We start from the raw sequence: 110,718 nt of genomic DNA on the forward strand, positions 1-110,718 counted from the left end.
ATTGAGGTCCAGTTGAATGGCCATTATCTTGACTCTATATTGGAAACAGACTATCCTGCTTTGCACGGAAAAGTAAAAAAAAGCACAAATTATACAAGCAGCAAATCAGAAATTGTCTCATTCTCAGCCCTGTAAGGCAAATCGTACACAGCTAGAAGAAAACACTTCTTGTTGCAGCTTTTTATGAAACCTGGCAGGTGGCGCTTTAAATTACACAAGCAGGTAGCCAGTGCCTTGCTCCAAGGCTGATAGAAGAGGACTAGTCATTGCCGGTATTTTGAAAAGTTGAGAGCTATTTGGCTGGTACAGGCATGTTTTAATTTTCTCCAATCTTCATTGGTCCTACTGAAGCCTCTGCTTCCTACTGGGGTTGTTTTATGTATAGCTGGGAAGAGAAAGGCATCCACTGTTTGCTTTCGCCACTGGAATCAGTGGTTTGGAAGTGGGTTAACAAGAATCTCAGGATTTGCATGTAGTCATGGCAATTCTTTAAGTACTCATTAGCTAAAACAATTCTGCAGGCAACTACAACCTTGCAGCAAAGGTTTGTAGTACAGGTAGTCCTCGCTTAACAACCACAATAGGGACCGGAAATTGGTTGTTAAGCGGAGCAGTCGTTACGTGAATCATGTGGTTTCCCCATTGATTTTGCTTGCTGGAAGTTGGCTCGGAAGGTTGTAAATGATGATCATGTGACCCTGGGACGCTGCAACTGTTGAAAGTGCAAGTTAGTTGCCAAGTGCCCAGATCGCAATCACATGACTGCGGGGGTGTTGGGATGGTTGTAACTTCAGGCACCGGTTGTCACTTTTTTTAGCACCGTTGTAACTTTGAATAGTCACTAAACTAATGGTTGATAAGCGAGGACTACCTGTATTTGTGTTGTGCTTTCAGCTCAACAAATAACCCAATACAGTTTGGGCTAGTTTAAGAAAGCCCAAACTCCATCTGGTATAATTTATGAAATTTTTAAGCATTTGCATGATCACTCATTTTACATAATTCACTCTGGTTTTGGCTATCCACAGGGAAAAATCTGTATCAGTATCAGTTATCAAATGCAAATTGATAAAATGCAAAGGTCCCTCCTCTCACCAGTGCAGCCTTTGCTCACAAGGTTTCAAATACATCTGCTTCTTTTAGGTGGTTTATAGGAAATTTAACTGTGTGCCCAGCACTCCCACTTTTGCAGAATGGCTACAATTGAAAGTTGCATCAGCTGGACTTAAACAAGGGAGCTTGGGGGGTTTCACTTTGCCTAGACACAATATCAGGATTTCTGCTCTCCTTTGGATGTGGCATCTTGAGGGATTGTCTTGTTCCACAAGCAGAGAGAAGGTCATTTGGAGGTTCACAGGCAACATACAGGGGCCAGCACACAACCTGCTTACCAAAGGACAGTCCCCTGGCTTTGACACAAAGGGTTCCTTTACTTGCCAACCTCCTTTGAATCAAACTCCTGATGACTTCGTGGCCAGGGCCATGCACTTTTCTTGACAACACTACAACTGTGGTTTGCATTGCCTCCTTCCCCTTCTCCTCCCCAACCCCAGAAAAACAAAAATATCATTTGTGATGACAGTGCTGAACATTGATGCTTTTTAAAATTAATTTTTGGCCACGTGTTCAAATCCTTTATGGAACTGCTGAGTGAGACTGTGAAGAAATGCTCACCTTTGCTCATCTGCCCTCAAATGCATGGCCTCGCTCCACTGCCTTGAACCAAACGGCATGTGTGACATTTTGTGGGGAAGGAAGAGGATGCTTTCCCCTCTGCTGCCTCTTCAATGGCAAATGGGTCAAGGCCCCTGTACCAATTACACTTCAGATAAAGCCTTTTTCTTTGTCAAGACATTGAAAACAAATCATGAGGGTGCCAGCTCTGGAGAAGCAGGAAGTAGCATGGCAGAGAAATGCAATGGAACCAGTTTCTTTCAGGGACTCAAGTATCTCCACTGGGGTTCTTCCAGTAACTCCTGTAAATTTACTCAGTTTACTGAGTACTCAATTTACTGAGTACAATAAACTCAATTTACTGGAGTTACTGGAAGGATCCCAGTGGAGATACTTGAGTCCCTGAAAGAAACTGGCTCCAATGAAAGGCACCCACAGATCAAGTAGGCTGTATATACATATGTTGCCTTAGAAAGAATTAGACCTTTGGTCCATCTAGGTTGACCTATCCAATCTGATATCCTGCAGGAATTCAGGGAGTCATGCTTGCATCGTAACTGGAGGACAACAGGATGACAGAAAGCAATGCTGCTTGCAATATCTTAACCAAGAGGCCTTTCCTAGTCTAGTGACTTGAAGTCCTTCAGATTGGAGATACTACCAGGGACTAAACCCAAATTCTGTATGTAAACGAATGCAATATTTTGAGGGGGAATCCTGTTACAGTAGTGTGCAGGGAAACCTGCCCATAAAATGAGAAGGATGCAGCCATTTTGCTCCATTTATAGCCTGGTACAAAATTCTAGCTCCAGTACTGGAAATTACAAATTGCATCCTAGGCAAAACAGTGAAAGCCTGACATAGCGTGATTTTAGAATATTGACTCAAATTTGACTTTTTGAATAGCCTACAGCAGTTCCTCCTCATTAAGATAAATCCACCTTGATTCTGGCAAGCTGTTTAATATGCTGTTTGCTTTAAGTTGATTTATTTATGAGCCCCTCCACTGGATTTTAAATACATTTTAATGACTCTATGGTTTGATACGGCATGGTGGTCTTAAGCTTTTGTGAACCACAGTGGTGCATACATATTAGAGTGGTGGGATACAGATGTCAATATAAATAAAAAACCTGTATGTAATTGGCATGAGCAATTTTACTTTGTAGAAGGGATGATTCTTCTTCTCTTGTGTATCTGCAAATGAGAGCGTAAACTTTATCTGTAATGCCAGATATACTCTGAGAGTATCAGGTAAACAACTCAAGGTCAGGCTAATATTGCAGATACTAAAATGGCAAGTTTAATCTTGTACAAGAGGCAATTGTCACTTAACATTAGGCTAAAACGAAAGAAAGCCCCATGCTATTTGTTAAAAATAGCTACAGCTGATATAAAGCAGTCTATGTTGTAGACATAACACCATAGACCTGAAATCCTGAATGTTTCCAGGGCTGTTATTCATTTGCAAATGATAATCAAGAAATGGGATGGTCAAGTTTTTTTTTTTTTTTGCTAGAAGGGCCAACAAAATTCATGGCATGGATTTGAACGTGATACTCAAGAGGAACGCCTCTTTGATATCAAGTGATCTGAATGAACCTTGTTTTGGCAGCTCAAACAATGCTTGTAGTAGGGCCATGGCATTTCCATTCTGCTCTGGCCTTAATGTGCACAGAAAAACCTCGGGTGTTCCTCTCTAAATTGGTCAGTCCAGTCTTTTCACCATATAGGGCCCTTCTAGCCCATAGCCAATCTTCCTGTAGTAATCTCTGGTACCCACACCTGCAAGGAAAAACAAAAAGACAAATCAGTTAAGAAACCAACTACAAAGAAGAATATGCAAATAGCCAGTCTTACTGAAAGATGCTTTGAAACGCATATTCCAAATTACCCCTTTTACATCCTTATTATCAGCAGCAATGCATTAAGTTTACTTTGAAACAATGCAGCACCTGTATGTCTTGCTTGCGACCACTTGCGCATGACACCAAATAAATTTTCTTCATCTTGCCTCGTACCTCCGTCCTCAGCTTACTCATTCCCAGTTCCCATGTTACAGAGACCCTCTTTTTCTAGAGTAGCATGTTCTTCTATTTATACCAGGGATGGGAAACCTTGCAGCCCTTGGGCTAATTTCATTCAGTTTGGGGGCTAATTTTCAAAAATCTTATGCAAGCTCAAATTACTGGTAAGAGCATGGTCTGTCCTTTATCGGCAGAGATGTTATAAAGAGGAGAAAGCAGGCATCAGAGAGGCCACCTGCCCCACCCACTTCTAGCAGATTAGCCAAGGGAATGTGGTTCTCGAGGGATGGGTTGCCCACCTCTGACTTAGACCAATCCTCCACTTCAGCTGCAGAGCTTCTGACTTACTCTGTGACTACTCTTTCCACACGATTAGCTAAAATGTTCACAACTATTTTGTGACATCTGCTACATAATAATAGGTATTGCTGACAGTAAAGCGATGTTTTTGTTTGTATTTATGATTATTAATCCTAAGGCATCTTTTTCAGAGGCAGAACTATAACCCAGAGCATATGGTTTACTCAAATGTATCTTGTGGAGACAGAGAGAGGCCATTAACATATCTCCTTCTATTTTGCTGCTGGAAAACACAGTTCTTAATCAGTGATTCAGTGAGTGGTTGGAGGTGCAGAATGGAAACAAGGAAATAGACGTGTGTGAGCTATGATTTTCCTGCAAGATGGCTGCCCTAAATGTCCCCCCCCCTTTTTTTAATAATGTATGGGCTTTATGAAAATCATATCCTTCTTTATATTAGGTTCTTGCCAATCCAGAAGATCAAGTACTAAAATCCTAGATGAAATATACGTAAGATATAAGATTTAGAAGTTTTGAAGCCATACTTTCTTAAATAAGAAAGATGAACGTTTAATCACATCACTTTTACTCCTGACTGATATGTAAGATAACTACATACATACATAACCTGGAACAATATACAGAAACTCTTATTTGCTTACTTGCAAAGGAAAAAATGATGGGGCAATATACTTTTGGTAGACCAGGAACTATTTTATCAGATTGAAATATTATGCTGAGAAATGGGAAATGAAATACAGACAGTACAGATAAGCACCTTATTAATACTGACATTTACAAAACAATTGCTGGCCATCAGCAGACATTAACACATGGAATATGCCAGTCCTATATGGACGCAGAAAGGTATTTCTAACAGATGATGGTATATGTAACACTGGAAGATGGGGAAGTGAGCAAATCCTCTATGTTCTGGGTGATATTATACTGTCCCATAATAACATTGCCACAAACTCTTCCTGTAGAAAAGATCAAGCTGGTATCTAGCTCTTTTGCAATTTCTGGTTCCTGGCTCTTGTTCTCTCTGTTACAAGTTTGTGGTTGCCTCTGGTGAGCGGCTGTTTCTGGCAGTGGCTGGCACTCATAACTAAGCCCAGGGATCCCACCCACTGGCTTTGAAGAGGCAAATGATACAATTTGGGATGGGCTGTCCATCACTTGCGATACTTTGGAATGGTTTTAAATGGGACTTGCAAGTGGCAATAAACAAAACACTATCATTTTCTCTTCAAAGCTGGTCCTGTAATCAATTATTCCCAGATATCTCCCCCCTTTTTTCTTCAGTTTGTTGAGTGAGCATTGTTTGAAACATAGCTGATGTAAATTCTTAAGTCAGTATTAGCAATCTGATGCTTTCTAAATATTTTGGACCATAGCTCCAATGAGCCTCACCCAACCTGGCCAAAAAGTTGGGGTGTGTATGATCAGGACAAAACTATTTTTTTTTAATCAAATGCAATTAGGAGCATCCATGGAGGGGGTTGAAATTGTCAAGAAGGCAGCTGCAACCACATGATAAAAGTCTTGCCTCTTTATGTGCATTTCATACATGATTCACATAAAGGGAGGGAGGGTTCTGATAACAGCTGCCATCTTGACTTTGTTCACCTCCACTGCAGATGCCCCTGAATGCAATTACATTTTATTTAAATTAAACACAGTTCATACACTCCCCTGTAATGGGTACAAGAAATGACCTTGAGGAAGAGCTGCTAGCAAGACAACAGTCAGGTAGAAGAAACCCGAGTCTGTGGCAGAATTGTAACTTGAGAAAGCACCTCAGATGAGCCCCTTCCTCGTTCTCATGAAGATAGAGGGAGGGAGAGAGGGAGGGAGGGGGGAAGCACATTCAGACTTGCAAGATTCTGTTACTATATTGTTGTTTAGTCGTTAAGTCGTGTCCGACTCTTTGTGACCCCATGAACCATATTGCGCCAGGCCTTCCTGTCCTTCACTGCCTCCCTGAGTTTGCTCAGTTTCATGCTCATTGCTTCAGTGATGCTATCTAACCATCTCATCCTCTGCCATCCTCTTCTCCTTTTGCCTTCAATCTTTCCCAGCATCAGGGTCTTCTCCAAAGAGATCTCTCTTCGCATTAGGTGACCAAAGTATCTGAGCTTGAGCTTCATTATCGATCCTTCCAATGAGCAATCAGGGTTGATTTCCTTTAAGATTGACTGGTTTGACCTCCTAGCAGTCCAGGGGACTCTCAAGAGTCTTCTCCAGCACCACAGTTCAAAGGCATCAGTTCTTCGGTGCTCAGCCTTCTTTATGGTCCAGCTCTCACAGCCATACATTACTACTGGATCTGTTACTATAACCTTATATTAAAAGTAGTATTAACCTACATGACTTTGGTTTCCTAGTCTGGTCTACCTTGAAGGGTTGACATCTCCATGGATTTAGTATTTTTCCCCTTCTCACACATTACATGTTATTGGTGGTTACTTTTAGAAAGGCTCTGGCAAACTACATCCCAGGCTTTTGGGTGGGTATTTACTGGTATTTATAAAGTTGAAAATGAAGTTCATACAACTAAACAGCCTGTGAATGCTAGAAATAATAATACTGTCTAGAGCTACATGCTTTGTGGATTTTGGGGCAGCAGGCAAAATATGCCTAAGGAGAATCTGTGCAGATTTAATACTGTATAGCATTCAAAGTTCATTCATTAGGTTGCACAGAGATACTTCTGTATCTTTGAGGAGAATCTGAGAACAAGAGATCACTTATGATGAAAAGCTGCCCTTTAGCCTCCTGTAGATTCAACGTTTTCATGAGTTCCTCCTTTGCTACCCCCTTTAATTATGTTAGTGTTTTCTCTTAGGCTGAGTGGCATCATGTGCTCAGTGGCATCATGGGCAGGATGGCTAAGACTAAGTGGTAATTAATGCTTAAGAGTGATAGCAGAAGCAATCCTGTGTTACAACCATCTGGAGGAGTTTGTTACTACTGCTGGTGCACAGTTTGTCTGCAGGAAGTATTACTGGAAGATCAAGTTATTACTGTAATTAATAACTTCAGAGGAAAAAGGCTCCAGGTCACTATAGGATTGTATCCTATGCGGAAGGGGAGCTCCAGTTAAATGCCTATTTAGTTTAGAGCTAGGGAGATTCACGATATTGGATGGAGAATTCAAGCTATTCCTCTTGTGACTGAGAAAGGTGGTAGTCCATGCATTCTTTGTTCTGCAGTGAGGCTAACTGTGTAGAGTATAGCCCGTTATCTTTTGGAGAATTTGGGCCATGGAAGACTGAGTCATCATGCTGGGTTCTGAAACAAAGGTTTCTTTCTTTTCTTGATATTTAGTTTTCTAATCCGGCTTTGTTACCTTTGTTTTGGAGAGAGGAGAAGCAGTCGCCACCAAGCTACTAACATCATTACTGAGTGCTGAAGAGCCCCAGCCCCTCATAAGTCTCAAGCATAGGAGTCACAAAGGTAAGTGGGTTCTGTGACACTATTTTCTCAACTAGAGGTTTTGAAACACAGTTGTTCTTTGTAAAGAACATCTCTTCCTTTGTACCTTAATCAAGTCCTGTAAATCTCAAAATCTTAGATATGCCCCACTATGGGAAGGAATAGTAAATTTTTGTAAGCACCCCATGGAGAATCAGAATACAAGGAAGAAACAGTAACCATGGTGCACAGCCCTGCAAGTTGAGTTCTACATGGTGTGAAGAGGCCTGAATTCCTTGACAGTTAGCAGATCTTCATCTAACATTGTTCTTTCAACTTAGCACCCAAAGAGCTTTAAAGGGACTCAGATAAAAAAAAACAATATTATGGCTGGATTTTAAAATGCTGGCTAGTTAATATAGCAGCCCCGAATGCCTTCCCCAATAACTTCTTTGAAGTGATAAGTGCTGGGCTTGAACAGCTAGGTCTAGGGGCAGCTTGAGAACTGAAATCTGCAGCAAAGAGGCAACTGCAGAGAAGGTCCTTATTCTTGTAGATGACCTCTCTTCATCTGAGAAGGCAGATCCAGTCTGGTGGAACAACTTCCTTGGGGTTTACCAGACTGCACTGTAACCTGAGGTGTAACTAAATTTTCATATTTGTTGCTTACTTTGGGAGGGGGAAGAGAACTTTCTGAATGGCTTGATTGCATCAATTCATCCTGAATGCATATAAGGACACCTTCTCCTTTTCTGCAATAGGAAATGTTTCCACACTCTTGTCACCTGTGTTAATATTCTGTAATCCAGGAATGGAAGAATCAACTTTGCCTTTTTTTATTAGAACTTCAAGATCCATCAACAACAGCCCACAGCAAAGAAATATACGCTCTGACATCAGAGATTTGTTTTGAATACCAGAACTCTCAGGCCACAAAAATCCATTCTGGGTTATTTTAAGTTTTCTTCATTTCAGCAGAGGAGAAAAAAATAGCTATTTGTGGCTGTTGGAGTGAAATATTGGGAGTAAAAAATCCCTATTCCATTACAAATCTCCCAGAAATATACTAGTTATTCAAATCTACTTTTTGGTGAACTGGTTCATTAAAAGCTTGCCTTCTTCGTTACAGTGCCTGCCCTTTGGAACATCATATCCCCTGAGATTATTTTGGCCTTGGCCCTGTTGGTATTTTGTAACTCCTTGAAGACCTGGATGTTCCCTTGGTCCTGGGGTCTGGAGATTGGGTGAACCCATCAATGTGACTCTTCTTCACATGACTGTGGTTGTAGGGATCAGATTAGTTTATCTTCAGAAGCCGTTTTGCTATTGTTGTAGTTGTTTCTTGTTTTTGCTTTTGTTGTATTCGTTGGTTGTAATCCTATATAATTTAATTGCTATATTTGCACAATTGCAAAATGGGCTGTTACCTAAATCAGATACAGTGGTACCTTGGGATACGAACGCCTCTACTAACGAACATTTCAGGTTACGAGCAGCTTCGGCAGGGAAAATTTACCTCGGGTTACGAACTCGCCTCGACTTACGAACCGGATCCACGGCCATTTTCCCTGCTGCCACGCGGTCGCGGCTTCCTGTGGGCGAGGTCGCGGTAGCTTGTGGTGAGGCTTGTGGTGTGTTTTGCGGTGTTTTGCGAAGGTTTTTGGTGTGCGTGTTAGCATGGCTTCAAAGAAAATGCAGAGCAGGCTTGGTGGGAGTAAGGCTCTGAAGAGAAAATTGCCTCGGGTTGCGACCAACTCGGGATACGTCCAGAGTCACGGAACGGATTAAGTTCGTATCCCGAGGTACCACTGTAGTTAGCTAGATAGCTAGATAGAAGGAAGAAAATTGTAGATGTAGATGCACATAAGAAGCCCCTGCATATATGCTTGAAGCTTTGTTCTTTATCACTTCAGCCTATAAAGTGCTCAATCATCAGAATCACATTCTCCAATCGAGGCTATAACATTAAAATTAGACAGATAGGCAGTGAGTAACTCCAAGTCACCTACTGAACAATGTGATGAATGAACCATTTTTATCCAGGTTTCTCATTTCTAAAGCACTGCATCACTGTAGCCCATTGAAAATTATCCTTTGCATATGATTTTAATAATGGACTCATTCATTCATATAGTACTTAAATTCCTCTCTCCTTTATTGTAAATGTCTCTATCTCTAACCAGAACCATGTTGAGACTTGATGGTTTTTATTAAGGATAAGAAACTTTCCTATCACTTTTAGGACCCACAAACACATATATATAATCAATAAAAGATACTGCTCAGTTCCTAAGCCTAAAACGAGGAAAGCCCAAATGCCACCTATAAGTGTGTTGTCCTATCCCCCCCACAACCCATGCTGATGGGGACTGGCCATCATCAAGGTTATGTGAAGATGTTTAGATGCATTTGTCCTCCAAAAACATATCTGTAACAAAAAGGCAACCCCTAGTTCAAATTAAGCCCTATCATGGAAAGACAATTTTTAAAGTTTTATTGTATTTTTCAATGGATAAAAAAGCATTGTAGCCACAAATTACAGATACAAATATAAGTGTGCACAAGTTTTTTTTTTTAATGGTTTTTGCTTTTGTAAGCACTGACTCCCACAGAGGATTTTTTTTTTTTTTTTTGGGTACAGCTGGGGATGAGGCAGAGCTGAAGTGCCATTAATGAAATATTGCCATCTCTGCAGGAGCTCAATGAGATATAATCACTCCATCTGGAAGGTCCGTGATGGTTCTGAGTCTAATTTTAATGGCACAAAGAGAAACCTACAGTCCAAGGGAGCTGGAATCTGCATTCACAAGGATGGAATCGACAGATTTATCTACCACCAAATATTATTGTCAGAACATTAATCATTAGGTTCAATCATAATGAAGTAGAACATTCAAGCACAGTTTATTATTTCAAAATCTATACCATGACATTTTCGTCATTAGCTCCTCCTGGTGTTGTATTGAGCTCATGTGAATTTTTCTGCCTCTGAAGAATAATAATAATAAATGCTAATAAAGAATGATTACACTTAGTATTTTTCTTCAAGTTTGTTGTAAAGCTTAGTATCTTCTCTGGCTTTACAAACTTCACCTTTGGCATCTGTTGTATCAACTATAAGTCAGCCTTCACTCTTCTTATGTGCAAATCAAAACTTGAATTGTCTATGGAATATTCCAAAATCTCAAGGAATGGTTTTTCCACAAGATTTTGGAAGTGCAGGGCTGGAGACTGCCTGAATAGGCTAAGATGAATACTAAAACTCCCTGATGGATGGAGAATTAATGGAGACCATAGCTCAGCAGTCAACCACCAGGTTTGCATACAGAAAGTCTTATATTTATTCGCTGACCTCTTCAATTAAAAAAGGATCAGATGAATATAAAGAGTCCTGATGAGTCAAACTAAAAGTTCATCTAATGCAGCATTTTCTTACCCAGCTGGCCAATCAATACTGTTGGGAAGTCTACAAGATGACAACAGCACCCTCCCATCCACAATTATTAATGGCCAATATACAAACAAGAAGTGATTACAAGAAGTATTATATATCCATTATGACTAGTACCTGTGATAGCCTTATTATTCATGAGTTTTTCTAATCTCCTTTAAAACCATGCAAAGTTGTGGCATCTTCTGGCAATGAGTTCCTTAAGTTAACTATGTGCTATGCAAATTGCTTAGTTTTATCTGTCCTGAGTCTCCCATCCTTAGTTTCTTTTGATGCCTCCAAATAAACAAGAAAAGTCTTTCTCCTCACCAGCTGAGATAGTGAAAAACCACTCTGAGTCTAAGCCAACGATTTTGTGCTAGATGGAGAAACAACAAGCAACTTCCCTCGCAGATCCTGCAGGGAAGGTGTAATAACCCAGTGACAGATTATCAATCTGGTAGGCTACCAGATAATCCCAATGTATATCTATGGAATGAAAATGGAGGAAGACACTTTCCTGACTTAAATGAAGCTGTGCTTCTTTCTTTCAGAGACTAGTATGAATGAATGTTCCCCTGGCTTTTTTTTTTTTTTAAGGATTTTCTACATTCATGAGTGAGAAAGAAAGCTGAGCTCTCCGTCCTGCCAAAGCCCACTTTGTCTTTTGCTTCTTAAAGGGTACTGAAGGGCCAGCCAGCTTGGATCTCATCCATTCCCAGAAACGCCCCTCCTCTCCACTACAGGCTCTTCAGCAGCCGTGCGCGCTCAGGCATGCAACATTTCTGGCCTGTGTCCATGTTAATTTTCTACTTGATGGCACACAAATCGAAATCTGGTCTGGGGGAAAGCTGATCAACTCACTACATGGTAATTAATTCACAGCACAGACAGGCAGTACTGCAAGGTGTCACTGCCCTCTCCTCCCCTCCCCAATACCATTCTGCAGCAGAGGTAAGATGTCATCATAATGTAGGTGGTGTAAAATTTGGGTATTTTTGCCCCACCCACAAGTATACACACACAACAAAAACATACTTCTTCCAAACAGAGCTGGCCTTGAGTTCCCTACAAGGGCATGAAGGTGTTTACAAAATGGTTGAAAATCTCAAGCCCCCCCAAGAGGAAGTGCATCTAAACTTCCTTTCAATGATAGAGGTGGAGCAGACAGCAGAACAGTGCTTGATAACAGGAAACCTGGGCTGGCCATTTTGTTTTATTATGCAGTTCTGTACATTTGAGCTCTGAAGGCCCGATAAACACTATGAGGAATGTTATCCTTAATCTTTTCAAGAAGACTGAGCTTTGGTGGAAGTAGAGTTGGGAAATAAATTAGGTGAGCAAGGAGACAGGAAAAAATGAGGATGCTCCTACAAACTTCCCCCCCTCCACCCCAGTTCACTTGCTAGAGGGAATCTACTTCCAGATAAAAAGTCAATAAAAACAGTTTAAGATTCTGGAAATGGACTCCAGACTCCCAGATATTATTTAGCTATTTATGGAACAAATAGAAAACTGCTCTCCCAGTAGAAAGGTGTGCTAATCCAACTCAAACTTGCCTTTTCCTGTCAGTTTATGTAACATTTCTGAGGCGTTCTCTACAGCTAAAACAAAGGAATTATATATTTGAGCAGCACTGATCTTGATCATCATCTCTTGATTTCCCATGAAAAGTCAGAAACTGTCATTTTAAACACAGAGACATGTAGAAACAGAAATGAAGAATGTGGGTCAAAACACTGTGGAGTTCCAATGGGGCTACCCCCAAAGGTCAAAAATAAAGCAATTCCCTCTGCCATGTTGGTACATTACTCACTCTTGGAAGAGCATGCAACACTTTCACAATAAGTAAGTTGTTCCTTTTATGTTTGGCTCTTGGAGACAACTGCTGAGGAAGGAGAGGGAAAAAGGGACAGAAGGGGGAGGAATTGCTTTTCTGTTGCTAAGGACATGCAGCCCACCTTTGCAAGTGAGAACAATAGAGGACTGATTGGCCAAACATGAAAGGTTGAATGAGCATTTAGACTGTAAAATTGAAAAAAAAAAAGAACTTTAGAAAATTGTTTAAATTGAGTCAGGGCTGCTCAGTAAGCAGCCTGCTGCCCCAACAGCTTTCTCCTGTTCCTTCCTACCATTACAGTCTACCAATGCTGCTGCTGCTGCCCAGGGTGCTGATTAATGGCCCAAGAACTAGTTTGTGTCATGTGTATGTGTGTACGCAGTGTATGTGAGAGAAGGTTGTTTGTAAAAGTTCTGGAAGAACAGCAGTAACAGCTTTTGCCAACCTGATGCTCTCCAGATAGGCTGGGATCACAATTTTAAGAGTTTCTGGTCAAACGTATTCGCCATTCTGGCTGGAGATTCTGTGAACTATGCTCATGGTGTAACTGGACAGCACCTGATTAAGAAAGGCTAGTCTATATGAAAAACTATGAGGAGCTGATACAATTGAACCTATCTCTAAGCCCTTCCCACTCCTGGTATCCTTCAGATGTAGTCTAGCATTCTGTTTCCCAAAGGGACCAACCAGAAGTCTTAGAAAGCCTACAAAGGAACTCCCAAAACACCTTTCCTGTTGATGCTCCCAAGCAGCTGTCCTTTGCTTGTATGTTCTCTCAGAATATGGAGGCCACACATCACCATCACAGAGAGGTTACTTGGGGCCTTACACTCTCTCAGCTCAACCCCTCTCACAGAACTGTTCTTGTGGGGATAAAGCTAGGGGAGACCACCAATATGCCACCTTCACCTCTCAGAAAAAGATAGGATATAAAGGTAATAAATCAAAGTCGTCTTCTCTGAACTTGACTATTTTTTCAAAGATATTCAAGTTAATAATATTCAGTGCATCTATATTAGCAGAGAGTTCCACAGTTACTTGCTGTGCAAAGAAATAATTCTGTCCTGAATGTCTTGCCCATCAGTTCATTGGATGGGCCCAAAATTCTATTATTGTATTTTATATTACTGTATGACAGGAAGAAAAAGCCTTTTCTCCAGCCATTATAAGCCTCCATGTTTCAGATGTCTTATAAAATCTCATATTTTTATTTCAGCTTTCATCACCCATTAACTCCCCTAATATTTTTAATCAGTTGCCTTTTTAATGATTACTGCTAACTGCTTCAGAATTGCTGCTGATGAAAAGGGATATATAAATACTTTTAATGAATAAATGTTGAGAAGGCTGGAATATCATTTTAGGCTCTATGGACATATCTGCAGCTACTGAAACTGCATGAAGATGATTTCAGTAGGAACCACCTCCAGGAAACTGTTGCTGTATCTGTGAAAGGCCCAATTCATACCCTGTCAGATTCCACATGAAGGCAGAGTCAGGGTGATATAGCAGTTAAGGAGTTGGACTAGAAGGGGGAAGGGTCAGATTCTAGTTCACCGTCAGAGCCCCATGGTGTCCTGAAGATCAATAACCTCTCAGGCTCCCCCCCCATGTGACAAAGAATGCTTGCAAAGAAGAGGGCTTGTTCTGTTTTCTAATGGAAAACACTAGTTTCCTGTCAGATCACCTTAATCCAGCTTCAGCCTTGTGCTGAGATGGTGGCCCCATTGTGAAGACATGTCCTCAACAAATGGTTAGCAGGTTGTAGTGACCTCAGGGCAAAGAAAGCGTGTGTATGAGCCCTATTTTCCAGGCATAGTTGGATATGGGAGGAATCCAAGAAACGAGAGAATAAGATCAACCTGAGAAGCTAAAAGTACATTGTAATTGTGTATTATTGTATTACCTGCTGCCAGTTGTTTTCAACATTCCATTAAACATAAGTTTATATCAGGGTGTTTAGCTTCTTTGAATGTAATGTTCCAACCTCATAAAACAGGCTAGATCTTTTTCCCAAATGAATTAGTACAGCCTAAATACCCTCCTGTCCCTATCAACCGCGCAACATCTTCTAAACACCAATCTTTAGAAGTAGCATCTGTGGACCCATTAAACAGAAGCTGCTCCAAGAAAACAATAACTCTAGTTGGTAGCAAATAAATTCAGCCTTTGTAAAGCTGACATGCAGGCATGAAACCAGGCAGGTTACCATTGTCATTTGGGGTAGATAAAAAGGAAGGCAGCCCTCTTAAATGCCAGCAATTAAATGTGGGGAACAGCAAACCTACATCCAAAGGCCACATCCTTCTCCACCACCACTCTTACAAAACACTGGTCAACACTGGACAGAGAAAGCTGCACTTTAGGTCCACAGCCATCCAAAAAATATACACATGGAAGGGAATCAAAGCACACTGACTTGCTCAATTTATTCTAAGCACACATTTTTCTTAGCACAGAATGTTAAGAACCCAAACTGCAGCTGCATGACAGGTGGCCCTGACAGCAGCTAGATTTCATCAGTGACTGCCAGAAGCTTCCACTGGAGTGCCTGTTCTTAGCTATCTTCTGATTTGATTCATTTCAAGCTGTTAGTGAGGTGACAGGACCATAATGTACTCAGTTCCTTCATGGCAGGATCCCTTAAGATCTTGTCTGCTTCATGTCCCTCTCCTCCCCCTGCTCTCTGATAATCCTGCCTGGGAGGACTGAGGAAACTTTAGAGAGGTTTCTTGCCATCTCCAGTGGTAAGAGTTTGGGTGGGTGTCCTCTGAAATAGGAATGGGGGTTTAAGATAACATTGTTAAGGGCCTTATCTTGCAATAATTTAGGATGGACATATGGTCCAGTGGGGGAAACTATGGGATGCATGAGGATGAGCTTGATGTTGGATTGGGATAGGAAAATTGCTTAGACGAGAGAGAGGCAAAGAAGGAGGAAGAAGTCATTTACCAGCCCAGAATGTTTGTCTCTTCTCCCTTTCTCTGGGGGAGCTTCCCTGAAAGATACACAAAAGAACCATTCTCCTTTATCTGGATAGGCAAGTGACTGCCAGGAAAGAGTACTAAATTGGTACAGAATGAAGTTTTAAACAGTTAATGCATTTTTCAGCTGGCTTGTCAATTTTAATTTGGTTTTTCTGTGTGTGCAAAATGTAGATATGCAATGGCCTGTCAGAAAAGCTTACTGTCTTGATGAGGGGTGGGTGTGGGTGGGAGAAGCATCAGAAGAAGCCTCTTTAAAGTGTGCTTTGATTTCTGTTAGATTTGCTATTACTGAGCAGGCTACTTTAACGAATAGCAGAGAAGTGCGGTGCTCACATGAGGTCCAAAGCATTTCTTCTAAATCATTTATTAAGCGTGATGAATAGGAAAACATTCTACTTTACTATTAAATAGTAAAAAGGAATGCACTAACACAGAACTAAAAAGGAGGAGAGAACCATGCATCTCCTATCTGTTGCAAGATCAGAAAAGTTATCCATCCAGTAATATCGGTAAGCTTAACAGAAATCAAAACACACTGTTAGAGATGTAAAAGTCAAATAGTATGGCTGTGCATTCTTTCAAAATTATTTGGAAGAAATGTGGGCTGAGAATTCTGGGGGCTGCAGTCCCAGTGCACCTGGACAACCTCATGTTGGGGAAGGGATTTAGTAGGATCTCAAGGCAGATATGACCAAAGATGTGTCTTGTTTCATTCATCCTTCCTGTCCTAAACACAAGAATAAATATTCCTCCTTTCCATTAATGGGATCTCATTTGGAGTAATTTGGCTTAATTTTAGACGTACAAATCAAACCAAATATTAACCTGTTAGAATTTCAAAAAGAAACATATAAGCGATGTAGCATTGGTCAAAATATACATGAAAAAGCTTAGAGGAGCTTGGTAAGTTTATCTAAAACAAGAAAAAAATGATGATGATGAATTGGGTATAAGTGTTTCCCACAGAGTGAAAGAGAGACATGAAAAAATACCCATATAAATACAGCCTGGATAAAAAGTCATGGCTTAAAGCAGCAGACAATTTTATGCAAATATTTAGAAAAGCTTTCTGGTCAGGGACACTGGCCATTGCTGCTGAAATGTGAATATGGTTCAAGCCAGGTGGAACTGAAAGAAGATATTCTTCTTAGGACTTACCAAAGTTCTCTATAAATCATACCATTTGGCCCAATAGGTTACAGCCTGCATCTTGATATGCCTAGTTATCTTGGTGAAGAGGTCAGAAATGAAGTCTCTGGCTTATTCTGGGTAGGCCCACTAAGCATGCAGAAAGTAACAGTCGGGTCCTGTGGATCTGCTCCTTTCCCTGCCATTTCAAATGGCTTTTATCAACTACAGAGTTTCTGCCTGGTGTTTCACCTTTTAATGTTTACTTCCAGCTATAAAAAGTACAATTTGGCTTTTGGTGTTTTTTCCCCCCTTTATTCCTTTATCAAGGCTGACTTTTGTGAAAAGGAGAGATGGAAATCTACCGTGGGTTGTATTTGCTTTAGGGCATGGGTCAGATACATGCGATGCTGGAGACCATAAGGTCCCCCAAGAAACTTCTTCAAAAGGATATGGCTTTAAATAGGGGGAAGCTCCCATTTCTAGAAATACAGTACGTCCTGCCTCCTCCATGAAATTCATTAATTTGGCAAAAACAATGAAGATTTGTTTGAAAGACCAGAAACCTTATATGGATTTTTTGTTGAAAATAGAAAAGATTGAATTGATGATTTCAGGATTCGGGGAGTAAAAAAGAGATGAGGAGGATGGGGAAAAGATTAAGATGATAATTACTCCTATCTTTGTTTGCTTTATATACTTTTACTAAATTGAGTGTGTGTGTGTGTGGGGGGGAGAGAGAGAGAGAGAGAGAGAGACTGAGATTCATCAATCTTGCAGTAAGAATGATTCCCAACTGAGAGAAAGTCTATATCTCCTAAAGTATGTCTAACTTTCTAAAGACTGCATGGAGGCTTCTACCACAGTATCAGCTCATGCATTTCATGCTGCTTCAAAATGTGCTCTTAAACTCTCTTCAAGTGCTTCCTCTTTTCTGCTTCTTTATAATGAAAAGGAGAATAATCAACCAAAAATCAGCATCTCTTTGGATATCTGAAACAATCTGAGGGAGACTGAGAGTGTGACAAAGAGAAAGTGAGAGAAATTGCTAAAGTAAGTTCAAATGGCCCAACTTGAAATCAACTAAACATCTTTGGTAACAATTTATGCACAATTACCTATCAGTGTCATAGGTAAGTATCTGGTCTTCCTGAAAAGGCCAGGCTGGAGAGCTTGTGGCCCTTCAGATATTGAGCTATAGCCTCCAGCACCCATCAGTTCTTGGTGAAGCTGCTGGGGACTGTAGCTTAATAGCATCTTGGGAGATCCCTAAATTTCCCACCCCAATTCTATGAAATCAAGAATTTGGCTTGAAAATACATGTTGTAACAGCTTTCTCTCTGACTAAGAGCCTCGCATTGCCAGATATATGGTTCCCTCCTTTCTTCCCAATTCAAAACACCTCTGTCTCTACTGTGTTCTTGCCATGCTTCCCAAAATGAGTCCAGTAAAGTTGCTGCACTCACATTAGGGCTGTGGCTGTTGGAAGCAGCTGTGGAGGAAGTACAGAGGTAAAGGTGGGGCAGGAAAGGCAAAGGAAAAACTAGGTTTTTCTCCTTCCCAGCAAGACTCTGTACCTGTTGGAGAGGAAAAAAACTAAGCAGCAGAGGCGACCGATTGGAATAACAATCCCACGGATTAATTTACAGGAAGTTGCTATTCCTACTTGACGCTAAAAAGAAAACAGACAAACACATAAGTAAGTAAAAACCTTTGGATGGTATTATTTATTTAAATTTACTGGACGTCCAACTCCAGTAGACTCCAGTGGTTGCTGGGGAAGCTTTGTTCTCTCTAGCACCAAAGCAGAAATGGCCACAGAGGTACAAAATCACAAGACGGGATGGGAGGAGATATATCTGCAGCAGGTCAGTTATAACAGAGCTGTTCCAAGCTTGACATATTTCCAAAATACTTAAGACAGTCTATTTCATGCTGTATCTAGGGTGTTTTGTGAAATTTTGCATTCCAAAACATTTTGAGAGAAAACTTTTTGCACATTCCTGTCTAACTCCATCTCATAGCCAGGCCAATTCTTTTTAGATGGGAACCCTGCCACTCCATTGACTAGATGAATTCTGCTGTTTTAAAGGGCAATTTTTATATGGGAGTCAAGATTTTGACTGTTCTACTTATGAATGCTTACAAGGGTTTTGGAAAAAATGCAACCTTCCTCCCCAAAATTAACAAAGCAAGGTGAGCCCTCTGACAGTAATTTTTGACTATGGTGGCATACCAATATGTTAAATCAATCAATCATCATTAATGCACAAATCAATCTTGTTGCATTTTTATCTATAAAACCTGCAGGAAGAAAAATCTTAACACTGTATTTCAAGGGTAACAGCTGGAAAGCATCTGCTTTTTTAACATGTTTTAATAGTTTTAGGGTCAAACTCTGAGTCTTGACAGAATAAATTACTATAATCCTGAGAGGATTTCATGCTTGTTTCATACAAGGCTGAAGTAATACTCTAAAAAACAAATTCACTTAATATAATGCAAAATACCAATTGAGAATGGCCTTCCCAAAGGGAATAGTGACCCAGAATTGCTGAAACTAGCAACACTGTATCAGCATAAGAATGAGCCTTTTTGCTATTTTTTTTTAAATTCTGAGAGAACAGCTATCTAATTTTGATTCATTTAGACAGGCATCAGCTAAGAGTCCCTTTTTATTTTCTGGCTCCAGCTGGTGCACCAGTAGCCCTATCTTGAGCAGGAGGACCTGGCAACCATAACTCGTGCCTTCATCTCCACCAGGACAGATTACTGCATCGCACCCTACAGAAGGCTACCTTTGAAACCTACTCAGAAACTGTAGCTGATGCGGAATGTAGCCACTTGCATGCTGATGGGTGAAAGCTACTGCAATCATGTGACCCCCATAATGTAGGCACTGCATTGGTTACCATTAAGATTACAGGTGCAATTCAAAATGCTGGTGTTGACTGTTAAAGTCCTCAGTGGCTTGGCTCCTTGGTATTTGCAGTTCAAGCAGATCCAACCCATCATGTTTGCTTGTCCCAGTTGGGATTTCTGAGTGTCTCCAACTTATGGGAGGTAAGATTTTGGGATACCCAGGAACATTGTTTTTATGTAGTAGCTCTCATGTTATGGAATGGCCTCCCTCCAAAATTCAGATTGGCCTCAACTTTGGTGTCTTTCAGGAAGGTAGCTAAAACAGAGTTATTTTGCAGGGCCTTTGACAACTCATGCCATCCAGAGTGGATTTCTGCTATCGGGATACATGTTACATATGTTATATTACATGGCTTGTTTTATGTTATATTCTTTTATATTGATGTTGTTTTAATGTATTATTTTCTGTTTTTAAGAGTTGAAATAATTTGATTTGGCCACATCAAAATGGAAATAAATCAATAAATCCTTTCAGTGAAAGAGTAACTCTCATTTCCAGGAAAACAGTGAAAAAAGTGGATAGATGATGATACATGACTACTGTTTTCTCTATTCATGGAGGGTGACTTCAGAAGGGAGAAACTTAAAAGAGCAAGGAAGTGTTCTATTTTTTTGCAGCAACTTCATTCCACTTCTGTCTGCATTTGCAGGAGACAACAGAGCCTTCCTTGAACAACTGAAAACAGCTTTAAACTTAAACTTAGTTTAAACTTAAAAACACTTTACCCAGTTTGCAATACTCTTAATGTAAATAGCAAGATTAGAGTGAACTGCAACAGAAGGGAAACACCCTGCTCTCATTTGACTTTTGCTTTTTAATTGTGCAAGACATGCTCTGTACCGTATGAACTGCCATGAGTAAGGATCAAACTTCTCATCCTCCTTCCTTGATAGATCTCTCTCCTGGGTCATCAGACTCCACTTTTCTCATTTACTGCATTGCAAGAAAGGCCGGTTGCTTGGACAAGGATGGCAATCAGAATTTTAAAAATATCATCCTTCCCTTCCCCAAAGCTAAACTTCTAAAACTTCTGAAACTGAAGAATAACAGGGAAAAGTACTATTGCCTATACTTTTTCGTTCCAGCCTTCTCCTGGCTGTCTTATTCTTTGATGGGTTTAAATTTATTCTGGACTTTTTCCCAAGAGTATTCATTAATAGGCTGAATTTATTAATAGGTGAACAGTGGAATGCACACATAATGGGGACTTCCCTTTCCTCTCCTTCCCTCTGCAACCCTCTCTTCAATTTGACTTTGAAAAGTCCACCACAGTCTTCAGCAGACTGTGACTACTGTGTGTAAATTTATGATCGTATAGGCAGATTGATGTAACTTTCAGTTCAGTGCAGAACTAGAAGTGAATATCAATCTTATTCCTGTGCAAAGTGCAGGAATTCCTCAGAATTATGAAGGTACAGGATATGCTCCCTAGATAGATTTGAACCACAGCACCTCCCTTTAGAAAATAAGCACGCACATCAGGAGTACATCACATGTAGCCAATCAGATATTACTAGACAGCAATTCCCACAATTCTTCCCTACTGGCTATGCTGCCCAGAAATGAAGCTAGTATAGCTGCCCATCCCTGATTTACACAATTTGGAGAAGAACAATATTTGGGGCTGGTTTGTCAACAGCCAGAAATAGACATTATTTCCAGATCACAGTTGGAAAGAATATCAGCTGAGACCACCTGAAAGAGGGAAAGAGCAGCCTCACAACTCTGCCCTAGATACATCATGCAAATTTAAAGGACAGACTATTCACCATTCAAATTCCAGTAACAACATAGTTGGATGTTGTGGTCTGGTCAAAATTTCCACATAGTCAATTGCATGGAACATGTATTAAAGAAGCTGTTGATTCTAGTATATTTGATGACATATTGTTAAGTCCCTTTTCCCTGGAAGTATGAGCATATGTAGAAACAATAAGAAATAACATCTTATCAAACCACAGGTACTCTATGTAAGCATACATTGCTTTCTTTTTAATAGCAAAATGCTCCCTCTGCTTTTCTCCATTTCTTTAGCAATCTTCAGATATTCAGCTGTTCAACACTTTCTCTCCCATTCATCTGTTAACAAAGCATGTCCCCTATGTAGAAACATACTTATATATTTGCTAGTATTACCTGAAATGACAGCTATCTTCCATGAGCCATGCTCTTCCTTGGCAATTCTCTCTGCCTCCTCCATGAGCAGCATCCCAAATCCCTAAGAAAAGGAAATAGTAAAGGGCAGGCAAATGTACGTTTCCAAAATACAGAGATCATATAATTTAGAGATTAGCTGGCCAAACCATTCAATACTTAGAAGGTGGTATAGTATGCTATGAAGAGGCAGATATGATTGAGGAAAAGGAAAAAATTTTTTTTTAACAATTACTCAAATATTTGCTTGTTTCTAAGTAGTGGAAACCAACTAGAAATGCACCAGTTCCTATGGGATAGGCATGTTGATCTGTTACAGCAAAAAACCAAAACAAAACAAAAAACCCAAAGGAGAATGTTGAGACATCCTTTATCAATAAACACATGTACCTCTGAGTTGGTAGGATGGCCACTATGTTGGCTTGCCAGATTGTCTGTAGATTAGAGAACCTACCTTGCATAGAATAATGGGAGCATGATTTGGGTAACACTGAGCACCTGTGGAACACTTGCAAAAATGTACTGAATGGACGATACAACCTTTAGCATTAGCAAATAATGCTGCCTACAGCATGGGTATGACTAAGGCTCATAATCTAGTCTATATTTATCTTACTAAAATTACTAACTGAAAGCCTCATCTGAGCAAAGCCATGATGGATGGCAGAAGGTCAAGATCTATGGGCTGTATGGCAGGGTGAGATGCCCTGATTGGGACAGAATTATGAATTAGTCTGAAAGTTAAAGCTTTTTCCCTACTTGCCAAAACCCTGCAAAGTGCCACATCAACCCTAGAAGCTTCTTTTGAATTAAGATGCCTGAGAGCAGGCATGTCTACCTTTTAGTGAAAGTGTATAAAAGGGATAGGTTTGTAAGGATATAGAGGAGGTTTTGGGACCTTGCTGGCATTGTATTCCAATTGTGTGGATTGGAGGTGGTATATAATCCAGGCAGAGTTGTAGGAAGGATTAGCAACTGACAACCTAGCAGGAGCAGGCAAGATCAGAAGGAGATCTGGTTATGCAGACTGACTGGTGAAAAGGCTGGTATTTGGAAAGGACAGACAGGGAGTCATTGAAGAAACCTTGACTGAAGTGCTGGAATTCCAAGGAGTTTAGGAAAGAGTTATTTTCCTCTCTTTCCTGCCTTCTCTCTAGACTAAAAGCAAGTTCAAGAAGTGAAAGTGCTGAAGCTGTCTAACAGAGTATGCATATCAAAGTTATGATAAGTAACACCTGTGGGGAAGGGCAGGATGGTTAAGAAATCACAAACATCGCAATATAGATATAGATAAATATAAAATTTGTTAAACTATGGCCACTGTATATAATACAAATCAGCACAAATTATTTACCTGAAAAGCAGTGTAATAATAAACATTACTGTAGTTTAGAGAAAAACAGTATGTGTGTATTTCTGTAAGTGTGTGTGTGTGTGTCTGGAAAGTTTCTGTCCCTTTCTCCAACCTTTGACAGGCTCCTGTAGCAATGTTCATGACATATGGAAGACTGCAACTTGAAATTTAAGAGTAGATGAAGAATGTGACTTAACAAATGAAATGAAGAAATAAAAATACACTAAATGCTTGGTTTAACAGACTAATTGGAAGTCTGTTAAAGCCTAATGTCCATTAAATGGGATTTTATGCACGAGTAAAATGTACATAGTGCATGTAAAATGTACACTGGGTATATAAAATTTAGATAATGTATAAGCATTGTCCAGATTGATTTGCAAAGAATGGATTTTGTCTGTTGTTTGGGGTAAAATGCAAACTTAGACTTTGCCTATTACATCCAAAATCCGCTGAACCAAAGTCCATAAAATCAAAGGCTGACTGTGGATACAGTATGTTCTTTGTGGAACTAAGAAAGAAGAAAAAGATATAATAGATCTGAATGAAGGTGGTCCACTCTTGTGAAGTTGAAATAAATGCACAAGGAAATGAAGGTGTTATGAATGAAAGAGCTAAAATCTATGTCAAAAAGTATGAATTGGTATTATCTATTATTTTGTGGCTCCATATGAAAATTGGTATTGAAAACATGTTTTGGTGAATAATGTGATAATGGAAGAACCAAGAATGAGTTTTGGGGAAAAAAAACTAGGCAACGTTTTAAATGAATGCAATCTAAGGGAAAGTATTATTCTGTTAGATGAAATGAATGGATTGGTGGGAACAAGTTGAGTACAGAAAAAGTGACTGAGCCATCTGGAGATACAAGAATGGATGAGAATGGTAATGGTTTGGTGACTGCTTAGAGAAAGACATTATTTCAAATATGTGGTTTAAACATAAAGGAAAAAAGGGTGAAGAGGAAGTAATATAGTAAATGCAGTGAAAATGCTGAAGAACAGTAAGCCTGCAGGTGTAGATGGGGTAACTAGGGAAATGTTAAAATATGGATATGGTTTGGTCATGGAGTGGCTATGCAACTTGTTTAATGTGATTGTGAAGACTTACAACTATGCCTGACAACTGGAAGAATGCCTTTACTCTTCCCACATACACAGGAAAAGATACCAGGACTGAATGCAAAAACTACAGAGAGAGAGTTTGCTATGTGTACTGGGAAAGTGCTTGAGAAAAATCTGACTGAAAGGGTGTAAGAGCTGACAATGAGCAAAACCTGGAAAATGCAGTGTGGCTTTATGCTGAGCAGAGTATGTGGTGACCAGATTTCTGCTCTTTAGTAAGTCACTGAGAAAGTATGGATAGTGTGAAGTCCTTGTAGTTCTCTGATATATTCCTTATACATATTCTCTTCTAAAGTATGAATAGGAGAAAGTTTATTGCAAGCTTATTGGCTTAGAGAAAGCATATAATATGAAAATAAAGTTTAAGGTTAATTGTATTGTCGAAGGCTTTCACGGCCGGCATACGATGGCTGGTGTGGGTCTTCCGGGCTGTGTGGCCGTGTTCTGGAAGTTTTGTTTCCTAACGTTTCGCCAGCACCTGTGACCGGCATCTTCAGAGTGCAGGAGCACAGACAGGAGCCGTTCTCTCTGTGCCCAGGGTGTTGTGACCCTTTTGTGGGTATTTATAGAGATCTGGGGGGGGGGAAGGGGGGATTGGGGGTGTGTGGGGGGGTTGAGTTACTGAGTGGCTGCTTGCTTTGGTGTCAGCATCTGTGTGTATCTTCCTGGGGATTAGGCAGGGTTTTTTCTTCTATTGAATTGTTAACGAGGGGCTGCTGGGGGTGATTAGCAAGTTCATTGTGTGAACTGTTCACATGTCCTGGTGGTTGAGCTGAGTTCGTTGACCTTTTGCAGGCTGTATTTTTCAGGATTGGTAGCCAGGTTTTGTTGATTTTTAGACTCTCCTCTTTTTTATTGAAACTGTGCTGGTGTTTGTGAATCTCAATGGCTTCCCGGTATAGCCTTCCCGGCATAGTGGCTGTTGGTGTTGTCCAGTATCTCTGTGTTTTCAAATAGGATTTTGTGTCCAGTGTGCTTGAGAGCATGTTCAGCTACTGCAGATTTTTCTGGTTGCTGTAGTCTGCAGTGCCTTTCGTGTTCTTTTATCCTGGTATGGATGCTGCGTTTTGTGGTCCCGATGTATACTTGCCCGCAACTGCATGGTATGCGGTATACTCCTGCGGCAGTGAGGGGATCCCTTTTGTCTTTTGCTGATTTTAGCACTTCTTGTACTTTTCTGGTGGGTCTGAAGATTGTTTGGAAATTGTGTTTTTCCATCAGTTTTCCCATGCGGTCTGTGACCCCTTTGATATAGGGCAGAAATACTTTGTTGGTGGGTGGCTGTTTTTCTTCTTCAGTCGCATGTTGCTTTCTTGGTTTGATGGCTCTTTTTATTTCATTTTTGGAGTAGCCATTCGCTTGTAGGACCCAATTAAGGTGGTTAAGTTCAGGGTTTAGGAATTGGGTTTCGCAGATCCGATTGGCACGATCCATGAGGGTTTTGATAATGCCTCTTTTCTGACGTGGGTGGTGGTTGGAGTTTTTGTGTAGGTACCAGTCTGTGTGGGTAGGTTTTCTGTAGACTTTGTATCCTAATTTGAGGTCTGGTTTGCGTATGACCGTGTCTAGAAATGGAAGTTGGCCGTCCACTTCTTTTTCCATGGTGAATTGTATATTGGGGTGGACGCTGTTTAGGTGGTTCAGGAACTTCTCTAGGTCTTCTTCATCCTGACTCCAAATTGCAAAGGTGTCATCCACAAATCCACAATTTAAGGTTAATTGCTGAATATGATGAAATGTATACATGAGAATAAATGGAATGTTTAATGAGTGGTTTGATGTTTGATCAGAGAATAAGACAAAGATATGTGATTTGGTTATTTAATGTATTTATGGACAGGTACATAAATATGTATTTCATGCAAATTATAGCTTTCATGCATGTAGTGACATTAGAAGTATGATGCCAGTGATTGTTAGGCTGAGAATCCTAACAATTTACAAGGAATGTTAGACAGTATCCAACTATGTTGATACATACGTCAAATATTATCTTTTGTTCTTTAATCTTATCACCACTCTCTTTTGGAGGAACTCAACTTCATGAACAAAGCACCAAAAACAAAAATAGTGGAAGCAAGGTTGGTTTGCAAGGATAGAAAGTTGTGGAAAGGTATGAAGAATGGTCTCAGTATAAGCTAGATTCAGTTAAATTTTCTTTTCTTTCTGGTCTTTAGCTTTTTCTATATACAGTGGAACCTTGGGTTACGAATTTAATTCGTTCTGTGACTCTGGTCGCACCCTGAATTGGTCGCAAACCAAAGCAAATTTCCCCATAAGGTTCAATGTAATTACCGTTAATCCGTTTTGGCCTGTGGAGGACAGGGAGGTGGCTTTTGCTTGGAGGGAGAGTCCCCCTCCCTACAACCACGTGTCAGGGGCGGAAAATGGCCGCGGACCACGTGTCAGAGGTGGAAAAATGGCCGCGGACCACGTGTCAGGGGCGGAAGAATGGCCGTGGACCATGTGTCAGGGGTGGGAAAATGGCCGTGGACCACGTGTCAGGGGCGGAAAAATGGCCGCGGACCGTGCCACGGGAGGGAAAATGGCCGCGTATCCTGTTCGTACCCCGAGGTGGAGTTCGCAAACCGAGGCAAATTTTTGCGGCTGGAGCTGGTCGTAACCTGAAAAGTTCGTTAACGGAGGTGTTCATAATCCGAGGTTCCACTGTATTGTTTCTTACTGTTTTTCTGCATTGTGTATAATGTTGCTTACTCAGACATTGAATAGTATATACTTACAGAGTTATTTATGACTAGACTAGGATAGAAACCTTGTAATTAATTAAAGTTCAGGACAATACTGTGAAACTGCCTAAGGTGCAAAAATGTTCTATATACCACTGAAATCCTACTAACTACTATACATATTTAGATGCTTTTGCCCACAATTCCACAAAATGTATAGCCACATCCTAGAATATAGCAGTAGCTATTTAGACTTAACAGAAGGAGCAGAAGAAAGAAATTTCCCCAGGCTGGGAACCACAACTTGGTCCCTTAGTCTTCTGAAGGAGCACAAGAGGTGCTCTGGTGATGTTGTAATACCACTGGAAGGAGCATGGGGCTGAGTTTTTTTATGGCCTTTGGGTGGCTGTTTTGAGTTTTTGTTCTAAGTAGGAACAGAACACTTCTGAGAGGCAAACCAATTCCATCCTTGGCTATTTTGCCACTTAATTTTGGCAGTATGAACTTGTGTGTGTGTGTGTTGTGGGCTATTAACTGCCCACCCATAAAGCAGAGATTCACAGCAATTTACATTGGGTATTTCTCAAACTGTCATATCCAGCCAGTGAATTGAAAAAGCAGATCAGCAAGTCCAGGCTGGTACTCTAGAATAACTTACTACAGGAGAGATTTAGAAAACAAAATGACAGAACATTACTTGTCCCATCTATCTCTCAACTAAAACCAATACAAACATAGGAGATCCCACTCATCTTGGAAAAGCCTTTCCACTCATAGATCTTAATGTACTTTCTTAGAGACAATCGCCCAACCCCAAATGATAACACACTAGCAATACAGGCCATCTAAGAAAGATGCAGTAGAAACAAACGCTGTAAGAAAACCAAATTTCAGCTGGTAGCATCCTGTGTGTACTCTGGTATCAGTGTTACAGGATCCAATGATGTCAATCTACACTACTGGGGCTCCATTTGCTTCATTCATAATATGACATATGATTCAACTGCCAGTCATGCAATTCATTCTGTATAGGACAAACAAGCTACTCTCCATACAAAAGAATTAATGGATGCAAATCTGATATTTGTCAATAACCAATGCTAACATAATCACCAGTTCATTTCCCTACAGTGTTGTTTTATTCCCTCTCATCTAGTCAACCACAAATAGCTGCAGAACAGAATAGTCCTTTATGCATCTGAGGAAGTATTTTTTGTGGTTTTATCTTCAAGTTTAAGATGGGCAGTCCAACTTGAAAACAGAAGGAATTGCATCTAAAAAGCACTGTAGAAAAACATTTTAGTTCTTAAATGTACCTGTAATAAGAGGGTCAATTATTTTCTGCGACTGGCTTATCAGATAAGGAAGCCTTTTAAAAGACAATGTAGTTACAATCATCATGTCACATTTATGAACATATAATCTGGTTTCAAAAATAAAACTATGTATTTTTACAAAGCTCCCTCAGGCCTTTTCACCATGACAACCATATCAAGTGGATGAGAAATCATGGCAGGGGAACATCCATGGTCATGAAAGGCTCTATTTCTCGGTAAAATTGCATAGTTCTACATGTTTCTAGGATGAAGAGGATAGGGGGCAGGCAAAATTAGTTACATTTGTGCCCATCTTTCTTTCCAGAGCTCAAGAAGATGTATGTAGTGCTCCATCCTCCTCTTTTTTCCCTCTAGAGCCTTGTGTGACAGATTGGACTGGCCCAAGTCACCCAATAAGTTTTAATGGCTGGGATGGATTTAAACCTAAGTCTCCCTGAACATTATTACTTCCCATTATCAACTAAGAGAAAAGGCCAAAATACTGGGCTAGAATATTTGGTGGGAGCCTTATGTCTTCCATTCTTACTATTGGTGAATTAAGCTATCCAGAGGACTGAGGATGCTCTATTTCCAGATCCTTAAAGTGTCATCTTGTGGAAAATGGAAGAGAGAGGGTAGCTAGAGAGAATTACATGTTCCTGATACTGTCCTCTATTTCAAGGAATGCTTGGAAATGCTCCTAATAACACAGCTTGATTTCCCACCTCCTCAAATCATTACACATCAGAGTTCCACCTGCATTATTTACTGAATTTACAAAATAGAGCAAAACATTGTTTGGTTCACAAAGGGCTTAGTTATTTTATTTAAACTGAACCAGCTTTAACAGTGGCCCAAAGCATATCCCGAAATGCCTAATCATGTAGGAATTTACTTTCTAAAAAATTATGGAGCATGTGACAGCTCAGCTGGCTGAAAAAGAGAGCTAACTGAAAGACAGATTGATAGTTTTGGAGTCGGGGTGGGAGGGAAGAGTCCAATCATCTTTGGTATTGGTATATTTGTCGATTTCACAGTGAGATTATGATTATGTAAAATGAGATGGCAGAGAGTTATGTCAACTTTTTTCCTTTTATAAAGAGATGGTGACTTGGCAGCAGAGCAATAGTCAAAACAGCTGGCCAAGGAAGCCCAGGAAGAACTGTGCTGTTGAAGCAATTCTGCCCAACACCTTTTTCTGTTGCTTAGTTGTACCAGCAGGAATGGGCTGGTGCAGATAAAAGGGTCTGTGGAAAGAATGCAGTCCGTTCTTTTTCAAGATCTATCCATAAATTAATACAGCCTTACATGACCTATCTGCTATAACGTATTCTACTGTGCCCTAGGAATGCCAAACGTGGGAGGGGAGAGGAAGAAAAATAGTGTTATTTCTGGGGTACCGCAGCTACGTTCCTCCAGCCCATCTTTGTGCGTCATGTACCCACGACCTCGTTTCCAATCTATTTCACTTCGTTAGTGCTAGCTTTATCCAATTGATTTTTCACCCTCTTGTCTTCCATGTGCGTCAACCACTTTCCGACTCCTGGCTTTTGAAATTTCACTTTCGGGAAGTAAGAATTCATTTTCTGCTCCCTTCCCCCATTCTCTATTGCTGCTGCCTCATTGCCCAGGGTTATTACTATCAAACAGAAGTCACATTCTGATGCACATACAGCCAAGAAAGAACGCTTCGAAACACCTTTTTAAACCACAATGACTTTAACCTAAAACATTAGGTATATAAAGTACACGCTGATAATTTCTCCATTCCGGCTAAAAACTCAAAGATGGCCAACTAATGATCATATTCAAGAGGCACTTAATTTAATATTTCCTTAGCTGTATTTCATTTATTGCGGGGGGAAGCAGTAAGAGGAGGCAGTTGCACAGCCCATGTGGCAGATGACTGAGGTAAAGGAAGTGGAAGGAAATGCACTAAAAATGCATTTTGAAAATACACATTTACCATGGCAAGAATTTATTCCATGGATGTTCCAAGCCCAATCATATCTGGGCTTGACATGAGGCAATCTGGGTCTTGTCAACATAATCAGGCTATAAGTGGAGGCTCCCCTACAGTTGAATGAACCAGCATGCAAAAAGAATTTTCCACTGCCCAAAAAAACAGAATGTCAGGGAGAAAATTAAGCTGGAAATATCCTCACCAATACACTAGTTTTAGTGCCATAACAAAAATGTAAATAGAGAAGACCATCCCTGCAAAGTCTATTTATAATCCAGAAATAGATAGGCTGAGCAGTCCCTTCAGCAAAGCCAAATTATAGGTCAAGTAAGCATATATACAAGAGCCAGCTTGGTGTAGGGGTTAAGGCACCATCCTAAAAACTGGGAGACCATGAGTTCTAGCCCTGCCTTAGGCACAAAGCCAGCTGGACGACCTTGGCCAGTCCCTCTCTTTCAGGCCTAGGAAGAAAGCAGTAGCAAACCACTTCCAAAATCTTGCCAAGAAAACTGCAGGGGCTCATCCAGGCAGTCACCAGGAGTCAATGCTGACCTGAAGGTGCACATGTGCGTGCATACACACACACACACAAACATATATAACCTAGCTTTGTCTCACCTATGGCAGAGAATTATGGCAGCTGTAGTTGAAGACATTTGGAGAATATCAAATTACAAAAGAGTGGAATAGATCCATAAGAAATATTGACACATATCAATGAGATGCTCCAACAATTAATTCTATGTGTATTACTTCCTTGTGGGGGAAGTAATTTTACACAAAGCCCTTCTCCAACTCTAACTGTGCTTGGCCACTAGTGGCAAAGATAACTCAGAGTTGCAATCTTACAGGGAATATTCAGTTGGCAGAAAGTTTTGAATTGGTTAATAGCCTTCAGATACTTTGTCTTCAAGTCTCTATAGAGGAAACTGAATACTTCAAATTATACTTCCCTCTGGGTTCTCACCTGGAGGGAAGCAGGTGGTGCTGTGGAATAATATTATGGCATCTGATTTCTGAAGTTTGCACCCAGGAGGTTCACGGTCCTAGACTTGTATTATTAATATATTTGTGTATTATTATTATTGACCCATGGTACTAATTGCTGAAGTTTTAGTTGTTCTGATTTTAAATCTTGCTGTTGGTCTACAGTAATTTTTAATTAGATTTTAGCCTTAGTGGTTCTTTGAGCACTTGTGGGATGAAGTTGGGGTCAAAAAGATGCTTTCAGTTATATAAAACACACTGCAACCCTCAGTTTACAAGCTTTCTGTCTTATACTGCATGAGGTCATTAGTATATCTAGCTCTGTGCTATTGGCACTGACTGGTAACAGCTCTCTAGCCTTACTTAGCAGGATAGAAGTGCCTACTCTTAAGTAGGGATTCTCTGCAAAATATGCCTGTAAAGAACAGCCTTGATGTCTGTAAAAATAAAACTGCTAATGTATCAATATTGCAGAGGGTGAGTATTACTGCTACAGATGCCCATGTACTTTAATTCTGAAGTTGTTATACAAGAATATAACATGTAATTTCACTATTAAGGACCAGATTTGGATATAGAATTAAATTTTATAGCACTGAAAACACTGAACAGAATATCCAGGAATCATCATTCTCTCAAGCTGTAGAAACTGTCTTACTGAGAAACGTTTACATTATGTAGCCTGTTTAAAACTTGATGTAAAAGGCATTTTACTCAACCCAAGAGAAAAAATCATACTTATATATATTTTTAAAGTATTTCTGATTTTTCCACCGCAAAACTTGACCAAAAAAAAAAAAAAAAGGGAAATTCTTTTTTTGTCCATTTTTTTCACTTTTCTTCAGGGGCCATCATTTCTCTACACTTGGGTAGTAACTGCTAGTGTTCTACCTGTAAGCACTGTGCAAAGAAGTATACAGTAATTCAAAAGAAACTGTAGCAGAGGAGACTAGCATGTTTAGTAGACACAGCAAGCAGCACTGAAAGAAACAGGCTACAGGGACGCAAACATTATTGAAATAACATCTTTTTTTTTTAATACTAGAATGCAAATAATGCTACTGTTAAAAAGACCTAATTAGTTGCTAGTATGTAGCCAATCTTGGCTGATGTCAAAAAACTAAATAGAAATGGACCTAATTTGTATTTTGATAGGAAACTGCCAGGAAATATCACAGCTGTTGGCTAGATTAGGAAGTTGAAAAAGTACCCCTAGAAGAATGCAGTGACCAGCCATTTCCATCTTATTGCCAAGAGAATTATCTAGTCATGTCTATAAGTTCAGCTTGACTCAAAGGAGACTTTACTTACTTTTATATTGATTATAAAACGATACCCTATTCAAAAGCTCAAAAATCAATATGCACCAAAGGCATTATTTCTATATGCTGCTGCTACAGTTTAATCAGCTGCAAATACCTGATGCTGGAATTTAGAGGGATCTCGGCTGCTGACAGGAACCACACTCCCATAGACATGGAGCTCCCGGACAATGGAGACCCCACCCTTCAGCTCAGCTCTGAATGTCTCCTCTGAACACTTTCGCAAACGTAGAAGTCCAATCAGGATGTCCTGCTCAGGATCTTCATAGGCAAGAAAGGTCTCCCAACCACCATTGGCCACATAATCTCTCCGGACCAGTTCAACCTGCTCAGAAGAGAAAGAAGAGCCACAAGGGTGATGAATATCAGACAACTATAATAATAACAACTGTGCAACACTCAAAAGGGACCAAAGCCAATTTCATGGTGATGCAGGCAATTGTTCATGCAGGGGGAGAAAAGAGCGTGAAATGGTTTCACAATGTGCAGTTCACCATAGATAGATTTTTAACAGCCCTAGATAAGAGCCCAAAAGTGTGAATATTGTCCTTCCACAGAAGTAAAAACTTTAAATGAAAACTTCTTTTGTAGAAAATCACATGAACACTTCTCAGAGACCTTAGCATTTGTGACCTCTCAACCCCTTCTGCTGGGAATATATGCAGAAGGCTTGTGCTTGGCCATCATATGTACATTTCTTGCTTGTGGCTGGCCACTGAGGGAACAAAATGTTATAAAAGATCTGTTACCGGTCTGATCAAGTATGTCTCTTCTTAGAACCTAGAACTAAGGTAGGTTCTAAGGTAGGTTTTGAACACTTCTGGCATTATAAGCAATGTAGAAACAAATGGGAGTAGTCACTAGGGCATGAAGACCATGGGCCCCTCCACATGCAGGCCAGCCCTAATCTGGGATTGGTGCCATGCTTCTGACCCCCAATACTGTGGAGTTTCTGGAAGTTTTCACAAAATGAACCCATTAATTGCTAACTGGTTATTGTTGGTTAGTTCAGTTGCTGCTCTAGAGGAAACACTTGAAGACAGGCCTACAGTATCTCTTCTGGAGTTTTGCACTGGTAAGAACTGCCTTGTCCCATCACCTGGAGATCTTCTCTTTCTCATGAGGTTAAGGAGTCCTTTCTGCATCCACTCTGATCAGCTGTGACTCCATCTGGGTAGAGGCCAGGAATTTCCATTATACAAGCCTCTGCTTGAGAGAAATCAAACACTAGGACAATGTCTGTGACAGCCTATTCTTCAATGATCTGTGCTTTGTACCTATGCTTGCTGAGACTGCCCAGATTTTTTCACCTTGCTCCTGCTTTGTTGCTCAAATTCCTGAACCCCTACTGATACTGGGTATTGAACTTTAGACTCTATCTTGTTTCTGCTTATATTGACAGAGTCTGTTATAAATTCTTGCTGTTGCTTCTGATAATCTGATTATACATTTGGGCATACTGTGTAAATTTTGGTGCAGAAGATGATGTGATGTACTTGGGACCATGTCATATAATTTGAGGAGGATTTTCTAGAGTGTTGGAAATATGCTATGACTTTCTTAAGTTTATTTGAATGTTTTAAGCATAATCTAGGGCTTAAAGGTTTTAATTTTATTTCCTGCCAACATCTAATGGAAAATAACCCTGCTGCTTTTAATTAATATAATCCATTGGCTATAATATCCCATGATAGCACCCCCTGATCATCTTGAGCTAAAAGCACAATAGGACAGAACTGTTTTAATTTGCTTTCAAAATGCAAGTAGGGTTGGAACCTGGGATCACACATACTTCCAGGGGAAGATTGAGAAATCTTGTCATCTCGTCTATACCCCATACTTCTCACATGGAGGGGGAACTCTCAAAGGCTTTCTATAAATTACTAGACTGGAGAGGTAGATTTAATTCTGACAAGGTGTTGTGTGATGAATCCTGATGTTGTGCTCTGTAGGAGGTTAATGATAACCACCAGCACTTTGCAAAGGATCCAGACACCTATTTGTAACCAGCGCAGTGACTTTAATACAGGTGTTTTGTACACTGGTGATGCTGTCCCACCAATATTTTGTACCAGCTGCATCTTTTTGGAGGTTTGTAACCAAATTGCAGCAGCATCTCAGACAGCTCTGGGGGCAATATGCAGTCTGCAATTGTCCACCCCTGACTTTAGCCTTCTTCCAAAGGTCTAAATATGTAAGATATTAGAAGCTAAAACTTGCAGTTTAACTTAGCTGCCAATACACTGGCACTAGTTCAACTGGTAATGTTTATCTGTCATATAGCCTGATGGCCGTACCACCAATATTCAAGTGGCCACATTTTGCAATACCTGAAGTTCTGCAAGCCTTCTTCAAAGGCAGTCCCATCATGAGCATATTGAAATGTTCAACTTGAAAGCCACTAGTACAAATTGGCCCTCTCCCTCTGCAGCCAGTTTATCAGCTGAAGCTAGTAAGAATCATTCTAGGGTTCTGCTGCCACCTAAGCCTCCTCACTTAGCACAAAACAGACACCTCCATTCAGAAAGGTCAGCTTCCATAGCCACAGCATCTTATCTGGATTCCTCCTCAATTTGTCTGATCTCAGACTACCTCCAGGAACTGATCAAAGAGTTCCATGGTTCTTCCTGGAATAAGTAGCTAGAAACAAAAGGTAAGCTGATTATATTATATTATACTTCAGCATGTTTATTGTATCATTTTAACATATATTTGCATGCTGCCTCACTGAAAGATTCTAGGCAACTTTCATCTCATAAAAACATACCACAAAGCAACATCATGTAGCCATAATATATATATATATATATATATATATAATATAACCCCCCAAGCAGTTGCCTCCAATTAAATAGCACTGTCTGCCCTGAAGGGCTCTCTGGAAAAGCACCGTTTTCACAGCTTTCTGGAATGTTAACAGAATGTTTTCTATCTCAGATCCAATTATGGATAAACATGCTTTTTGAACTGGAAAATAATTTTCTGAGCCTATAAATTGGCTGAGATGTTTGGAAACATGTTTATTTGACTTATGCTAATTTTATTTGCTGAAGTGATTTTTTTCCCCTGAACAAATTTGTTTATACAAAAACTGAATCATTTTTGCTAATAAGGTGACCCTCATGCAGGTTAGACCAATGGTTCTCAACCTTTTGCATCTACAACTGCATCTGCCAAAGAACCTGGACCCCACCAGAAGTAAAAAGGTAAGAGAACAAAGAATTGGATACAAGTCTCCCAGCTTAACTTTTTCCTGTTGGATTCTCTCAGATACTAAAAAATGGCTTTAGGAAAATCATAATGGATAAGACAGAAGTTCAGCCAGCACTACCTCCCCTATTATAAGCTGCTAAGAGTAAAATTTCTACCTGGAAGGCAGCTATTAAAGTCACAGGAAAGGATCAATGCTCTATGAATCTTTGCCCTGTGGGAAAGGAGAGCATTTGGGTTCCTGTCGATGGGCATGCATGGGCCAATACCAAGATTAGTCCTTAAGATAACTTATAAAAGAAAGGGGGAGAGTTATGGGATAGATGTGAGATAAGCCAGTTGCCTTACTGAGAGGAATGACACACTGCCTTTCACTTCTTCTGATGGCCTCTGCTGCTGCTAAGGTGCCAAGTGGCAATTGTTCAACTCCCTAGTCTAGCAACAGGCTCCATGGCCAATGCAAACCCACAGCAGCATCATTTCAAGTTCTGGCAGATGTAAGGTAAGCATGATTTTTCTTCTTTCTTCCAGGGGTTGTAAGGGTGATGAGGATGTGCAAGAGTAGGAATGGATGGGCTGGACAAAAAGCTGGGTGAGCCATGGTCAGGCAGAATGAATCAGGAGATGCAGTTGTGCCTTTTCTCCTCAGATGGACATTTATCTGCATCCCACCTAAATTGGTTCAGTTTCACTTTCCATTGATGGTACATGTACCACCAGCTGAGAATCGCTGGCTGAGATGTTTTATTCAAGATACATTCAAAGTTGTTTAGACTACTGATCTGGTTTGATAAGAGGCAGATTCTTTTTACTTTGGGAACAGAGTTAAAGATAAGTATTTCTCCCTATCTCAACTTCTATAAGAGGGTGTCAAGTTCTTTTTTTAAACACCCACCCACACACAGAGAGCAAATCTTGTTCAGAAAAAACAACGCTCACCTGATAGGGTCTCACTTTGTGATGTATCTCTTGTATTCCAACTTCTCTTGTTCTCACATCACGGCACTAGATAGGTAAGTAAAAGACATACAAAGCTTTAGATAAGAAGAGACAGACAACAATTACAACAGGAAGCATATGTAGGCTAAGGAATATTGCCATCACCATCACTTTCTCCAGAGTTTAAAATTAAGTTGAAATAGACTTAAGAGGACAATACGAAGGAGAGATTTAAAAATAAAAATGCTTACTTATCCATTCCTAATACATCTCTGGAAAAAAAGGAAGGAAAGCCTGGTATATAAAATAAAAGCCCACCCATTGCATGTATTAACAGACACTGGTTTCCTTCAGCATCTGCATCTCATGAAGAAATGTACCAATTGATATTAAAAAACCCAGCAAGGTTTGGAGAAATTTCTCATTGAATATGAGATAACAATGTTGATTATGCTTTACACTGGAAAAAATGAGGACTGAAGCAGGGGTGGTGATCATGCTAATTTGAAGCAATGTAGATAGAGAAACTCCTGAACAATTTGCCACAAATGTAGAGTTTGCTTTCCATGAAGGATTAGGGGTTGAAATCTGGCATGCTTCTCTAAGAAAGGCTTAGGGTCAATAAACTTTCAAACATGATGAAAGATACCTTGTCTATTCTGGGTGAGATTACATTAAAATGGGACAGGAAACATATGTTTAATTCCCGTCAAGCTTAGCAGGATAACTTTAGATGACAGTTTAAGAGAACTGTAATCCAAAAACTTCTAGGTTACGTGTGATCTGATCTATAAAGCATCTAGCTCACAACTCATTTCTAAGCACAGATCAAGTACTGGTTTTAACCTTAAAGCCATTTAAAACTCCTAAGCTCAGCCATTCTCAAATGAACCTGTTTGGCAATGACAATCTTCTTCAAGGGATTCTCATTGGAAGTAAGAGTAATAGCATTCATCATTCTTCTTCTACAGTAGCAAGCGTGATGTGAATCTGAATATCCTTTAGGTATTGTGTAAATATTTTTTGATTTACCCAGGATATTCATCTTAATCCTGGCTAATTTAGACTAATAATAATTAAAGTTTTTGTTTGTTCTGTTACTGCAACTCACTCAAAATGCAAGCTTCTCAGCTGAACACACAAGGTAAAATGTGACGAATTCCTCTGTAGCAGGAATAGGATCTAAGTGCTCATGGGCACCAAGACGCTTCCAAACTTCTCCCTTTGATGTCCTCTAGGCTCCCTATCGTACCCAACATTTAAAATCGAAAAATAAATAAATAGGATCCTGGCATACTACAAAGCAGCAGCTTCTGTCAACATCACTGATTTGAAGCAATGCCTTCAGGCTTCACAAAGGTCCCACTCATTTGTTAGACAATTTGGCTTTTTGAGATTGGCCATGTCTACTCTAGCAGTTTCCTATTATGGCCAATTTTGGGGGGGGCTTCCACCATATGCTCTCAATGTTCCAAATGTACTGTACTTCTGGCCCAAATGGTTATTTATTCCTATCTTTTATAAATGCATTAAATACACCAAAGGGGGACAAGCAACAATGAGTTCTGCTCAACAGAGAAAAAAAGATTTAAAAGCCCTTTTCCATGAACAAATATAAATGGTGGCATTTCACCCAAATCCCTTGAGTCCTAAGAGCTTATGTACTGTCTTTGTGTAGCTCAAGCTCTAAAGAACAGCCATCTAAATATAGGAGATCTTCAGACAGGACTGTTATCTAATATACCTGGAAATACAGAATAGCCCTTTATAAAACAACTACATGGCTACCTTATCCTGAAGACAGAAATTGCCACATTCATGCCAGCTCCTGTCTTTGGCTGATTCCAGACAGGCCTTTTCATATGTAATATGAACCATTCATTATGACTGTTCATGAGGCATCCAGATATGATATGGTTTATATCCCCTTCATCTCCCCTCCCCCCCCACTTATCTGAATGGGGATTATTAATTTAGGTAGAATCAGAAGCATAGCTCTCCTACATGTCAGTTCTGTGTGTTTGAAATTAGTCAGCAGGATGGAGCCTACTTCTCTATCACAATGATGAGATAATAACAATTTTAATGCAGTGATTGTTTTGATGAACTTCAGGCTGCCTATTATCAACCCCTCCAGAGAAATAAGATCATTCCACCATTTGTAGCTATTCCTTCTTCAAGGATCTCTATGGCTGTACTCTGGCCTCCATGCCAGGAGAAAATGGGTATCTTGCAAATCAAGTCATACTTGGCACAGATAAGAGTAGACACAAGAAACACTGAATGAAATTATATATTTTACCTCTGTTCCTAAGTCTTTCATCCTGGCCAAAGCAAGTTCTCTCAAGTTACCATGTTCCACTCCTGAAGTGACTAAAGGCATTGGGATATCCCTGCAAGAAATAGATCCCCCCAATTAAACCAAAACACAACTTCAAAGCATTAATCATCAGCACTTGAAATATAAAAATATAACAGTTTTTTGTGTACTACTACTTGGTTGAATCAGGCCCAGCAGGACTTCATCCCTGTGTTGTTCTGGTGCTGTTCCTCATTATTCTCTGATACCTGCCTAAGAGTTTGCTTTGTCTGCCACTATGCCCAGATGAATATACTTGTGGCAGCTCATTTTTCTGCAGTACAGTTACGTTGATGTCAGGAAAATTCAAACATGGCAGGATTTCTGAAAATCTTTGAACCCAGAGTCCATTTACAGGTAGTCCTTGACTTACAACCACAATTGAGACTAGAACTTCCAGCGTTAAGTGATGCGGTTGTTATGTGAGGCACGCCCAATTTTATGACCTTTTTTGTCACAGTCGTTAAGTGAATCACATGGTCATTAAGTGAATCCACCTTCCCCCATGGACTTTGCTTGTCCAAAGCCCCCTGGGAAGGTCGCAAATGGTGATCGTGTGACCCCGGGACAATGTAACCATCATAAATACATGTCAGCTGCCAAGTGCCCAAATTTTGATTACATGATCACTGGGACACTGGGACAGTCGTAAGTGTGAGGACCAGTCATAAGTCACTTTTTCCAGCATTATTATAACTTTGAATGGTCATTAAACAAATAATCATAACTACCTGTATTAAGGTTCTTTGTGTTTTTAATTAAAAAGAATGATCTAAAGAACTGCATAATGTGATATGATAATCTCTTGAATTGGCAGCTCCTGAGGGTCTCTTAAAAGCTATACTGCAATGTAGCTTCATTCTATAGGTCTGTCCAGCTGTACTTATGAGGTTGAAGGAAAAAAGGAAGCTGCCCCACAGCAGTAGCAGGTGTGATAGCAAGACAAACCAGGGCAGGGGGGTCCCAGTGTGTGTGTGTGTGTTTGTGTATGTGACAGAGAGGGAGGGAGGGAATCCCTTTGGTGTGTTTGAGTTTTGTGACACCATGCCTGCCATCTTGCAGAATTTGACCCTCCCTGAAGATGGCCCTGGTGCCATCTGGGACAGGCAGAGGAACTATGTCTCTTTCTTACTATTTAGCTGGAAAGCTGGCAGATAGAGAAGAGATGCTTTGGTACAGTTGGCTATGTTGTGGCACACAAAGTAAATACAAACTGAAGAAGAGAGAATATATTAGAAAAGAGATCATCGAGAAAAGAAAGGATATGTTTTAAATGTGCTAGGTTCAATGTATTTATATTGAGCATGAGTGGGAAATATGTGGCCATTAAGACGCTGTAGGAGTGGTGAATATGTGGTCATTTACTTTCCAAAAAAATCTATCCAGCATGGCCAATGTTGAGGAATGCTGGGAGTTGTAGTCCATAAATATCTGGAGAGTCAGAGATTTTCTCTCTTCTAGAGGACAACAGGTGGCCATATTGTGCCACATGCCAACATCAAGCAACTGTCTACATTTGTATCCTGATTATACTTATTTCTTGTAACCTTTAAGCTCATTAGCCCCAAGAGAGTAACACTGGAATTCTTCCAACATCAATGGCCAAGTGGGTAATTCTTTGCAATCACTTTGTGAAAGCTTTCCATACCTTCTAGTTGAGAAATACTACCCTGGATCTAAGAAAAGAACGGAACATGCCTAACTCTCACTTTACTACCAATTAGGAATGTTGAGAAAAAAACAAAAAACCAAAAACCAGGGGGCCAGATGGAGAAAAAAGAGGCTATCACAGGAAGAATGATTGTCCCTAATTACTTCTGGGTTTGGAACCATTCATTATTTGCTTCAGCCCTTAATAGATTATCCTGAAGGAACACAGTCGACAGAAAAATGTGGCCTGTCCCTAATTTAACACCTTTGAGTGCTCCCTTTGCAGGTTGACCTTCTTGAGAGCTAATGCAATGTCCTACAGAGAAATAATCCAGATAATATGGGATAATTCCAAATATGATACATTCTTTCTTTTGGAGAAGGATTAGGATCTAAAATGATAATGTCACTTCGCCTGCTGCCATCTGTTTCCTGTCCACCTAGACTATATTTAGGCTGAGTCTGGCAACAATAATTGAACTATGAACACAAAAATAGTGCTGTTGATTTAGATCCACAGATCCATTGAATCAAAGTTTGGTTCCCAAAGTGGCCAATTAAATGCCTCCAGAAAGCTTATACGTATCCTTCCCCATTGTTTATCCCCATTAGCTAGGCTAGTGTTTCTCAACCTTGGCAAACCTGGCTGGGGATTTCTGGGAGTTGAAGTTCACACATCTTAAAGTTGCCAAGGTTTGTTTGTTTATTGGATTTCTCCCCCGCCCATCTCCCCCACAATAGGGGACTCTGGGCGACTTACAGAAAACATTAATACTATAAATATATCTAAAACACATAATACATCCAAAATTTAAAACAATACTAAAAAAAGGAAGATCCAAGAAGATGGAAAATCAGGCTGCGGAGAGCTGGCCACTATGGGGCTAGCCATCCTCCTGCTTGAAGTATTCCCTCCCTGCCCCAGGCCAAGTGGCAGAACCAGGTCTTCAAGGCCCTTCGGAAGGCCAGGAGTGAGGGGGCCAATCGCACCTCTGGGGGCAGAATGTTCCAAAGAGCGGGGGCTACCGCAGAGAAGGCCCGCCTTCTGGACCCCGCTAGTCGGAGTTCTTTTACTGAGGGGGTCCGAAGCATGCCCTCTCTGTGCGATCGGGTGGGACGGGTTGAAGACATAGGGGAGAGGCAGTCCCTGAGGTAACCTGCCCCCATGCCATATAGGGCTTTAAAGGTAATAACCAACACCTTGAATTGGACCCGGAAGCAAACTGGTACCCAATGCAGCTCGCGGAGCAACGGTGTTACATGGGCCCTTCTCGGGGCTCCAAAAATAGCCCGCGCAGCCGCATTCTGGACCAGCTGTAGCTTCCGGATACTCTTCAAGGGTAGCCCTATGTAGAGTGCATTGCAGTAGTCTATCTGGGAGATAACAAGGGCATGAGTGATTGTTCAAAGGGCATCCTGATCCAGGAAAGGGCATAACTGATGCACAACCTAAGGTTGAGAAACACTGAAAGGCACTGCCTCTGGACACAGAAATATCACACTGTCACAATTATTAGCAGCCATTCACAGGCTTGAGATTCAAGAATTTGTTTAACCCACTACAAAAAAGTTTGAGACCATTTTTATATTTTGAGGCAAAAAAATCCACAGGTGCTAGAGACACAGATAATTAAAGAACCATTGCTGTGTAATAATTCAGGTGGTAAGCTTAGACCAAGACCCAGGTTCAAATCCTCAGCCTGACAAAACAGATCACAGGGCCATTTGTTCTCAGTCAAACTTACTTCACAGGGCTATTGCTATGGGGATCAAGTGAAGGAAGAATTCCTCTCCCTTGCTGGTATTCTGCTTTGAGATTTTAGAGAAAAGTCAGGATATAAATGCAATAAATAATATAAAGAGCTGAACTGAAATCTAAATATAGGCTTTGATCAAGTAGAAGGTGACTGGCATAGCAGAGGGAGGAAACTGAAAAGGAAAAAATGAATATGGTAGAAGAGTCACTAAGAGGAGGCCCCTCAGTGAAATCTGATAGCGGGTCACATGTCCCAATTCAGTTGCTAGTCTAGTGGGGAAAAAAGTGAAGGAAATTACACTTTCGCAATAGAACTGGTTATTATAGTGGGAGATAGGAGAGTTATTACCTCTCACTTCATTTAAAGTACTTTTCCAGGAAAATTAGCCTGGACCAGAGACATAAACATCGTCTTGTGGATATAATGCTATGACTATCTGGCTTTCTTTTGGTTGGAGATGAGAACTATGGGGTCAGACATTTCACAGAAAAAGTTACCTGAGAGAGAGATGCTAGAAGTTTTTTGGGGGAAGAGGTGGTACATGTGAGAGGGTAGGTTCAAGAGGTGTAAGAGGAAGCAAAGTGGAAAAAGTAGCATTTCTCAAACTTTCTCCTAAGTTCCAGTATGCCTGGATGAAAACTGCTATCTTATTGCAAGGAAAATGAAGAATAAAGATCTGGGGACTCTACAAAAGTTGGGAATGTTAGAGGAAAAAGAGGCAGACTTGATGGTGATAGGGTGAGGCAGATTATCACAACAGATTCTCCACCCGCTGGCACACTGGGGCTTAATTCACTCACCCCCTGCTCTCTCCTACATCAACCACTAGCCTATCCTCTCCCCAGAACACAATAATAATTAGCTCACTCATTAATTTATTCAGCTGGGTCCTGGGAGTAAATATAACCTCATCTAGTCAACAGACATTAACAGTCTTCAGGCGGTAGCAGTTAAGAGTCAATAAGCACTTCCCTGCTCCAGCTAAAGGACACACTGGAGGAGAATGCAATTTCCATCTAGGCACGTTAGAACAGGGACAGCCATCAGAGAGCTGTGCTTCTTTCCAATTACCAAAATACTGCGGAAGGCCAGGCTGTTGCACGATTCACCACAGGGATGTCAATAAAACCATTCTTGCACCCTAGCATGTAGCCTACATAGCAGTATCCAATGAGCAAGTCTATCATCTCTGGAACAGTGACACAATATACCGGCGGACCCAAAGGCACTGGGTAGCCATCTGCTGTGAAACATATTTGAGCTTCTGCATAAGAAGGGGATATGACTCAAGGCTCATCAGCATACACATATATGCAAAATACGGTCAATTTTAAGAGTGTGAAAACGAATCTCCATTCTCTCTATCTACTGATGTCAAAGGCAATGCTTAAGTCCTTGCTGAATTTTCCATCAGCAAAGATAGCTTGGAATGCCACAGGTCAATTTGCTGAAGTCTATCTGCCCAAAGATTCTTCTAATAATGTTTTCAACAAGGCAAGATATCAAGTCAGAAACCACATGGTAGGTAAGGCTGATTGGGTATGACAATATTACAAATGAACATTTAAGAATGGAGTACTCCTTCTGCCTCTGCTTAAGAAAGAAACCCAGGTAACCCAGAAATCCAGGTAAACCCAGATACCCCTGGGTTAAGAATGCCTGGGTTACAGACGACCCATAGTTTAAGAACAGAGCCTGCTGCAGCAAAATTTGAGTTAAATACACAATGATTCAAGTTAAAAATACAATGGTTTGAGTTCATTACACAATATAACTTATACAGTATTATACAATAATACTGTTCGGTCTTACGTACAAATTAAGAACAGACCTTGGGAACGGAACTCGTTCTTAAACTGTGGACCACATGTATTTAGCTGGTACAGGGCAGCTTTTATGTCAAAAAAATAGAAGCCCCCCCCTAACCTAAGAGAGTCTTTGCTACTGATGTTTCCCTATTCATGCATTCCCAGTTATCACCACTAATGGTGTCGTAAAAGGTATAGTATAACATAACCAGAAAGCACCAAGTTCAAGAAAGATGTTCCACAAGACCAACAACGGGATGCTCTTCTGACTGATTGATCTAGAGCCTCACTGGTTCCTTTAATGGAAGCCAAGCTTTGAAGACGCTATCTTAAAACAAACATTCCTGGTAGTCCCCTAAAAATGGTTTCAACCATCTGACAGGCAAAGACAAATTACCTGATAATTACATTGCTGCTTATTATTAACTCCCACCCTTAAGCAGACCAGCTGTTATTGGAAACGTTCTGTGTTGACAATTACAAATGGGATATCCTTCCCTCATGAGGTGAAACCCAGTGGTGATAAACATGGGCTTAATATTCTGAAATGTTTATCAGTGTTTACTGATATCTTGACTAAAGAAAAGCAATGTATTCCTTCTTTTGGCTAAAACAAAAGTGAGTAGTACACCCATTTCTGGGTCACTGGCTGCCATATGAATGGCAATCATTCGATTGTTCAGTAGTATAAGAATTGATAATGCGTGGCCCTCCCAATACTATGAGACCGCAATTCCTATCATCTTATATTACTGATCACACCGGAATTACAAGGGAATTGCAATTCGGCAAGATATGGAAGGTCACAGATTCTTCATCTTTCGTCTAGAAACTGAACATTTCCTTTTACTGGGCCAATCCAGGAAAAAGTGCTCACTTATCCTCTCTTTCACCACAGAGTAGTAAGCAACAATACTATTCCCTGCTGCCCAATGTGCTTGTCTGTTGTGTGTGCCCCTTATTCCTTATTGCCTAGGGGCCAATCCTCATTTGCTGAATAGCTACAGATCATCATTGGTTACCCTTCCCAGCTTAGTTTCCCCATTTCAAAAGCTCATTTGCAAATATCTGTCTGAGATGCAAGTGGCCACAATCTATGGTGACTCATCAGAGACGGACTCCAGTAGTTATGCATAGATGAGCTATCAAGCGCAAACCACAATTATCATAAAATTAGCCTGGTGTGTGAATTCATCCTGAATCACATGTAATGGCTTGATATTTGTGATGAGAATTTGAAGTGGACGATGACAGGCAGGACAAGTACAGCACAGCCAGTTACTTTCAGGGAAGTGAGGGATGGTTAAAGGGCCAGATTCCCAGAAGCAACCTAAATTAAGAATTTATTCTGAGAGGGTAATATATTCAGAAATAGATGCTGCACAAGCAAATCAAGCTGTTTTGTTATCTCAGCTCCCACTGTTGCATTACTACATTTTATTAAGATTTAGCATGGGCAAGGCAAACATTACCTTTGTACTCGGTACACTCGAGTCCAGGGAGGCACAAGGGCAAGAATTCTTGCCACCAAATCCACAAGGGTGCTTGGAGGATAGCTTTTGTACCTCCCAGTTTTCCAGAGTTCGTAGAGGCCAGTGCCACGGATCACAAGAGTTGGGTATAGCTTCATGCCATCTGGGCGAAAGGCAGGATTCTCAAAAAATTCCTGCAGAAGAAGTAACATGTAAGAGAGATTAGTGCAATGGCTCACAACAACTGGACAGTTCGACAAGTCACCATTCTGACAGGCACATGGGGATGGGAGTGGGGAGTTTGCATGGTACAGTGGGAGGATGATTTCATCACACAACCCCACCATGCCAGTAGATAGGCATCAGAGGGTTGTATGATGCAGTGGGAGGGAGAGCCATTCATTGAGCCATGCATTAGGAGCCTTTCTGTCATAACACTAAAAAATCCTCCTCCATGTGCCTATCAGCTGAAACTCCTGTTGTACCACACCACCCATGGGATGTCCTAAGGCTATTTTTAAACATGAGTTTAATGCTATTTCAGAAAAGTACTAAACCTGTGTTTAAAATTAGCTGGTTTAACAGCTAACAGGTAGTCAGACTATGCTGTGAAGTGGGCCTTCTCCCTCATTGCACTGTGCAGCCTCTCCTCCATGCTCAACAGCTGTTAGGTGAGCTGATTTTAAACATGGGTTTAAACAGAGTTGCTTGCCAGATGAAGATGGTAACCCCAATCACAACCTGTCTAGTTTTGAGTCTTATGTTCTTCTTCCATGCCCAACAGAACCATTTCTTCACACAACGTTGATGGATGGAATGTGCTACACAAGTTACTGGGATAGCTACTAGCTCAAAATGTCTTTAAAGGGGGACTAAAGAAATTCAGTGAGCAACAGAGGTTTGACAGTGACTGTTCTTCACAATGATTATCTAAAACCTCCATGTTCAGATACATAACTGTCTACATTAACAGTTGCTATGGAAGAACAGCAGAAGAGAGAGTATACTGTCTTCGGGAAGCCCTCAAGCCGATCTAACAAACATTAGTTTGCAAGCATGGGAACCAAGATGATGGAAAGACTTTTAGTCAATCACAATTTTCACACTGTAATGGAACAGAACTCTGGCTACTGATCATACCTGAGAGAATCCATATATGGATATAACATTTGTTTAGGTCAATGCACTTAAAGTCCAGTGCATGCAAATTCTGAATTATAAAGTCATTTTATCAACAAAAATTCTGGGAGATGGAATGTATATTTTGATTTCCAAAATGTTAGCTTTTAAATGTGTTGGTCCAAAGCAAGCAGTACTTTTATGCCAAGCTGTCAGATAGGCCAAATAGATACATCTGGTATGGAAGACAAATATGACCCTTTATTCCACACACTCCAACACTGCACAGCGTTCACACTCATGGATAGCTATTTCTATTGGAGCCAAGAGATCAGTTAACACAACACAACTATGGATATAATTAACAGAAGAACAGGTATGCCAATCCCATATTGTCAGAGCCACTTGCTACCCTTGCCATGAGAGAATTAAATGAGAGATTTGAGAGAACGATAATTTCCTCGTTAATTGAAGTTGAAGAATCACAAATAGGAAAAAGAGAGGGCTCTGCTGTGTCTTCTTGCTCTAGAACAGTGTTTCTCAACCATGGCAGCTTTAAGATGTGTGGACTTCAACTCCCAGAATGGCTGGCTGGGGAATTCTGAGAGTTGAAGTCCACACATCTTAAAGGCTCTGAGATTAAGAAACACTGCTCTAAATAACCCTTAGAGATACCTCTAACAGTGCTCTCTTTTGTTCACTGAGAGGGCAGCCCTTGAATATCAGAGTCTGACTTTTTTGCTGCAAAAAAAACAAAGAAATCAGTCTGCCTGCTGCTACAAACTCTGCAGGTTCAGTGCAGTTCCAAAGGGGTCACTTTATGCAAAAATGTCAGTAAAAATCCAAGGAGCATACATATTCAGGACACGAGCCAGACAGGCTACCACGACTGATATTCTATAAGGGCAATGATTGATTTTGCTAGCACAAGTCAATTTATTTTAATTGTTTTCAAACCCCCTCCCCCTTCCACTGTTTTTACCACTAATGGCATCGACAGGTCCCATTCATTCACACCCTTGTAACCTGCTAGCATAAATAAGCAGGATGCAAATTGTACAAATTAGTAATGTTGATGCCAGAAAACTGCTGTTTTTCCATTATTGTGAAGGAAGGGCTACTCAGCTGTGAAGCCGCAGCCTTTCTTCCAGGGCCAGACAAATGGGTGATTATCTTGCCTTGGCAGGATAAATATCTATGGAATTGGTTTGCTGCTCACTCTAGGTAACAAAAAGTAACAGAACAAAAACAGTCAAACAAGGAAAAACTGAAATGGATGAGAAAGTGACGATATTCCAGAAGATTTCAGGAGAGTTAGGACTTAAATTGTGGAAGACCACCATGGGGAAGATCACTTCTTTCAACCTTTTTATTTCAACAGACTTTAACACTATTTAAACAGTAAACAAGCTGCTGTTATCTTCATGGGTTCTTAAGGACTACTGATTTTAAATTTATTGGCTTTTAGTGTTGCTATTTTTAGTATTTCATTTAATGCTCTCTCCTATATGTTGATGGATTAGACACGGGGGTGAGGCAGGAGTCAGCTACATGATCTGCAGGGGTTCAGTATAGACTCTCCCATTTTCTACCAGCCATTGGAATTACTCCAAAGCAGAGCTCTGGCCTTTTGCTACCAGCACCAACTTCATTTTTCTGGAATGTGTGACTAGTAACATTTTAAGAAAAAAAAACGGTAGGTGACTACAAGTCAGGGTTTCAGTGTGTCCTATGCCCAACTGAGAAGTTGAAGCTAGGAATAATAGGAAAGATTCATTTTCCCTCCAATTACTGCTACTTTCTCTTCTCTGGCTGAGATATGTGGGTAATCCTAATTTATCCAGGACCACATATTGAAAGAGTAAAATTCACTACAAGAACTAGCTAATCTTAACTGACTTAACTGAGAATGTATTCTGATCAACTGAGAGACAATGTGAGAGAACATTTGTGCGTACAACACTTGAAAAATTGTCAAGGAAAAAGGGTGCCTTTTAATTTTACAGAAAATCTTCCAGAAAACAATAACAACAATAATAATAATGCTGCAAAGGGGGTTGGATTTTTTGGTCCCGCTCTGATCAGTCTAGCATCTACCTAGCAAAGTATCCTGCACGGTAATTGTACAGGTTAGACATAACAGGCAGCAGTTTAATGTTATGCTCCTCGTTCAGGAAGATGAAAGAACCATTGATTTCAAACTCTACCATGCAGCCATCCTTATCTATGTCTGCATTCCTGACAAAGTAATGAACTGTGGGCCTAGGAATAATACATCAAACAACCAAGACTGATTTTTGTTGAATGACTTCAAGCTAACCGGACATAAAAACAGTCACTTGGCGTTTACATGTACGGATATAATAAGCTGCTTACTTTCTCGTGAAACTCTACCAGGTTTGCTAGAGGTTAGAATTCTTTTCTTCCCCAACTGGTGCTCTGCCCCCTCCAAATCAAACTGAGTTATGAGGCCAGTTTGTTTGGTTCCCTTTTCATTAGATATGTCTGAGCACGTATATAAAACCTTTAACAATTACTGTAAGAAATACTGTGAAAGGCAGAAAACATTTTGGAATATGGAGGCCAAAAACATTTTTTTCAAAGCTTGCATATATCACATATATATAACAAATACCTCAAAATGCTTCTACATTTTAGATATAACAGAACAGGTCTGCCACCAAGAATAGCACACCAGTATCTTCAGAGACTAGGAAGGTGTTTAACATAACACAACACACTTAAAGGAATATAACTACAACACAACTATAACAAAGTTAAAACTGAAAAGGTGAAAAATCTAGATATACAGTTATCTGTACTCTTTGTTGCCACTTCGAGGTCCTCTGCAGATTTGTAGCCCAGATCTGGCAGCCCTAATTTTTCTCAGCCAGTCCTGAAACTCAAAATAGGTTAGCTGAGCCTCCTGCCTAAAAGCCCATTTGTCTGGACGGTTCCCAGGACTGGTCCACCTTTCGAGCCAGAGTAGCAACCTGCTACTTTCTTAAACCCTTGTGAATATCATTGCTGAAAAGGATAGTTTTTGCAACTGCTGAAATATTGTTTTCTGCCATTTTGAGAGAAGCGTTATAAAATTGTAATGCAACCCCCGCAATAGATTTAACATAGTCAAAACATGCACACACACATGCATGTAAACAAGCACACATACACAGAGCTTCCAGAACATTCCAACTAAGCCTGGGGGAAAATGAGAAAACCCCCACCCATCTATCTGATAAAGCTCCCATCACTTTACATCCTTGTCCCATAAAATTATGTTTATTTCAAATTTGTATGCAGGTCATTTCCTCTACAGTTCCTAGCTTAGTGTAGTGTTTTAAAATCTTCAGGGAATAAACTGTGGAGATCATACCACTCATCAACAGATAAAACCATCAGAAGAGTCTTAGACTGAAAATCTAGCAAGAACTTACTTCCTATTGGCCAATCAAACACCTCTGAAATGCACACAGTCTTTGGATGCTCCCCCATTCTTGCTCCTTGGTATTCACTAACATTCCAGATTTTTATTAGTGAGGCAAATACCACTTTACCATTGAGGCTAACTCAACAGACCTCTTTTCTTTTGTGTGTTTTTTAAAATTCCTTTTCAAAGCTACCTAGGTCAGTAGCTATCATCAAATAACAGCAAGATCTATCAGCACAGAGCATATGGATTACCATCTGGTACCAAGGATAACATTTCTTAACAGCAACAAACAGTATGAAATATAGGATAAAAGTAGGTATTAGGATGTATATCTAAATGCTGATGAAGTGGGAAATGCCAAGGACAAATGTCCAGCAGAATTCCTCACACACATATATTCTTAAAATGAACAAAACCCCAAGTTTGGGGCTAGAATTAAGGTTATCTTGAGATGCAGCTTGTATGAAAACATTTGTCAGGACAGGCTGAAGCCAGTGCTTTACCTACATTTGTGTAAAGGAACATGGAGATTGCAGAGGTTCTACAGCCTGGGTGAAAAGGACCGCTTAGGGGGAAATATGATTAACACTCTTAAATCTGGTTATTTGAGAATTCTTCACTGTCACTTAGTACACTATCTTACTTGGCTATTAACTCTACTCACAAAAATGTAGCCAAATTGTGTGATTCCTTGGGAAGGCAAATGAACCAGAGAGTCTGACACAGCTGACTTTTTCCACTGCAGTTATTTAAGAGATTTTAAATGTCAGTGATGTTACAGCAACAATTAATCCAAAGGCAGAGCAGAGGGGAGGATTGCAAAGGTTTATCATTCAACTCTCAAAATTGCCCTGCGCATTTTCAGTTGATGATTCATAAGCAGCCTGAGGCGGGGGAATAGTTTTACCGTTCATCAGCTGTAAGAGAAATTAAGGTGCAAGAGAAAAATTGCAAACTGCTCATAGTTGTTCACTGAGTTTCTTACATAGGAGGCTGCCCCACGTAGTTCATGACAAAGGCAGATGTACCCAGCACATGTTCACAGTTTGTGCTGTTCAGTGAGTGCCAAGAATAAGAGATCCAAGAACATGGAACAGAACAGAACATCATTAGCTGTTGATACAAAAAATTGATACATTTTCCATGCTATATGGAATGACTAAATACACACACACACACACACAATATTTAAATACCATCCAAAATCAACAGCCTCTGGGTGGTTCAAAATCCAAGTCTGCAGCTTTTTTGAAAAACAAGAAAGGAACTAGCACATCTCTAACAATAGCCCTGCAATAGGACATGGAAAGGTTGGGTTCATACTCCATGCTAAGACATGTTCTCTTTAATGATGATCTGTTGCATAAACCACAACTGTCTGGGTTCATTTTAAAATGTAAGCCACTATTCACCTGACATGCCAAACCAAAGCCAAAGAAAACACATTAAGACTTAATGTGAAGTCTAAACACTAGCAGTGCGATCATATATTCTGTTCTAAAAGAATGTACAGTCTCCAAGATCATGGGAAAACATGGAGTCTAAAAACATTTAGTGGTTTGCTGCTAAGATGCTTATTTATCAAAAGCATGAAGGAACAAGGTATAGAACAGGGTTCCTCAACCTTGGCAACTTTAAGACAGGTGGACTTCAACTTCCAGAATTCCTGGAATTCTCAGCAAGCCTGGCTGAAGAATTCTGGGAGTTGAAGTCCACCCATCTTAAAGTTGCCACGGTTGAGGAACCCTGGTATGGAAGACCTGAGGAGACATTCTAAGCCAACTGCCCAGAGGCTATGTCATAGGGATGCACCATGGGATTCTTTCTCCTCTGCACCCATTTCCAAACTCCTCCTTTCTGTTGTGTCGGCTTTTCCTGCCAAACCCAATTCTTTCTACTGATGGATGGATGGACAGATGGACAGACAGATGGACAGCCCCTTTGCATAATTTCTTTCCAATATTCCACTCTGCTGGAAACAATAAAAAAGAAGGCTATTAAACTGTTCAGAGTTCAACTGACTGCAATTTGTTTGCAATTAAAGTTATTATTTCAGGCATTTATGGGGCACTGAATAACGCTCTTGGAAATATTTTTCAAAGCATTGCTGCCAAACACCTTGTATCCTGTCTCTGCTAATGTAAGAGTGGAAAAGGCACCAGTATCTTTTAGTAGAGTTATTCTTTCTGCAAAAATGGCAGGTTTTCAAGGGATGGCACGTTTAATGCCAATTTAAGAGACTTTCCCTGCTTGTACAATAATGAGAAAACTACCTTTCCTCCCCCTCCCCCTTATGTTTATTTGCTTATTTAAACATTTTTGGAGGCCTATAGCTTAAGGTCCTGTGGCTTAGGAAGTAGCTGCGTAGTATGAAATATGAAGATATTTTTTGCTCTTCCAGACTTATTGGAAAAGTAAAAATGCCTGCATGACTTAGGTGCTTATGATGGGAGTAGGGGTGGAGATGACAGAGGTAGCCATTACTAATTATGGTGTGGAAAAACAGGATGGAGTGAAATTCCTTCTCTCTCTTGCATAACACTATCAATTTTTAATGGCATATTTTATTTACTATAGGTTTATGCTACATTTCTTACAGGAGCTCAAGATATTGTTGATGGTCTTCTCACAGTTTTATCCTCATAACAATTCTGTGAGGTTGACTACACTCAGAGATAGCACTAGGATCAAATAATCCAGTGAATTTCATGGCTAATCAGAAATTTGAACCTGGATTTCCCCAATCTTAGTTTAGAACTTGAACCATTACACCATGTTTGTTCTCCAAGTTGTATGAGAATCCAGGTCATTTAATGAATAGGAATCACTGATGGTTTAGGATACTAAACAAAAGAAAGAAAACCTTTTTCACAATTTGCACAGTTAACTATGGAATCTGCTTTCAAAAGATGTAGCAATGGACACTAATTTGGACACCTTTAAACAAAGTCATGAAGAATAAGGTTACTAATGGCTACTTTTTTTGATAATGTATTTCCCTCGTCCCTCCCCAATATCAAAGTCAACCCATCTCTCAATACCAGTTTTGGGCATATGAATATTGTACTCATGTTCTGCTTGGAGACTTCCATAAGTATTACTGTGAGAAGAGAAAGTTGGACTAGGAAGACCCTTAGACTGATCCAGTAGGGCTCTTCTTAGATTATGGTACTTGATAAACCTGAATAAGTGTATCTAAATTTCATGAGGATTTAATGCAGGGACTGCTACTGCCAGAAGGCACCATTGGTTACATGCAACATCTATTGAGATTCCTAAATTCTGAAGACAGATTTTCGAAAGCAACATTTTGTTTAGAGTATAATAACAAACTGCTACACATAAGCAGCACATACTTCACAACACTGTTCCAGAACTTCTAAACAATTAACATCAATAGGGCCAAAGCTAGAGAAACAGAACTCGCATCCCTTCAAGTGCCTCAGATCCAGCAGGGGAGTTTATAACATGATCAGATTAATAGCTGGCATAAATCAACTGCTCACCAGAATTAATGAGGTTTTTAACAGAGCCAGCATCTCAAGACTACATTAGGCAATAAAAGGCACACTTGTGTGTTGTCACAATGCAAGAAAAATGAGGTGACCTGGGGGGAAAATGGAAGGGGAGGGGGTCATGAATCACACGTGCTGTCAAAACAGCATTGAAATAAGTACTAGAAGTGAGAAATACGCACTTGGGATTCCTCCTTCTGCTGCTTTGTGGGATATTAACTGCAAACTGTCCCTTTTCTTAGGCTTGGCTTCATTTTAATATAATGAAACCTCATTCAATCAGATCTTAATGGAAAAGACTTCACGTGAAGCAAAGCAAATCTCCACTGTGATTTATATTTGCATAAAGATATAATTTCCCAAATGATGCAAATGATGTCATTTGCATCAAATGGACATCATTTATGTAATGTCAACATTATGCAAATGTAAGAAATGAATGTAAATGTAACATTTACATGATGTCATCACACAAATGATGTAAGTCCCAATGATAACCTACTTTGGTTCAACAGATTTTCCTGCACAATGCCCAATCAGTCCATTAAAATTAGGTTTTGCCGAAATAAAATAAAACACGCTTCAGGTGTGGAACCATGTGACCTATTAAATTACAACTGCCAATTCAAATTCTCTGAAGAACACTGTAATTGTATGAGGTGTTTTCAAAACATAAGTTTGCCACATTCGCATTGTACATTTTTATTTAAATGCATTTATTTATTTAAAATATTTCCACTTAAAAGCACCCAGGGTAGCTGTGCACTTAAGATGTATCTTTAGAAATCTGCAGTAGCAAAGTCTTTATTCTAAATCCATACTGAAACCATGTTGAGGAAGCAATCACAGTTGAACAGCTGACCATGAACCCTGCAATTCTTGAAAATTTAAAGCTGTTCTTGCTTCTCAAAATCTGCCACAGTTTTTGCCTTAGACAGTCTTAGGGGCAATCTTAGTATCCAGTTTTTTAAGAAGCTGTTCTAAATCCAGCATTTAGAAAAGCTCTGTAGAAGTGCTTAGTCCCATTTGGCTTAGGATCCTCAACAGTTGCTGGTCTAGTCTTCTTCTCTGCTCTCCTTTCTCTTTTGTGGTTTGTTTTGCTATCTGAGGATGGGATTTACGTCTCTGTACTACTTTTGCATACCACCAGTATTACATGTACCATTGCCTGAGAAACAGTGGACTATGTTAGAACTCCACTTGTATGATTTTCTGTGTAACCTAATAAGAGATCTGAAGAAATCACAAAAATACTTTATTAATTTATGAACTTTAAGTCATCCTAATAAAGGAATTACTTTAGCATTGATTTTGGAATCCAGTGCTTACAACTACCCATTTCTCTCCAGCGATGGCTGTTTTAAATTAAGATGACCCCTCCTTTTTTTTTTATACTATATATCTTTCCAACATATAGAAATCCCAAGCGATTGGCAGCCAACAGCTAGGGAACTTGATACTGACAGAAGAAGCCAACTGCCTCTACATAGCAGAAAACTTCCATTTAATAGTAACTCAGGAAATGATAAGAAAGAAGCACTTTTATTCCATTAAGGGTTGCACCTTTCTGGATGTCACACCCTTCAAAGAACTCATGATGTAGTGAAATCTCTGACACAGTTATTGATTTACGTGAAAAACCCAGAGAGGTAGAAAGTACCAAGGAGCTCTATCTTTAGATTCTCATTATCTCCAAGAGATATAATAAAACAAATGAAGCCTTACACAAGGTGCAGAGCTTTGAAGCAACCTGTTCTATTATTAGAAGATTTATAATCTGCCTAGTCTACGATGGCAAAGCAGCAAAACCTCCCCACAGTTTCTGCTCAGTCCTGCTGCTCTCCTGTCGGTAAAAGTTGAGTTCTTCTTTCACTGCCTTGGTTGCTCAAAGGCGCTTGAATATAAGAGCAATCAATAGTCATCCTTTGATTGCTTGGCCTTCAATACACAGTAATGTAATGCTATCTTTCAACACTGGAGATCTTGTTCAGTTATTATAACTAACTGTGTTTATGAAATGCAGCTGGGTTCACATATTGCACTGAGCCATAATGTGGCTTGTTTGACTTGGCATGTTTTGCAAACCTAGACACAGTGTCTGTAAATGATAGCTTAATGGCATAGTGTGTTGTTTGATGGTTAATGGTATAGTATGTTGTTTGAACCCTGCCAATTATTGCTTAGGCCACAAAGATTGGATAAGCAACCAATGGCTTACCAAAATGTTTGAACTAACATAGTATCAAGCTTTTTAAACTGCCACTGGACATAGCAGCCAGTGCTGCTAACGTATTAGTAGTAAATAATTTATTAATTTGTCCAACTGCAGTGTAAGTATTTGGGAAAGATTACTTTAGCTTCTCTTAAACCTATGGCCCTGAACAGTTTTATTAGTATTATGGGAAATAATATAATAATATTATGGGAAATACTCTTAATATACAAATACTACCATGTCTCCACCCTATGCTCTTTTTTCTCTCCCCCTTTTACTAAAGTGAACACTGATTCAACTATGATCTTGCTGAACACTGACTTCTGCATAGCTTACTCAACCAGTTCACAAGCTTTGTAATGACTCTTTGTCCATATAATCATCAGTGCTTTGCTGAACATTTACTTTAAGACAGAACTAGGAATGTTTTTTCTGCCGAACAGTCAAGCATCTGATGGAAAGGCTTGGTGACTAAAGGATACCCAAAGGAAAGATAAAACTTTCATTGGTTGCTTTATTCCTACTCCTTCCCCAGGCAAGCAAGAGAAGCCTGAGTCCAAGGGAGTAATAATCAAAGAGAAGTAAAAAAGAGCCACTCTTACCACAAACTGGTTGATGTCTCTCTCAAGTCCCACGTTGGGGAGATCTGGCATCATATGTGCTACCACTTTGAACCCAGCATCTTTGGCTAAGTGGAACGATTCACACACAGCCTTTACTGTATGACCCCTGGAGTAAGGAAATTGTTGAGAAACTTACACATATTCAAAAAATTATGTTTTGTTTCCCATGATGATAACCTCTTGAGTAAGCTTATTATATCTGTATCCCAAACCCCTTACTTTTTAAATATTATGAAAACTAATAAAAATCTATAAATATAACAACATTAAAGAATCAACATAACCACAAAATTAATAAGCATAGCAATAAAAAAAGGAGAGAGAAAGGCCTGGAAATTATGTTCTAAACAAAACAACTCCAAATGTGTTGACTATATTGGTCAATGCCTTTTATGCCCTTTTGTCAAACAAGGAGTAACTCAAATGTTAATAAAAATCAATTGCTACAAATCCAGTATAGTTTTTTCCTTCTAGTGTTTAATTTTTTTAGATAAACCCTACGCCCATAATTGTTGATATTAACAGATTTCAAATACTGAGGATACAATCAAGAAGAACATATGTATCATTAATGCATAGTAACTGATTGACAGTCATATAAAAATCAAAAAGAACATATGTATCATTAATGTATAGTAACTGATCGACAGTCATATAAACAAGCCTGTCAGTCCCCACAAAAACTGAAGATAGAACAATGTTCTGTTCAGGCCAGTACTGGGGAACAGACAGAATATCTATTTGCAAGTGGAAGTTAGCAACTTCAGGCTCTGGGATCTCCATTTAGTGGGTTCAGGTAGGTTCAAGCACTAGGAAGGGAAAGGCAGCTTAGGAGCCTGGAAAATGGCTGGAAATCACAGTAGAAAGTAAAAGCCACTTCACTTCACAAAAAAACTTCATTCACTGCAGAATTATCTCCCTCTCTGGCAGCTTCCCCTTCTATTCAAATTTGTAGAATGAGAAGGTTCCAAGGAGGAAGTTGTTTTCCTGGGTGTATGTCCTGCATATCTGGAGTTTCTGTTTGCTTTTGCACTGTGCTTCCCTAGTTCTTACAGCACAGCTATCAATGCATGATACAATTGTGTGTCTGCATTTTATCAGCTGGCTTGTTGCAGAACCTGATGCTGATTTGGGCTGGGGGCAGTGGCTGGCCCAATATCACCCAGCTGACTTCCATGCCTAAGGGAGCACTAGAACCCAGGTCTCTCTGGTACTAATTCAGCATCACGCTGGCTTTCTGTTCTAAGAATGGAGTTGTCCATTGTTACAAACTGTTTGTTTGCTTGTCACATTTATATAACCCCCCATCTCACACAAGGTGATTCTGGGTGGTGTATATATTAGTTTCAAGTACTACAGGAGTTTGATTATTTCACTCACACATTTGCTGCATGCAATATAGCAAAGGACTGGATTCTACACCCAGCAAGCTGACCAGCAGTTTCCAGATCAGAATATACTGTATACAAATATGTGTATATACTGATGTAGCAGGTGACTCAGCTAGCCCCAAGCTAGAGTAGCACAACATATGAAAATGATGTTTTGATTTCTCTTTTCCTACAGATAGAAAAGGCAAAGAATTCAAATGAAATGTGGATGGAATGTGCACTTAATAACATTTTTTCTCCAAACCTAATTTTCTACCCACATCCTATTCCATGTTGCTATACTTACTTAATTTTTCTTTCTTCAATTTGGTTAGTGTAGAGAAAGTCAGAGAGATTACATTTATTCAAATTCAAGGAAGCTCTATCTTCCTTATTGTAATATCCTCTCTATCCAAGAATTCATTTGTCTATGAAAGACAACAGGACCCTTAAAAGCATACAGCCACCTGGATTAAGAATAGTATGAAAATGTGTTCACCTTCCACATTCTCTCTTCTTTGCAGCTGAAAGAACTCTTTGGGGGAAGGGCAATAAACACATACAAGACTTGGGATTATTGGGGAAAGAATGCTATATACACATACACACTATTAGGAGGAAAACACTGGATAGGAAAGTGGAGCATTGTGCTGAATCCAATTGATCATGATGATATGGAACCACATCTGCCAGCAGAATTTATTCTACCTCTGGCCCATAGGATTACAGAATTCTCTAGAATACATCTAGGTTGTTCATGACGGGGAAATATAATGAAGAAGGCTCCTATTGCACAGGCAGAAATTCATGGATGTATTGATTGATTGCAATCACCAATTTCAGGAGTTTTAAATGAAGGCTAAGATATCTCCCATTCTGTTCTTTCCCAAATGTTCATTAATCTCCTTTACTTTGTAGGATCATCCTTTATATATTTTATATACATTGTTTTATAATATTGCCACACAATTAAATTTCAAAAGTTACTGTATTTTAGATGCCTACAGTGGTGAGAAAAGGTTTGTGAGCCATTTAGAATATTAATCTTGCAGTGCAGTGACTTACATTTTGAACTGAGTTTCATCTAGGTCCTATTAATACATAAACAGATTCTGGTTAAACAATCAGTATCAATATTTAACGAAACAATGTACTATGGCATAACTTTATTGAACACACCGAGCAGAAATTCACTGCATTTTATTTTCTTCAAGCATAACATTTCTGATTAATGCCAAAAATACAATTTGGGAGGTTTCATCTGTCCAGAGAACATTGTTCCAATAGTCTGTTGGATCATCTAGGTAGTCTTTGAAAGAATTGAGATGGGCAATGCCTTCTGGAGAGCAGTGGTTTCTTCCTTGGTATCCTTTCACTCTTGTTCAGTGTGAAAACTCCACCAGGCAATGCAAGAGTGGCCTGAAGATCCTTTGCTGTTACACTGGGGTTCTCTGTGACCTCCTGGAATATTGTATGCCTTGCTTTTGGGGTGATTTTTATTGGACAACCACTTTTGGGAAGAGTAACAATAGTGTTGCCTGACTGTGGATTAATAGAAGCCATTCTTTAGCAATGGTTTTGTAGTCCACTTCAGCCCTTTTGTGATATCTGCAGAAAACTGTTTTGATTAGTGCAAGACCTGTGTCATAAAGATCAACTCCAATGGTGGCAAGTGACGTGTGTGTGTGTTTCTAGGGGAGGGCCCTCAGACTTATGCCAGATTGTTCTCTCACTGAGTGGAACTCAACTTCCTTCCCTAACAAAGTTGATGGTCCAAGGGCTTCAAATACCAACAAAGACAGTGGATGTTACTTCAATGTGTTTAAAAGACATGATACAGTGCACCATTTTGGATGCTGTTGGTTTAAGCAGAATCTTTTTCTTTTAAAAAGAATTTGATTATGTTCTGATTACACTATAAGTCAAAGAATAGCAGGATTACAAATAGTTATAAAGAGTTCACAAATATTATCTCTTTTCTTCCTTGTTAAGATTGCTGTTTGATAATTCAATCAGAATACTGTATGATGATTAAATGACAGTCTTAACAAAGAGGAAAAGAGTAAACTGCTTCATAAATATAAAAAAAACTAATTATCACTGGAAAAATCCAAACTATTCTCAAGCTCTCAAGTTTAGAGGAAAATTAACTGAGGCAATCCTCTCTAAGTACAAGTATACAAGGGCACCATCCTACCTAACTACCACCGAGACAGCAACAGATTAAGAATTTCTCCTGAACAGACTTTTTGAGAGAGAGAGAGGAAAAAATCTCTCAGAACAATAGGTGAACATCAGAGTACTAGACAGCCCCCAAAAGAAGTGAGGTTCTAAGGATAAGTACAGTTTAATTCCCTAGCATGGATTATTTGATTGGTTGAGATGACTGAAGATTTGAGTATATTTTCTACTGTTGTTGTGCTGGTAGAAATTAATAATCTTGTACTTTTATTGTGGCAATACATCACTAAATCTCCAAAGACTGAACTAGAACTGAATTGTAACAGACTTGATTCAGAAATGGACAAGCAGAACTCTGTATTGTCGAAGGCTTTTACGGCCGGCATAGGATGGCTGGTGTCATCAAAACAAGGGTGTCACCAAAACAAGCAGCCACTCAGTAACCCAACCCCCCCCACACACCCCCAATCCCCCCCTTTCCCCCCCCAGATCTCTATAAATACCCACAAAAGGGTCACATCACCCTGGGCACAGAGAGAACTGCTCCTGTCTGTGCTCCTGCACTCTGAAGATGCCAGTCACAGGTGCTGGCGAAACGTTAGGAAACAAAACTTCCAGAACACGGCCACACAGCCCGGAAGACCCACACCAGCCAAAGCAGAACTCTGTTCACAAAACTGGTTCTTTCTTGTTCTCTCCCCTCCCCACCAACTTTACTATAGCCATCCATCTTCTCCCCATCCATCCTCTGCTCCTGAAGATTGAGAGACACTTTGAAACTGCAGGTGATGGGATCATGAGTTACTGGGGAAGTGGCCTGTAGCAAGTCAAGAAAACTGAAATAATCTTGTACTTTTCTTGTACTTGCACAAGACACTTTTGTATCCAAAATAAGTTACTGCAGCTTCAAACATTTTCATTTCAATACATTTAGTAATACAAATAAAATATTGTTAATTTTGTTAGCTACCTAATCATGGACAGATAATTACTGTATTTGTGAAAAGCCACAGGTATTATTATAAAGTGGGTAATGTTAGGATATTTGCACATCAGTGGAAATATTTCCACACTTACCTTATTATTTGACTCATTTAATTTACAATAGTTTACTTAAGTTCACATAATTATTGTTAGCCACATGCAGAACAATCCTATATACATAAATATCCATCAGTGTGGTTTATCCTTTCATCAACTCCATCCAACCACAATTTTTCCTGTTTTCTCCATCCTCTTGACCTATTCCCTCTTCCTTCATGTATTTCTTTTGAAATTAGAGCCTCGTTTATTTTCTCTATATAATCAAACCACCTCAACATTCTACTTCCTTAGTGGTCACTCACTTTTGTGTTCAACTGACATTCATTCTAGCATCCATCCATTCTTGACTCTCTTTTTGTTTTTGTTTTATGACATACACTTAAGTCACTCATTCCTAAAGCATTCAACGTACTTTTATGTTTCTCCTGACATACTAAACTCTTACTTCCACATAACAAGGTGCAGATACATGCCTTTATACACAGCCATTATTGTTTCTTTTGACAAACATTCATATACTGTACATTACAGTTCTGCTGAGCATTTGCACATTATAAAATTTCTCTATTTTTCCATCTTTAGTAAACACTCTACCAAGATACACAAATGCATCTATTTAACTCTTTCTCACCATTTATGTATGACTTGCAATCATTCACTCCACTTTCATTGATACAACTACTCTAATATACAGATTCTGCTCCCTGCTCAACACTGAATCATTTGCTAAGCATTCCATTTGTTCTCATGCATTTACTGCATTCAGCAACCAATATTCAACTCAGTATTTGTGTAAAACAAATCAAGGCTATTCTCTTTATCATACTCTTTCACTAAATCAGCAAATCTGCAATTTTTTTCCTCATATTCACACATTTCTCTATAACCTGCTAAAGAGCAAAACTCTGGTCTGCACATTCCCTACCTGGCCTACAGCTGTTTTGCACTTCCAAAAATTTGCTAATTGTCACTTCCTATATTACTTCAATCAGTATTCTGCCAAACATTTTTCCAGATATGCTTGACAACCTATTCCCCGCCCCCCCACCCGATGTTTTGCATTCACTTGTTACCTTTTTTATACAGGAACAATAATGACACTCTTACAATAGTTAGGCATGGGTGCCATCCATGCCTAACTACAGGAACATTTCAATATTCTAGTAGCATTAATGACTTCCCTTTCATTATCTTTTTTGGGAGGTGATACATTTCTGGCTTTCATTTCAACTGCACTCTTTGGATGTATTGCTATCATTTCCATACAGATCTCTAAAATATTAGTTCCAGCATTCTCTCAGTTCAGTTTCATCCCAAATAATTTTATCACTTTCATTCTTAATTCTGTTCTGCTAAAGGCTATGTTAGTCCTTCAAGGTAGGTCAGGTCAGGTCAGAACAGGAACTGCTCTACTGCAGGAACTACTACAGCACTGCAGGAACTACTGGAATTCTATTTTATTGTTGTTGGGTATAATAACTGAATCCTGAAAGCCTGCCAGAGTCTCCCTCTTCCCCCTCTTAGATCATACCAGATGGAGTTATTTTGAGTCTATTTCTCATGCTCCCTCCTTTCCCAAGTCTAAGCAGATGTTTACTTCCTCCTCTATTATCCCTTAATGGTTCTGCTAATGGTTCTTGCATTCTTGTTGCCAACATTATCTCTGCAATCCTCTACTGGCTCCTTGCTTAGTCCTTTTCACCCACCTGGAAAACAGTACCACACCAATGGATTTTGCTCTCTAGTGAATTTTTAGGATTGCTGTCTTTGAGCCTTTTACCTTTTAACAGAAAGTAGCATACTTCTAAAATATTTATGATTATGATTATGATTACATATTGGCAGGCAGAAAGTGAAATTGTAAAAAGTGAAAAGTTAGTATTAATTCCTTTAATGAACCTCTTCAAGACTAATTCACATACTAGAATTTTATAGATATTGTTAAGTGCCTACAGTTATGAATGCAAATAGGATGACGTGTGCAGTACAGATATGGTAACTGGAATGTAGCAACTGGCAGCAACTTTTTTGTTGAATATTCAGGACCAAATTTCGTTTCTGCAAAATGCATGAGAAAGTACTATCCAGAGTAAATGCATATACATACATTTGGGGATACATACATACATACATACATACATATAAATAAATAAAAAATAAAAAATGAAAGTTATATCTACAAGCAGTTACTCAGATTTCTTGAAAGTATCTGCAATAAAGCTCACACTTCTACAACATAACCAACATATTTCTGTCTCCACGTGTGTAAATATTATATGCAAGCGAGTGCATTTATATTTATTTATTTATTTTGCTTGTATACCGCCTGTTCTCAAAGGCTTTAGGAAGCTAACAATGTCAGCATATAAAATAATGGTCCCAGAAAACCCCAAATGTATGTAAAAGTAAAAAGATCAAGAAAGATAAAACCCCAAAAATACAAATGCTATGTACCCATAACCCCACCTTCCAATTACAACACACCCTCCTCCAGTGTAAGATGGAACATGTAGGTATGTCAGAGTTTTCCTAAAGCCCAAGAAGGACTAGGTTGACTGAATCTCTGCCAAAAGTGAGTTCCAAAGAGCAGGGCAACTACACTTGATCAAGCACATTGTCTCTTTCTTGGATACAGAGTGTGAAGAAATTGCTTTTGTTTTCTCCACCCACATTTCCAAGTCTTTCTTGCATCCGAAGAGAGTAACTGACATATGCAAACCCAATCTCTCATGGTTTACTGAACTAATCTGCCCATAATCACTCCAGTGAGAGCTTTAGTTCTGGAATTTGGGCAAATATGCAGCAGAACAAGTTTAATTTAGAATTACTTATGGTGACTAAGACTTTTCTGCAATCATTTTTTTTTTTTTAATCTGCGCTCAGTCGTTACCACCTCTGCAGTGACTGCTTGGACGAGTCCTTTGCAGTTTTCAAGGCAATTGTTTTTCGGAAGTGGTTTGCCAGAGCCTCCTTCCTAGAGCAGAGCCCAGCTGGCGAGCGCAGGAGGCGGGGTTTCCGTTGCTTCGCGCCCTTTGCGGGCACGCACGGTTTTTCGCGCTTACCGGCAACTGCTCCCGACTCCTTTTTGCAAGGCACCGCCAGCATTTTTCCTCCCACCGGATTGAGAGTACCCATTTATCTACTCACGTGAGTTTTCGAACTGTTGGGTTGACAGGAACTGGGGAGGAAACAGGAGCTCACCCTGCTAACGCGAAGGCTGGACTCGAACCGCTGAAGCGTTGACCATTTCTGGCCAGCAACTTTCAGCGTCATTAAGCCGCTGCGCCAATCATAGTGAAGTATAAATCTGAGCTTCTTTCAACTTTGGTCCCTGGTCCCTAGTATTTGAAAGCCTATGAGATGAGTCCAGGAAAGTGACTCATCTCAAAGGTAAACTTTGATGTGAGTACTTCCTTTCTTAAACATACACCCAATTGTTTATTGTACATATGAACCCCTTAATTCTGGTTCACCCCAAAATTATGAAATCAGCGTGTTTCTTTTGCATTAACTTGGATAAAAATCAGCAAATACTTTATTATTATTACTAATTTAAATTTATTGGCCACCCAACTCCAGTGGACTCTTGTTTGTACTTGGCTAGACTTTTGTTCATCAGAGGCAGCTTCACAAAAGCAGAGAGGGATGGGGAAGTTAGTATATTGCCAGTACTAAGAATATTGCTGGATTAAGGCTATGGACCTGCATTCTGCTCTCTGAGAAAGGTAATGTTTCCCACCATCAGTATCTAGGATGCATAATTACAGTGCCACTAAATCTGGAGGTTTCATTTAGCTACCATAACTAATAACCATTCACAGATGTATTCTCTATGAATTTATCTAATTCTTTTAACATCTAGTAAACTGGAGCATGTCTCATTAGAGGGTAGCATTTAACTGAACTTCTCTGGGCTCAGAAGGTTAAGCAGGGCTGAGCTTGGTTAGTGCTTGGATGGGAGACCTCTAGGAAAATCAGGACTGTCAACTAGACCAGGATAAAACATCCCAGAAGTAGGCAATGACAAACCATTTCTGTAGTGCTGCCAAGAAAACTGCAAGGACGTGTCCATGAAGTCACCAGGGCTTGAGCTCAAATTGAAGAAAAGTAATGACTAAGCTAGAGGATATAATATCTTGCCTAGGGCTGCCAAATGGCACAAATGACTTGTATACCACATGGGCATATCCTTTCTTTTGTCCATCATGAACCTACTGCCAATTAGTTTTGCTCTAAGGACAGAATTTTAATATTATAAGGAAGGAGGGAAGAGGAAATTTTCTCCTTGCCTATGTATTTCAAACCATAATAAACCTCAATGACAATCATATATGCCAAGCCATATATGTCACCAAACTAAGAAGCCCTAAATGCATTCTTGCTGTGAAGATGTTGCAACAATCTGATAATTTTGGCTGCATCTTATATATCTTGTCAAACTATACAAGATGGTTTTTAAAATGGAGTGACTCAGCCCTCAAAGTCCTTGCCTCTACAAATAGCAATTAGTTAGAAGCACCTCAGTTACCACAATTTGTGGGATGACAATTATACTTCACAGACTACCTTTTTGGGTCGGTAGATGCTCATACAACATGATGGCCATAACTGGCATGGCTAGTTACATATCACCTGTTCGCCACTTGCTTCCCCAGCATATACCACGTCCTTTAGTGCCTCAAGACAATCCCTACCATCTCAATTTAAGGGGTAGGGACATTCCACACAAAACACTGAGCTCCAAGTAATCACGGCTTTTCACAGAAGAATATGGGGCTCAAGTGCATTCTTAGAAATAAAGGTAAATTGGCCTATATTTTGCAGTTGCACTGACTTCCCATTTAATTTATTTTTAATTTTAAAAAGGATAACAAAAGAAAAAAAGTCTAGTAGTGAAGAGAATTTGGTAGGTGTACTAAGCAAAGTGCCCATAAACACCACATTGCCTATTTGCACTACATAATGCAAGATTCCAGCCATTAATCTTGGAAATAGGAAACACTGAAAATACAGGATTTCTCAATGGAAGATTCTGGCAGACTCTCCTTTGTGTAATTTCCCTCTAAAAATTTCTAAACCCATTTTGCCTCTGGCCCTCAGGTCTTACCTGTTAGTGTCTCTAGCCACATCCTCATAAATGCTTTGCACTCCAATCTCCAGCCTTGTGCATCCATAGGACAACATGTCACTCAAATGCCGTTTCAGGCAATAATCTGGCCTGGTCTCTATAGTAATCCCGATGCATTTTGTAAGGCTTCGCTCAGAGTACCTGCAGAAGGGAGAGTGAGGGGAAAAAGAACTGCAAGTGAGGTGGGTTAAGTTCAGCCAAGATTGTTCATGTTATGGTCCACAAGATACATCTAAGCTGGCATAGCTCATTACAATCACTGCCTTCAGAGAATATTTTAGCAAATCATTTTTATGACACCTATGACAATGCTGCATTCAGAAATGGCACTAAATCTCTGCAGTCAGCCACTGAGCTATTCTGTAAACTATGATCTTTTGCTGAAGGACAGTCTGGAGCTGATCTCACTTGCAATTATCCACTACATTGAAAAACATTATCAATGTGCTGTCTCATGTAATAGCTCTGGAGAAGGAGGACATTTGCTTGAATATTTTATCTTTTCAGGACGCTATTTGCTTCACACATGGTCCAATATGGACTAGTTTAAAGAAGTGTTAATTCTACTTCCAGTATAGAAAAAAAAAATGGCAATCTTTTTCCCTTGGATGAAAAGAAGCAGAGTACAACATCAGTGGGTTTCTGGTATTTACAAATGCAGGATTTTTGCAACTCTATGACAGACAAACCAAAACGTGAACTGTCTTGAGAATATTTGTGAAGCTCACCTAAGACATGTGTATGTCCACTATGCTTGAAAGAACCTCAGCCTTGAGTTCCGTGCACATCTGTGCATGGTAACTTAGTATTTGATGGGACTGATTTACAGATATATACAGATTGGCCACCTCATTTAAGGCTAGCACAAATTAAGAACTGGCTACTCCCAAATGAAAACTTGTGAGTCTCAGCAGTTAAATGTTTTTGGATTGCATTTTAGGGAAGTACTGATCTGGAATATTTCAGTGAGAAAATCAATCAACAGTAGTTATGTACCCATAGACATCCTCTTTTTTTCAGTTAAAAGAAAAAAACTACCATTATTTTATACTAGCTTTTGGGAGCAGTATTGCTTTGTTAAACATGTTATTTTGCTGCTAGTTCAGCTGGTTTGAGAATTGTGCCACAAACTACTACTTGGTAAAGTAGCAACAAAGGCCTTGGAAAAAAATATTCAGATGCTGTGTTATGTCTATACCTACAAAGATTAGAATGTGCAGGCAATGCTTTCCCCTGTGACATTCTATCAATCAAAAGTTTGAGTCTGAAGAAGCAAGATAGAAACAGCATTGACACTTTTGAACTTTGTTGTTAGAGAATACTCTTGAGAATACAACAAATAGCAAAGAAGACAAACAAATGGATCATAGAACAAATAAATCCAGAGTTCTCACTTGAAGCACAAGTGATCAGGCTCAAACTACTATATTTTGGACACATTATGTGAAGACCCAGCTCCCCTAAGAAGTCCATAATGCTGAGAAAGGTGTAAGGAAAGAGAAGGTGACCAGCAGTAACGTCAAGGTGGATAGACTTGACTTTAAAGTGGTAATGGGTGCTCAGTTGGGGGACCTGAGACTAGATTGGGGACAGATGGTCCTGAAGAAGGTCTATCTATGTGGCTAAGAATTGAGAATGATGTAGTGGTTGATATGTTTTGCATTGTATTTTATTACTTTCATTGGATTTTAGTCCTTTATCAATTTGAATCTACCTTGGGAAGAAAGGTAGAGACATAAACATAGAATACATCAGCCTTTCCCTAGCTACTGAATTCTAGATGCTGCTTCAAAACATCAAAAGGAGTCAACTGCTGATATCCACTGGAAGCAAAATCTAGATCCTGTTGGTGAGAATATAATTCTACTCTCTAGACAGCACTCAACTCACTCTCATGCCTCTGATCTGCAAACCCTCTCCTAGCTACTGTGAAACCTATGCTTTTACTTTCAGCCACATTCCATATTGCAAGGAAAAAGTAGATTCCAGATGACTGTTTTCAATGAATGAATGATGGAACACAAATCTTCCGCTGATGACCAATAATATAGTGCACTGTTGCAAAGCATAACCTGGCAAATGAAATCAGAAGGAAATATGACTTGATTCTAACCTAATCATTCCATTTTGAAGTTGTAGAAAAAGTATTTTAAAGAGGAAGAACACAATTAAATGTAAAAAGAGATAGAAACTATGTTATAAACTGCATTTCCTACTTACAGTCAGGGGATCAGTTGCTCACTGCCAAAACACTGCATTGCAGTAGCTATTTGTCATGGCTATACTATGCAGCAAGTTAAATCTAGGAGTTATACATTTATTTGCAACCATGAGGTTTTAGCAAAATTTTTATAAAATTGTAATTTTATATAAATTTTGCTAAAACCTATGGTTGCAAATAAATGTATATACACTAAAAATCTAGAAGTTAATTTACAGAAATGTATTTACTGAAGTGTTCAAATAGTGCTGCTAGATTAGAGGATTTTAATACACCTTGACATCATACTAATCCTATATTATTAATGCAATCTATATAGCTGTATATTGATTAATAACCACTATATCCTATTAAACCCAGACAAGTAATAGCCATTTTGAAGAAAACGGCTGAGCTCATTAGAGGGTTCACAGTGGAGGCAGGTCACCAGCATCCTCCCCTTGAATGGAACTTAGAAAAATACAGGCAAAACAGAGTTGCCTAATCCACAATTTACGCATGTTATGAAGTTTATTCATAGACCAGAGCGGCAAACAAGATCAGTCAACAAGACAGTCCAGAAGCCAAGTCAGATTCCTACCAGTGACTTCAGAAGATGAGAAAGCAAGTGATGTGGTTTAGGAATCAGTCACAGTATAGGACACCATCAGGGAATCAATCAGGCCATTTAGGTTCAAAGAAGCTCAGGAATGACAAATGTTCCTTCCAGCACCGTACAATTCCTATGTAGGGAATTCTACGCTGAAAGTTGCCAATCCACCCATACCTCCCACCTGTGCCAAGCTAATTGGTTTTCACTGACCCTATTCTAAATAAGGAGCAAAAGGTATATCCAGCCAATACTGAGCGTATCTCTACACCAAAGCAGGGAACTGAGTAACAACAAGAACCTGCAAGAAGGATATTCAGTGACATAACATTATTGGAGGGAGAAGGAATATTCTCGGTCCTTCTGGAGTTGTTTTGGGGATGTTTTAAATATGGTCTGTTAACATGCCAATTTTGTTAGATGCAGGAGAGAGAGAGAGAGAGAATGAGGAAGAGAGAGAGAGTTGAATATTTGCACAACTGAAAATTGGTGGTTTTACCATCGAATGTCATTTGTGTGATCCAGAAGATGCCAAATGGGTGTTCAGACCATTATGTCTACTCCCACAATATTTTCCTCTATAATTGTTCATTTTGGCTTTTAATCTTTCTATACTCTAACCAGTGCTATTCTTGTGAGTTTAATGATGTATTATTGAGGCTGGATCCATGGTGGAGAGTCTTGAACGTCTGGGAGATAATTTTGACTTGGGCATCGTGCTGGGGCCCAGCTTGTCCATGATAGAGAACTTGGCAGGTTCACCTAACCCATCCTTCTAGGTGAAGTTATAACATCTAGCATCTTGAGAGATAATTATGAATCATTTCTTTATCATTTCCTCCAATACTGAACTGAAATAAGTGCCAGCAATGGAATCACAACCAAAGCACTGAGTAAATAAAGAGGGTTATCCTCAAGGCTTGTATAACTATAATCTTTGAAAAAAAGGCTTGGGGGGGTACCTTGTTTTGAGTTATTTAGTAGACGCAGGGCTCATCTGCACTTCTTGCTTGCTCCAATGCACAGATACCTCACTATCCATTGTCCTCATCCTGTTCTTGGCCCATCACAAACACAACCTCTACCTGTCTTTCCTCGCTCGGCTTCAGAAGTGTTCTTCCATTCCTGCCAGCATAAGCCATGCCAAGTGGCTTAGTCTTTGTCATAAAGTGGTCTGAATAAATGTAGGGGTGGGGACCTGTCCTGCTTTATTGGCTCCCTGAGGTTACTGTGGGTACATTCCCTCTGCCCCCTGACCCCAGCCACTGCAAAACAGGGTCATTTGCCCTTTGGCAGTGGGACAGTCAACATGTCTTTTGCTGTCAGTTTTCCCATCTCAATGGGATTGGAGAACTACCAGCAAAGGAGCCCCTGTCCCCTACTTCTCTCCTTTTTCTGCAACCCATGGATTCAGGAGCAGCAATGTAAAGAAAAGCAGGGGAAGCTGAAATTTTTGAGGTCAAGAGAACTGGAATAGACAGACAAGCTTACTCCCATGGAAGTTCCATTTCACCACAGGTGTGCTACCTACAAAGATTTTTTCCCTATCATTCAATTGGAGCGCCTATGCCATGGGGCCTTTTTATATAGGTATCCAATGTTCTGCCAGCAGATTATTGACACATATCAAGAATACCCCGTGAGTTTGACCCAAGTGCAAAAAAAGCTGCAGAGGGATTGGGCAGCTGTATCATAAGGAGAAAGGGGGTTGCGAAGTTGTATCATGAAGGTTTCCTACAATTTCAGTGCAACTGTCCTGAACTTGTCTAAAAGTCTATTGAATTGGGAATGGCTCTGCAGCTTGCACACCTGCAGGAAAAGGTGAGTATACCTGCTTCCCCTTCTCTCCCCCATTTCTGCCGCTTGTGGCAAGAATGGGTGGAGCAAAGGCAGGATTGGGCCTCATTTTTCCCCACTGTTCCTAGGGTATCAGGAAAAGTGGGGGTGAGAAGTGGGGGTGGGGATAAGTGACCTTTGGTGCCATATCTCTCATTCTACCTGTGATATCAGAAAACTTACAGGAGGCCTGTGGGTCTTTTGCTACCAGTAATTTTTACTAAAGGGGGCATTCCCAACCCTACTTCTCTCCCCAACACTCTCAGAGTGGACATCACTTCTCTGAGCTGGCATACTTTTAGCCCATCTCTTAACCTGGATAGAGTTTTAGTGCTGAATTTCATGGGATGTTGAGTATGAGTGAAAAATGAAAATGGATTACTGTGAGAGGGAATGGAACAGAGAACCCTAGAAAAGGCACTGCTGACTGGCAGAAATGTTGAATATTAAGAACTCCTGTTAAGAGGTATATTGCAGTATTCTGTAGCAAACCAAACTGTTCTATTTAAAACTAGCAAACAGAAGAGATCAGGGGAAACGAACTGCTTTTAACTTTTATTGCAAATCCTTTCCCTTGTAACCCAACCAGACTTGCTGTTTGGCACTGGAGAAGAGTAAATGTCAAAACTGTGAATTTTGGCTGACAAATGTCAAAACATCCCATTTCACATCAGCATTGTTCATGATTTGCTCCCTCTCCCAAACTGTACTCTGATTTGGTGCAATGTTTTTGCAAGTTTAATACTGAGGTGAAGCCAACCAATTAAAATGCTAATTCTAGGGAACAAATCACTTTCACAGTAGAATTGATAATATGTTCTAGGGTAAGTCTGACAGGCATTCCTACTTGGGAAAAGGACAACAGCTTGAAGAAAAGTAGGGTGCCTTCAACAGTCCCTTCCATGAATACTCTGAATGGCAACAACAGGGAATATAACAGGTACTAAAAGGACTCAGGATGACCTTTCTACCCGAAGATTAGGCAACTATCTCCTATCATGCTTCCCATTTGTATTGCTGCATTTATTTATTTATTTATTTATTTATTCATTCATTCATTCATTCATTCACACACACACACACACACACACACAATTTATAGGGCACCTGACTCCCAATAAGTCTTGTAGATCCTATGCCACAAAGGGCTTTATAGGTGATAACCATTATCTTAAATTGCACCTGGAAGCCAACCAGTAACTAGTGCAGCTTGCAGAGCAGTTGTGTCACATGGACATAACAAGGAATGCCCATCACTGTTTGTGCCAATGCACTCTGGACTAGCTGTAGCTTCCGAGCAGTCTTCAAGGGCAGCCCCATGTAAAGCACATTACAGTAATCCATTTGTGAGCTGACTAAGGTGAGTGACTGAAGTGCCTCTTGGTCCAGGAAAGGCTGCAACTGGTACACAGGCCCTCCTGGCCACAGCTGCTACCTGCTCTTTGAGCAGGTGCAGTGAATCCATAGTGACCCCCCAAATTGCACATCTGTCTTGAATGAGGAAGTACAATCCCATCTAAGACCAAAGATTGAAGATCCCCAGAGCCAGGGGTCTGGAATATCTACAGTCACTGGGTCTTGTCAGGATTTAACCTGAATCTGTTCCTCCCCATCCAAACCTGCACAGTCTTCAGATACTGGACGAGGACCTTGACTGAATCACTTGGTTGGCCTGAGACTGAGATGTATAATCTCAGATATCATCAGATATTTTTCTTATTTTCAACAGTATAGGCCTGAATTCTTTAATAAGAATAGTCAGCTTTGAACTGTACTCAATTAATCTTCTTTTCTCCACACAAACAGGATTTTTGAACAAACTACAGCACATTAGAAATCTTATTGTAGTGACTGGGCTATCACTTGGCTGATCTCAGTAAACAGCTCTGCAGCTACCATCTGTTAGCAGAACAATTCTTGCTACTGAATTACTTACTGACAAATCATCCCTACCCTTCCAGGGCACATTTTATTGTTTTTATCAATTATATGGATGCTTTTATGAATTCAGTTTTATTGCAGTGTTTTATTATATCTTATATTTTTACACTGAAGCTATCCTTAGGGTTATTTTATAAGCAGTTTAGAAATACTTTACAAATAAATAAAATAACTAATGTCCGGGGACACAAACACATAATTTAAAGAGACAGATCTTGAACCACAGTCAGTATTTCAGCCAAAGCTGGATGGAATAGAACTTGTTCTATTCTGGGCCAAGCAAACCAAACATTAAATGGCTTGAAAAAAAATTTTTTTGGATAGAAGAGAATCAGGAAAGAGGCCACAAAAGCTTATTTGGCATGTAAGAAGGAAATTTCAAACTCAAGTTTATACAGTAATATGCAAGCTTTGCAAAATAATAAAATGTTAATCACAAATTGGATTTAAAAAAACTGGATAAAGGTATTGTCTTTATGCATTTGTCTCATGGCAACTGTGATTATTTGAGAGAGGTGAAATGTACTAAATGGAGTTGTTAAACAGCAAGATTCTATGTTAAAGGAAGAAGATTTTAGGGCTGTTATTTCTCCCACCATTAGTTCTACTTGCTTTAGCTTTTATAGATTCTAGTACATACGCATATGCATATAGTATATGTAAGAAATAGTCACAGAAATGGAAGGCATAATATACAGAATGCTTGTCTTTCAACAAACATTCATTCCTCACACGAGACCACATACTATCGACGATCTTTCCACTGGCATTTGCTTATCTTAAGATTTCTCCATCTATTTCCCAATCTTTAGTAAGTATTCTCCTAAGGTACACAAACTCACCCCCTTCCTTTAATTTTTTGCCATTTATACATATGTATTTAATTTATAATTATAAATACATTATACAGTGGGGGGGGAAAGTATTTAGTCAGCCACCAATTGTGCAAGTTCTCCCACTTAAAAAGATGAGAGAGGCCTGTAATTTTCATCATAGGTATACCTCAACTATGAGAGACAAAATGAGAAAAAAAATCCAGAAAATCACATTGTCTGATTTTTAAATAATTTATTTGCAAATCATGGTGGAAAATAAGTATTTGGTCACCTACAAACAAGCAAGATGTCTGGCTCTCACAGACCTGTAACTACTTCTTTAAGAGGCTCCTCTGTCCTCCACTCGTTACCTGTAGTAATGGCACCTGTTTGACCTTGTTATCAGTATAAAAGACACCTGTCCACAACCTCAAACAGTCACACTCCAAACTCCACTATGGCCAAGACCAAAGAGCTGTTGAAGGACACCAGAAACAAAATTGTAGACCTGCACCAGGCTGGGAAGACTGAATCTGCAATAGGCAAGCAGCTTGGTGTGAAGAAATCAACTGTGGGAGCAATAATTAGAAAATGGAAGACATACAAGACCACTGATAATCTCCCTTGATCTGGGGCTCCACGCAAGATCTCATCCCGTGGGGTCAAAATGATCACAAGAATGGTGAGCAAAAATCCCAGAACCACATGGGGGGGCCTAGTGAATGACCTGCAGAGAGCTGGGACCAAAGTAACAAAGACTACCATCAGTAACACACTATGCTGCCAGGGACTCAAATCCTGCAGTGCCAGATGTGTCCCCCTGCTTAAGCCAGTACATGTCCGGGCCTGTCTGAAGTTTGCTAGAGAGCATTTGGATGATCCAGAAGAGGATTGGGAGAATGTCATATGGTCAGATGAAACCAAAGTAGAACATTTTGGTCTAAACTCAACTCATCGTGTTTGGAGGAGAGAGAATGCTGAGTTGCATTCAAAGACCACCATACCTACTGTGAAGCATGGGGGTGGAAACATCATGCTTTGGGGCTGTTTTTCTGCAAAGGGACCAGGATGACTGATCTGTGTAAAGGAAAGAATGAATGGGGCCATGTATCGTGAGATTTTGAGTGAATACCTCCTTCCATCAGCAAGGGCATTGAAGATGAAACGTGGCTGGGTCTTTCAGCATGACAATGATCCCAAACACACTGCCCGGGCAACGAAGGAGTGGCTTCGTAAGAAGCATTTCAAGGTCCTGGAGTGGCCTAGCCAGTCTCCAGATCTCAACCCCATGGAAAACCTTTGGAGGGAGTTGAAAGTCCGTGTTGCCCAGCGACAGCCCCCAAAACATCACTGCTCTAGAGGAGATCTGCATGGAGGAATGGGCCAAAATACCAGCAACAGTGTGTGAAAACCTTGTGAAGACTTACAGAAAATGTTTGACCTCTGTCATTGCCAACAAAGGATATATAACAAAGTATTGAGATGAACTTTTGATATTGACCAAATACTTATTTTCCACCATGATTTGCAAATAAATTCTTTAAAAATCAGACAGTGTGATTTTCTGGATTTTTTTCCCCCATTTTGTCTCTCATAGTTGAGGTATACCTATGATGAAAATTACAGGCCTCTCTCATCTTTTTAAGTGGGAGAACTTGCACAATTGGTGGCTGACTAAATACTTTTTTGCCCTACTGTATGTATGTATTTAATTTATACATAATTTATACATTCACTGTGTTTCCATATTAAATACAACTACTTTGGTGTTTTGATACATATCCTATGAAAATGTGCAGTCACAGTTTCTGAGATACTCATGACACCTAGATATGTGCCCAGTGCAGAGCTGAGATTGGAGGGAGGGATCTTCAGGATGGAGGCTAGGATCTGGCAATCAACTTCATTTATATGGCTCAAGGTTAACCTGTAACCCCAGTGAGTCTGATTTTAGATCGTGTTGGTGGATGCATCCGATAAGCAAAACACTGTCTGCCTCCTGAGTTACGGTTGATTTGGGCTTTGAATAAGGCCAAGGAAACAATTAGGCAATTAATTGGAGATATAGAATTACAAAATGAGCTGAGCTATATTACAAAGTTATCTTGACCACTGAGGAAAATACAGAGGTTCACACCTGCAAAATATTTGTATTCTCTCACCTACCCCCATTATAGATGGGCCTTTTCCAGGGCTTGGTTTAATGTTCATCCTGGAGGGCAGGTATCAGAATATTCTAGCATCACAGAGGCCATGCCCATGTGGTCAGGTGGGATTGAATCCATGGAACGCGTGTTTTCAAACTGTGCCTTTTTTTTCTCATTTACAACAAAAAGATAATCTTGTCTTTTTTAAAAAATCTGGGTCATACTGAATAATGTTATATTAGCTACCTTATACAGATAGACCTCGCTTAACGGCTGCCCTGTTTAGTGACCATTCAAAGTTATGATGGCACTGAAAAAGTAACTTTACAACCAGTCCTCGCACTTATGATCATTGCAGCTTCCCCACGGTCACATGATCAACATTCAGGCACATCGCAACCTGCAGGTGTTTATGACCATTGCAGCGTCCTGCGGTCATGATTGCCATTTGCATATTTTACAACCAACTTCGGATAAGCAGAGTCAATGGAGAAGCCAGAAGTAATATTCCAAGTTGTAGTCACGTGATGTCTTGCTTAACAACCCGTGGTGACTCGCTTAATGACCAAATGGGAAGTGACGATGTAAGTCCATCGCCATTATGGGATATTTTACTTAGCAACTGTGTTGCTTAGTGACGGAGTGATCCCAATTGGGGTAGCTAAGCGAGGACTATAGGTAATCCTCAGGTTATGATGGGAATTGGGACTGGAATTTCCATTGCTAAGTGACGTGGTCATAAAGTGTGACATCACATGACTGTACCGCTTAGCAACACTAATTCCAGCAGTCCCCATTGCCATTGTTGAGCAAGGACCATGTGGGTTGTTAAGCAAGGAGGTCACGTGACCACGATGTGGGAAAAGGTGCTGAAACCACATCCCAGGTAAGCAGGCTGGCAGACAAGTGCTATGGATGGGTAGGCAGGTACTATGGGCCGGTGCTACAAGGTACAGGTGGCTGGGCAGGTGCTGTGGGTGGGCACTACAGAATGCAGGCTGGCAGGTGGGCTCTGTGGAGTGGGGGTGAGTGGGTGCTGCAGGTGGACACATTGGAGTGAGGGTGGGCAGGCACTATGGAGTATGAGATCCCCATGCTGCCTGGGGACTCCTTGGGAGAAAAAGTGGTGGGAGCAGGAGTGACTTGTGGGAGTGACTTGCGACCTCCTGCTGGCTTCCCTATTGACTTTGCTTGTGGGAAGCTGACAGGAAAGGTCACAAATAGTGATCATGTGATTGTGGGATGCTGCAACTGTCATAATTGTGAGCTGGTTGCCAAGTGCCTGAATCGTGATCATGTGATCACGGGGACACTGTGACAGTTGCAACTTTGAGGACTGGTCATAAGTGCTTATTCAGCACCTTCATAACTCTGAATGGTCACTGAACAAGTGGTCATAACCCGAGTACCACCTGTACCTGTAGAGGATATAAATCCCAAGTTACCTGCTTTGTAGCGAAATTCTGCTACTCAGTGACAAGGATGAGCTATAAGATGGTCACCATCATGGGACAGAATGACTATCTGCAGAGATAACCTTGTTTATATACAAAAATTAACTGAATGTTCTATTATGTATTAGGCTTTATTTATCATACTGGATTTCTGGTCAATGACCATAATAACATTTTCATCCAATTTACTTAACGTTCACTGCAAATAATTCTGGTTCTCAGCCAACAATATGGCATCATCTGCATACAAAAGTGTATAGTTCACACCTCTACCAACACACTTCTAACATTGCTATAAGCATTCCTTATACACTTATCCTAAATACATGAAACAATCAAGGGCATATCCCACATCCTTGTCTTATTCCTTGCTCAGTCTTCAACCGTTTACTGGAATTCCATCAATTCTTATGCCTGGCTGCCAGCATAGATGGCAATGTGCTGAACTTACAACTTTGATCATTCTTGAGTTATGTGGCAATCTCTTTGTTTGATAGCTTAATCGGTAAAAGAGAACTTCTATCTTTTTCTGTTTCAATTACTTTAGTGCTTTTCACTTGATTTACTATGTTTCTGAAACTGAGAACAGAGAAAACAAATATGTCCTCCTGCTCCACCTATCCCCCTTGCCCTGCTTGGTTTAAGGACAGCAGTCTACCATACTGGCAAAAGATTAGACAAAGGTTTTGACTGAATTTAGGTCAGACCCAAAGAAAAAGAAAACCTAGCTGAGCTTCTGGTAAGTTTAAGAGCGGTCTGCCAGTATATATAAGTGACTAAATGTATGCAAATTAAAAATTTAAGTGCATAACTTGAATTAGAAGTTTCAAGATTTGAATCAGTAATCTGATGCTTTAGATTAAAAAATGGCAGAGTTGAAAACTCTGGTGTCTTGTTCATATGAAACTAGCTTAAACATTCTTAGAAACAATATGCTATAAATGGAGGAAAAAATTGAAATAACAATCTGCAAGATGAAGTAACTTCCTTAGTAGAACTAATTATAGTTCTACTGTAAGGTGATCATAGGTCCCAGTTTGCCTGGACAGACCAGGCGTCCCATCTGGTGTAGCATTTGTCCTGGACACAAGTGACTAGAGAGAGCTCACAATTATGACAGTTCCAGCGTTCCACAATCACATGATCACTATTTGTGACCTTTCCTGTCAGCTTCCCACAAGCAAAGTCAATAGGGAAGCCAGCAGGAGGTCATAAGTCGCTCCCACAAGTCACTCCTGCTCCCACCACTTTTTCTCCCAAGGAGTCCCCAGGCAGCATGGGGATCTCATACTCCATAGTGCCTGCCCACTCTCACTCCAATGTGTCCACCTGCAGCACCCACTCACCCCCACTCCAGGTCTTGGATGGTGTTTGGTCTCGGTATTTGATGTTGCTTCCCTTACCAGCCACTTGGTGTGCCAGCCAGTTGTTCTGTGGCCCATGCTGTGGCCTGTGAGATGCAGGAAGCTGCCACGCTGCCAGTTGGATGGGTCAGTGGGAATTTTAATTATTTTTAGTGGCCCCTTTCACTCTCAGAACTGTTCTGGTTTGGATGATAAAGTATATGGTCACTCTAGCTTTAGTAGAAATTATATACAAGCATTCCGTATAACTGAAGAGCAAATCAACCCACAGTGGCTTTCATGAAGAAATGAATACATGAATGTTAGGGGCTTCTTGGAGCCTGAAGTAGATAACAGTTTGCAAAATTTATTTGCTGTTTTTATTTTAAACCACCCAGAGTCACTTCCTCGTGAGATGGGCAGTGTCTAAATTTGAAATAAAAATAAATAAAACAAAACAAAACACTGTTAGCCTGGAACATCTGCACAGTCATCCTGTCTTGTTAGCAAGAGAATTAAGAAATCACCATCCTAGTGAACTTAGAGATAATTTGCTAAAGTGACATATCCAGTTATCAAGAAATCTGTAACCTTTTCCCTAACCTTTCAATAAATCTGATTAAAGATGACTTTGGGAGACTCTTGTTTTCTGTTGCTAAGGGTGTATAGTAATTGAATTATATAATGCAAGCATTGGGAGTGAAGGGAAATATACAATAAACAACTGGCCTCTTGACTGAAACAGTGATAACAAATAATTAGAAATTAGGGATTAGAAAAAGGATACTGACTATGATCTGGTTCAATGATCAGTTATTTATCTATCCATCCATCCATCCATCCATCCATCCATCCATCCATCCATCCATCCAATTTGTCATGCCCATCTCGTGAAATGACTTTGGGCGGTTTACAACAAGATAAAAATACATTTAAATACAACATAAAAGCAATCCTAAAAATAAACTAATATACTTATTCACATGGAAGAATGATATGCATTTTGCACTTATTTTTATTTCCGATCTGTTACTTAGTTGGCCCTCTGCCCAAAAAACCCTTATCTCACCAGAAAACATTTTACTCGACAACTAGAAAGCACCAAAAGAGAGACATATTTTGTTCTCATGAGCAGGGGCCTCCCTTCTTTGATTTCTATACTGGTACAGAGGAAAGATGAAGAACTACATTCCATCCCTCTGACTGCTTGCTCATTCCTATGCATTCCTTGGACAACTGTGGTTCTTAGATTAGTGCTTAACATTCTTGATTTTTAAAAAAGAAAAAGGCCAAAGAAAAAGGCCTCACCATACCTGCAGAAATATAAATTTGTGTATATAACACAAAGAAAATTATTAAATACAGCCCATTGATTTTGAAGTCTAAGAGAATGTTTCAGTCCTTTCAAAAATTCAAGGATAAACCAAGATGAAAGTTCAAACTTTCATTTTAGCAGTGAATCACTACACAAGTTAGTTTTTAAAAAAATCTTTGTTTTTCTAACTGTACATCAATAATGGTTTATCAGACATATTTACAATGAGCTGTGCCTACCCCAAAGCAGCAGTATAGAAATAAATGCAATTAAAAATCCATTGAATTCTAGTGGGGGTAACCAGATAATGTTGCAGTCACCTCTTGCCCAATTTCATGGTTGAAGAAGTGATACTGGGTACAACTGCACCACCAAGAAAGTTTTCAGCTAACCTCTGCTTGCAAGAAGTTCAACTATATACCTCCTTGCTAGTGGTTCACATTCACTAAAGACATAAGATGCCCATGAGGAAATTGCTAGGCTCCCTGAACTTGATTCTTTCAAAGAAATATATTTTTTAGAAAAACGTATGAGAAATTGGTCTACTACAGTGTATCATATTTATTTACAAGGGTTCATAAAAAGATGAATAGTTTTGTTTGGACATGTACATACCTGTTCTCCTACCTCCAAGGTGAAGCTGAGTGATCTACAGCATCCTGGAGGCTAGAAAGGATGGTAAATGTACTACTTTGCTTTCTGATAAATGCATATTGTTTTAAACTGTCAGGTAGCAACTTTGTGAAGAGGTTACACAACCTCTTCATGTTGTACCTCATTTGTGTATCATCCTGGGAGGAACTCCTCATAGTTCCCCACTTCCAGGAAGTGAAAGGGACTGAAGCCAGGAGGCACTGATTTTCAGTGGCACTGCTTCAGAACAGACTTTCCACAGAGTTCAGAGTGGCCCCCTTCTTGATGGCTTTCAGGAGGATGTTAAAGATGCAACTGTTTCAAAGGGTTTTCTAGTCTGTTAAATGAACTTTGCCCTCTTTTATTGTAAAGTTTTCACTGTTGGTATTTATATTGCCAAACTTTGGTTGGTTTTACGACATATTTGGTTTTCATTAGGAAAAAAAAAACACTGTATGTTTTAATGTCTTCATATTGTGAGGTTACCAGATTCTGGCTGGATTTAATAGGTGAATGTTCTGGAAGGATTAAGAAATGTTCTCAAAATTTTAAATAGACCCACTGACTCAGAAACATTGCTTGCCTCTGGCAGTGAAAACTGAATGTAATTCATCAATGATAAGGTTGTTACTTTAAAGAATATGTTCATGTACACAAAAAGGGGAGACTTGAACCTACACCTGCAAGTGATTTCTGATCTTCCAACTTAAGAATTTACCCCCATCTTAAAAAATTAAAAATAGACATGAGTTCAAGCAGTGATTGTCTCAGAATTACTGATTTTGAAACGGCTGTTAGCCACATTGGTTGAAGAATTATGGGAATGGCAATCTGGTGCTCTTGGAAAGGGTCATGAGCTGGAAAAAGTTGTTGTAGGCAGAAGCTATGACTTTGTGTTGAGCTTTTAAGGGAACTGCAAAAACATTAGTAACACACAACTGACAGCAGACTACACGTTCGAGGGGTGCCTTGAAATTTCATCCCACCATGATATTGGATACTTCAACAATTCAACGTTCCTTAGAATAGGAAGCCTTTGCGTGTCTAATTTTCAAAAGCATAGCAAAAGAGTCTAGAAACAGGGTGACTGACCACATATGAAGTGTTCGAGCTGTCAACCCTTTGAGGCAGGCCAGGTTAGGAAACAGACAGCCCCAGGATTACTGTACAGTAAGGTTACTTCATTGTTGGAATAGAAACTCAAAAGCCTGACAGTGTTTCCCTCTGCCCGTCTTATACCAAACTGACTCAAGGCAGGATTATTTTCAGTTTCTTTCTCACACCTTCTCCTTTCTCAGGACTTTGTCTCTTATTTTGCCCTAACTGTTCTTGCATCCATTCTTCAAGGTTATGCACACATTCCTCTGCACAGTAATAATATAATGTGGACCATCCTAAAAACATCATACTGGGAGCTGAATGGCAATATAGACAATATAATGACTGTAATACTAAAGTACTTCTCCAATTTTAATCCAGGGAAAAAACCAGCCTGTTACTAATAGTTTATAAACTACTGAAAACGTAGCATATGCCACTGTCTAAAAAACTGCTTGGCAGATACTAGAGTTTGTTATAATACCTCATCATCTGATTTCCATTTAATAACCATAAAAAATGAAAATGGGAGCAACTAGCAGAATGAAAACTATTTTAAAGAGCCACTGGCACTGTGGCTGCCTCTAGAATAAATCAATGCAAGTCTTCAAAATGCAGCCAAACTACAAGTCAGAGATAGTGTGAATTTTATTTTCCAAATAAAAGTAACTGACTGCATTATGTACATGAAGTTGCATAATGTGGAATTAAATCTCTGGCAGGTAAAATGAGAAGCCAATGCTCTTCCCATTGGCAGGATAAGCATAAAACCAAAAAAAAACACCTTCCTTCTGCCAGCTTGCTTCCACTCCAATTTGTTTAAAATTCTTTAAGCCTGTTCAAAAGACACATGATTAAAGGTCTTATCTTTCTCTTTTCTCTGCCAAAAGTTACCAACAACTTCATGGCCAAGTTAAACTTTCTTGAATTTAACTCAAGATTTTAAATCATGAGTCAGAACTGGATTGGTTTTGGCCAGCATTTCCTCCATCCCCTAAATGAGTCAGAAGGAGAGGTAAGATAAAGAGAACCCAGTCTATTTGCGTCTAAAAAGTTGTTCATCTATATGCTCCTGTTCAAATCACTTTCTTTTTTCCACCTACCTTCTTCCCCCCAGAATTCTGCATTTAAACATCTAGAAGTGAAACCATTTCTCTAAAGAACAAAGTCAAGTCGACAGCAGAGTGATTGCCACGCAGACAGCTGTCCTCCCACAGAAGTGACACCCTATGCCTTATCCATGTAATCATTAAATCCCTGGCTGGGCCCTGTTTGATAGGGATCTGGAAAGCACACTGAAATCCCTTTAGTGGCCTTGTGTTCTCAAGAGATAAAATTTAAAAACTTCTCATCAGCCTTGCCAGGCATTCTTTAGAAAGAGAAAACCCCTTGTCATTGGGTCACTGGCTGCTTCTGTTCTCCTTGATGCAATGCCTTCTGGAAAACATGCTTCTGTTGGAATTTTCCATGTAGTAGCCAGCAATTCATGGTCATGTAGGAACCCCATGGACCAAAAACATGTTTATGTAGGCACAGAATTTGATTCTATAAGGAGCTGGGTTATCAAGAGAATTTCCAGCTCCATTCAGTGTAGTAGACAATAGATTGGCCATTCAATAGGGACAATGTACATTTAAGGCTTGGATATTAGGAGTAGACAGGATTTCCAAAGGGCAGAGATTGCTTTAATGCTCTCTGGAATAGTCTTCTCCTCACTGCTGCTCTTCAGCTGTGTTGACTCACAGCCCCCATCATCCCTAGCTAGTTTGGCCAGTTGCTGTTCTAATGGGAAGGTGAAAGAAGTATTAGGCAAATACATCTGAAGGTCCAGAAGTGGAGAAAGGCTGCTCTCCTCCTTTGGTGCCATTCTAAAAGTCATACTATGCCCTTATACTGCCACCTGAGATTTCCCATCTGCCAAAATAATGTTCTTAGAAATTACTGAAAAATATCTGTTTAAATTACTTAAGCATCTGTAAATGTTTAAACTGATTATCATGAAAACTGTCGGAGAGAGAGAGAAAGAGGACAATTGTCTGATACACTGTTGTTAACAGGCATGCATACCTATATACTGATCAAGCAATTTCCTTTGAGGGTAAACACAGAATATTGTTAATGGATAAGAAAAATACACATTCAAGACAGCCTTTACCTTTAACAAGGAATGGCCACTCTTTTTAATTCTAGGTCTAAGCTTTTATACTTCCTTAAGTATTTCAAAAAAGCATTTCTAGCAATAAGGACGACATATTTATGTTTGATCAATTAATTCAGTTAAGAATATAATGATGAAATGGAAGTTTGCTGCCCTTATATTATAAGACACAAAAACAGAGCATTGCATTACATTGCTATATACACTCTGTGGATTCTTCGGGAGAACAAGGTCAGGCATACTAGCTACACAGACACTGCGTGCCCCTGGAAAAACTCACTGGTTATCCTATCCCTGCATCTAACCTGGGCTTGAAGTATCTCCAGGAAATATAAGTGTCCTCCCTGCTGTTAATGTATTGGTCCCAAGTCACATTTTAAAAACCTACTGAAAGCATCTTGAATCACTTTCAGTCAGGTAGCCTTAAAGACATTTAAAGAAGATGCTTCGTCAACTCCGTCCTACAGATTTGCTCTTTGAATTTGATTTCAAAATCAATCTTCTTTTAGAAAACAATGCAGCATATATGGGGAGGTCTCTCCAAATTTAACATTTGCAACAGTTCAGCATGATGTGTTGGACTGAGAGAGTATGACTAGCCCAAAGTCACCAGTAACCTCTGTAATTGAGCGGGAACTTGAACCTGATCCACCTCCAATGCCTTAACCACTATACCACACTGGCAGTCAGTACTGTATATGTGATATTTAAAGTAAAACAGTACATTTATGGAGCCACTTGTTGATAAAAGCCGTGAGGCTTCCTTTCTTGGCAGTTACCAACTTGACAATCTCTTTGTACTGCTAGGTTATTTTGATTAATGAAGGGATCAGATATTGCAGGAGGAGAGCCGTGTTAGTATATGGTAGCCCAATATGAGAAGGAGGCTAATAGCATCTTTTCAGATTAACAAATTTTATTAAGAGGCATAAGCGTTTGTAAGCTGTAACTCTCTTCATCACATGCAATATGATGAAAGGGTGATAATACAAGCAGTTTTTCACCCAATTGATCAGCAGTACCCTTCTGCCTCATTCCAATTTAAATCTGACATCAATCTAGCCACTCCACTGCATCTGATGAAGTGAGCTATAGTTCACAAACCTTATGCCTTAATAAAATGAGAAGACCTTAGTCTGAAAAGGGGCTACTAGATCCCTTCTTATTGAAGGGATCAGAGACAACACAAGACTTATCCAATTTAATTAATAATGGTTGATTCAGCACTTTGTACTAACCACTTGGTTTCTTTAACCATGGTTTGTTGAAATATCTGCAATTAGGTACATTCACATTCTATAACAAATCAAAACTAAAAAAAACCAGATAATAGGTTAGCGTGATGTATGCACTTACCAGTATTTCTTAATATCTTGCATTGAAAGAGGACAAGTCAATCATAATTAATACATTTTTCATCTATTATCACCACTACCTGCTCTCTGCTTTTCCTCCATTGGGGTTTCAGCTGTAAGCTGACAACTATGTTTCTGACTGCTGGTTTTCTTATATATACATATGTGCACACCTCTACAAAAGAGTATGAATTTTAAGATACAAGAAAAACAACAACAAAGCAGCAGTAAAACAGCATAAAAAGAATCATTTGTCATTGAAATGTAAGAACATTGGAAACAGACTATTCCAGCTAGGTTGCTATTATCTATGGATATGCCAACCTAGACTGTGTAGGGATTACAGGAGATGTGATCCAACAAATCTAGAGGCACTAGATAAGAGAACCTTAGTCTATGCTAATTAGCAGTGACCTTTTGTTGACTTGCATCTTTCATAGCCATACCTGGACATAACCAGAGTTTGATCATGGAAGTACACTGCACTCAAAAGGCCCACCACACATCTATGGGCTCTTCTCTGTAGAGCTGCTGTCACCCTCTTGAGTCTGGATACATGCACAAGCAAATTGTTCAAGTTGAGTGTTTCAAGCAACTGCCTTCAAGAAAGATTCATGAACACCAGACCCCTGTTGGCAGCATGCCAGCTCAACAGTCTGCGAAAGAGCTAAAGATATGGATTCCTCCCCATGCAATACTTTTTCTACTTGACTTATGACAGTCAAGTCATATCTGAAGAGCAACTCTGGGGAATCAAATGGAAACATTTCCCAACAAACTATTTTAAGTATCTGCTGCCCTCCAGAGGAAAAAAACTGTTAAATTCTAGAACTAACACTGTATCTATTTCACATGGTTTTACACTCTTGTTTCACAAAAAATTATCTGAGTTTTAGGGAAGGACAATAATCATTTCGACTTCAAAGGCAGAGACCTAAATTCCTCTCACCTTGCCTGTGAATCTCACTAATGCCCATGAACCTTTTATTTTCTGCTAAAGGATAAAAGGAGAGAGATCTTAAGTATGTCCCCCAAATTATATGAAAGATCTGAGAGATAAAAGTACAATAAAGCACAAGCAACTCTCTCACTCAACTGGTCAGCAATCCCACAAAAACAGTGAAAGGATTTGAATGGGGGATAGGAGATCCAGGTGTCTTCCCCTAAGAACAAAAGCACACCCTTGTGTGGCTGGAAAACTGTACTCAAAATTCACAGGAGAAAAAAGTAGCTATTTCAGTGACACCTCTTCACTGTCACAAATGACTATGGATTAGACCTGTGATCTGTGAAGTCAAAGTATAAAGCCACTCAAAGGTTCAGTGCAGCTGCCTTAAGGCCCTCCAAGGCTCTTCCAGCAAAACAACTGCCAGGCTCTATTGGTCTTATTGCTTGATACCAGTTGCTTTATATCTCTATTTATTCCATGTCATTTTGAATTGTTGCGTTGTTAAGAAGATAAGAATTGTCATTCTGCTGGATCTGTTCAACATTCTGTTGCTACAACATCAAACCAGATATTTCTATAAGCACAGAATCTCCCTCATATTTATTTCATAATAGCTGATATTCAGAGGTACAGTAGTCCCAACCTTGGTTTTCATACAACTTACTTTATCAAATCCTCCTTTAAAATTATTAAGGCGCAGCCACCATTGTATGTCCAATGTTAAAAAATTATTTTTCTGCTGCGCAAAGACCTACTGTTCTGAGACCATTACTCATTACTGTCAGTGGATAATCCGCAGCAAGAAGAAAACTTACCTCTGTCTGCCTTCTGTATGAAATGACCAATTTTAGACAGTTCTACCTCCCTTCCAAGTCATTATTTTACTAAATAAAACACTACAAATGTTTCATTATCTTTTTAAAAATTGTTGCAGCCATTAGATTTGTTTTAGGTATCTGGTTTTCCAGCTCTACTAGATACAGATGTAGACATATTTAGTGGTATGATGGAGAAAAGTATTTTTCGAGCTGAATGCATCATGGATAAATACAAAGGCTTTACAATACTGGGGATTTTTCTTCTCAGTTTTCTTCCTAAAGATCTTTAACTTGAGATTCATCATTCCTGAACACTGGGACAAAGTTCCAGGGCTTGGCTATCCATAACCACAATATTTTTATCCTGGTCTGCATCAATCTATATCTGGAATTAGGAATATATTTTTTTTTGCTAAAAAAGTGTTTCACTTTACACTTACTTATAATGAACCATATTGTTATTTATTGTCCTTTCCCCCAGTTTAGACTTTGTTGGGATTCTTCAGAATTTATTTCTGTTTTACACCTTAATTAATTAGGTATCATTAGCAAACTGGACCACATCACTACTCACCACCAACTCCAAATCACTTACCAACTACTTAAAAACACAACCCTCCCTTTTTAAAAATTTTCCTCAACCATGGAAATGAGTACATTTTACCTATTTATACTTTACTACCTGTACTTCAGTCTATTATTGTTCCATGAAGTTACCTACAGATATATTCCAGGAAGGCTACATTTATTCAGAAGCATTTGGTGAAGGACTTAACCAAAACCTCTTAGAAGGGTTTACTGGATTATTCCCATTCATATCACACTCAATGAACTCTAGAAAGCTGGTTTGCCTTACCTCTGCAAAACCTATATTGATCCTTCTTCTATAGATTTTATTATAGTTAATAAAACTAATACTGCTTTCTACCAATTTACCCAAGACAGAACTCATTCAAGATGATCTTTAATTAATTCAATTTCCCCTTGGTCTTATTTTAAAATGGGCAATACGTTGGCCACTTTTTAATTGTTGAGGCCAATGCTAGTAGCAAGTTCCATATTTCTGTTAGATTATCATCATAAGATCTCTTGGGTAGTTGCTATCCTGACCTAATTATTTCACAATTTTTATCTGCTGATAATCCATAAAACTTTATCTCTTTTTCCCCAACTCTTGCCTTGATTCTCATTCTCCCTCCTTGAATAAACAATGGTACAGACAAGGGAAAGCGAATTAGTCAGCAGGAACAGACACATTCAGTCAGTTTCTGTGCAAGCTCTTGATCCTTCTTTAGTAGTCTTTTGGTCAATTACCAGTACAACAGCTTCCACAGTTAAGCACTGTTATCACTGTTGGTCTTTATGTTAATGTTTTTAGCAATATATTTCTTTAATATTTTAAACAGCACCAGAAAATTTTTAAGACACCAGAGGAATTTTCATTGTGGACATCCATATGATGCAACTCTCAGGTACAACAAACAAACTAACATACAAAACTAATCAATACACCAACATATCTGCTGCATAAGGTACCTACCTGACTGCCTCTGCCACACTGTTAGAAGTATGACCTGATAAAGCATCATGCAAATTACGGATAAAGTAATCTCTGTATTCTTCTGGAAGAGCCATGAATGTTCCACCCATCACAATGAATTCCACTTTGTCTATGCTGTGGCCCAGCTGCTTCAGCTGTAAAAATAAGATCAGCCTTCTTCTGAACCATGCCAAAATCTACTACATATTTTTAAGTATGATCACCAGAACACTATAAAATATTTCAAGTGAGGTTACTTCACAGATTTATATAAAACAAGCATTATGGTATTAGCAATTTTATTTTAGACTCCTTATTGAATGGCCTTCAACATCAAGCAACATACTGGCTTTACTTGGAACTATCCATCTAACTCCCAAGCCCGTCTTGTTTGGAATTGTCTTCCCTGGAGTTCTGCTAATGCCTGTGTCTATGTGCCTCTCCTTAATCTCTAATCATTAATGGTCCAGGATATACCAGGAGTATGGAGGGATACGGTAGAATATTTAGAGTACTCTTGCCTTCCCCATCCCAAGGATTTCTTAAAGATAATATATATATATAATGAATAGTATTTGGAAATTTGTAGAAAAAGACTACTACTCAGCCTCCCGAGAGTTGTTGGCAGGTAATATAAATAATCTTTGGCTAAAAAAATAAATGGTCTGACTCAGTATAAGGCAGCTTTTTGAATTCCTTATGAAACAATATGGTGGATCACATTTAACATCTGGCACAAGAGCTCTGCTGTTGGGCTTGCAGGTCACCATTCAAGAAGTTGATGTGGACCTATGAAGTCCAGGCAATGTAGGACATACAGGATCTCTTTCCCTCTCAAAGAGGTTGTAATCTTCTCAATGAAAAAGGTTCAGAGTTTGGTGGCAATTTTTAATCTAGCCCTGATCTTTGGACAAATGATTTGCTGCAGTGGCTGAGAGTAATTGTTCCTTTTGCTATATAAACTGAATCCACTATTTCTTGGACAGTCAGGAACTTGTAGTAAATTCATGCTGTTATAACTTCCAATTTTGACTAATAAAATCTGGTTTACATGGGCTGCCACACAAGCTTAATTTAGAAGGTACAGGGTAATTATATTCATCCACTCCTGTTCCAAATGGACTGACTACCACTATGCTACCAGGTTTCAATCAAGGCACTAATACTTATCTACAAAGCCCCTGATAACCTGGAGCACTTCTCCTCATAATGGCTCTGTGCCAGATTTTCTTAGGTCCTACTCCATGTCTCAGCAATTTCCAATTTAAGAAGTGCTACAGCAGAAAAGCAGGAATCTTGGTATCAGTTCCAAGGTCACCAAATAAATGTTTTTCCTGAGATTCATATTTTCCCATTTTCCAAAGGAGATTAAAATGCATCTTTTCCTTTTGGTTCAGTTTTCATTTTTTACTGATGCTTTTCCTATGTGAAAGAGCCTTTTACCAATTGGTTAATTTCCATGAATGCTATCTTGGTTTTTATAAATATATTTCTTTTAAGATCATTGACATAGTCGAAGACTAAGCTTCAGTATTTAGCTACAAAGAACTCAATTGCTTTATTTTTACCCCAGCATCATCCCATTCTCCCATAACAAATCCTTACTTGTTCAACTCGGTGTCTGGTCTGGAGATAAGGATCATACCTGGCACGAATGGCTCTCATGGATGTTGGCTACAAGAAAGGAAGAAATCAAAACAATATTCCTTAGGAAACTAGAAATAAGCAAGGTTGTTTTAAAGTGTCTATAACCCAAACTCCTCACTCCAGGTACAAATCATCAGGCTCAAATTATCCTACTTCAGATACATTATGTGAAGACCTAGCTCTCTGGAGAAGACTCTGATGCTGGGAAGGTGGAAGGAAAAAGAAGAAGAGGACAATCATCAGCAAGGTGGATGGACTCAGTCACAGTGTGATCAGTACACTGTGAAGACTTGAAGGCCTAAGTTAGGGACAGATTGTCCTGAAGAAAATCTATGTATGTGATCGCTAAGAGTTGACACTGACTTGATGGCATCAATCAAATCCAAACTCCTAACACTCTACTCCCATATTTTATTTTACCTAGATCAGGAGTGTGTAGCTTTTATTGGACTGAGGATCACTCAGCCTTGCTCAAAATAATGCTCAGATCAGGAGGCCCTCTGGTCAGTCACACACGCCCTAGTCATCTCCCGTATAGCCTACTGCAATGTGCTCTACATGGGGCTACCCTTGAAGAGTATCTGGAAGCTACAGCTGGCTCAAAATGTGGCTGTGCGGGCAATTTTGGGTGCCCCAAGGATGGCACATGTAACACTTTTGCTATGAGAACTGCATTGGATGCCAGTTTGCTTCTGGATCCAATTCAAGGTGTTGGTTATTACCTTTAAAGATACATGGCATGGGGCCAGGTTACCCGAGGGACCATCTCATCCCCATTACATCAACCCATCCCACCCGGTCAGGCAGAGAAGCTACATTAGGGACACTGTATATGAAAGAATGTCGATGAGTGGGGCCCAGGAGAAGAGCCTTCTCTGCTGTTGCCCCCACCCTAGGGAACACTCTCCTCCCAGAGGTAAGGCAGGCCCCCACTCTCCTGGCCTTCTGGAAAGGAGTGAAGATCTGGCTCTGCCAACTTGCGCAGGGCATGAGGAAGGATAACCAACCCTGGGGGTGGCTAGCACCCTGAAGACGCTCCCATAGGTTAATAACCTTTATTTACCATCAGGGCCTTGGAAGACATTATTTATTTATGTACATTGTTTTATTGTATTTTAATCTGTATTTATTATGGTTTATTGTAAACCGCCCAGAGTCACTCTTTGAGTGAGATGGGTGGTGACTAAATTTGAAATATAAATAAATAAATAAATAAATAAATAAATAAATAAATAAATGCATATTTAAAAAAGTGAACAGGCTCAGTATATAAACTAAAATGTATGTAATGTAAATGTAAATTAATTAATTAAATGCTGTTAACAAGATGACTCTTCTATTTAATAATTAATTCTATCACATTAAATTTGACACTTAGGTAGTCAAATGTCACCCTTGGCTTTGGAGAGCGGCATGTGTTGTACATACCTGATTTAGACTTAGCAACCCTAGCAGCTGAATTAATCTTAATATGATACATGCAAGTTATTGCCATCAATTTCACAGATACTATCCAAATGGGATTTTATAAATAAGTCTCCATCTAATGGACTATCTGATTGTAAAAGAATTTTGTATGATCCCTATTTTCAAAGCAAACAAAAGTATGTGATGTGGATCTGCTAAATGAATAGATCCAAACAGTTATGGGGCAAGGCACCTGGATCAACATAACATGATTTCTTAAACAGTTGCTTCTAGGCTTCCCGTCAGCTCATGTATCAGACCTGCTTGAATCAGTTTTCAATCTAACGAGAGCCAACTGTCTCTTTAAAAACAGACACTACTCTCAGTTCCTGAAGATAATGGGAGTTGTAATGGAACACCTTTGGAGACACAATTTGGAAAAGGCTGTCTTATTATATGAATATACAGAGTACTTCATATATTTAGTTCTTCATCTATTACAACTTTCTTGAATTTAGGTCCTCCACATGCATTGTCCATTCTGGATGAGAATTAGGGGAGCTAAAATCCAACAGTACTCCAAGAGAGTACTAGGTTGGGGAAGCTGTTATGTGAATCTAAAGGTGTCAGTACAACAATGGGGAAAGTATGCTTACCTGCATCCCCATCCATCTCTTCATTTCTAACTGTGTTTTGGGTACTTCATGAATTATCGCAAGAATTGTGATGGAATGGAATTATGAAGGCCAGTCTCAGGGAGAAAAACATTTTCTTTCATCTCCTGAGGCGAGAGGGAGAGATAAGAGGATGAGACTGGCACCTCCCTGAGGAATTCAGGAATGTTGTGGCTGGCATTACTTGGGAACTGGGGTTTCAGTCTGGGAAGATTTTTGCTAGAGGTTGTAGCTAATAAACATTGCTGGATTGAATTTACATGGTCTCTTGGAGTTCCTTGGGCTAGGCCTGACATCAATCTTCCCAGACTGAAACCCCAGTTCCCAAGTAATGCCAGCCACAACATTGTGAATTCCTCAGGGAGGTGCCAGTCTCATCCTCTTACCTCTCCTTCTCGCCTCAGGAGATGAAAGAAAATGTTTTTCTCCCTGAGTCTGGCCTTCATAATTCCATTCCATCACAAGAATGACCATCTCATGCTTCTCACACTTGAGACTAATAATTACCAGACAGAAGTAGAGTTGTGCATAATGAAAGAAATAAAAAAAATCCAAAATCATCACTATTCTATGGATCTAAAATGAGGTGGTCCTCCCCTAATATTTGATATTCTGCTTTGCAGTAAATTTATTGTTTTTCCCTGAAATAGGATCAACAGGTCCTTGAAAGCAGTACCTCATATCCAGTGTAAGATTGTGTTGAATATTCAAAGTCAGAATCAGGCCCTCCAGGACAGTATCTGCATTTTCAAGAGAAAAATGAGATCATAGCTAGAGGTTAAGTATATATTTAAAAGCAAGGACTGGCAATCTGTAGTCTGTGTATATTTATCAGATGTTTGAAGGCAAAAGAATGAGCTGTTGCCATGAGCTTTCAAGACGGCCACTGTGGGAAGCAGGCTATTGGGCTGAATAGATCCAGCCCCTGGGCAAGCAGCAGGGGCAAAGGAATTTGATTTAGGCTACCAAACAACTCCAAGACAGAAGAAAGAATTGAACTAGAGACCCTCCAGTTCAAACAATGAACACGGTTATTTGGGTCCTCAGATGTACTAGAAAAAACAACCCCAACATTGTTTCATTAACGGTCAAGTTGGCAATGAAGGTTGCTAGAAGAGTCCCTGGCTGCATTATGCTACAGCGTAATGTGGTTTCTTTGGTACTGGCTCAAGGTGCTATGTGCAACAGCCATTGCAGTTATAAACCATGGTGAGTGGCTTAATGTATGTACTAGAGAAACTATTGCTTAATATAATGTGCAAACCAAATCTATGTATAAATTGTTCCCAACTCCACAAACCAAGGGTCTATAGGCTGAAGTCCCAGGTCCATATAGATAATGGCTGTAGTTCTTCCAATTTTGCTTTTAAATTGACATGAAAATAATGTTACATTGAGGCTACGTCCTCTTACTCTTGTTATGCTATCAAATGCCAAGTATAGCCCTTTGCCTGAAAAAAGTTGTGCACCTGTGTTTAAAACAACAGGTACTATAATTATAGAAAAATAGGAAGATACGCACACATGTCTCATTTTAGATGAGTCTATAAGGAACAGTAAAGTCTCTCTATTATTTTAAAAGGGATATTTATAATGATTAGGAATTTAAATATTTTCCAATGAAGCTGAACACTTTAATGTGTACCTTCATATTTATTTCTCATTCTAGTTCAAAAGACACTAAAACAATAAGGATAAAAGTAAAATAAATTTAAAAAACCAAGAAAATTTATATTTTGGCTATGTATTTAAGATATTCTGACATATTATTAAGCATACTCACACACATATGTTTCCTGTGAAATTAATGTGTGGACATCTGTGTGGTTTGCACATTACTGCCACAACAGCAATCTGAAAGAAAGGAGTATTGCACAGAAGTTATTAAATATCTGGTCTTATATTGTACAGAGCAAATACATCAATCCACAGAATTTGAAGGAAGGGTTAAAACTTCTATTCTGTTCAGAACTCCCTGAACTACTCCATATTCACTTTGTTAACTTTTCCTGAAAATCACCAAAGGAAACTGTAACCATTTACTTAAGTCTACAGTTCTACAACCAGTTTTTTGAAACTAAGTACCTTAGTCTCAACAGTACTTATTTTTGAGCAGACGTGTGTAACATTGTACTGTGCCTACTTCCCTGTAGATTAATTTTATTATTTACTGCCTTACCATTAGATGACAAATTACAACATTTAGCCAGTCTTGACTGATGTAAAGCTAACAAGGCTTGGTTAGTATTTGAATGTGACACCACTCCCAAGGCAATAACAATGGGAAATCTTTTGTGTAATGTTCCCAAGAAAACTATGTAGACCAGGAGTGAAGTTCAACCTGAGGAAGCCTTTCTCTTGTTTATCTTTTATCAGCAGGTACCCTTCTGAAACAGAGTCTCTCCAAAGATGGGCTGCAAACTAGAGTACTGCTGCAAGAAAACCTTAACTGCTCATGTGTTCAAATAGTAACTAATTATATTAGACAAACTTTGTCATGCTCTTAATCTTCTAAGACATACTTTCAGCAAGACAGTGAAGCAGTTTTGGACAGCTGGTGAGAATATTTTTTAAAATATATAAAGTATTTATTATTCCTGGGATGATAGCTTTCATACTTTGAAAACATTCTCCACTGAGAGAAACCAATTCTGCTGATGAAACAAGAGAAAGTAGGAAACTCTTTCCTGCACTTACAAAATCTACTCCAAAACTTCTCTGAAGCTACACAAATAAAGATTGGGGATACAGAATGGCTAGGAAAAAAAATCAATGTGTGACTACAACTGCTTGTACAACACTACTTTCACCCTAAAAAGAAAAAGAAAATTGGCTTCCCAACAGGCAAAGTTGTGATCTGTCAATAATGATTTTGCAAAAATAGTGAGAAGTTCAATCTATTTGAGTTCAAAACACACACGTTTCTCCCATGCCATAGTTGCTTCAAGTACAAAACAGGTAGCAACGATAATGTTTAACAGTAAATATGAGCGCAAATGGAAACACAAGCTTGCAATTAATTTTGCACTTGGTGGGGCATTTTGTGATAAGTGTTTTGAAGTCAAAATGATTTGAAGTCAAAAAATGTGCATACCCCTGTGCACATCTGTGATACTTTGACAATTACATCTACTGGACAAGCCAGAACAGTAACTGTTAAACTAATTGGCAAAGAACAACAATTTACCTAGGAAAAATATAAAACTAAGGAAACATAATATTCCTACAGCAGAATGTAAGAAGTTGCCTTACTACAGGTCAGGGTTAGACCACTAGTCCATCTAGTTCAGTATTACTTCAGGGATGGCAAAATCAGGATCTTCTGGTAGGTTTTTTTTGTCACAGAGTAACAAATGTTCTATAAACATTGCAACGACAAAATTACTTCCTCTCTCCACTGTAAAGCTGCTTGGGGCAACACAAAATCAATTCAGTTTTCACTCTCAGCAAATTCATGTGCTCAGGAGCTGTTCAAAGTCGTCATATTCTTTAATTCTAAATGCATACTTTATTTCTATGTTTTTGCATATCTTGCACCCAGTTCCAACTGGTGGATATGAGATTTTAAGACAGCACAAACAAATTCTGCAATGTTCAGATCTCTTCTCCTTTGGTCTATTCAGGTTGGCCATAGTTTCCAAGATCTCAGGCACAGTACTGATCCTTTTCAACTAGAAATTCATATGATTGACTCTGGAACCTTGTACATGAAAAAACAAAGACTTACCCCACTAGCAGTTCGGATGGGTTTTGCTTTCAACTTAGGAACCAGCACTTTGCGATACTGAGGGGGAACAGCAGCAATGATATCAACCAGGCGTGGCTGTGCAGAAAGGCCATACTTGGCAGCTGTCTTTGTTTTTATCCTGAAATTGAAAGCCATGCAACTCAGAGGCCATATAACAGGAATAGACAACCTGGTGCTCTTCAAATGATTTGGATTTCAACTCACATCAGTGAACACCAATGTGGCCTATGGCAAGAGACTATTAATGCTGTGGTCAATAATAACCAGAAAGCTTCAGGTTGCCTCTCTCTACTATGTATGCTTTTCTTTCAAAAACAATTACACTGGAGTATGCTAGAACAGATACAAAAAAGTTGGTACTGATTGGAGGGGAGAGCTCCAGCCCTATATCTCTGCCTTTGGGTGGTATCTTAGGATTTTATTCTCTGCCCAATCCCATTCAACATCTACATGAAGCCACTAGGTGAGGCTGTCCATTGGCAGAGGGTTCGATATCAATTACTGTACTTATCTAAACCCTGGGCTGGCCAAGTGATGCTGTTAAGCTTCTATTTCAGCATCTTGAGGCTGTGGAAGTCTGGATGGAGAGGAACAGATTTAAACTCAACCCTAGCAAGACTGAGTGGCTATGGATGGGTTGGCCCTGCTCCACACATGGGGTTGTTTGATAAGTTAATTCAAATTCGCTTCCTGAAAAAAATCCATCCCCTGGGCACTTTTACAAATAAAGCACTGGATTGCAGCTACTTAGCATTTTTGTTTACTAAAAGTCTCTCTGTGGCCTTTGCAAAATCTAAAGACTAACCTGTGTTCTTTTTCTTCACAGCAAACATACTTCCAAACAAAGAACTGGGCTGCAGCTGCGACATATATTGTTCTGCAAACTGCCACATGCACTGATGGTGTTTGATCTACATACAAAACTTCTACCAAATTTGTGGATTAAAGTGCTGTATAACTGATGTGGGCAAGTGTTGTTTGACACCAGAACTAAATACTGAAGAATAAATATAAGACACTACCTAATAAAGCATCAGACCAGGGTCTATCCAACCTAGTTTTGTCTATTATAACAAGCTCTTCAGAACTTCAGGTACAAACCTTTTACAGGGCTGTTACCCTGATCCAGGTCCAGGGTTCTTCTACATGTAAATTATAGCCTTTCCCATAACAGGTGGGGAAGATAAAGTAAAATGTTGAAAAGCAAAGAAGAAATAACAGGCAACTCACTTGTTTAAGTTCACATCTTTGCCCTGGTTATGGGCATCAATGAGCTGTTTGATGACATCTGCTATAGTCATCATCATCAGTTCTGCCCGGCTGAGATCTCCTAAAACAGAAGTAAAAGGTTGTGAGAGAATATGTGCAGAAGTCATTTCTCACATACAAATGTAAACTGACTTGTGCTCTGTCAAGCAGCATAGTTCCTTCTCTCAAAGCCCAAAGCCTATTCACCTGAGTCACAGAACACAAAGTGCTTTCAGTACTAACCAATGTGGCATCTGCACTGCTCTGCTGTAGATAATGTGTGAGAGTTGAGGAAATGCTGCCTTCAACTGTAGTACATACTGCAGAGGATGAAGTGAAAACAATCATATCTCCCCTGGTTAGCTTTCCTCAAGGATGTCTGAAGACTCCAAGAAGGAAGGTAATAGCGGAGGAGGTCCTGGAGGGGCTATATTTTTCCCTGAAGCAATAGGTTGTTCTTTTCTATGTGACAGTTATTCATCAGAATAATCATGGGTTGGAGGACATGACAATTAAGCAGATACCTAGCTTATTTGAAAATCATATTCAAAAAGCATTTATTAATGTTTTATCAAACTGAACTGAGATATTGAGTGGGGTACCGTGGTAGGGGCTCAATCTTGGACCCTATGTTCTTCAATACTTTCAGTAATGCCTTGGATGAGAAGATGCAGGAAACGCATATCAAATTTGAGGGGGTTAGGATAATACCTAGACGACAGAAAGGAAATTCAAAATGGCCTTGATATGTTATGATAAGTGGACCAAAAGTTACAGAATTAAGTTTAACAGAGGCAAGTGCAAAGTTCTTCACTTAGGGGGAAAAATCAAATGCAGAGATATAGCAAGGGGGATACTTCTTAGCAATGATGTTTGTGAAAAAGGCTATGGAATAGATTACAAACTAAACCAACAATGTGACTGGGCCACAAAAAATAAATAAATACATAAATAAATAAATAAAATGCAATTTTAGGCTGCATCAACATGACAGAAGTATAATTTCCAAACCATAGAAAGTAATTGTTCCATTTTGGTTTGGTCAGATCCCACCATCAATACTGTGTCCGGTTTGGGGCACCACATAATATGGATTAAGCCAAAGTGGAACAGGTTAGAGAAAAGCAACAAGGATGATCAGAAGATTAGAAACCAAGTAAGAAGACAGCCAGTTTGGCATAGTGGTTAAAGCACCAGGCTAGAAATTGGGAGACCAGAGTTCTAGTCCTGCTGTAGGGACAAAGCCAGCTGGGTGACCTTGGGCCAGTCACTCTCTCTCAGCCCTAAGAAGCAGGAAATGGCAACCCACTTTTGAAAATCTTGGCCAAGAAAACTGCAGAGACTTGTCCAGGCAGTCATCAGGAGTCAACATTGACTCAAACTGGCACACACACATACAGATTACGAAGACAGTCTGAAGGAACTGGGAAGAAACCTTGAGGGAAGAAACCTTGAGCAGAGAAGAGCAAGACAGGTTACGCTAGCATTGTTAAACACCTGAAAGGGGTCCCGCAGGTTCTCTACTGCCCCAGAGAGCAGGATATGGGATGGTAAGTGCACTTTGGCAATGGATACCAATTACCCAGAGAAGTGGTGGGTTCCCCTTCAGTGGTTGGTTCCCCTTCAGTGGATGTGTTCAGGTGAAAGACAGCCAGCCAGCCAGCCAGCCAGCCAGCCAGCCAGCCAGCCCTCTCTCTGGGATGCCTTAATCTGGATTCCTACACTGAGCAGAGGGACCCAACCCTTCGAGTCTCTGAACAGTTAACCAGCATTTTGACCGACGTTTCCAGGATGAAGTTACTGTTTTTTGCGCTAATGATGCCGATCATATTTAAAGCCATCTCAGCTGCAACTTCCTATCGATGTACACGAGTCTCTCCTATACTGAGGCGTTCCAGCTGTGCTGGGACTACATTTCCCAGAGTACCCAAACAGCGTGTTCCCACGCCCAGCCCAACGCATCTGGAGGGCATCTATTTTAGAAGGCTCCATAGCAGTATTCCTTCCATCCCGTCCCCCTTCTACCTTTCTTCTTCTGCCTCATGGCGAAGGCGCCCCTCACGACAACGAAGCGACTTGTCAACCCCGCCCCTCCCTGTTTCTTCTCTCTGGCCGTCAAGCAGGAGCTTCTGCTAAGCCGCTCTAGGGCAGTCTCCTCTTCTTCACGACAATGCCGCAAAACAGAAGAAAAGACGGAAACCGAGCGGGAGCAGAAGGCAGTTTTTTTGTGGGCGAGACGTTGCCGGAGCCGAGCGCGCGCACGAGGAGGAGGGGCTGGTAGATCTTGAGTCGTCCCGCCTCTTCGAACTCTTCCGCTGCAGCCGCAGTCAAGGCGGGCCTCCCTCGGGGTAATAATGCTTCATGGCGTTTGCGTACGGCTACGAACGGCAAAATCCGGACGCCAGGTGGCGGGAAGAAGACACGGAAAACTGTAACTTTGCTGCCGTCTAGGAATCTTCAGGGCTTTTGCGGTCCGGATCTGGCAGCGCTTCTGTTGGGCATTTATCCTTAGAGGAAATAGGTTATTCCTGAAATGCTAAAAGACGACGGGCAAATTGTACACAAACGGTGTGCTCTATAAAAAAAGAAGTTCAGTCCTGTTAGACTACTTTAGCGTAAGCATGTATAGAATCGCCGTTTTAGGTGATCCTAAATCAGCCCCCTTGAGTTTAAAGATACTAACTTGTACGATCCCAGGAGGCAGCTTTCTTTCCAGCAAGGCCGTTGCTGCATTGCATTCAGTAGATACAGTTTGCTGTCACAATAAATTTGCATGTTTTATTCAGCCGTTCCTTGCTAAAAATCCACAGTGGTTGGAATTCTCATCGTAGTAATGTATGACCATTTAATGAGTCGTGCTGCACTGCCTCGTGGTGGTGGTGGTGGTGGTGGTGGTCCTGGCAGAGCTGAGTAAAGAATGCTGGGAATGTATGCCAGGAGTATATATATAATCTCAGAAGGGTCACTTGAGGCATGAAGGTCATCCCAGCTGCCCAGCTAAAGCAAACAGGCACCTATATTGGGCAGCAGTGACATAGAAAGGTGCTGAAGTCAGATGACTATTTTAAGGACGATGACAAAGTCATAGGACAGTGTTGTCCAAACTTGGCCACTTTAAGATGAGTGGACTTCAACTCCCAGAATTCCCCAGCCAGCATGGCTGGCTGGGGAATTCTGGGAGTTGAAGTCCACTCATCTTAAAGTGGCCAAGTTTGGACAACACTGGCATAGGAGAAAGCAATGGTAAACCACTCCTATATTTTACCAAAAAGCCATGAAGTATTGATGATAATAGTGCTGAATGATGCCCCTCAGGTCAGATAGCACTCATGCTATTCAGGAAGACTGAGGATCTTTTGGAGCACTAATGGCATTTAGGACACAGCTAGATTAAAATTTTCCGGATTGCTAGTTGCTGATGTGGCCATGCAGGAAAAGAAAATCTGAGGCTGTAAAGACAGAATTACAGCGGTAAAATGAAACAAAGGAAGCATGAATATGGGAAAGCTCAACATAGTGGAAGATGAAATGCATTGTCTATACATTGACATCTTAGGCATTAGCAAATTGGAATGGAATGGAATTGAACACTTTCAGCCAGAAGATCATATTGTTTACTACTCAGCACATAAAAACAAAGAAGAAAGCATTGCTTTCATAGTCAGAAAGGATATAGCAAGGACAGTACTTGGGTCCAATGACATCAATGGCTGAATAATATCAATTAGACTTTGCAGACAATCTTTTAATAAGACAATAATCTAAGTTGATGCTCCTACCACTGATGCTGAAGAGGAGGTTGATGGGTTTTGTGGTCAAGTTCAATCTGAAATTGGCAGAACATGCAAGCAAGATGTGCTTTTTATGGTTGGAGACTGTATTGCCAAAGTTGGAAATATTAAGGAGAAAAACACAGCTAGACTAAATGGCCCAGGAAACAGAAATGAAGCAGGAGAACAACCTGTCTATTTCTGCCAGTGATTCCAATGATTTCTTCATTGCTAACATAATCTTCCAACAACCAAAGCAACACCTATATACATGCATATAACCTATATACTTGGGTGTCACACAAAAATCAAATCAACTATATTATTGATACAGGGAGGTGAAATAGCAAAGATGTGGGCTGATTATGGAACAGAGCATGCACTGCTCATGTGCAAGCTCCAAGTCCAGCTAATGCAGAAAAGTAAAGCCAACCAATTTCCATGGTACAATTTTGAGCATATACCCTTAATTTTCAAGAACATCAGGAATTGCTCTGAAGTCCTGAAGATGCAAAAAGCAGCAGTTTCGTGTTTTTAACTGTCTTAATTGTATATTTAGATATTATAAGCCGCCCAGGGTCTTCTGGAGTGGGCAGCCATAATAAATGTAAATTAATACATACACTCTGAGGCGATGGAAAGTAGGACTAGATGGGAATTTCAGTCAAGGGGAAATCACCTAGATTTAAAGGAAGCACTCCAAAACTACTGTTGTGCCATTTTTGTTGGAGTAAGTGGCTGAATTCAAAGATAATCTCTTTGCAAGCTCTGCAACTTTGTGAGGACACAGGGGTGCAGTGTGTCCCCCACAGCCAAGCAGGCCAAAGAGTTTGGGCATCTAAGCCTTGTACTGATTTTCTGACAAGGGGCAGAAGTTCTTAAGGTCTCACACAAAATGCATTGTCTGCTTTCGGTAGATGACTAGTCTTGAACATTTTGTACACAGGTTGTATGTCACTGTTCCTGCCTTCTAGAAGGGATGCATAACTTTGCTTTGTGAGGCTCCTCTCTATGCTGGTAGCCCAAATGGCTGGTTTGCTCATACTCAGCAGTGGTTGGCTGAAACATCCAAGAATTGCCTCTTGTGACTGGGTTCTTTTATCATACTAAATCATAATATAGTTTGTTTAGTTCTGGCTTAATATGTTGCATAAACCCAAGCGTGATGGCTTATTCATCAAACCCAAGATTCAAAAGACATTGTTTGGAAGGCAAACATCGAGTTCTTAGGTGAGTGCAATTTAATTCCTGTGCAATGTACTTCTGTTCCTAGTTTGCATCTAAAATGTTCCTCTGGAAAAGACCCCAAAATAGCTGTTTAGTTAGGCTAATGAGGTGCTTGCACAGAGTTCATCTGAATGGGAATAATCTCAGCCAGTCATCTTTCCTTTCAGTCTGGAGGTCACAATGGTACTTACTCAGCAGATCAACGGAGTGTGTCTGATGCCGCAGCCACTGCAGCACTCTCCAGGTCTCATTTCTCTAACTGAGCAACTGGGGTCTCACTCCATTTGGTGGACAAAAATCTTGTTCCAGTACTGGTGAGACAGTAGATATAAGTGATTTCATTCTTTAATAAAAGTGCCTATTCAAATGCAGTAGTGAAAGATGACATTTATTAATTCATGTATTAATCCACACAGTAATAAGTTTACAAACTGGATCAGAGAAAAAGTTTGACACATAGCACCATCATGTTACAATATACACCAAAGGCTACTAAAGCAAAATCGGCCAGGATGCTGAATGGACCTCAGAATGGCAGATGCATCTCAGTGGAAGCCAATGCAAAAGGATGTCCGTTAGCATAAAAAGTCCAAAGTTCACCCGTATATGAATAGGAACTGAGCTGGCCATAACTATCAGAAAATGATGTTGGAGTCATAGCTAGACCTATATGCTACTGCTGTAAAAAAGCAAGTTCCATGCTTGGAATCATTAGGAAGGGAATAGAAAATAAAACCATCAATATAGTGATGTGCTTGTATACATTCATGGTTAGGCTGTACTGACAATACTGGCCCCAATTATATTACCATACTTGAAAAAGGATACTGTAGAGTTGGCAAAAGTGAAAAAAAATGGGGGACCAAAGCAGCTGCCCTAGAAGCCAAGACCACAGTATCTTGGGCTTTTTAGCTTGAAGTGAACTCAGGTAAGAGGAGACATAATACAAGTGTATGAAATTATGCATGGTGTGGATAATGTGGGTAAAAACACATTTATCTCCCTTCCCATGGTGTTAGAACTTTGGGGGGTTTCACCCATTAAATATGAGGGGGGATGAAATGAATTACTTTTTACACAATGGATAGCTAAATTATATATCTATAAGATGTGGTGATGGTCAAGAATATCTGCAGGGGCAGGACTTCGATTGGCTGATCTTCCTGACTGACTGGTCAGTGATAGAATGCTGGATAGATGAACTCTTGGTCCAGCAGGATTCTTCTTCTGTATTCTCTAGTCTGCAAGATCTTCAGAAGCCAGTTTTGCAGTGTTCATCAATATCAGACGTGAATTTGGTGAGGTCGCAAAAGAGGGCCTTTTTAATGGCTGCCCCAAATCTGGAAGTTGTTCCTTAGGAATGCCCATCTAAGCCTCTATGCGATAACCTTCATTTTGGGCTTAGACCCAGGGATTTGGTCTGTCATCTGATTGCATTCTCTCCCTGCTGGGGATAATGGATGATTTGAAGCCATCTGCTGCTAATTTTAAATTGCTTTTTTTATTGGTGAACTTCCTTGTGGACTTATTATAGTAAGTATGGAATAAAAATGCAAATGAGCTAGTTTTATTCCCAATTAAGTGGGCAGAGAGTTACAGCTGCAGAACAATCTTATCTGCTCTTCAGAAGCCCTTTTCCTTTCTTTCACTCAACTTTATCTCTGCCCCCTCCCCTCCTGCCTTCTGTTCACTTTCTGTCATCTTTCCATAATTCATTCTCCCCCCGCCCTTTCCTCTTTCTCCATCTTTTCTTCATTTTCCTGTTTCTCTTTCCTGATTTCCATTCTTCTCTTCCCACCTGATCACTTTCATCTTCAGTGCCCTGGCCCCTGTTCCTCCTTTTATTTTTTCCTTTCCTTCCATTTTCCTTTTTTTCTTCCCCTCTCTTTCTTACTTTGCCTCCCTCCCTCCTTCCTTCCCTTCCATTTCTCCCCTTCTCTACCAAACTTTTTCTCCTTCCTTTCCCTCCCATATTGTGTGCACAATATGGATCATTTATTTGTATGCACTGCCTGAAAACTTCAGAGTTTTCAGAATACTCCAGAGTTCACTGGATAGAATAATTGAAAACTCTTGCAGCAATGAAAGGAACATTAAAATGAAAGGGGATGTGAGGCCAAGCACAAATTATAGTACTCTAAATTATAGAATGAGAGTGGATTGAGATTAAATATGGCCACAAATCAAGATAAATCTCAGTTATTCCGAAAATCAATAGTCCTTTATTTTGGATTTATAGAGTAGCTGTTACCAAATTCCTCTGCACAATAAGACAGAGGAGATGGGGAGGGCAGAGACCAGCTTTCAGTATCTCCTTAGTTGTGCTCAGGTTCAAGATGCTATTTTAGCAGTTTATGATAAAAAGCAACACAGGTAAAACATCATGCTTAAAACTTGTTACTGATTCTGTCTTAAGTTTTGATGGACTTCCTTGGCAGAAAGTACCACCACTTCCTCCAGTCCTTGCTCATTTGCTAATATGATTTAGCAGGACTGAATTTGCAATTGTTGAAAGAGGACAGCAAAGCAGCAATCATTCCACACTGGCTAAGCTGCAGTTAGCCAAACAATTTAACAAGGCTCTTAGGGTGGATTATTAGAAATTTTAGACTGGGGTGACAGATCCTGCAAACAGAACTCAGATCCTGGAGTGGGTAAAAGTAAAATGAAAATATACATTTTTCAAAGATGTCATGGTACTGTGTATCTGATTTTTCCATAGACCTTTGAAAAGCACTTCAGATATTGGGCAGTAAATGTATTTTGCATCCCTAAATCAGCTGTTTGTTACAACCAGAAATAATGGTGGATAAAAGCAGTAAATATTACAGTAGCACCTTCAAATGTAAACTATTACCTGTCTTTATCCCTCCTTTTCCAATATATTATGAAGCTATTCACAAGATTAAAAACCTTGTAATATATATGAATATATGTAGGTAGAGAAATATCTAGAGCCCAGAAGGGAAAATAATGGTTCCATAGAAGCTGCAGACAGTTATTTCCCTGCCCTGCACTGAGCTCCCATATTCCCCAACCAAGTGTATTCAGAGACAGTATTAGTTAGGAGATTATGGGTGTTGGTCAATACATCAGGTATGGGTAGATCTTTACAAGGTAAACCAAAACAGCAACAAAAGTTATGTCTCACCTAAAGAACAACACATGTATTATAGCACAAGCTTTAGTGAACTATCTGGAAACTCCTGTAATGTAGAATGTTTGCTTTGAGTTCAATTTATTTATGCTAAGCCTGCTTGATTTAGAGCTGAGCAGCATTTCCACAAAAATGGATCTTTTTTCATTTGTCCAATTGGAGTAACAGCAGTCCAAAGCTTGCTCTCATTCTCCATTTTGGGCTAGGAATTAACTATGTTTGAACATTAATAGGTAGCAACACAACTGGATTTTTTACATGTTTTTAAAGAAAAGAACTATTGTAGTATGATGACTATTCCCCCTTTGTCTCAGTAAGTAGTTTTGGAACATTTTGTCACAGAAAGAATTCACCAGTTAAAGTATTTTGAAAGGATAGTTATTAGTGCAATTCACATATTGTTCAGACTTGTTAGTTTTGGCAGCTTTCAGGTGGGATTTGTAGCTGGATTATCCTGCAGTTTAAGGCCTCAAGGTATTTGGCAGAAACTGAAGAACACTGAAACCAAGAGCAAGCAAGCCATGCCTACAACAAGAAACAAGCTGTACAAGCGCAGCAGAGGAATAAGGTCAATATTTTCTGTATGATTTCAAACAGAGCTAGTGAAAGTGCTAGCACTCTTATGTCTCTACCAATACATTTTACAAAAATTGTGGCAAATTTTCAGAATACTTTTGTATACTTTTAATCCCCCCAACCAAATTGATTTTCCTGAGTGCAGACCACAACTTTGAAGATTCAAGCTCTATTCAAACAGCAATAGGGATTAATTTCCATTTAGGAAGCCTGTTACAGCTGTAGTAACTAAAAGCAATTAAAACATTTCTGAAGCTTACCTTACATCACCTACTTCAGTGCAGTGACTTGCAGATGTATTGACCACAAATGTGATTGTTATTAGTCTAATACCAAGACTATTCTAAGGAGATATAACCTGGATTCAAACATTCTACTAAGCCTTGAGATAGGCAATCCAGTCCACATATGACATGTTGCCCCAGACCATGCCAAGATTGTGGCACTGACATTTAGCAGCAAACCTGCTAATATTCAGGGGTATATATTTTTTTTGTTTCCAAAGAAACGTGTGTGTGTCAAGCTGAGATCTGTTTTTCTTTTTTCCCTCCCCAAAAGCTGAACATTTTCAATTTTGTCTCCAGACACACTCCTTGTGACCTTCAGGAACTGAGAAAGAAAGAAAGAAAGAAAGAAAGAGAGAGAGAGAGAGAGAGAGAGAGAGAGAGAGAGAGCGCGCGCGTGCGTGCAAGCGCGCAAGGAAGCAAGAAAGAAAGCCATCTGCAGCCTGAGAAAGATTATCTGCTCTTGTGTTAAGTCACAATATGGTTTGCTTGATTTTAGTTTAGCTATTGGATTATTCAACAAAACATGCTTGAGTAAACTCATGGCTTAGTACAGTGTATGAACAATCATTGTTTGCAGTGAAAAGCCTAGTATGGTGATTTTTATTGCCAATATTCAGCAGATATTCTTAAGCCTCATAGCTGATTTAAATAAACAATAGAAACAAATTTCATGGATAGAAATTTGATACTGCAATTCTTACTTAGAATAGAAAGAGATTTGGTTTCTGATGCACAACTACTCTAAAGCTTCATTGGGTTCATGGAAATATGTCAAGCAAGTATTGAGATTAGTGGGAAACCTATTTACAAGGTAGGGGAAGCCTGTATTTTCAGAGTTTTGAAACTCAATCTACCATGAAATAAAGCAAGTCTTGATGTGTCTCCTGGGATATGGTAGCATTCTGCATTCCCCCCTAAAATCTTGAATGTTCTACGTATACACTTGTATTTCACACTTCTCCTTAAATGTTAAAGGAGTGACAAACACTTCAGAGCTTTGATTTTAGTCATTTTATTAAAAATTCTAAATAGTCTTTAAAAAACAAAAACAAAATGCTTAATCAATGCTATGGTAACCATTTGTACATGCACAGTTAAGGTGCTAAAAACAACACAAAACTGAGTAGGATACTGGCATATTGTACATGAGAGGTCAAATCTACAAGGAGTTTAGTGCAAGTTGAACTGTTAGCATTGGAGACCAGGTACCATGCTGGTGTATTCAAATCTATTTCCTATACTCAATCACAATTTCAGATAAAGGTAGTAAAGCTGATTTTTTTCAGAAAAAATAATTGGAAATAACAGCATTGATTGGAAGTACTACAATTCTGGAAGAATTTTCCTAGTATGAGTTGTATAAGAAAAAACCTCATGTTTGAAAACAGAGGAAGTAAACAATATTTTCTTTTATCTGCTACTTCATTTTGGTTCTTCTGCACTGGCAAGAAGTAGCCTAATCCCACCATGTCATTTTACACAAATTACAGCATTAAACACAGGCGATTTGTGCTGAGAAGGCTGGACTATTTTTTTCTAGAATGAAAACTTCTCTTCTCTGCCTACTACGTCAGAGCTGACAGAAACCAACTTGATTGCTAAATTGTTCAATATTCTATGTTTGTTACAGAAAAGGACCTGCAACAGTGACACAATCAAAACTGGGGAATGGGGAAGTAATGCTTCTGAGCAACGGAAACAGAAGGGAGCCTGGATACCATTCTACTGAAACTATGTGGCACTTTAAGCCAGTTTTCTTTCTATAAGAGCCACAAGAGTGATCTGCATAACTTGTTATCAACATTGGAAATAGATTTTACATAATGCAATTCCAAAGGTGCTTGTCCCAGTCAGTTAAAAAAGATCCTAAGAAACTGCTAATGCTAGACATCGTATCCTAATTTTTTGCTTGGTGCCATTTTGCAAAAGAGGAAAACAAAATCTTTGTAAAACCAAAGATTAACTAATTAATTCCTTTGCCGTTACAAAAAAAGCCCTCTGCTCATAGTCTCTGACAATAAACCCTCAAATTGTTTGGTTTATTGTGGCAGCGCTGCTCACAACAGGACACTTTTTATTGTGCGTGAGAAAGTAAACCGAGGAACTGGTCTAAACAATTTACTTCCTCAGTTGCTGTGTGGGGAAAAAAAGGGCAAACGACATAGGCCTTAGGTCTAGCACTTTCAGGTATGCAAGATGGAGCCAAAAGTGGCGGGAGTGCCTTGGAATTTCTAGAGCCGCTGTGATTTGCATGTATTTTATCAATATTCTTAAAAAGTACTTGAGACTGCATATTATTATCTTATCTATTATCTTAGGTTGTATTAAGCCGGGAATTTTCTGTTTCAGCCATATTGGTCCCAATGAAAAACCTGTTGTAGTTTTGAGAGGTTGCACAGACTGACTGGATACTCACAATATAACATTTCCTGCATATACTCCTAGTACAGCATTTTAACAACAACAAAAAAATATGTAAACATTTTATTCGGAATGACTTACATATGTTTAACTGAAGGAAAATACACAGTCTTTGTGGGCTGGGAGGATCAGGTAAGCTGCCTGAAGAGGCAGGCAGGATGATGAAAAAAGACTGATTCGGAAAAGTGCATGCCTCATTGAGCAACGAAGGTGGAAAGAAATTAGTCTAGAGCGGTGTTTCTCAACCTCGGGAACTTTAAGATGGGTGACCTTCGACTCCCAGAATTCCCCAGCCGGCATGGCTGGCTGGGGAATACTGGGAGTTGAAGTCCACCCACCTTAAAGTGGCCGAGGTTGAGGAATACTGGTCTACGTGCACCTGCCCCAATTTCAGTACTTTTATTTGAGGAGTGGAGATACCTCAAACAAATGAAAGGTTTTCAAGCAGCAGCATTGGTGTGACTTACGAATTTCAGATTGTAAAAGGTAGATATCTTAACATGCAGTTAATAGAAAAGTGAATGAGGCAGTCTCCTATCCACTTCTCTCTTGCAACCAGCTTTGATGCATAGCTATGGGGGCTCTCCTGGTTCCATTCTATGTTACAGTAACAGAAATAGGCAGTTGACGAATGAGCTTTGACTAGAATGTGGAAGCAAACAATGTTGCTGTTTTCTAGGAGAATTTTTTTTTCTGAGTACATGAGTTAAATCTATGGGAATCCATGCTGACTCAAATTATACAGATGTTAGGAAAAAAACATATTTTTCTAGACATTTTAAATTTCCTTCAAAATACTACAGATGTTTTCTCCTACTAGAGATTTCTATGTTTGCCTATTTTAAATTAAGTGTAATTTGTGGACTGCTGTATGCCAAGAACAAAGGAAAACACTGCTGGGCATTCAATAGTTGTGTTGCCTTAGAGCTAAACTAGATGTTTGTTCCATTCATTGAATTATATGCATCTGTTGTGTAACAGGAATTGTGCAAAAACCCAAGCAGCCTGTGGACTGGAGATTTAATTTGTCTTTCCCCAATTCTGACCTAACAGCCTCACTTCTCTGAAGTTGGTACAGGTGGCCCTTATCTGCAATTCCATTATCCATGGTTCATAAATACAGATCAGATTGTATTATCTGCAAAAGGTTTGGGATAGTTTCAACTTTTGATACTCTAGAAATCTTCCAAACAGAACAATGTATTTTTTTTTTTTTTTTTAGTGGGGGAAGATATTTTAAGCATGCACAAAATAATGGTGGGCTTTGCTCATGAATGAAGTATACTTTTTCAAGGTCTTGTTATGTACAGTTCTCTTATCTATGGCTGTTAGACTGGAATAGAACCACCACAAATAACAAGGGCTACCTATATTTAAATTTTATGGAAAACTCCCTTGATATTAAAGTACGTTTCTCCTGAAATGTGAATACCTGCAAATTTTGCCAGAACAACAGCAGAGAGAAACCCCTGCTTACTATGGCTCAGAGGCTGTTCAGGCTTCCTCATAATTATATTCTCACAATTAACATCAGCTCGATCCCAATTGACTTAAAGCGTCCGTTCAAGTTACAAAACAACTGATCTGGCGCTTCACAATTTTTAAATTTGAATTTAAAATAATACTAAGCCTAATTCTTGTAGCTCCAAAGTATTTCAGCACCAGTTACTTTTCTTGAGGAACCAAGAAACAATGAAATGGTTTGTCATGAAATTTTAGATACCTGGCATATTTGTTCTCTATTATATATAAAAAAGTTGATAAAAGGGAGGGTGCATATTAAGAAAGAGAACAGTCATTTCCCAGCAGTAGTATTAGAGCAATAGATGAGGTAGGTTTAAACACAAACAAGTGCTTCCTTAACTCATGCCAATAGCTGCCTTAGAAA

General features: G+C 39.6%; 1 protein-coding gene across 2 annotated transcripts; it reads right to left on the reverse strand.

Annotated features, from left to right (window-relative positions):
* Positions 1-2,961: 2,961 nt before the first annotated feature.
* ELP3 (elongator acetyltransferase complex subunit 3) lies at positions 2,962-100,315 on the reverse strand. 2 transcript variants are annotated; one of them, XM_007435118.4, is made up of 15 exons: positions 99,418-100,312; positions 97,375-97,474; positions 96,124-96,262; positions 94,180-94,250; positions 93,073-93,136; positions 90,274-90,342; positions 88,669-88,823; positions 66,436-66,597; positions 56,713-56,839; positions 45,829-46,022; positions 39,085-39,175; positions 36,783-36,848; positions 32,731-32,958; positions 21,863-21,944; positions 2,962-3,459 (listed from the first exon to the last, which is right to left on the reverse strand). In XM_007435118.4, the coding sequence occupies exons 1-15, from the start codon at positions 99,434-99,436 to the stop codon at positions 3,383-3,385; spliced, it is 1,644 nt and encodes a 547-aa protein (XP_007435180.1). In that variant the 5' UTR covers positions 99,437-100,312; the 3' UTR covers positions 2,962-3,382. The 2 variants fall into 2 exon arrangements, 1 of the variants encoding a protein (XP_007435180.1); XR_015798151.1 differs by lacking the exons at positions 2,962-3,459; positions 21,863-21,944 and having other exon boundaries at positions 32,917-32,958; positions 33,733-36,848; positions 99,418-100,315.
* Between the last annotated feature and the right edge of the window lie 10,403 nt (positions 100,316-110,718).

Source organism: Python bivittatus, unplaced genomic scaffold (assembly GCF_059951505.1).
Source record: "Python bivittatus isolate LINGU-HERP-01145 unplaced genomic scaffold, Pbiv_v1 ctg000690_np1212, whole genome shotgun sequence".
NCBI classification, from domain to species: domain Eukaryota; kingdom Metazoa; phylum Chordata; class Lepidosauria; order Squamata; family Pythonidae; genus Python; species Python bivittatus.

Excerpts from the sequence above, each read along its gene's own strand:
- ELP3 (XM_007435118.4), bottom strand. Across the intron at positions 39,176-45,828 it reads CGAGTGTACCGAGTACAAAG|GGATATCCCAATGCCTTTAG; the intron begins GTAATGTTTGCC and ends TATTTCTTGCAG. Across the intron at positions 3,460-21,862 it reads GAAGATAGCTGTCATTTCAG|GTGTGGGTACCAGAGATTAC; the intron begins GTAATACTAGCA and ends TTTTCCTTGCAG.